Source organism: Lissotriton vulgaris, chromosome 2_1, assembly GCF_964263255.1.
Source record: "Lissotriton vulgaris chromosome 2_1, aLisVul1.2, whole genome shotgun sequence".
Lineage (NCBI taxonomy): Eukaryota > Metazoa > Chordata > Amphibia > Caudata > Salamandridae > Lissotriton > Lissotriton vulgaris.
In genome coordinates, this window is record NC_141687.1 from 1,813,044,403 (window position 1) to 1,813,166,298 (window position 121,896).

The following is a 121,896-nucleotide window of genomic DNA, read 5'->3' on the forward strand; positions in this document are numbered from 1 at the left end:
ACAAAGTGGCTAATCAGGTTAGTTTATTAATTATTTAAGACCCACCCAGCCGATCTGTGCTGTGTGAACCACACATTTGTTTTAAAGAAACTTTATTTTCTTTTTTAATTTAATTGATTTATCCGTATGTCTTCAAAGGCATATCTGTCAAGACAGTTGAATCAACAACAGACAATTAAGTGCGCAATATATACAAGTGTAGAAAATGTTCACAATAGATACTCAAAGTTCAAGACACCAACAAGCAAATAACTACATACAATACAAATTGAAACATAAAGAGCATTTCACAAAAAGAACCAGTCCTTTATATTATATACCACTGGACAGGCGGAAACAGGAATACAATGAAACTGCCTGCCTGTCTCAGAAAACCTGTGATTAGGTATTTTTAGGATTGAACAGCTGGGGCCAAAGACAGTGGTATTAATTATTCCCTGGCTGCACCCTTATACATCGCCTCAGCAACATCGGCATACAAGGAAAAGCCTTGGACTGGATCACCTCATTCCTCGCTGGGAGAACTCAAAGAATCCGACTTCCCCCTTTCAACTCTGAGGCCACCGAAGTCATCTGTGGTGTACCACAAGGATCTTCACTCAGTCCCACCCTCTTCAACGTCTACATGAGTCCACTTGCCTCCATCGCGCGACAACACAACGTTAACATCATCTCCTACGCCGACAACACCCAGTTAATCCTTTCCCTCACCAAAGACCCCAACATCGCCAAAACCAATCTTCACGAGGGTATGAAAGAAGTAGCCGAATGGATGAAACATAGCCGCCTAAAACTCAACTCAGACAAAACGGAGGTGCTCATCCTAGGATCTTCCCCCTCCGCATGGGACGACTCTTGGTGGCCTTCCGCTCTGGGAACAGCACCCACACCCACAGACCACGCACATAACCTTGGCTTCATCCTAGGCTCCTCTCTCTCGATGTCCAGACAAGTCAACGCAGTCTCATCCTCTTGCTTCAACGTACTCCGCACTCTCAAAAAGATCTTCTGTTGGATCCCCCTGGAGACAAGAAAGACTGTCACCCACGCACTGGTCACAAGTCGACTGGATTACGGAAACACCCTATACGCCGGAATCACAGCAAAATTACAGAAAAAACTCCAACGCATCCAAAACGCATCAGGGAATCTCATATTAAACATCCCTCGCCAAGATCACATCTCCGGACACCTAAAAGACCTCCACTGGCTTCCCGTCAACAAAAGAATTACATTCCGCCTTCTCACCCACGCACACAAGGCCCTCTACAATCTAGGACCCGAATGCCTTAACACTCGCCTATCCTTCTATAAACCCACCCGCCAACTAAGATCGTCCAATCAAGCCCTTGCCGCGGTCCCGCGCATCCGAAAATCCACCATGGGTGGCAGATCCTTCTCCTTCCTTGCCGCCAAGACCTGGAACTCACTCCCCACTCACCTCCGCCTTACTCAAAATCACATCGCCTTCAGAAAAGATCTTAAAACTTGGATATTTGACATATAATGAACCCCTTCCCCAAGCGCCTTGAGACCCTCTGGGTGAGCAGTGCGCTATACAAATGCCAGAACTTGAACTTGAACCCTTCTTCCTTGTCACAGGCTGGGGGTCAACGCGTTTCTAACCATGAAATTAAATTAAAAATGAAAATAAAGTTTCTTTAAAACAAATGTGTGGTTCACACAGCACAGATCGGCTGGGTGGGTCTTAAATAATTAATAAACTAACCTGATTAGCCACTTTGTTCTGTTTAGCGATTGTTGGGGTGACAGGCTGTCCCCGGAGCTCCGTTCTTGTTCTAGGTCCAGAGAAGCCTCTTCAGATTGCAGAGTAGCAGCGGTGAGTTGTCCAGTCCTGGGAGCAGTTTCGTTTCGAATTCTGCAGCGGTGCAGCAGTTCCTGGCTTTATTGCTCGGTGAAGAACTGCTTCGAGTGTCCTGTGAAGCTGCTACACCCTTCGAGTTTGTAGAGTAGGTCGTACTCTACAGGTAGGAGGAAAATATAAGTCAATTCAAGATTTCAAGGTCTAATTTCAAGTTGGAGGATATGTCTTTTTCTGATGAGAAAAATATAAAAACGAAAGAAGCATTTTATGTTAGTTTCAAGGTATGTTTAGGTGCATTCAATATTCCTTGTATAATTGCGAATTTAAACAGAACCAGTATTTTATATATTGCTTTTTGTGAAGTGTGTGAAGGAGTTATTTGAAGATAAAAATAAGACACAATTTCCTGTGTGTATTTTTCGTTTTGGTGTTTATTTTGTTAAAATCCTGCTTGAGAAAACTAATTAGCAAGCAAGGAAGTCAAATTGCTAGTTCATGTTTACATATGTAAGAACAGCCTTTTTTCTACTGAAACTGAAGTAGATTCAACCAATAGGCTGACTTGGTCTGTAGAGAGAATAAAAGACCTTTTGATTAATATTATTTTGGTCAAGCAAAGCAATAGAATATTTGCAACAATAACTTTTCCTTTTCAGATCTCCTTCCCAGCTGTTCCCTTCCTAATCCCCTTTCCCCCCCGCTTGATCACTTCAATATTCTGTGTATTTATTACAATCAGAATTGGAGGTATTGAGAGGTGGGCCCTTATAGCATCACATCAGCTCCTGAGGAAGACTTCGCCTGACAGAATAGTGAGCCCACGAATCATTTTCCTACCGGTCTGATTGTGGTGTCATAATGGCCACCATGGATGATTTGATGAAGGTAATTGTTCAGATGCATGCTGATTTAAATGAAACTATGAATGCTACGGCATTACTTTCTGATGCGGTAGTTCATATTCAACGTCTAAATACTCCACTTCCAGAAGATGCGCAAGACACAGGCGCAAGGGCATCTACTAACATTGCAGTTACTATTCCTCCACAAATCCCTTTGGCATCTCCTGAACGTTTTTCTGGAGATCCTTCTAAGGTACAAATTTTTCTAACACAAATTGAGTTGCATTTTTGCCTGTAGACCAGCAGCCTTTCCCACCCCTCAGTCAAAAATAGTGTTTTTAATTTCTTATCTGTCCGGAGATGCTGCAAATTGGGCAGTCCCATTGGTCAGACAAGATAGCACCTTACTGTATAATTGGCGACGCTTTGTAGAGGAATTTGAAAAAGTATTTGATAGACGAACAGTGACTTTATCTGCAGATCGTGAATTGTTGCAGTTACGACAAGGTAATAGGGATCTTATTACTTATCTATCGCATTTCAATAGACTCATTGCTGAAACCTCTTGGCCTGAAGAGAAGAGAGCTGCTTTTTTTTATCAGGGATTGAAAGACGATTTAAAAGATGTCCTGGCTCAAATTGATCCACAACTAACTGCTTGTTCAGAATTAATTAATCTAACTTTATGTTTAGACCACAGACTCTCAGAAAGAAGAACGGATAAGAAAAGAGGTGACAAACCTAATTGGAAAATTGAAAATAGATCTAGAACTCAATTCGTTAATTCTGAATCAACATCCGAACCAATGGAAATCGGGACGCTTAGACAGCCATTGTCTAAAGAAGAAAAAGACAACTGGAGAAAAAATGGTCAATGTCTTTATTGTGGTCGTAAAGGACATTTTGTGAAAGACTGTTTGATGAAACCGAAAGGGAAGTCTTCAAGTACCAGCAAAACAGCAGTTATTGAAAAAACAGATCAAACCTCGGAAAACTAATATGCCCAAGATGTTTAGAGGGAGATCTTTTGGGAACCATCGCCTTCCCTTCAAAAAACTCTTGTGTGTCCAATTATAAAGCTAATTTTCGACTAGCAGTACAAATACAGTTAACTCATGAAATATGTCAAATGGAAATTTTACTTGATTCAGGTGCCACGGGATATTTTGTAGATTTGGAAACTGCACAACGATTATGTATAATCTGTGAAAAGAAAGAAACACCAGAAATAGTACAAGCAGTAGACAGAAAAATATTAGCAGGAGGCCCTGTAACCATGCAAACTTCAAAAGTGATTATGTTTTGTGAAGATTCAAAACAACAACAACACAAGGAGGAAGTTCAGTTTGACGTAATTCAAGCTCCTTAGTATGGTTTTATTCTAGGAATGCCATGGCTTTGCTTGCATAACCCTTCAATTGATGGGCAGAAAAGGGAGCTTGTTTTTCTCTCTAACTTTTGTCATTCATCCTGTTTGAAGTCAGTAAAATCAACAATTAGTCAAATAGCACCGGCTGAGGAAAAAGAAACAGTCCTACCAACATCCTACGAAATGTACAAAGAGGTCTTCTGTGAAGTAAAAGCGGCAGTTCTCCCTCCCCATCGTAGTTATGACTGTCAAATTGACCTCATACCTGGTTCATGCGTACCAAATTGCAGAATATATGTTTTGTCCGAAAAAGAAAATCAACATCTGAGACAATATCTAGATCAGTATTTGGAGAATGGTTTTATCCGCCCTTCTAAGTCGCCAGCCGCCTCCCATTTGTTTTTTATTCCAAAAGCAAATGGGGAATTAAGAACATGTATAGATTATAGGGCGTTGAATAAGATTACAATCAAGAATAAATATCCTTTACCACTGATCCCTGTTCTTTTGGATCAAGTAAAAACAGCAGTAATCTACACAAAACTTGATCTTCGAGGAGCTTATTATTTGGTGCGCATTAGACATGGAGATGAATGGAAAACAGCATTCAAAACCCGATATGGACTATTTGAATATTTAGAAATGCCCTTTGGACTATGTAATGCACCAGCGGCTTTTCAATTTTTTCTAAACAACATTTTGAGAGAATATTTTGATCTTTTTGTTATCGTCTATATAGATGATATTTTGATTTATTCTGATTCAATAGCAAAACATGAGGGTCATGTCAAGCAAGTCTTAAGTACTCTACAACTACATCATTTGTATTGCAAACTATCTAAATGTGACTTTTATGTTTTTGAAGTAGAATTTTTGGGAGTTTTACTCACACCAACTGGCATGAAAATGACTGATAGGAAAATTCAGGCTGTAGCAGAATGGCCAATTCCAAATTCAGTTCGAGATGTGCAATGTTTTTTAGGCTTTGCAAATTTTTATCGTCGCTTTATTGATCATTTCTCTGCAGTTGTAGCTCCAATCACTCATCTGTTAAGGAAAAATGTGAAATTTGAGTGGACTTCAGAAGCCAATGACGCATTTCAGAGTTTGAAGAAAGCTTTTACAGCAGCTCCGATTTTAATGCATCCTGATGTAAATGAACCTTTCATAATAGAAGCTGATGCATCAGACGTAGTTATTGCAACCATCTTATCTCAAAGGAATCACAACACAGGTCAAATGCACCCAGTTGCATATATGTCTTGAAAATTAAATTCGGTGGAACAGAATTACATAATAGCAGAAAAAGAATTGCTTGCAATACTTGAAGCCTTCAAGGAATGGAGACATTATATAATGGGAGCAAAATGTACTGTGACTGTATACACAGACCCTAGGAATTTGCAGTTCATGAGTTCTGCCAGAATGTTAACTCCTCGTCAGTTAAGATGGATGATGTTTTTTGCGGAATATGATTTTGAAGTAACCTATCGTCCAGGGCAAGATAACAAAAAAGCTGATGCACTTTCCAGAAAAGACTCTTCCTTGCACAGGTTTGAAGAGGCTCCACAAGCCATAATCGATCCAGACAAAGTAATATGTTTATTGACTGCTGATCAATTTTTAGATAACATTCATGAGAACTTTCCCCCATCAAAATGGAAACAATGCTGAACAAAGAGGACAATCAATCTATTAAGGAAGGGATACCTTTTCATGGATAACAAGTTTATCTTCATACCAAAAAATTACAAGAAACTGTGTTCAATTGGTTACATTCCCTTCCTATGGCAGGACATCCAGGACCAAAAAAGACTGTAGAAAAAGTACAAAAATTATTTTGGTGGCCAACTTAAAAAAAATATATTTTTGATATGGCTCAAAATTGTGAAACTTGTGCAAGATTTAAAACTGATCATAGTAAACCAAAAGGTTTGTTACAAGTATTACCAACATCAACTAAACCGTGGGAACATATTTCTTGGATTTCATTACAAGTCTACCACAAATCAATCTACATTCAGTCATTTTAGTTGTTGTAGACAGTCTAACAAAGTATGCTCATTTCATCGCATGTAAACGATTGCCAACTGCTGGACAATTAGCACAAATATTTTTGCAAAATATAGTACGTTTACATGGATTACCTTCAGTGCTTCTATCAGATCGTGGTTCTCAATTCTCATCTAAATTTTGGCAACAATGGTGTCGTAGTTTACAAATTTCTTCAAACATGTCTACCAGTTATCATCCACAAACGGATGGTCAAACCGAACGTTTAAACCAGACTTTAAAACAATATTTGAGATGTTATGTTGCAGACTCCAAAAGGTCCTTGTTACATTTGCTTTGGATTGCAGAAATAGCTTATAACACATCGCCTCATTCATCTACAGGATCTTCTCCTTTTGAAGCTCTTTATGGTTACATACCAAATACCATTCCTTTAACTTTGCCCGAAACAGTGAGTGATACTCCTGCTGTGCAAGACACTACACAACTCATGCAAACTGTTCATCAACAGATTCACAAATGTTTATTGCAAAGCAAAGAAAAGTACAAGAAACAATATGATAAACATCATTGATCAGGTCCAATGTATGTTCTTTGAGATAAAGTATGGCTATCTACAAAGAATTTGAGTTTTAAGCACAAAAACATGTTCCATCCCAAATTTATAGGCCCATATCCAGTAATTTGTCAAATCAATCCAGTAACGTTCAAATTACTACTGCCCAAGACTTTGCGAATCCATCCTGTGTTTCATACTTCCTTGTTAAAACCAGCCAGACAAAACATAGCGCCCAAACCGGCACCCATCCTGGTCCATGGCAACTGGGAATACGAAGTACAAAACATATTGGATTCTAAATTTAAAGGCACAAAGTTGTGGTATCTTGTGTCCTGGAAAGATATGGGTCCGAGAACGACTCTTGGGAGCCAGCTGAATATATTCATGCCTCTCGTTTGTAGCGACGCTTCCACCTCCTCCATCCTTCGAAGCAGGGTCCTAGACTGCTCCAGGGAGGGGGGAGTACTGTCAGGACTAGGGCGGTTTGCGGTCTAGGGCCCGCCCCACTTAGCAGAGGTTTCTATCTGCCGTCATGTCTGGTGCCATTATGTGGTAAAATGCACCAGATAACTCTGGGAGGACGTTGGTGGCAGAAATGTTCAAAAGGATTTCATTAGTAAGGATGACCATTGCATTCTGCCCCAGTTTGTGCAAAGCGCCTATTATACATGTATTTTCCGCCGCATGCGTGAGGTTTCACACCCTTGTCGCATGTGTGAGATTTGGCAAGGGCGTTGTCACGTCGATGTACGCGACCGCGCCCAATCTTCCGTGCTCACTATTCTTCGTGCCTTGTTGGGGTGACAATCAACAAAAGAAGGTTTTGGGTCCTATCACTGACCAGCCTGGACCTCAACAATCGCTAAGCAGAACAAAGTGGCTAATCAGGTTAGTTTATTAATTATTTAAGACCCACCCAGCCGATCTGTGCTGTGTGAACCACACATTTGTTTTAAAGAAACTTTATTTTCATTTTTAATTTAATTTCATTGATTTATCCGAATGTCTTCAAAGGCATATCTGTCAAGACAGTTGAATCAACAACAGACAATTATGTGCGCAATATATACAAGTGTAGAAAATGTTCACAATAGATACTCAAAGTTCAAGACACCAACAAGCAAATAACTACATACAATACAAATTGAAACATAAAGAGCATTTCACAAAAAGAACCAGTCCTTTATACTATATACCACTGGACAGGCGGAAACAGGAATACAATGAAACTGCCTGCCTGTCTAAGAAAACCTGTGATTAGGTATTTTTAGGATTGAACAGCTGGGGCCAAAGACAGTGGTATTAATTATTCCCTGGCTGCACCCTTCTTCCTTGTCACAGGCTGGGGGTCAACGCGTTTCTAACCATTGGTGATTACGAGGTTCTCCTCAGGACGTGGACTGGGTGAATCCTTTTCTGTAAGACATGGGGTATGGTGTCAAAATAGTGGTGCGGTAACATAAGTAGCCTCTCTGACTGAGAAAGAAAGGATTTTAAGGTTTACCTGCAGGAAGTGCGCAGGGGCTGCAAGAATAAAGAGTGGCTTCAGGCGGTGTAAAATTTCTGAAAAACAAGGGTCGGTGGCGGTCAGGACTAGTCAGTTCCAAAGTACCCCAAGAATGCAAATACTTAAATGCCAGCGTGGCCGTCCCGTGTCCTACCTGCACTTGGACTTGAAGGCAGGGAGAAGACACGTGGGTCAGGGCGCCTGGGAATTAGTCACGAGAGGAACTGCTCCCCTAAGCTAAAACATGGAGTGTGGCAGTCAGGACGGAGGTCTGCTATACCCCACAAGTACACATAAGTGCCAACAGAGCTGTCTCATGTCCTACCTGCACTTGGAATTGACAGCAGGGAGAAGAAACGTTGATGAAGACGCCCGGGAGTGAGTGCGGAGGTCACAGGGAGTGCTGCTCTCCTTCGCTAGAACGCTAGATAGAAGGCGAAGAATGTAACAAGGCATTCGCGGGCCCCGGCTGGTGTGTACCAAGTTAATAGTTTGTACACTTACTAGAACGGGAACTGCAATCAATCCGTTCCGTTGCTGCCGGCATCTGACGTGTGCCGCCGCGGACCTACTGCGAAGTATTTGGAAAGAGGGAGGGCTGGGTCAACTCAGACCATAGAAAGGAAAAGCGGACTTGTAGATTGTGGTACTTGTAGTTCCACAGCCGTGCAAGTTGGAAAACGGCAACGCTGCCTAAGTCATGTGTACAGTACTTATAGTACACAGCCGTGACAAGGAAGAAGGGCCTCACCTGGACACCTGTGGTGCCCTGCCTGTCGCAACGACGAAAAGATGGCACTGGCTGAGTCAGGTGTATGCATTATAGAAATGGCTACTCTGGGTGCAAGGGTGCCACTGAAAAGTAAAGGGGGATGAGATTGTTTTGGATGACTGACGAGCCCGCCAGACATGCCCTTGTTTGTGAAGGGTACAGTAGTTTAAAAAAAGTTTGTGAAGGGTACAGAAGTTTGAAAAAAGTTTAAGGAAGGGTAAAAAGACAATCAGCAGCACGGCTCAAAGCAGCTCAACGGACACATAAAGTACAGGGAATCAAGAGATGTATTACAAGTTCCCCAGTTCGGACAGTTCATTCAGACCTGAGTTCGCACCGTACCACGTACATCCACTCCAAACCAAAACACATGGGTAAAAGCCATTGTCATTTACTACGCCAATAGCTCGAACTCTCAAAAATGCGAGATCTATTGCATTGCAAATACTTGTTAATAATGGCAGGTGGGACAGCAGCTCTCCCGTGTTGCACCGTGTCCTCCAGATCTCCCATGTTGCCCCAGGGCGCTGCGCATGGGCTCGATACTTGAAAGATGCACAGGGCGCTCCTCAGTGAGAATGTGTGCTCATTAAAGCCTCTCCTCTGACCACATCTGGACAGCAGATGGCAAATGCCTGCCGACGGGACAGAACACAAGTCTGCTTAAAAGATTCTTTTTTTCTCGGGAGCACAAATAAAGGCAGCTTGACAGGTTTATATGACACAGTCACCACAGATCGATTCTTCTACATACCCATGGCCAGTCTAAAGTGCTTATCTTACAGACAAAGGTGTGTATACGGTTACCATGGACCTCGGTATACCAAAGTAACAGTGGCAGCAGACGTGGCATCATGCACCCTTTGACCCCTGTTGGTATGACGTGATTGATTTCATGTTCTATTTGCTCGTGAGGTGAAGGAACGGCAGAAGGACAAGGAATGTAAGCAAAGTACACAGGGGTCTTGGGAAGCTATTTACTGGCTGCTCCTGCTGCTATATTCGTTGTCCCTGCCACGAGAAATGGCATGGGCTTTGCTCGAGAAAACAAGGGGAACGCCAAGGATAGGCGAATTTTCAGTTCAAACCTCTCCCAGTAGAAATTGGAAGAAAAGTCCATATCATTTGAATTTATGAAACATTTTAAAATCCTGTTTTTTCTTGAGTTTTTGTAAATGTTTGCATTGCATCACGTGTAAATGCTGTATTTGAATACATTTTCAAGATAGGCACTACAAGTGGTTGTCATGAGTTAATGGTACAAATGTTTTATATCATGCACGTTTTTTTAGAATACTCCAGTGTACTTGGAATGCAATTTACAATGTACAGATCTTAAAATAAAAACAAATACCCAGTTCTACACGGGTCCCATGTGACACCTTCTGTGGTTTTTGCAGACAATTGTAGAAGCTGACAATAAAAGAGTCTTGGGTTTCCTGCGCTTTTTCAGGTTCTTCAGGGCTATTGAACAATTTATAGTTGACAAATAAGCAATTGGGGCCTAAGTATAAGAAATGCGCAGCTAAAGCACAGGCAATGCGCCACTGACCTTTCACCCCAGACTATGGAAGGATGACAGTGGTAGCAGCATAATCTATTGTAAAGCTTACAGGCCTCTTCATCTGTACTCATTTGGAGAAACGGCCTTCCAACTCTGTTTAAGTATAGTTTGTAAAGTGTTCCATAACTGGTGCCATTTATTGCATCATGTCTAGGATATGCATTAGGAATCCCTGTATGGGTATGCATGTGTGTGTGTGAGTGCGAGTGTGTGTTGATTGACTTCATTTGTGGATCAGGCTGCATGTCTAGGATATCAGCGAGCGCTAGGAATAGGTCACTCCAAGAAGAGACTAGGCCAAGACACTGCCATGACATATGCAGACAGTCTGCATTAGTAAAGCTACATCTACGACTTGCGCTAACGTCGTGTCCAGCAAATTGTGAAATTTTAGCCGCAGTGTAGTAATATTGATGAAGATATTTTAACTTGTTACTTGCGAACAGCAATGTGCCCGTGCTTTACCTGTTCGTGTATAACCAAGAGAGGTTTGCCATTTGTCCTAGCCTCAGGAAGAGCAACTAAAGTGGATTTTAGATAGTGGAGAAATAGATAAGAGATAGAGTGCCCCACATCTGCCTTCTCTATGTAAGTTGTAAGCAACCTGGGGGCATATTATCAAGGGGGGCGATAGAATTTTCGCCGCTTAGGGGCCGAAAACGGCCGCTAAAGCGGCGAAAATTGCCTATCGCCCTATTAGCAAGCTGTCGCTAACAGCAGTTAGCGACAGCTTGTAGGCGATAGCGAGCGGTTTGGGGCTCGCTTTGCATGTCAGCGATATTTATCCCTAATGACATGCAAAGTGGGCATACCCAACCTGTTAGCGACTGAAAGCAGTCGCTAACATCGCTATCGCCTATTAGCAAAGCAGGCGTAGTGATGGAAATATTCGCGCTAAGCGCGAATATCTCCAAATACTAACACCTGCCCAGACCAGTTCTTAGCCATGTTATCCAATGGGAGGGGGATAACATGGCTAAGAGCATTTTGTCGCTAATGCGTGAATATCGCTGTATTCTCAGCGATATTCACGCATTTCGCCGCTATCGCCAGGTATTTTATCACTTTTGAGATAAACGTTACTAATAGCACGTTATCTCAGCGATAAAATCCGGCGATGCTTGGCGATAGAAAAATTGTCGCTTAGCATATTTAGCGATAATTTTCGCTAGTTGTTGGTAATATTCCCCATAGTTTCTAGCGGAGCGAAATGTGGATACTGCTGTTAGAACTGCAGAGTGCATTCGGAACTTTCAGAACAGTGCCAGGGCGGCCGCACAGTGGCGAGAGCAAAAAGTTTGTCGCTAATGCGTGAATATCGCTGTATTCTCAGCGATATTCACGCATTTCGCCGCTATCGCCAGGTATTTTATCACTTTTGAGATAAACGTTACTAATAGCACGTTATCTCAGCGATAAAATCCGGCGATGCTTGGCGATAGAAAAATTGTCGCTTAGCATATTTAGCGATAATTTTCGCTAGTTGTTGGTAATATGCCCCATAGTTTCTAGCGGAGCGAAATGTGGATACTGCTGTTAGAACTGCAGAGTGCATTCGGAACTTTCAGAACAGTGCCAGGGCGGCCGCACAGTGGCGAGAGCAAAAAGTTTGTTGAGAAATAAAAGTGTAATTCTCAAAAATATCTCCCAGTGTGAGTTGGCCCATCCGTCACAAGAGTTCCTTTATGGAACTGTCACCGGTAATGGGTAGCATAGGGTTGTCTGTAAGTGGAAGGAATGTAGAGTAAGGGGGTAACCGATTCAGTCCTTGCGATAGCTCCCACTAAGCTTAGCTGATAGCCAGTACATCACCATTGTGGCTCGCAATTTTGAGTGGTGTGCAGACTTTCCTCAACAACAAATGTGTAAAATCAAGGGCCTGCCCCTCCCTAACATGGGCAGTCATGATTGGTTACGTTTTCCAATAATTTAATTAGCAAGCATGTGCAGCAAAGTAGTAGATGTGGATATCTGGCAGAGCAATGCTGCCAGAGTACAATGGCAGAATTAATATCTACCACATTATCTGAAATTGGCCAACTCTCCAAATTAAGCAAGATAATGTCTGCTTGAACTGATCAAAAAAGTGTAGCAGGAAGTGGACGGTGAGGTTAAAGAGTTTCCGAAATTGAGGAAGTATCACCATCATAATTGAGGATATACTCCAAAATAGGGATGGGGAGGCGGATCCAGGACTCAACCTGGGATTTAACTTTATCCAGAGTTGTACCTAAATTGCTGCAAATCAGATCATCATAGTCATGGGAAATCCAGATCCTGAGGTATCAACCGCCCTCACAGATCTATCTGAGGGGATAATCCAGAGACTAAGCCGGACTATCCTCTGTAAGAGGAAAAGTTTATGATTTCGACCAATTGATGGACAGCCCGGAATATCTCTGGTGTTACAATGGCTCTCGTCCTTCCAACAACACAGATCACAAAGAGTCAAGGCAAACCACTCCCTCTCCCAGCCTTCTCCTGTACTCATGGGGGTCCCCCAAGGGTCCGCCCTATCACCTATCCTCTTCTATCTTTTCCTGAAACCACTAACTAATTCTCTAAGGGGCAGATGTATCAAGATACCGTTTTGCGAATTCTAAATAGCGATTTTTTGCGAATCGCTATTTAGAATTCGCAAAATGGAATGTATGAACAAAATCGCTATTTTTTAGCGATTCCTTAATATTCTTTATTTGCGAATTCTCAAATTGCGAATTTGCAATTTGCTAATCGCAATTTGAGAATTATTTCAAGGGTGCAGGGGTGTCTCAAAGACACCTTGCTGCAACCCTGAAATTTACATGTGTGTGCATGTGGCACACATACATGCCCTATGGGCATGTATGTTTGTCACATGCCACCCTCACAAATGCCAAATATGGCATTTGTAAAAGAAATCGCAAATTACCACCAACTACAAGTTGGTGGTAATTTGCGATTTCTTATCACAAATTCGCAATTTCTAAATGTTACATACAAATCATTTAAGGAATCGCAAAAATTGTGATTCCTTAAATGCTATGGCAAAATAAGGAATGGCAATTTTTTGCGATTCCTTAAATTGCAATTTTTTCATACATACCAATTCATGCTAAAAGGCCGTTTGCGAGTCGCAAAGGCTGAAATTCTGCGAATTTCGGCCTTTGCGAGTCGCAAAAGCCTTGATACATCTGGCCCTAAATTCCTTGAACATTCTCTTCCATATTTATGTGGACGCCACACATCTTTATTTGAACATTTCATCCCCGGAGAACATCATCTCGCTCAACACTACCCTAACGTCTACTCAAAGTTGGTTAACTGAGAACCATCTCCTACTCAACACTTCCAAAACTGAATTTCTTCTTATCTCTCCTCCAAACCACATCCCCAAGCTTGACCTTTGGCTGAATCACCTCACTGCTTTCAACTGCACCCCTCTCTTCATAGACTCAGCCAAATCTCACGATATCACCCTGGACAAGCACTTGAATATGAAAAATCATATCAGCAATGTGTGTACGGGAGCTAATCACTTGATGAGGACACTTAGAAATATCGAACCATTCCTCCCGCAAAAGGATTTTAAGAAGGTGGTACAAGCACTGGTCTTACGGAGACTAGACTACGGAAGCGCTACGCTCTGTGGTCTTCCCAAATACACCCTGGTTCCACTAAGGGCATCACTGAATGCTGCAGCCAGACTGGTCACAGGTACCAAAAGAAATGAGCACATATCCCCATCCTAAAATCTCTCAAATGGTTGCCTTCCCAAGCTCAAATTCAGTTAAAGATTGCTGTTCTGGCACACAAAGCTCTTCATTTCAAAACCTCAGGTACCTAGCTCAAAAGCTTGAATTAACCTGTGGTGGGAGAGCCTCAAGAAGTGCTGACACTTTACTCCTGAAACCACTCATCCTTAGCAAAAAGAGATCTTGTCACCGAGACTTCTCCGGAGCTGCCCCAACAATATGGAACTCTCTTCTACCGGATGTACGCAGAATCTCTTCAACGACTGCTTTCAAATTGGAAGCCAAAACATTCCTAATGAAAAAATTCTTACCTAAAGTTGGCCTAGGTTTCTCCTGCTTGAATTCATTGATCCGTTGATACAACCACTGTACCTCATTTGATGCTGCTCGAATTCATTGATCCATTGATACAACCATTGTACCTCATTAGATGATTCTCTCTTTTACAGCATTGTGTGTCCCCCCTCCTAGACAGCTATAGTCCTGTTTATTGTATTACTCTCCTGATTCGATTGTCTGGGAACTATGTGATTATTCCTATTGTATATTCTTACTGGATGTCGATATTGGGCTTCTGTCCTTCCTTCCATTCTTTGTAAAGGGCTCTGATATCCTTCATTACCTTCAGGCATTGAGAAGTAAAGCAATCTCATTGTTCTAAATTATGTATATACGACATTGGTAGCTCTTCATAGATTCAAGAAAAAAATATTCAAGCTCTTTTTCATATGAGGCACTTCCTACCCAAATTAACTTTAACAAAATACTAATCTTATTGTGAGAAGATTAGCATTCGGAACTAAAGAACTTCTAAAGAATGTGGATACAATCTTCATCACTAGGGTCTAGATTTGCTATTCTTTTAATTGGTAGTAAAATGCTTAGTGGTACTTCAAGATGCAACTGGAATCATCATTCAACTTTCTGATCTGATGCTTAAACTTTTAGTAACAAAAGTTGAAAACACAAAGCACCAACCACCTTTAATGTATGCACAGGGGATATATGCATGGGCAGCAACAGTGCAAACGCCCCTAAGATATATTATAAGAATCCAGCCCTACTAAGGCAGCGTGACATGGCTTTGCATCACATTCTAAAGCCAATGGAAACCAGGCGCAAACAAGGGTCAAGTGGAATATTGTGTGGCAATCCCACACATAATGTATAATTTGCACAAAATTATATGGTATGCTGCTTACCCCTGAGCGGTTGTCATCCAGTTAAAAATTGTTCTGTAGGGTTTACCTTGAGTACAAATGTCAACATTAAATACATATTTCGAGTACAGATCTCACACTAGATATCACTGGCTCTCCCATGCGCTGTGGCACAATGCTTAGCATTGCCCTTAACAGGCTTTTTTGTGGAACTGCGGCTGATAACATCATCAGTTTGCAACTCCTTGTAAATAAGTTGGTCAAATTCTTGAAATGTCTGGAACTGAAACTAAAAAATCTGGCAGAGAGCACCAGACCAGACTAGTTGAAAATTGGCTAAGACATTATACTATGACCACACACCTGCACCAAATTGTTTTTATCAAGTTCTCTTGTTTTAAAAAAATAATATATCTTTCTTACAATCTTTTATCTGAAGGCATGAGCTATCAATGTACTTTTGTAATGGTTTTAATTAACCTAAAAACAATAAAAATACTTACTTACTTCCTAACTCCTTGTAAATCTGGCACTTTGCAGTTTTTTAGGTTTAAAACTGCTCTATTGATATTAGTAAAATCTTCAGTACAACAATCATCCCGCCTAGATCCAAGGGCTGGTGGGGAATAATAAGTAAATCACAATAACTGGGGGATTGACAGATAGGGAGACGGGAGTAAAAAAGAGGGCGGGAGGGGGCAAAGGGAAAAGAAAGGAGGGAGGTAGGGACAGGGGAAAAACTTCCTAGACAGCTCACTATATGTGGAAACGTAGAACAACTAGTACTAAGGACGGGGAAAAGATGGGGAAGGCCATCCCCAACACCTCATTGAGTATCATGGTACAAGCGGGTAAGGCCAAAGACTTGTAGGTAGGCTGGGCAAGTTAGCTCCATAAATTCATCGGACAGGAATCTTACGCAAGGCCCCTAAATTTTATCAAAGCGTGGTAGCATACTGGATACAGCTGCTGTTAATTTCTCCATCCCCAGGAGATATCATAACTTATGTAGCCAACCCAGGCCAGACGGTACAAAAGGGGGTGGTGATGGATGGAGCATCTGAACCAATCAAACACTCACACCCAGTCAACAGACCTGGGGGTTTAATCCATCACCGTTCTTTAGCCCACTCTGCTACCCCAGTTCAGACATGGCCATATGCAAATCAGTCTGACCCTGTGCCTCATGGGAACAGTCCAGCCCGAACTGCCAAGCCATGCCTTCCCTGGACCGGAAACAAACTTCAGAGGACCTGTTTCTGGCATTTCAGCCGTCTTCAGCCCGGCTTGCTTGAATCCAGTGGCAAAGTGAGCAAGGGACTCACGTCTGAGCATACCCTGCCAACTTATGGCGAACAAAGCGGTACAAAAGGGGGTGGTGATGGACGGAGCATCTGAACCAATCAAACACTCACACCCAGTCAACAGATCTGGGTTTAATCCATCACGTTTCTTTAGCCCACTCTGCCACCCCAGTTCAGACATGGCCATATGCAAATCAGTCTGACCCTGTGCCGCATGGGAACAGTCCAGCCCGAACTGCCAAGCCATGCCTTCCCTGGTCCGGAAACAAGCTTCCGAGGACCGGTTTCTGGCATTTCAGCCGTCTTCAGCCCGGCTTGCTTGAATCCAGTGGCAAAGTGAGCAAGGGACTCACGTCTGAGCATATCCTGCCAACTTATGGTGAACAAAGTGGTACAAAAGGGGGTGGTGATGGACGGAGCATCTGAACCAATCAAACACTCACACCCAGTCAACAGATCTGGGTTGAAGAAGCTTGTTTCATTTTTACAACTTGTACATTTGCAATTTTTTCTGTTTGTATCTTTTATGTAACTCATGTAATCCTAAATCCTTATGTTTTGCAACTGGTTCTTTTGTAAAGCGCTCTGACACCTTCGGGTAATGTTCGCGCTATATAACATCGCATTAAATAAAATAAAATAAATACTATCCTCCTAAAAGTGCACTACCTCCGCCCACCTCGCCTTGACTGTGCACCCTCGGAATTACCCTAGTATACAACTGTGCAACATCTCTTCTTTCTGGCAGTGCACCCCCTGCTCCACCTCCTGACAGTGCAGCACTTGATCCAGCTCCTGACTGTGCAGCACCTCCACCGTCTGTGCAATCATTCCACCCAGCTATTTCTCCTAACAGTACTGCATCCCACCAGCTCTCTCTACCTTCTGCAAATCCTCAACTCCTCCTGGACAGAGCCCCTTCTCCACCACTATCTTCTGACTATGTACTTTCTTTTCCTTCCCATCACAGTGCAGTGACTCGTCCCATCTCCTCCTTCTTGTGCTGCACCTGCACCTCCTGAGTGGGAAGCACTTTCCTCCGCCCAACCTTTGACAGAAAAGCCCCTCAGGTGTCCTTCTGACTGCAGACCTCGTCCATATCCTATCTGTGCTGCACCTCAGTCCTCTTCTTCCAGGCTGAGCAGCACTGCACCTCCTCCTGACTTTTCTGCCCCTCCACCGCTCCCTCCTAGCTGTGCGTGCACCTCCGCCCGCGTCTTGCTCACTGGGCAACACCCTCTGCCTCCTCCTGGGACTGTCACAGGCATGCCAGACTCCCGGCGACAGGCACACTCCTTTAACTGACGAGCTACTGCAGTAAGTACGGCTCCGGGGCACCCGTGGCGGGGGAGGGCGCGTGCGGGCGGACTGCAGACAGGGAGGGCGCGAGCATTGAGGAAGTAGAGTGCACGGAATCGGCGCGTGGTCAGATGTACAGATTGCTGCCGGGCAGGATCTGCACAGCACAGCGCGCGGTCATCTAGAAATGCATGGCACACAGAGGCGTGCAGACGCTTGGGTCAGGCAGGACGCATGCACCGTGTGGGAAACGTAGGCTGGAACCGGCAGCCTGGGTGACAGCTGTCCACTGGCTTTGAGACTGCACTTTACTGGTAAGCAGTCGGAGGTCAGACACTACTGGCTAGAGTTATTGCACAACTCGCAAGTCTTCTGTTTGTACCATAGATGTTAGGGACAAACTGAAACTGCATACCTTAAGACTGGCTTCCTGGCAGGATGTGAGTGTGAATTTATAACCGGTGTAATGAATTTGTGGGTCTGGGTCATTGAATAATATGTAAAGTTATCGTTGTTTGTGAAGTAGGGTGGTTGCAGTTTTTGTGTAAGTTGCGAGGTCCGGTCTCTGAGACTGAGGTAGTAAGGTGTGAATTTGCATTTATTTTTGGAGACAGTTATTCTTTCTGCTGTGATGTTTCCAACTAACATGCAGCCCTTGAGGCGGGAGTTATTGTACAGGTTGGTAAGCTGCAGATATGATACTTGCAGTCAGAGAGGCTGGAGTTACTGCACAGTTTCCGACGGGTCAGGATAATGTTTACGCGGTGAGGTGGCATCTATTGTAGATAGGGTAGGAGTTGTATATGCTTTTCATGCTATAAGCATACCTTCTATAGCCAACCGTTTTTCTGTGGCGTGAAATGCTTCGTTAATAGTGTAAGGTATAAGGTTGCTAGTATCATGTCATAAAGGTGTGGCTGCAGTTTAGAAGGTAGGAAAGGGTCTCTGCGGAGACTATGGGGTGGTGCCTAATTTGTTGTAAGATTGCAGTTATGTTAAAGATTGGGAGATTCTATTTTATTGTATGGCTGTAAGGTTGCGTTTTATTGTGTAGATTGTGAGGTTACAGATGTATAGTCTGTGATGCTGAGGTCATTTTATATATGGTACTTTGCAATAATTATAAATGCTGTGAGGTTGCAGACACACTAAAGTAATTGGATTGGTCATTACTATATATATAGGTTGAGAGGTTGATGTTCTTATGAAGGCCTTGAAGTTGCAGTTAATTCATAACTTTTGAGATTGAAGTGTATTTTTTTAGGTTACAATGTTAAAGTTTTTTTTCATAGGTTATGAAGTTTCAGCTATTTAACCACATGTTAAATAGAAGGTTGCAGTTACTGTACATAGTGTGAGTTTACAGCTCTCATATAAAGAGAATGGTTTTAGTTATTGTACAGGCTGTGATACTATAGTTACTGTAGAATGTCTTGTATTATCCGATAGTCAGCGGGGTTGCATTTACTCATTAGGATATGAGGTTGCTGGAATTGTATAAGGCTGAGAGGTTGCACCTACACTACAGCTTCTGAAGTTCCAGTTGACAGTAAGAGCTATGAGGTCTCAGTTCGGTTTGTAGGTTGTGAGTTTGCGGTTATTGTATAGACTTTATAGATAGCTGACTGTGTTCATTATGAGGCTGTTGTTTTTTAATAATTTCGAGTTGTTGTTTCTGTATAGATTGTGAAGTTGTATTGTATACATTTTGCAGTCTCAGTACCATATAAACTGTGTGGGTGGAGTAATGTTGGGTGTGAGGCGCTGTAGTTATCTAGGTTTGAAGATAGGACAAGGGAACTCCCAATATTAATTTTTAGGTCCAGAGGAGGGAGTAAGGTAAGAAAACTTGGTAAGGTAAGGTAAGGAGAACCTCTGTACTGACCTGTCGCTTATTCACAATTATGAGTAAATCTAATACATTTCTCTAGAGATGCAACATGAGTAAAAGTATTCACATAAACCTAGAGTACTTTAGTTTTTTTATTTTTGTCATTTTACACGTAAGACCAGAGAAAACATTTCATCATTTTTTAAATTTTTTATAAATATTTTAGTGCAAGAAACATTTTTAGCAAGTGAAAGAGAATTATTTCGGACCCCACAATGAAAAAATGCTATAAAAAAACCTCATACATTCATCATCATCCATTCCTGGTCTAACACACTCTCTATTGTGACATAATACAAAAAAAGACATACAAAAGACAACAGTACAGCTGAGATCCTTATGGGTTCTTTACATGTTAAGTGTCCAATTTTTCCATCTTTGACAAATTCCAAGTTCATAAATCATTTATTCTTAGGTATCTCTCTCCTTGTGATCTTGTAAAACTTGGGTCTCAGGTGTATATGGCCTACGTACGTTATGGTGAGCTTGGTAATATCACCTTCATCAGGGCCAACATTAAACACAGACTAATACAGACATAATTAAAATCAGGGGGAACTTTATATTTAGCATAAAAGGGAGTCGGGGTGATGAGTCCAAATCGTAGGTATGCGTTATCCAAGGTAGGGATGATATGTTCTGCTACGAGGTAGTCTATTATTAGTTTGTATGGGCTCTCCAGATGTCAGCTTACACACTCATCACTGGGGTGCGGTCGGTACTTGTCATAAGGTATGCTTGTAGATTATAAGGTATCTAAGGATTGCTGCTGTCGCAATTGATTAAAGTTTTTTATTTCTGTTTTCATTTTGTAGTTGCTCACAGATCAAATGCATCTCCAAAATAAAGCCTCTCCACGGGCTAACGAGCCTCGTGTCCGTCCCAGCACTCCCCCATGACGTCGCGGACGTCACGGGGGAGTGCTGGGACGGGGGAGTGATTTTAATTATGTCTGTATTAGTCTGTGTTTAATGTTGGCCCTGATGAAGGTGATATTACCAAGCTCACCATAACGTACGTAGGCCATATACACCTGAGACCCAAGTTTTACAAGATCACAAGGAGAGAGATACCTAAGAATAAATGATTTATGAACTTGGAATTTGTCAAAGATGGAAAAATTGGACACTTAACGTGTAAAGAACCCATAAGGATCTCAGCTGTACTGTTGTCTTTTGTATGTATTTCTTTTGTATTATGTCACATTAGAGAGTGTGTTAGACCAGGAATGAATGATGATGAATGTATGAGTTTTTTGATAGCATTTTTTCATTGTGGGGTCCGAATTAATTCTCTTTCACTTGCTAAAAATGTTTCTTGCACTAAAATATTTATAAAAAATGATGAAATGTTTTCTCTGATCTTACGTGTAAAATGACAATAAATAACAAACTAAAGTACTCTATGTTTATGTGAATACTTTTACTCATGTTGCATCTCTAGAGAAATGTATTAGATTTACTCATAATTGTGAATAAGCGACAGGTCAGTACAGAGGTTCTCCTTACCAAGTTATCTAGGTTTGAGACTGTAGTTTATTATTCATTTGTAAGGTCCTGTATTATTGTGAATAGAATGGAACTAAAAAAATATCAGAAATTAGTGAGATCAGAAAAAGGTATCCATCTCAAGAGTAGAATTGATCTAGCGGACAATCCCACCAGAGAACTCTTTATTATTTATAAAGAGCTTACGGTCCCGTCTAGACTTGAAGCCCAAGACACCTACTCTAGTGGGCTGTGTGACTCTATAGCTGATTTCTTTGTAGGCAAGATCGACAAAATCCACGCCACCTTCACAGATGACGATGATCTCTCGAGTAAACAGGTGGAAGTAAAAGATACCTCTACGGGGAAGTCTTGTCTCACATGTTTCAAGACACCAGAGAGACAGGAATTATTAAGCATCGTCAATAGCATGCAATCTGGCTCGCCTTGCGACGCTTGTCCGCCCACACGCTGTAAAGGAGTCATGGAGAGTATGATGATCGATCAGATCAGTCACATTGTGTCACTGTCTTTCCAAGAATGCCGCGTACTAGACGCGTGGAAAACAGCCCAGGTCATCCCTTTAAAAAAGAAACCCAACATCCACTTTTCCCAATTCCAGAATCTGCGTCCCATCTCCCTTCTTCCCTTTTGTGCGAAAATCGTGGAAAAGGTGGTAAACGGCCAGCTCATGAGATATTTGTAGGAGGAATCCCTCCTCCACCCCACACAATCGTGTTTTAGAGCCGGCTACTCGACTGAGTCAGCCGTCCTCTATTCTACTGAGTGCCTTCGACAAATAGTGGACGAAGGAGAGACAGCAGCGTTGGTTTTATTAGATCTTAGTGCAGCTTTCGACACCGTGCTGCACATAACGCTGCTGTCTCGGCTCTCTGACATGGGAGTGGCGGGACGGGCCATGCTTGGATAAGATCTTTCCTGGCCAATAGGAGCTTCAGATACACTGCCCCCCTTTCAAATCTTCCCTCAGGAAGGTGAGCCATGGGGTTCCCCAGGGCTCGAGTCTGAGCCCCACTTTGTTTAATATCTATATGGAACCCCTGGCTCGCATAGTGGAAGCATTTGGGGTGGGCATTGTTAGCTATGCTGATGACACCCAACTGATGTTCAAGCTTACACCCGACCACAGAGAAGATGCCACAAATTTTTCTAACTGTCTGTCATCAGTGGCAACATGGATGAACAGCAACTGCCTGCATCTTAATGGCAAAAAAACAGAATTACTGGTGGTAGGGAAATCAGTTTCAGCATGGTCACACATGTGGTGGCCTGCGGAATTGGGTAGCCCTCCCCGTCCTGTGGATATGGTACGAAATCTGGGCGTAATGCTTGACTCCGATCTCTCCTATAAATCTCATGTTAGTAAAGTGACAGGTACGTGCTTCAGCACTCTGAAAGTTCTTCGTAAGGTTTTGGATCTCCTCCCTATTGATGCCAGAAAGACCATTGTCCATTCTCTGGTGCCCCCCCATCTTGATTATGGGAATGCTCTACTCTTAGGTTTGAGAAAAAAAGGCCTGCACCAACTTCAGTGCGTTCAGAACGCTGCTGCCCACCTTGTGCTCAAACTTCCTCGCAGAGCATCTGGGAAGACCGCTTTAGCTAAACTCCACTGGCTCCCTGTCAAGGAGCGGATTAAATTTAAAGCCCTTTGTTTCGCGCATCGAATTGCCCAGGGCAAAGGCCCAGATTATCTGAAAAATCTTCTTACCATGCACCGCCCCATCCGGAATTTGAGATCACCCGGTGCGATGCTGTTTAAACCCCCTAGAATCACCAGAGCCAGGATGGGTGGCTTTTCTTTTAGATACCTGGCTTCCAAACACTGGAATGAACTTCCGCTCGATCTCCGTATGGAACCCTCTGAAATTAGGTTCCGTGGAAAGCTTAAAACGCTTCTGTTCCCTCTTGTGTAACCTTCATGCCTTTCTTACCTCTCATGGCTTTTTCTTTTTACATCTGCCTCTTGTGAATTAGCAGTATTCAGCGCGGGGACAAACTGTCTTCTGTGTAGCCAGGCGCTTTAAAAATGGTTTATTATTATTATTATTATCATGATGTTGAGTTACTGTTATTATATTGTTCGCTCGATTAGAGGTATTAAGCAGGTTGTGAGGCTGAAGCTCTAAAAGTCTCATGATTTTGCCGTTTCTTAGGTACTTTGGGAAGCTGCTCTTAAAGTTTGTGTTTTAAGGTTATAGGATAATGTTTTGGTTGTCAGGCTGCAGCTTATTGTATATATTATTTATTTATTAAGTAGTTGTGTTAAGCAGAAAAAGAGGCAAATGGCATTTGAGTGCAGCACAGTACGGTAATCTGTGGAGTGGAAGTACAAAACAGTGAGAAGACTTGACAAGAGCATCTTCAAGTAGATGGAGAGGAAACATTCCAAAGGAGTGCAAGAGTGGAATGTATGACGGAATTCCGCATGCGTTTTTCACGCATGCCTTACGTCATTAGAACAAATACATCTTTAGAACGCATTTGTTCTGCACGCAGGTCATTTTAACGACTTGCCTTGGGGGGCGGTGGATGTTGGAATGCGCAACAGTAAGGAATGTGATGGACTTTAATTCCAACACCACTTCACCATTGCGCCCCCCCAAAGCAAGTTGATGTAACGACGTGTGTGCAGAAGGATTGCGTGCTAAAGACGCATTTGTTCTGTTGCCAGCGATGTGAAGGCACAGTGTGATTTCGGCTTCGTCCTAAAGGACCTTTCCTGCAAAAGTGCATGTAATGGTAATTACTGCCAATGCAGGACTGAACAATGTCTCATAGCTCCTGCTTCACCCACGTAGAAACATGTGAGATGTCGCTGGAAATAGTGTATAGGGAGAAGTAGGGGGTGGAGAACACCGTAGCAAGGAATTGAGGAACCAGACAGATCTATAGTGCACTTCTTTAAGACATTAGGGATGTCTTTATAAGTGCACTGTTTTTTGGGGTGGTGATATCGCGCCCAGTAAATACTGATACTGTTGGCTTTTTAGTATTTAGAGATTAACATCTACCATGAAGAACAAGACCTACTGGATGGGAACATCATACAGGCAGTGACTCTTCTCTGCAGCCAAATATATTTATTTGGGCAACACTGACATTGTCAGTGATGGGGTGTGTAACACCCTCTAACATGGTCAGGCTTGCATGTTTACTGTATTATTTCGCGATTCTACCACCATATATTCCAGCCAAATTCTTTTGCACCTTGCACTCCATGCTAGGGGAACATATTTGGCGCAACACAACACTCCGCGCAAACCCCAGCCAGCAGCTAAAGCCCTGCTGCCACAGCAGGCGACTGCCCGGCTCATGAGGAAGGGCTGAGGGGGGGCGCGCCAGGCTGTTATGGGGCAGAAGGGCACAGCCTCTGAGTAGGGAATCGATCACTAATGTCTCTGACAGATATGTCGTTACACAAGTAGTAACTTGTGCTTTTGAGGCAAGGTTAGACATATTTTGTAGTCCATCAACTTGTTTTATGCTATTATTACACATTAGCGCCAGGTTCAGAGAAATGAAATAGCTGAAGAAAGTGAGCAGAGCTCAGGGAGACGTCATTCACACAATGTGCGATAAAAAATCTGAGAGACTCAGCTTCTGTTGGGAGTGTTCTAGAGGGTGCTGCCGCCTGATTAGTTTTAGTTCATGTTTAGTCCCTTTTTAAAAAAGACATAGGCTATTAAACTGACTTTTTCATTGCCATTATAGGCTATGACAGTGATTCATACTGCTTTAGTGTGGTACTGTCGGACTCCCACTTCGATGACGGGGAATGATTCAAGCATGTGAATCTGTCGTTCGCAAAAATATAGATGTTAAAAATATCGATTTAGTATTAATGTAATTATGTTTGTATTTATTCTGTATGTGTGTGATGCATGTATTTTTGGTGTAAGATTTTTTTTATCATCTGTGTAAAATGTTTGGGTGTTTATTACTTTTTTTTGTTCTAATTTTGCATTTTTGGTTCCAAGCATTTTTGGTTCCATAGTGGGATGTGGGTTTATGTTATGTTATGTTATGTTATGTGGTCTTGTATAGCGCATGGCTACCCCAGCGACGGGCGTCCCAGCGCTTGCAGACATGCCAGATCCAGGTATGGTAAAGGAGGTGCTAGATGGATGCAAACAGCCAGGTTTTTATAAGTTTTCGGAATTGCAGATGATTTAGAGTAGCCCGAGCTTTAGGGGGGATAGAATTCCAGAGCTTAGGGGCCAGATACCTGAAGGAGCGGCCACCGGCTCTGCTCCTCCGAATTCTGACAGTACAAGCAAGTGAGAGGTCCGCTGAGCGGAGTGCGCGCGTGGGAGTATAGAAAGAGCACAGTCCCTGCAAAGTATGGGGGCCAACATTATACAGGATTTTATGGGTAAGGCAGAGGGTTTTAAAGTGAATGCACTGTTGTATAGGAAGCCAGTGTAGTCGACGGAGAAGGGGGGACGTGTGACAGGTTTTAGGTAGAGCAAATAGAACGCGGGCGGCAGCGTTCTGTGCTCTTTGCAACCTATTTATTGCAGTCTTGTTAGATCCTAGCATGAGGGCATTGCAATAGTCCAGGTGAGATAGAACTAAAGCCTGGACTATAATCTGACGAGTGGTAGGCTAAAAAAAACCCAGAATGGGTTTAAGAGAGCGAAGACGCCCAAAGCAGGTACCTGCCACTTTTTGAGCATGAGACTCCAAGTTGAGTGTATTGTCCAATAACACCCCCAGGTTTTTTACTGACTCCTTGGGTATAGGAGCAGGTCCCAGTGCCAGAGGCCACCAGTGCTCTTCCCAAGTCTGCGTGCCATTGCCAATCAGGAGAACCTCTGTTTTGGAGGCATTAAGCTGAAGGCAGTTGTTGGATAGCCACCTTGAGATCGCCAGAATGTCTTCCTGGAATTTAATTTGGTCCTCCACATTGTTGTTGGAAAAGTTGAAAATAAGTTGCGTGTCGTCCGCATATGATGTTAGTAAGATCTTACGTTCCCGGGCCAACAAGGCCAGGGGGCGGACATACACATTAAACAATGTGGGACTGAGCGCAGACCCCTGAGGCACTCCACATTCAAGAGGGAGCTTGCTGGATGAGTACGGCGGGGCGTGCACCTGGAAGGAGCGATCAGATAAAAAAGACGCAAACCAATCCAGGGCCGTTTCCCTGACTCTGATCTCCCATAGTCTCTCAAGTAGTATCTTGTGGGAGACCGTGTCAAAGGCCGCACTCAAGTCCAGCAAAACCAAGATAGAGGTTGCGCCCGTATCCAGGGAGGCCCTTAGATGTTCTGTAACTGTTAACAGGGCAGACTCCGTACTGTGATTAGCACGGAAGCCATGCTGGGACTCATCAAGGATCCCATTAGACTCCAAGTAGGCAGTCAGAATGGAATTGACATGTGCTTCCGCCACTTTCGCAAGATAGGGAAGCAGCGAGATAGGTCGAAAACTGTCTGGCCTTAAGGGATCCAAGGTTGTTTTTTTTAAGAGGGGTAGTACTTTGGCATGTTTCCAGGATTTGGGAACCTCGGCTTGCTGTAAAGATCGATTAATCAGCTCCCGCCCTTCCTGCAGGACAGAGTCATGAAGTGATCTGAACAGATCCGGTTTAATGGGATCATCCGGAGAGCCTGATTTTACTCTTAAGGCTAGGTGTTCCATCCCTGACTGTTCTATAGATGGAAAAATCAGGAGGGAGTAAGGAGGGTCAGAAGTGACTTTGTCAGGATTAGAGGACCCCAGCGGGCTGTCCAGTTGTAGAGAGTCATATATACCTTTAACTTTGTTTATAAAGAAGCCAGAAAGTTCTTCGCACTGTGCGTCTGACACTATCAGATTACCTGTGCCTCCCGGGGCTTTAGTCATGTCTTTTACCAGGGAAAAGATCGTTTTGGAGTGATTTGTACTTGAAATGATTAGGTCAGTATAGTAACTGGCTTTAGTTTTCTTTATAAGCTTATGATAAGCTTTAGTGGCCATTCTAAATTTAGTTTTAGCTAGGGGATCATACGATCGTCTCCAGGTACGTTCTAGGAGCTTACAGTGTTTTTTAGTTTCCGTAAGAGTCTCCGAGTACCAGGGGTGGGTCTGAACTCGCCTAGGTCTGGAGTATTTCATGGGGATAAAATGGTCTAGAGAGTTATTTATCCACTCTCTGTAAGCATAATCTGCTTCATCCATGTTACCTGACCACACAGGACGGGTCTGGTTAAGCCTAGCTTCAAACTGAACTTTATCTAGGTTGTTCCAGGGACGCCTCCGTAAAGAAGGAGGAGGGGTCTACCTACCACTGACTAGGATCCTAACTGAAACGGACACCAAAAAGTGATCAGTCCAGCTAAGAGGGCTGGGGGATTCTGCTGTAACTTCCTCTATATTAGTAAAAACTGGGTCAAGGAGGTGGCCTGCCTGATGAGAGGGTCCCACAATCAGTTGGTGAAGCTGGCATGCTTCTAAGTCGCCAAGAAACTTTGATATATTGGGGGAGTCTTGACGCTCGAGGTGAAGATTGAAATCACCAAAGATACTAAAATTAGCTGATTGAAGCGCTAGTGACGAAATAGTTGCTAATAGCGACTCTTGAAATGCACTTGCCGATCCTGGGGGATGGTATACAAGAAGCCCTGTAAGAGTAAAAGTGTCAGAGACTTTTATCTTAAATAGTGCGCATTCGCTACTGGCTAAGCTAATGGCCTTAAGGGTGCAAGTGTATTTGGACTTGTAAATCACCCCTAGTCCACCACCCCTACCGATAGGTCTGTTTTGAACACATATAAGATAGTCAGGAGGGAGGGCCAGAGCTAGGGTAGCCGTAGAATCCTCGGATAGCCATGTTTCTGTCAAAAGCAGAACATCAGGCCTTTCATCTAGGAGGAGCTCATGGACTTCCTCATGGTGCTTTACCAAAGACCTGCAATTAAGACTTAGTATGTGAAGCTTGGAAGAGCTGGTGGGCGCTAGGGTTGAACAAGATAGTGAAGAGCAAACCCCAGAAGCCTTAAATCCGCAATAAATGCAGTTTATGGTAGAGGACCCAGGGTGGCATGCATGCGCCAGGCACTCAATCTGAGGTCTAAGAGCAAGCAGCTCATCCCTGGCATAGGGCGCCATCAATAGTACGACAATCAGGGATCTGGGCGACAGGCGACGGACCAGCGCGGACGGGTGCAGACGGGCTCGCCTTTAGGGGAATAGGGTGAGAAGTTATTTTATTGCCTTAAATTGTAAAGCGCTCTTATATCCTTCTGGATCAAGTTGGCGCTATATAAAACTTTATAAAAAAATTAATGAAAATAAAATAAATGTGGTATTTGTAAAGCGCGAACTGTCGCTCCCAAAGGAGCCTCCTGGCACTACAAGATAACGAGCTTCAGCAGTGAAGAATTAGGATCTAGATAAGTGCAAAGCAAGATTCATCAGATGTTCCATGAATCCATGTCTTTAGGGCCTTCCTGAACCGCACTTCAGATTTCATTGATCTCAGTTTGCTTGGCATAGAGTTCCAGGCCTTTGCCCCTAACAAAGTAGCCAACATCCCTCCTTTAGTTTTGAGTTTGAAACCTGGTACTTTAAGGAGGTTTGAAGAAGAGGATCTGAGTGTCCTCAACATCGTGTATGGTGGAAACCTTGTGGAGAGGTATACTGGCCACTATCGGCGCGTTGCTCTGAAGGCCATGAGGAGAAGTTTGAATGAGATTCTTTTGTGTAACGGGAGCCAGTGAACAGGTTTCAAAGCTGCTGCAGCTGACGCTCTACGGGAAAACTTTAAGATCAATCCAGCTGCTGCATGTTGCCCCACCTGCAGTTTCTACAGGGTGGATTTATTACCCCCTACCAGGAGGCTATTACAGCAATCTAGGTGTGAAAGTATTAAAGCCACTGCAGCTGTTTTCCTGGCAGCAAGTGGGAGCAGATCAAATAATTTTCTCAGAGTCCTGATTAGGCCAAAACATGCACCCGCTACCTTAAGTGTGTGGGGTTTGAAGGAGAGGCTAGAATCAAACCAAACCCCCAGATTTTTAGCTACTTCCACCGTAGATGGAGGGGCTGCTGCTTCTATCGGCCAGCAATCCTTAGGTTGAAAGAGATTATTTTTCCCTATCAGTAGGATTTCAGTCTTTTCCGTATTACAACGGAGATGGTTGTTTTTCATCCATTTAATGACTGCGGTGAGACAGGTTTAAAAATTTTCCTCCGCCTCCATAGAATTTTTTTCAAGAGACAGGATCAGCTGAGTGTCGTCAGCTTAAGATGTTGTTTCGATCCCGTAAGCCGAGATAAGTGGGGCCATATTGGACTAAGTGATGCACCCTGTGGGACATCCGTATATATGGTACGTGCTGAGGAGAGAAAGGTGCCCAGGGAGACAGCTTGTCTCCGGTTCGATAGGAAGGATGTGATCCACGCCATTACCATATTGGATATGCCGCAGGATTTCAGTCTAGCTAGTAAGATGTTATGAGAGATGGTATCGAACGTGGCCGATAGATTCAAAAGGATCCACACTGCCTTCTTGCTGCTGTCTGAAATGAATTTCAGGGTGTCCAATGTTTCCAGTAGCGCAGATTCAGTAGAATGTTTTGGGCCAAAGCCAGATTGACGAAGATGGAAAATCTGAGCTGCTTCATAAAAGTTGGAAAGTTCATTATCGATCATTCTCCCTGTTCTTTTACTTAAAATCGGTAGAGGGATATAGGCCTATAATTGGAAAGATTAGATGGATCTAAATGTTGTTGTTTTTTTTAATGGCTTTACAATGGCAAATTTCCATTCATCCGGCACTATGCCGGAGGAATTCACAATTTCATTGACCATAGGGTTCACTACGTCAATGATATGATGTAGTATCGTTGGGGGGCAGGCATCGAGTGGCGAGCCTGATTTACATGCCAGGATGGCTTCATGTGTCCGGGTTAGGGTAACAGTCTCCTGCCTATGACCTTGCTCATGTTCAATGGTAGATTCAGGTAAGCTTAGGGTTCCAAAATCCTTTAGTATGTTCTTGATCTTAATCTTGATCTCATGACGAAGAGTGGCATTTCTGAATCTACAGCTTCTGATGGGCGAGGGGGGCCCAGAAGACCGGAACTTCAAGCACTATTACTAACAAAGAAAATGGGGTGTGCCATTGGCTGGTGAACAATCTATTAGCGGACACAGCCACAACAGAACTCCCACAACATACAGAGAAAATCACAAGAAAGTTCAGCCTGCCAATGGGTGTGCCACACCAGTGCTCTGACCTGCTATGTACAGCTCTCCTCTGTCAGCGTAGGTGCTAATGCATAACAGCTAAGATAGTCACATATGTCCTTGCGATCCCACTGCAGAGACTCATTGGGAATACAAGATCGCTGGTAACTATGGACCTACTGCATTGGTATGTGAAGACGTAAACATAATAGGTGACCTATTTCAAAAGGGTCAACTAATACCATTTGAAACTCATATGGAGCAAGCTGGCATATTTGGGGCCAACTCTTAGAATATACTGCCCTCATATATACATTAAGAACCCACTGGCATATAGTCACCCAAGAGTCGCAAGCACATACATTCGTGCAATACATGCACACCATGGACATGGGAGGCAGAGTTATCAGCTGGATAGCTAATGCCTTGGGTGAACACGCATTCATCCAGCTTGACATGCTGCATGATAGTTGGGAGGAGATTGCCAGGGCCCTCCATGACAAGGCATGGAAGAGGATACTAGCCTACTACCACTTAGTAGTGTCCAGGAACTCTAGGTTTAAACTAACACAGTTCAATCTAAATCTAAAGAAATCTTTTCCTTGGTCAACAATTTGGCCACCTCTGACCGTGCTTGCCCTCACTTTACTCCTTCCCAGGCCCTCTGCTCTTCTCTAAACAACTTCTTTATCGAGAAGATTGTTAAAATTAAATCCAACATTTCTGCTACTCCTTTTACTCCACTTCATTCTGTCCCCTCTGTGCCTAAATCTTCCTTTTCCTCTTTCCCGCCCCTCTCCTTGGACTCTTTTTTAGCTTTGCTCACTAAAACCAAGTCTGGCTCCCCCACTGATTGTGCCCCTGCCCGCATCCTTAAAATTCTCTTCTCTTCCTGTCCTACTACCCCTCTTTCCCTCCTCAATGCCTCTCTTTCCACTGGATTGGTCCCTTCTTCATTTAAATCTGCTATTGTTTCCCCCATTCTTAAAAAACCCGGTCTTGACTCTTCTCTCCCTTCTAACTTCAGACCCATCTCTCTTCTTCCCTATCTTGCTAAATTTCTGGAATCCTACGTTACCTCCTGTCTCTCTACTTATGTCGAACAGAACCATCTCCTTGCTTCTCACCAAGCAGGTTTCCGCTCGGGTCACTCGACCGAAACTGTGGTGTTAGCCGTCCTTGACGAGCTCAAAACCAAGGCCGACATAAACTCTCCCCAAGCTTTGATTCTCCTCGACCTGTCCGCTGCGTTTGACACGGTCGACCATAACATTCTTTTGGACCGTGTCAGCGCAGCGGGCATACGAGGCCCCGCCCTCTCTTGGATCACGTCCTTTTTGACAGGACGTTCTCAAGCTGTTCACCTCCCCGGCTTTTCCGGTCTCCCCCTCCCGGTGCCCTGTGGGGTTCCCCAAGGCTCTTCCCTTTCTCCCCTTCTTTTCAATCTTTACATCCATCCACTTATCTCTTCCCTTCTTGAGCTGGGGGTCTCTGTGTATAACTACGCAGATTACCTCCAGCTCGTCTTTGATCTCTCCTCTTCTTCTCACTCCCTATCTTTCTTCCACTCCACCATGGTCTTTATTTCTGGGTGGATGAGCGCCATTCACCTCAAGCTCAATCCAGATAAGACGGAGCTTGTCCTGACTGGCGGCTCATCCAGCCCTTGGTCCCCTGCCTTCTGGCCCCCTATTCTTGGCCCCCCTCCCACCCCGGTTCCCTCCGTCAAAACATTGGGCATCAAGGTCAGTCGGGACCTGTCCATGCATGGCCAGGTCAGTGCCGTGGTGTCCTCTTGTTTCCTCTCCCTCCGGATGATCCGGAAAATCTCCTGCTTCTTTTCTCTTGACTCTCTCAAAATCATTATTTCCGCCCTTATCACTTCCCGCCTTGATTATGGCAATACTGCCATTCCTGCCTACGAAACTCGTCGCCTTCAAGCAATCCAAAATCAGGCTGCCCGTCTCATCTTTCACTTGCCCAAAACCCATCACATCACTCCTGTCCTCAAATCCCTCCACTGGTTACCTATCCTGCAGAGATCTTTATTCAAACTAGGTTGCCTTGTTTATCGGGCCCTTGATCACTCTGCACCGGCTTTCATCAATTCTCTTATTTCCCTTCACACCCCTGCCCGTACTCTCCGTTCATCTTCTTTAGCCCTCCTCACTGTTCCCCGCTTTCACAAAACTCGCACTGGTGGAACTAGATTTTCTGTTCTCGCACCCCGGTTCTGGAACTCCCTTCCTCTCTCCATGCGTTCTATCCCTATTTTTTCACACTTCCGTAAAGCGCTCAAAACTTTTCTGTTTGCCCTGGCCTACCCCCGCTAATCCTCCTGGCCCTGTCTGTTCTGTTCCTTAGAGCTCTCAGCGCCAGGAAGCCGTTTTGGCCATCGTGCGCTCTACAAATAATTTCATTCATTCATTCATTCAATATCTTGCACCACAAAACTGGCTTGGCCCGCATACCATATATCCTGTTTGAAGTACTCCCTTTCTGTTGACTTGTACAGAAAAATAACAACTTAGCACAAAGTTCCTTCAAACTAGACTCACAAATAATGCATACCATCAAAAAGCCTTGCATACCCATCTGCGATGAAATACTATGTATGGCTCTGACCAGCCACGCCTGTTATTTATATCCCCCACAAGTTTTAAATGATCCAAATACAACTGTTTGATTGAAATATGCAGAGAATAGGACAAGTAACTAGGATTACTACACTGAATATGCTAAGAATGTACTCCTCCACATTCTAATGTTGACAGTATTATATGTTCATGTTGTAATAAAAATATTTTGATACTTCTGTGTTCCACTCCTCTCCTCAGCACACAAAAACATATTATACAACTGAGCTGATATGAGCATTAAAGCTCACTTGGGAGGCCCATATTACTCCCAGGTTGAGTCTTTTTTTTTTGTAGTTCTCATTTATGCAATCAGTGAGATATGGTCAGACAAGATCCTCGCCCTCAGGAACGTTTCTGCTCGAGGATTTTTTTCTCAGTTATCCGGGGGAGGGGACTGCCCTCCTTTTCTTAATGAGAGTGTGTCTAAGAACCTCCAAATTCATTGGAATAATCATTCACGGGACCACCATGACAATCAAATCAGAATTTATTTTGTCGCAAAAGGTGTAATAATTGGACATCCCTCCCTATCCTGCCTCTATGCTCTTTTCCCATATTTCCCACAATGTTGTCCTTTTACTTTTTGCTCTAAGATTGTTTAACTTTCTAAATTTTTCCACAGAAGATCGCAATTCAGATATATTAGGGAGAACTGCAGATATCCACGTTTCACATAGCTCACGTCTAGCCAGCAAAATTAACATAAATAATAATTGTTTTTGCTTCTTATTTAAGATAAAAGGCGAACCATTACATTCTAACACACCAGAAATAATAGTAAGAGTGCTTACCTCTATGTTCAGATCAAAAACGTTTTTAATGGTCTTACCCACTTCTTTCCAAAATATACCAAGATGGGGACACTGATGGAACATATGAACATCATTAGCGCTTGGTTCCCCCACTTTGGCTAGTTCTTTACCACCTGCATGTTCATTTTGGTGAACTTTTGTGGCGACCAATATGACCTATGTACAGTAAAAAGATGTTTTTTTCTGAGAGTGCAGAAACAATAATTTGCCATAATAAAGTGCAGGATACTTGCCTTAGATGGTGCAAGTCTTGTGCTGGAAAAAGTTATTTTCCATGCAGCTTCTGGTAGGGCAGATTCTTCCCCTCCCATTTGTATGAAGCGCCAGTACCACTTTGAAACTTCTTTTCTGATGGAATCACGATGTATGTCCTTTTCCAACTCAGCCGAATCTTCTGATACTTTGTCTCGTAACTTAGCCCAGTCTGCCAACTGTTAATATTTAAATCTGGAAAGTTTTCCTTCCGTTATTACAAACAAAGAGTCCCAGCTTAACAAAGTTCCTGCTCGAAACATTTGCCCCCATTTTACGATTCCTGCCTCCTTTATGGGCCAGCTAAAGTGTCTTTTAAACATTCAGGGGCTCCTGGTGACGACCAAATAGGTGCAAGACTCCTATAGTATGGAATTTTCCAGATTCTTCTAATTTCATACCACAGTTTACAAGCTGTGCCCAATACTTTTAATGTTATTTTTTTTTTTTGGACGGCCGAATTTATATAGATAGTACTCCTTTCCTGCAACAGCTTTCCAGTATGTGGTGTAAAAAGAGTATGCTCTGAAAATAATTCTAAAGTAATCAAATTGAAATGCTTTATAATACAAAAGCAGATCCGGACTTGCAATTCCACCTTGAGTCTTCTTCCTGCGTAACTTTCTCCATGCAATCCTTAGACCCTTTGAGACCCATATAAACCCATTAATTTCTCCTTGAATTTTTTTAATCCATTCAGTCTTAAACTCCAGGGGTATCGCATTGAAGATGAAAGAACATTTGGGAAGTATTGACATTTTTATAATGTTAGATCTCCCCAAAAAAGAAAGAGGCAAGCCACTCCAAGATCTTAACAGCTTCCTCGTTTCCTTAACTTTCAATTCAAAGTTTACTCGAACGATCTCATCAAGATTTTCTAAAATCTCTATCCCCAAATATTTAATTCTATTTTTTGTTACCATTGTTGGTGCTTGGCAGTTCCATTGCATTATTTCTGTTTTTAAGTGATTAACTTGATACCAAGAGATTTTTCCAAAGTTGTTCAATAACTTTATAATGATGGGGAGAGATGAGTTTAGGTCGCTTGTAAACACCATAAGGTCGTCGCTGTATAAGGCCACCTTTTCTACCCAACCCTTAAAATTAAAAGGGATGACGCCTTGAGATCTTCTTATAATGTTGGCCTACAGTTCTATGTATAAATTAAATAAATTGGGAGAGAGGACAACCTTGTCTTGTTCCTCTTTTAATTTGAATTTCCTTAGTTAATTTGCCATTTACAAGTATTTTTGCCACGGGGGCAGTGTAAATATTAATCACTGCTCTTAAGTAATTATCACCTAACCCATAGTGAAACTTTATTCCACGCAGAAACACCCAGTTCACTCGCTCAAACGCCTTTGCGGCATCGAAGGTAAGAACTGCGAGTGTAATACTTTCTTGGGTGGCAATATCACTGGCTTCAATTAACTGATGTGTAGGGTCATGCATTTGCCTCCCCTTAATAAAATCTTTTTGATCTTCATGTATTAGTTTATCCATACAACCCCCCAATCTTGTTGCCAGGCCCGGAGTATAGATTTTATAGTCAGAGTTTAAAAGGGATATGGGTCTATATGACTCACAATCAACGTGTGCTTTGGGAAAACATGGCGGCCGGCTGAGACACTCGGCTGCGGGCTCCGATCGAATGAGGCAGTAATTAGGATTAAATGGAGGAAAAGACTCCTGAAGAATCGATAATACAAACGGGTACACAATATAAAACACAATAACGCTTACCAGCAAGTAGAAGGTGACAGGCTTTCAAGTTTCCACGTTTTCACGTTTTTTGGCTCGGGCGTAGTGCTCTCTCTCTGGTTTGGGCGTTCATGCGGGACACGCCGTACTGGATTCCACAGCTCCCAAGTCAACAAGGTCTAACAGTGAGAGTTGGAGTCTGTGAAGAGCCGCACTCTGAGTTGAGGATGCGCAAGTTTGGAGGCGGTGTATGGACGGAGCCTGCAGCGCGCATTCAGTACAGCCGGAAATTTGCAGCCAGAGTCGCGCTTAGAGACCCTTCTGAAAGGGTTTTCTTTAGTAGCATTTTAACAAGTTCAGGTCTGGCAAGAAGCCAGCAACTGTCGGCATGCATGAAACTGGTAAGAGGGATGGGAAAAAGAGGGGTGCTGACACCTATAAACACTCAAGCAGAAAACCCTGAATTAGTAAGTCCTGAACAGCAAGTAGATATTGTAGCAGCTCCTGTGGTTGATCAGGAAAACCCCCCGAAAAGCGATTCTAATACGAGCTCTTGTTATGTTTTAAGGAATAGGCATTTTGCCGCTGAAATAGCTGAAAAAGCAAGTTTAAATTCATCAAAGCGAGTTTAAATTCATCAAGTGAAGATTAAATTCATCAAGTGAAGACCGAGCAGTTATTCCAGTTATTGCAGTAATAAAAAATACTAAGAAGTTGGGGGAAAGAAAGAAGCCTCAGACAAAAGGAGGAAGCGCCGCAGTTATTTCATCCAAAGCTAAGGCGGCCAAAGCGGATCAGACTAGGCAAGGGGTAATAATTAAAGTGACCCCCTCCCTCTGTTCTTTTTTTAGAGTTAAAGAGAAATTGCCACGTAATATTCCAACTTCTGAGGAGGAAAGCAGTTCGAGTGGAACAATAAAAATGCAAAATACTGGAGTATCTACAGTGGGTAACAGGGTAGTGACGCAAAAGCGGTTACATGCATTAACGGCGGACCCTGATGAGGTGGGGAAGATTCTCAAGAAACCCCTCTTGAAAGGTTAGACGTAGAGGGTCGGTTTTGCCAGAATATGCCCCTATGTGAGAAGGGGAAGAACTCAGACAAAGCTTTGCAGGTCGGCTCAGGAAACATGTTGGAGACTTTAATAACTGAGATGAGAACCAACTTTGCAAAATCGGAAAAAATCAGGAAAAAATCCAAGCAACATGTGAGGCGCTCAAATCCAAGGTTAACTCCTTGATGGATCAAGTGTTAGCTATGGAAAATAAGTTGGATCAAACTTGTGAGGAAGTAAAAATATGTCAGGAGGAAATCGGTAAATTAAGAATAAATGAAAAAGAGCTCAAGGAAAAAATTGAAATATTGGAAAATAATTCAAGGCGAATCAATTTGCGAATGTTGAATATCCCGGAAGGCTCGGAAGGACAAAATATAATTTTTTTTTAGTGAAGCTACTGGTTGACTATATCCCCGGTTTAGACGAGAATAGGCTTGAGGAAGACATCCAAAGGGTGCATGGAGATCCTTTCAGGTTAGGTAAAATGAGAAAAAATCCTCGTAAAATATTAATCAATTTTAAATCCTATACCATAAAAGAAAAGATCCTGAATGATGCCTTGAAAGCAGGAAAATTCTCCAAAGTAGATTATAACTTTAAAATCAGGTCGGATCTGTCAAGAGCTAAACAGGACAGACAGTGGGAGCTGGGAAGTTACATGCAAGAACTTAAGGTCACTAGGGGCAACAGTCCAAATGAAGTTCCCAGCAACACTTAGGAGCATGTGGAAAAATCAAACTTATAATTTCAGGGAATCAAAAGATGTTGTTAAATTTATTGAGCAAATAAAGACATAAGAGTCAGGAGTCATTTATGGCGTAAACCAATGCCTCATGACAATGGAGCCCGAAATAAAACAATTAGATTTGTTCAAGGATAGTTGGGAGGGTTCTCCAGGGGAGGGTGAGGGATGTAACTGTATTATTTAAGAGCACAGTTGTTTTTTCTTTGGTGGGGAACATAAGGGGAAAAAAATCCCCAAAACAATGTCCGATATGCAAAATTTAAGGTTGGTCAAAATCCTGTTAATATAAGTAAGATCACAAAGAAGGGGGAGGGAGAGAACGTAGGATTAAATGTCTAATCTATTGGGTAGAGATAAAATAAAGATAATATCGTGGAACGTAAATGTTCTCAGAGTAAGGAGAAGACGCCAAAAAATTCTGGAATATCTAAAAATAGTAAAAAGTGGAGGAGCTACGCTAGCGAACACAATGGCTGCTTAGGTTCCCGGCTCTGCTGATCTCCGTCTCCTGCCAGATGATCCTGTCATTTATCCTGTGTTTACGCCCTGCCTTCGGGTGTATGAATCGGACTACAGCTTGATGGTGCGATCCCAAGATTTCTATCAGTTTGGTAGACGGAGTTACATCGTGTTTCAGTCTGCGGCTTAGCCCAGCTTGGGAGCCGGGGTCCCGAGTACTGGCCCAGTCGAACAACATCGGCCGTGGATGTGTGGCAGGGTCTGGTCTATTGCTGTGGAGGTTTTCTTGCCCGATTTTGATGGCGGTCTGCTGAGTTGGAAACCATTGAAGGAGGGGTGACGGTCCACGACTGAGGCTGTGGGCGGAGGTCCCTGACCCGGTGGCCCGGTTAACCCCCTGCCGGCCTTCACTGGGTTGGGGTCTTTGTATGCGGTGGCGGAGTGCAGATTGATCCGTGGTGAACGTTAAGTCCCCCTCTGCGGTTGTCCGTTCCACTTTCTCCTGTTCCCCCGGGGAGACCGGGCTCTCTGGGGAACGTGAACATACCGAGCGAGCAGCGATGGAGCGGACTGAGAGTGAACCCTCGTTGCGCACTGTACTGGCGGCCATTGGGGCTCTTCATTCTCACGTGGAAGCCCTTGTTCGCAAAATGATAGCGGGTTCGTTTGAGATTGGGCGTATTGGACCGGACCCTGCTCCATTGCAAGAAATGAAGCGGCTCGAGATACCCACGATGGCCATTTCAATGGAGGAAGTGTGCCCCGTGAAACGAGAGGTGTCGGAGCCTCTGGTCAGTGTGATGGCCAATAAGAGCGAGCTCGGTGCCTCAAATGGATTGACAAGCCTACCATAGTTGCTGACTGTGAGAGGTCTCTTATCAGTGCTCCCTTTCCGGAGAGTTTTGATGGGAACTGTTTTAGGCTTGAAACCGCGTCCCTCCCCTCCCCTGCAGTTCCAATACGATGGCGGAGGAAACAACGTTGGGAGTTCATGATGGTGAGGGGAGTCTTTGGAACTGATGGAGTTCTCAGTGACTTAACATCTTTGCTTCGTCTCAGTGTGAACTTTGCTGCACTTTTTTCGTACTTTGACTTTCCTGTAGAGGCAGCAGTTTGTCCGGAAGGGGTTCGCACGTCCGATCGGCAGGGTCAAGGATGAGACTGATTGACTGGGTTTGACATCGTGGTTTTGATGGCTGTGGGATTTGCTACCATGATGCTTACGGGAGGTTTGGAGGTGTTTACAGTTTCCCCTGTTGCGAAATGCATCAGCTTCTTAATAGATTTGTGGATCATTCTGGGGGATTCTTGGTTCTGGCAGGGGGAGGGGGGACCGGGGGCACATACGAAGGTGCCCTCCTCCATTTTCTATTTTTAGTATTTAGTTAGTTGGGGCGACAGGCAAACTGCCAGTTGGGGTTCGGCGAAAGCCATATGCAGGGGTTCAGGGAGGGGGCAAGGGGTTTTTGTTTTGTATGTGTATTTGTTTTTGGACTCCTGATCGAATCCTGATTATTGGGGCCTTGCTGGTGGGCGATCCTGTTCTGTGGGTGGACGGGTCCTGTGGGCGGTATAGCTTGCACAGATCTTCGCTAAGTGTTGCATCTTTTATTGTTCCGTACTGGGTGCGGCCGTTGTCCCGTTCCATTGCTCTGCTGTGCTTCACCTTCCCTGTCGTTTATGGCTGCATTCTTACTGTCAATCCTGTTTTTTGGGAGGTGGGGTTTGTGGTCAGTACTGGTAGGACTGGGGCTTGAATGCCTTTGTAGGTCCAACGGCCGCATGCCTGAGGTAGTTTAGGGATCATTTTTTTCCTTGGTGGGTCTCCGTCTACTCTGCCCTGGATGTGTGTATATTATCCGTTTGTTCCTCAATGTAAGGCTCCTGTGGTTGATTTTCTTGTTCTTCATTAATAAAAAGATAATATAAAAAAAATAGTAAAAAGTGATGTTGTAATATTGCAGGAAACTCATCTTCTAAAATCTGAGTGGTGTGAAGTTATGAAATACCAAAAGTGGGTCGATAGTTATGTCTGAACAAACCAAACTTGTTGTATTAAGGGAGTGGCTATCATTTTTAAAAAGCCATCAAAAATAAAAATTCTATTAAAAGTTCTCCGACCGAGCCTGATCCGGAGGGTTTTCCGACCCAGCCGGACTCCTGCGGTCCGATCGAGCGAGTACGATGCGGCCGCATGCTGCCGGACTTGGTTCGGTCGGACTCCCATAGAAGTCAATAGGAGCCGGTCGTACGACGCGTACATGGGCTTCCATTGACTGAATGTGTACGTCTCGCACGACGGCGCCCCGTACAGTGGGCACGCGGCAGTGCCATCGCACTGTACATGCCTGTGTTGGTGTCCGAGTCATAAGGCTGTGGGTGACAGGGGGTCTGACGCGGACCCCCAAAAGCAACATCCCGGACATTTTGCAAGCCGGAAACTTCGGCTCGCACCGGCTGTCCGACGCGTGCATCGTACTGGCTGGGTCGTAAATCGCATCCATTACAGGGCACGGTTTGCTTACGGATGGGACGTACGGAGCGGTTCGGAGCCAGAAACTATTCGGTCGGTGAATTTCTTATTGCTCGCTACAGCTGTACGAGTAAGGCGGAAAACACGCATACTGCTCGTACTTTTTCCGGCCGCATCGCGTTCGTGCCCTTCCAAGCGAGATCGGAATTGGGCCCTTGGTAGAAAAATCTCTGTCTTTGCGTATTTAGATTTTATTTTATATAGCACAAACGTGGCCCAATGGCACAAGAGTGTTTTACAACAAAGAGGTATTTACTAACAGAAAACAGTTGCCATTAATAAACAGTTAAGCATCAAAACATTTAACTTGAGACAACTGTGGTTAATCCATGTGTATTCAAGATAATGTTATCTTGGGGTTGGACCGATTGCACAACTCGCTTTGGCTGTGTGCGGAAATGAGTTGTTCACAGGATCTGGCCATGCAATGGGATTCTTCTGTTCCACTGGACTACGTGATTTATTGGGGGACCGCAACATGAAGAAAAATGTTGCTCCGCCATTTTAGGACTCAGGGACTGGGTCCCCTTAAAGTGATATAAAAAAGATATAAGTGGCCAAGCTAGGAATACCTTGACACCCCCCCAGCCTTGTGTGGGAGTAGTGGGGGAAGGAGTCCCCAGAGGCACCAAAAAGATTATTTGGTCATGCTCTGTAAGAGTTGTGGGGCGGAGATTGGTCCAAAGGCCGTGCTTGGTGAGGGAGTTCCTGCATCTGTTATTACTTACATTAAAGAAGTCATAGAATTACATTGAAAAAAAAAAGGTTAAAGAAGAATTACGCATGAGGAAGAATTTAACTCAAGTTAAAAAAAACTTCGAAATTCCCAGAAAAAGCACTACTGTTTAAAAAACCCAAAAATGTAAAATTCACCAGTTAAATGTAACTGACATTAGTGTAACTTGCACTGCTGTCATTCTCTTCCTATGACCTCATGTAATACACCACTGATGACACCTGCGATCTATGGCAGTGTACGTTATACAATGTCATTTACATATAATTGATGAATTTCCCTGGTTTTTTAGTTTTTTCTAGTTTTTAAATGGTAGAGCTTTTTCAGTGAATTTATACTGTTTTCTCAACTTTCTTACTACCTTCCGTACAACTTAACTCCACTTTAACCTTTGCTATTTTTGTGTGTGTATATATATATATATATATATATATATATATATAATGAAATGAAATGAAAAATTACACTTGTATAGCGCATAACTACCCGGAGGCCTCGCAGCGCTAGTGACTGATTGCTTATGGCGAGCTCAGGGTAGTTCAGCAGGTTTTTGCAAACAAGTGAGTTTTTAGAGCCTTGTTAAAGGACATACAGTTGTTAATCTCTCGAAGAGGGAGCGGGAGGGAGTTCCAAAGCTTGGCCGCATTATGGGAAAAGGAGCGACCGCCCCAGCGAGCTTTGTTGACTTTGGTGGTAGTTGCTAGCTGTAAGGAACAGGAACGGAGGGATCTGGACGGGACATAAGGCATAACTATAGGGTGTAAAATTGCGGGGCCTGTTCGGTGAAAAGATTTGTGTAAAATACACATGGCCTTGAACTGCACTCTGGCCGCAACTGGGAGCCAGTGAAGTTCCTTTAGAACTTTCTTCGCTGACTGCCAGCGGGGGATGTTGTAGAGTAGACAAGAGCAACAGTTTTGCGTAACTTGGAGCCTATAGGTTACTGATACTGGGGCTCCCATGTAAAGGGCATTACCATAATCCAGGCGGGAGAGTATCAGGGCCTGGACCATGATCCTCCTCGCCTGGGATGGGAGCAAAGGGAGCACTTTGGGCAGCATTTTCATCAGCCCGATACATGTAGAGGCAGTCTTGGTGGCTTGGCCCGAAAAGTCAAGTGATCTGTCGAGCCAAATCCCAAGGCTCTTTATCTGAGGTTTGGGAATGGGAGGCGAGCCAAGAAATGGTGGCCAGATGGATGCAAGGGCAGACGGGGGGGGTTGCCCAACAAGATGATGTCTGTCTTCTCCCCGTTAAGTTTCAGACAGGAAGATTGCATCCACCTGGCAACAGCCTCTAGACAGGGACCTAGGGTAGTAGACGATCCCTCAGAGTGGTCCAAAGAAACCACCAGTTGGGTATCGTCTGCGTAGGTGACAATACGCACACTAAAGGGATGGACTATCCTGTCTAGGGGTTCCATGTAGGCATTAAAAAGGGTAGGGCTCAGGGAAGAGCCCTGGGGGACCCCGCACATGAGTTATATATATATATATTGTACGAGCAAATGTCCCAAGACGAGAGGAGCTGCTGAACAGCTGGTGCTGGCGGTGAGGTTCGGGACCCCCTCGCAGTTAATGTCTTTAGCAAAAAACCTTCTGTCACAAAGACGCCGCACACCACTTCGAAAGTTTATCTTTGTTCTTTTATTTCCTGTATTATTTCCTTTGTTCTTTTTATTTAAAGATGGATGCCAGCAGGTCTGAATCAGTAATACATAATTTTCCGGGTGGACACTATGATAGGTGTCACTGGATGTAATAAGTTAAGTTGCAGAGCGCGGTGCGGTGGAGCCATCCAGCACCCGGTTCCGACCGTTATGCACATTAGAGGAAGATTCATCAGAAAGAAAATTTTTGCGCCAGCACCGTGTTCATGTTCAATGTATGCTGGCATCCATCTTTAAATAAAAAGCGTGTGGATCTCTTCTCTTTTAGACAGCGTTAACTCGACATCCGAAAACCAGGCTCGCCCTCCGCGTGATATCACACTGAAGTCCAGTTGACATTTAAAATACTATCTTGCCCTGAGGAAGCCCTATTTGGGCGAAACGCGTTGGCTGTCATCTCTGTCAAGATTGTGTTTGAAGACTGCAATAAATAAATTCTTTGAAGAATAATCTGAAGGACCGCTACTCTTTTTTATGAACATATATGAATACCCTTTGAAAACCGCTTGGTTTATGTACTGTACTGTATATTGTTGCCTCACAGTTCTCTATTTTGTCTGTTTAATTAAGGTTCTATAGCAGTGGACCTAAGAGGTGGGCAACTTTGGCAAATAAGGTTTTGCTTTGACTGTTGTGTATATATCAGGGTAGTGAAACCGTTGATTCCTACTGCTATTTGTTGCTTTTTTGAACTACATTCAAGTTTTACATAACCTGGCAATGAAAAACTGTCAAAATCGTTTTTCATTATTGCAAGGCCTACCTCTTCCATAATAATCCTTAATAAGTGATAACTTTTGCTTGGGAGTAGGTGGAAATGTCATGTTTAGTGTCTGAAGTTTTGTAATTTAAAAACATCTTTAATGGTAAAAAGTCAGATTTTAAGTCACAATTCTGAAAATGCCACATTTATAAAGTTATATATATAGAAAATGGAAACTTAATGTACCCTTTTGAGCTTGGGTAGATAGGTGTCAGGTAATAATGCCAACAAGTGATATATTTGAAAAATATATTTAAATAGAATTAACAATTACCTCATAGACGTCCATCAATAACATCAACAATTAATGAAAAACAAATTACTGTATATATATTTAAGGAAAGGAAAGAAACCATACAAGCAGTATATTTCTTAGTTTATTACATTGTATTAAAAGAAATAAAATAGCATTTTTGGGTTCAAAAATAGGAAGGTACTCCATGGAGCACTGATAACAGATCACAGCAAATCTTTACACTTAGATTTCACTAGTCATCAATCCACATAAACCCATTACCAAACGTAAGCAGAGTGGAGTCTATCCTAAGCTTAGGATTGAATTCTCCCAAGTCGATTCTTACCAGTACTAAAAGAAAAATGGGTTAGGGTGTGAACGTTTCGGCCATATCTGAAATGAATCTATGAGACCACCATCAGGACAAAATGTTTGAACTGAAAATCGAAGGCCCCCTTGCAGATACATGGAATGCATACAAGGACTGCCGAGTCGGATTACGGTAATTTCTCTTTCTAAAAATAAATTAATCTATATGGATTTTGAATGCACCAATAACAGATAAAATGCAGTTCTGGAACTGCTGTCCTCACAACATTATTTGTCCAAATTAAACGGCCTAATCCATTTTACTTTTAGTATTGTTAAGAATCGACTTGGGAGAATTTCATCCTCCACTCAGCTTACACTCAGATAACCCCTGCTCACTCCCTTGGTAGCTTGGCATAGCAGTCAGGCTTATCCCAGAGGCAATGAGTAAAGCGTTTACGCAACACACTCACACAGCAGTGACACACTAGGCACACCACTAAAGAAACTCCACACAAGGTTATATAAAAAATATCCTTTACATTATCCATAAAAACACATTAGAACACAATCACATATATATCACTGTGCCACCAGGCACATGTCATGACATCACAGGGATTACATAAATCACCAGGCCAATCTGGCCACTGTCATAGACCATCACTGTTGTCCCCACCCAGTAACTATTGGTAGGAACTTGTCAAGAGTACCTTAATCTGATTCCACAGGAGCCAAAGATTGTCCCATCTGCTTCTTGCCTTTAGTCAAGCCTTTCCTGAAGCACGAAGGCAATGACGTAGGCTCTGTTTAACTTTTAGTGTCACAGTAGATGGTCATGGTGAAAGACTTTGAAGTGGAGGGCAGGCAGTAATCAGAGTAAGTGACTCTCCTATTTGGCTTTTGTACATTTTAAGTGGAGAGAGTGGGCCCCAGTGGCAGGGTATGCTCAGAGTCCCTTGCTCACTTTGCCACTGGATTCAAGCAAGCCGGGCTGAAGACGGCTGGAATGCCAGAAACTGGTCCTCGGAAGCTTGTTTCCGGTCCAGGGAAGGCATGCCTTGGCAGTTCGGGCTGGACTGTTCCCATGAGGCACAGGGACAGACTGATTTGCATATAGGCATGTCTGAACTGGGGTGGCAGAGTGGGCTAAAGAACGGTGATGGATTAAACCCAGATCTTTTGACTGGGTGTGAGTATTTGATTGGTTCAGATGCTCCGTCCATTACCACCCCTTTTTGTACCGCTTTTGGCCACCGTAAGTGTGGCAGGGTATGCTCAGACGTGAGTCCCTTGCTCACTTTGCCACTGGATTCAAGCAAGCCGGGCTGAAGACGGCTGGAATGCCAGAAACCGGTCCTCGGAAGCTTGTTTCCGGTCCAGGGAAGGCATGGCTTGGCAGTTCGGGCTGGACTGTTCACATGAGGCACAGGGTCAGACTGATTTGCATATAGGCATGTCTGAAATGGGGTGGCAGAGTGGGCTAAAGAACGTTGATTGATTAAACCCAGATCTTTTGACTGGGTGTGAGTGTTTGATTGGTTCAGATGCTCCGTCCATTACAACCCCCTTTTGTACCACATGTCACGGTAAGCAACATGATTAATGAAGCGGAAGGGAAAGTTGACTCACCCCTCTGATTCAGATATAAATACTTGACAAACACCAGGTCTGGCTGAAGGGTTGTTGCTTAACATTTTGGATGAAGTTTCTTTAAACATAGTTCCTTTATAAAATGTCTTGCACTGCTGTATGTATTGGGTATTAACGGTGCATTGGTAAAAAGTTTGCAGAGAAAAATGAGAAAAAATGAAAGAAAATGAATTGCCAGGATGTTGAACATTAATGCAATTGTACTGTTAGCATTTTGAAAAATTAAATTCTTTTTGTATTTTAGATGCCCCTGACGAAGGGACTATGATCCCGAAATGCATTGGGTTATCTTTTAATAAATTGTGACATTTGGAATTTCACGGAGCTCCTGCGTTTGTGTGAACATCATCGTAACAAATCCGAAATGAGTAGAATGGATTGAAAAAATTGGAACTAAAAAAGGATTACATGCAAGTGAACATTTGGATAAAAATAGGAGTAAAAGAGATGAATTTAATTCATTTGATTCATTGAAGCATATGGCGTTGCATTTTGGTGGAATCTTAATAGGTTCCCATTCGTGTTTTGTTTCTATTGCTGCGGATTGGGGCGGAGTGCGGACAAGCTTGCACGCTTATTAAATTGTGAATCTGTTTAAATATGGAAGAACCGGATTAAGCGGGTGTGCGTCCCACCACCACTTTTTACGAACACTGCTTCTCTGCCACGGTGCGACTGCGCCTGCCTCAATCCAGGTTGGAGCCCACTTCTTGGACTCAGAAGACAAATGGAGAAGCACCCACCACACACTTCTGGTGTGTGGGCTCCACACTTCAGGGGCACAGGGAAGCAAAAATGAAGGGCTCCACATTGTTTTTTCCCTGCCGCAGGAGAGAGGGACTGCGCTCACAAGTGCTCCAGCTACCCCACAGAAAGCGCTTCAGCTGCACTATGCCTCCTCCAGGCAAGGAATACACCAGCAAGGTGCTGGCTAGTAGGCCAGCACTTGGGTTACTCAGTGCACGGCTGCAGTCCTCCGTCGAGCCCAATAGGCAGCAAGCAGCAGCCCACAGGAGCAAAGTCCCAAGGCGGGTCCTCCAGGGTCACAGCAGCCTGCCGGTCACTAGTCCCATGCAGCGTCTTCTGTTCCAGATCAGTTTAAGCAGTTCAACAACATGGGTTCACCACCCCAGTATTTATAGTGACAATGTCGTAGTTCTCCCGAGGCACAGAGCTCTGAACCCAGTCCAAACCAGTTCTGGGGGCACTTTACAATTACATTCGCAAGTGCACAACAACCTCCATTGTTAGTGTACGCCTTGGCCCCAGACATTCCACAGGGGGGCGGAGCCATCATTATGGAAGACAGGCACATCCCTATTCAGGTGCAGGTGCTCCCACCACGCCAAATGCAGACCAGGCCTATTCAGGTGCCTGGGGAAACTCCTCCTGCGACTCCAAATTGCACCTCCCCTCTCTCCTATCAGTCAGAACCAGACCGTCAATACACATCAGGCAGGCACAAAGACACATAGCACTCAGAAATGGCCACTTCTAAAAGTGGCATTTCTAAAATAGTAATAATAAATCTGCGTTCACCAATAAGCAGGGTTTATCACTACTATTCCAAACATAACAACGTGATCACGCTCTCCCTCTCATGTCAGGTATTACCACTGAAGCACATATCAGGGCGTCCCCAATGCATCCCTATGAGAGGGCAGCCTCACAGCAGTGAGAAACCAAATAGGCTGTTTGTCACTACCAGGACATGCCACACAGTTAAGGCACATGTCCTACCTTTTACATACACTGCACCCTGCCCATAGGGCTATCTAGGGCTGTTTGTCACTACCAGGACATGCCACACAGTTAAGGCACATGTCCTACCTTTTACATACACTGCACCCTGCCCATAGGGCTATCTAGGGCCTACCTTAGGAGGTGACTGATATGTAGTAAAAGGGGAGTCACAAACGTGGCAACCACTTTATGTGCCACATCACAGAGGCAGTAAACTGCCAGCGCAGGCCATGCAGTGGCAGAGGCCTGAGACAAGTTTGAAAGGCTACTTTGGTGGGTGGCGCATGTAGCGCTGCAAGCCCAACAGTAGCATTTAATTTACTGGCCCTGGGCATATGGGATATCACTAAACAAGGGACTGATCGGTAAATGAAATATGCCAAATAGGTGTAGACCAATCTTACCAAGTTTACAATAGAGAGCGCATGCACTTTAGAACTGATCAGCAGTGATAAAGTGCCCAGAGTCATAAAACCACCAACAACAGGTCAGAAAAAATACAGGAGAAAGGCAATAAGTTCTGGGAAGACCCTGGAAAAAGGGCCAAGTCCAACAAATATATATACAGTAATTTGTTTTTCATTAATGGTTGATGTTATTGATGGACATCTATGAAACAATTGTTAATTTTTTTAAAATATATTTTTCAAATATATCCCTGTTGGCACTATTATCTGACACTTTTAGAAAGTTGGCTTTTTCTTGTCCTAACTATTTGGTGCCTGCAGCCTGTTTCTGGGGTCACATAACTAAATGTAGTTGGTACTTGGCCTTTGTGTAATCCTCCCAGACATCCACACAATAGAGAGGTTGGATGGTGGAAGGATGGCCTACCCTCAGTTGATAAGAGGGGTGGAGCTATCACATGTCACACTAACACTTCATAGACACTGCCTCAGCTCAAACATAAAGTACTTCACGCTAGCCGATTGGACCTGCAGACAGACTGGAGCCAGGCAGGGAGGCAAGAAATTCCATACACTTTTGTGGAAGACTCTAGAAGTTTCTTCCACTTCAAAGTGGGCACCAGGTATCAAAAGGGACCCTAAGATCTACTCTTGAGTACACTCCTGGACCTATGGATACTACAGAAGAACTGCCCTACTGCTGGAGGCCTGGCCTGCTGTCTGAGAAAGAAGATAGGATTTGCCTCCTTCATCCTCGGCTGAATTGACTCCAAGGATCGGCTGATGGGCCTCGTGTTGCGAGCTACAGGGAAACAACAAGCTACAGAGACCTCTCTGCAACTGCCCAAGCTGACCCGTTGGTCTGGACCTGTCTGGATCTGTAACTGGACCTGCTTGATCCCTGCCCCTGCTGACCTCTGCTGGAGTGAGTTCTTGATCTCCAAGAGGTGCCCCTCAGGTCTTGGACCCTTGGTGTAGCATCAGTGGACTTCCTCCTGGAAGAAAAAGAGAAATTCTGAAGTTTTTGACTCTTCTCAACCGCCCTATTCTCCAAGATCTTGCCACCCACGGCGACTGCCAATGCAAACCTCCGATGAACCAGACTCTTCGTGCTACAGCGACCAGCAGCAATGACTGGCAATGCAAGACCAGCACTTCATGCTACAGCATCGTCAGCCTGCGGTGACCACCAACGCAAAACTCCATCAACGATCATTAGTGACACTAGACAGGATCTTCGTGCTACAGCGACGACTGTCCGTGATGCGCTGCCTGCTCTTCACGGCCTCCTTCAGTACAAATTGACCTCTTCGTGTTAGACTTTAGTAAGAAACTTTTTCAGTGGGACTAATCTAATCCCTGCATCCGGTACGCGCTCTATCACAGTCGGCATGAATTTACATTTCACCCGTCTTGCACGACCAGATAACTGCGAGTGGCACTTTGTGCTTTTAGCTGCTATACTTACCTCAAATCTTTGAAATTGCATCTCCCAGGTTCTAATGTTTAGATTTTTGTCCTTTTTTAGTGTCAATTAATTTATTACATTTTACTCTATTTTTCAAAATTGGTGTGGGGCTGTTCTTGTGTTGTGTCTTCTCTTTATTACTATTTGTGGGCTGCATAAATACTCTGCACATAAGCCTGACTACTTTTGTGCCAAACTACCAGAGGTTACGCACCGGTTAATTTAGTGACTGTTGTGGCTCACCCAGACAAGAGTTGCCATGAAATCTAAAGCTCATATGTGTCTGAGGCCTACAGTCCTTAACATGCATTGCTGTAGGTTATCTGGTATCAAATTTTTAAGTGCCTGAAAATGTTCAGAAATTCTTTCTCGTAGGGGTCTAATCGTACTTCCTACGTATATTTCCTCACATTTACATATGATTACATAGACTACAAAGCGGGTGCTACAATCAATGTGTGTACGGATATTGTAAAAGTGCATTCTTTTCTACTACTTTATTGCCTAATACTTTCAGGAGCACTATTTATGAGTGTTGGAAGCATTGCTTCCTTGCATTGGAGTGTGGTGGCCATTTCATTTCCTTGGAGCATCTGACATTAGAATTTTTGACTTTTGAATTAAGGAACACAAACTTTTGCACAAACATATGGCCTAGCCACCGTTGTTTATTAGTCTGCTACACATTTCACCCATATAAATATGATGAAAACTATTATCAAGTTGGGTACTTGTTGAAACCTATTTTCAGCACCTGGAGACTGGACAAATGTGTAGCAGTTATTATTAATAACTTAGCCAACAAGAGTACTGTGGGGCGAATTTGAAGCACTTTTTCCAGTCTTTCTAGCTGAAAAATTGGGTATATCTGATTTTTCCATACTATTTTTAACCTTTACCTTACAGATACACTGCCAATATTGGTAAAACACAGCCTCGGTGCCTACCGTGGCTCCTTGTGCCGAGGGGGCAGCACTCTGAATTGAATAAAGAGCTCATCATCTCTTGGTTCTGCTGTGTCAGTTCCCAAGAGTGCGTCATCCTTGGCTAACTATGCACAACGTGCTTTCAGAGAGGCCTGACTTGTGCTCTCTATCTAGAGCGCCACGGGTCCAAAGCAGTCATGTTCAACTCTGTGAAGGGTAATGTACCACGAAGGGTTTTTAAACAATGAACGCACACAATTTAAGGCGGAACAAACTGGACCAATGACGGCAGTGTATATATTAAATTACTCAGAGGCAGATATTGAAATTAGGTGAAAAGAGGAGGACATCAAAATGAAATATAAAAAATAATGAAATCTCACCTTGAATAGAACGTTCTTTAGTTCAGGATTGCCTTACTGTTTTTAGTACAGGGTCCTTCTCCTGTCGCCCACAAGAATACCCCAAACAATAAAGTAAATATTCTTTTTGATTCCATTGATTTACTGCTTATAAACAATTTAACCTAAGAGTGCATAGTTTGTTGTTTGTAATACAACGTTCTAAATTGTCCAAACCTGCGAGAATGATATCAAATTTCTGATTTTTTTTATATTTGTGTCCCATTTGGAAAAACGTATTACAGATTTCTGCACTGTATTTTCACTGAGGGTGAGCAAAAGCCTGCAATGTTTTTAGGAACGAGGAAGGAATGACTTGAGCCAATGAAGCTTATGGCAGTTGTAATTATAAACTAGCAACATCGCTAGGACTGATTGAGGGATACATCTATTTTAATGGCAGCTCAGGTGGGCAGAAGCTGGGCTTTGCAGTGGGCCCCTGCATAGTGACTCTCTTCAGGGAAGCTTCCGCAGTCACATACACTGTGTCTGAATGTGTACAGTATGTGTGCATTTAGGGACACGCAAAGCCCAGAGCTGGGATGATAACGGAGTAACTTCACACGAGGGATTATATAGAACTCCTCCTATGGGGTTATAAACAGCTAACCCCACAGGAAGGTTTACAATGGATTAACACTAGTTTAGTTATAAGAGGCCAAGGTACCAAAATCTAGAGGTGCAATACAGTTTCTACCAGTTGATGCCAACATTAATGAAGGGTGACATTTAAGTTTTGATTTGAAAAATATTGCTAATACTAATAGAATAGGGGGACCCGGAACAAGCAGTGATAAAATACATGACACATTTTGTTTATGCAAATGAGAGCTTAAACTCCACGTGCGAGTATACATGGCCCATAATTCTGCTTTTTTTCAGTGTAATGCTTCATTTAGGCTACAATGGCAAACACTTTTGTCCAATGGCAAAGCCTGGTACAATTCCCCCATCCTGGTTCTTCGTGCAATAACCACACTCCACGTTATTGTATTGGCGTAAAAGGCCATATATTAGGACACGCTTACTAACATACTATTGAAGTTTATTAACAGTAACAATTTTTAAAACTTCTGAATCTGATCATAAAACCTGACAGTTCCATTCTTCCCGACCATTCACCAATTATTGGCTTTGAATTCCAAGTAAGTCCATATCCTTTGCTCCATTCCTCCCCCTTTCATTCACTGACCTCGTACCATATACCCAGTCACTTGCCCTACAAATCCCCTCCATTCAAGATCATGCACTTGCTTGTCGCATCCTGCGCACCGCCTTCAGTCACCTGTGCTCCCTCCACCCCCCCCGAGGGGTGGATTGCCCGCATGTGACTAACAACCCTCCAAAATACCGGCAACAAGGAAACCCTCATAAGGCGGTTTTCCTGCCCCACCCTCGAAAAAACATGTGCACCTTTCACCTTTCAGCAATAAGACCTTCTGCACCAAATCGACTCACTCCATGAAGTGCTCCCCACATCCCGCAACTCCATCATGTAATAATCATTCCCCAGGTGCGAAAGCTGCACCCATCATTCCTGAAAAGACCTGGATCTTCTTCCTTACGACCCCCCATGTACAATCACCTTGATGTCATTTGCTATGCAGAAAACCTTCATTGCCTTGTTCAGTTTCCTCCAGGTCTTATCAATTGCAGCCTGTTTCACAGTGCTCCTAAAAACCCTAAGCAGCACAAACTCAGTCCAGACTAAACAGGTTCCTGAAAAATTCCTCTTCATCACCTCCAAGTCCCTCTGCATATGTTGGAGCAAAGTTAGTCCTGACAAACGAACCAAGGCATTTCCCCCCAGATGAATCAGGAGCTAATCCGGGGAACCTCTCTGCTGAACCAATTTTGTCAGCCATAGTAACAGAGCACCTCAAAGCATTCCCCTTTTACTCATCCATACACTTGTTGATCCGCATACTTTGCTGCCCAGTACACAAAGGAATGTCCAACAATCCAGGTCACCGTCTTAGTCCCTGGACCGCTCATGCACCCTGCAGTAGAATAAATTCAATTAACTCAGACATCTTATCCCCACCCCCTTTCTCTCCAGGGACCCACCCCCCCAGTACGTCTGCACATAGAGCTTGCAGCACCTCCACCTCCACCTGCCAATCTGATTAATCCATCCCGAGACTACCCCAAATGTGCTGCATTCGTCGCCACCGCGATTCGGAAGGAATGAGCACCAAATCAGGTTGGATCCCTACCAAGTCTGCCTAATGCCATGTGTAACACCGCCAACAACTGAAAGGCAGTGACCATATTGCCATCTGCGTGACAAAAAACCCATGATAATACATGGTCAGGCAAAAACTGGAAACTGAGCCATTCCCTCAATGGGAAGACCTCATTGCTACTGCCCTCACACAGCCACAGAGGTGTGGTGCAGCGGCCAGGGTGCCTGACTCCGGACCACGGGGTTCACGGTTCGATTCCCGGCGCCGGCGGCCGGATAGCCCAGCACTATGTGACTCTGGGCAATAGCTTGCTTAATCCTCCCAACAGCCCCCAGCGCCGGGACACCTCTCCAGAAGTAGCTGTGCGCTTTACAAATGCTGGTATTTCATTTCATACCCATTTACCCCTGCCTATCTTATCTGTCTTAGACTGATGCAGCCGGATATCCATCCCCCCCTGCTCCATACGCACTTCTTCAAACAACACCCCCCATTGTTGAGCGGTACCTAAAAGCTCCAATACCCAGAATGCCCCCCAAAAAAATCCAGATCATACATGGTCTAACAACGGCAACATCAAACTGATTGTAACAACAAAGAGGCAAAACAGCCAACAAAACCTGTAACAGCTCAAATGTAATAGCTTCCCACACTCCACCCTCCCTGCACCCCTGTACCTGCCCCATCCTTTCAAAACCCTGCCCAGAATCTCATCCTTGGCAAGCTCGAAACCCCAATACAGCTTGCTTATAAAGAGATCCCTGCCAATTTGCCTGTAATTGTCATGGATGACAAACCTTTGTCAATACAGTATAAGACAAAATGCAACACTCCCTGCTCAGTTTTGTGTTGCTCCAGCCGTATAATTCCCAAAGAATGGCTTATAAAATCCCATAATTCACTACAAGCAAGTCAGTAACTTCTCCTGGTGGACTCCACCAGTGACCTTTCGACCAGTCCCACAACTTCACTCCCCCAAGGCCCAGATGTCGGCAGGCAACTGTGTTGTGAACTCTTCTGCTCCTGGCACCAGCCGGCAAAAAAAAACGCTGCCACTGCTAATGAGACAACGAATCAGCTATATCATTGCTGGCACCCTGCACATGTTTAGCCTTGAATACCACATTGAGTCGCAAGCACACCAGCATGAATCCCCTCAACAGCCTTAACACCCACAGTTGTGTTGTCCACATGGAACAGTACCGTCTTTTGCATCGGCTCCCTGGCCCAGACTGCCAATGCCACCAAAAGTGGGAAAAACACTAAGAAAGCAATTCTCCTACCCTGACTCAACAAGTGCACTGGCCACAACTCTGTACACCACCTCTCGTCCCAGAAAAGACCAAAACCCAAGGCCCCAGCCGCATCTGAGAATATCTGGACCTGCCACACCCTGTTCTCTTCCAAAAAACCCAAGGACACACTATTGAAATCATCCAAGAATGTCTGCCAAACACAAAGGTCAGTCCCAACTGCCAATGAAATCCCCACTCTGTGGTGTGGTAGCACTACATCAGACATTGCCATGTTGAGACACCTGCAAAAGGTCCTACCCACTCTCCACCACCCGGCACGCAAAACTCAGGAACCCCTAGCAGCTTCTGCACTGCCCTCAGCTCAATTTTCCTCTCTCCAATCACATGTGCCAGGAAACCCTGTTTCTCCACAACTTTCTCCCTAGGCAACCGAGCCACCCAATGCACCGGGTCCAGCTCAGTACCCAAGAAAGTCAAAACAACGCTAAGACCTCCATCTTCTCCGGAGCCAAAGGTACGCCAAACTCCTGAGCTACGGACTCAAAATGTTGCAGCACCTTGTGACCGTTCCCTGAGGCCCGTGCACCCAAAAATAAACAAGCATTTACAATGCAACGGTTTCGCCTTTGCAAAAGTTAGAGCTATTGGCATTTTAAATGACAACATTTTTATTTATGTGTTGGTTTTGAAAACAGATAAATAAATGGCATTGTCATTTACAATGCCAATGGCTTAATCTCACGCAAATGCCACACCCACAAAGAGCCCCCCACACACACACAGAGCCCCCCCCACACACACCCACAAAGCCCCCCCAAACACCCACACAGAGCCCCCTCACACACAGCCCCCCCACACACCCACACAGAGCCCCCCACACACTGCAAGCCCTCCCCCACACAGAGCCCCCCCAACATTGGGTGCTCACCAGCATACATGTGTAGTAGAATGCGAATATTTAGATGAGGGTGCAGTCTCGAGGCAGAAATCAGCGTTTGAAGTGCTCGGCGGTGACCCGCAGTGCCCGGTAATGTAACAGACGTCACCGTGAATCACCGGGGGGTAGACAGGTGCAGTCTGCGGGCGCGGGTGGGGGAGGGTCAGCCTTCAGAGTACGCGTGGGCTCTCCTTCAGTGACACGGGGAGTGTGCCTGTGGTTTTGGGGTGTGTGTGTGTGGGGGTGGGCATTGCCTCATTCTCACCAGTGCACCAGTGGGGGGAGGAGGGAGTCTAGACAGCACCATGGTGGGGAGGGGGCACTCGCTCTTAATAACCTGGAAAGGTGGGCTTCGCCTCCAAGCCCCAAGAGAGGGAGGGAATCAGAGACTACAGTCCCAGCGGGGGTGCTTTTTTACTTGCCTGGGGGGGAAGGGGCCGCACAGCAAGTCTGTACATATCATTGGGAGGGCGCATTAGCAGATGGAGGGTCAGGAAGGTATCTTTACACCCCACAGGAGGTGGGGGGAGGGGGGCGTATGCTGAACAGCCCACTTGACTCTGGGGTACAGGGCACTCAGTCTGCACACTGCATGGGGGCCATGTGTGTGTGTGTGGGTGAGTGCACAAACTATTGCGGATGGATGCTCTCAGTTTGTGTGGCCCTGGGAAGACTGGGGTCTGGCAGAAACCAAGCAGTCTGGCTAAGACCCGTAGCCCTCGTTTAAACCCCCTGGGGTCTTCCAAGTCCTGCACGAGAAAACATCCTCGGCTTGCCAAAGTCTGCCACCCGCCATATATTCGACTTTTTCTGTACCCCATACATCTTTATGCCCCCACACACTCTGCTCTTCCTTACCTCCCCTTGACTTACTGCGTACTATTTCAAACATCTCTGCTCACCTGCCCTCCACCTCATCTTTCCAGCCCCCTCCCGACCAGGTGCCCCAACCCCGGACAACGGGAGGGAGGGTGGGGGATAAACAAATGGATCGCTGACGGCAGGATTGGCGAGTTCTTCATAACTCCTAAATCTCAAACACTCTGACACTTTAGTCAACTGGAATCCCAGAACGAAAAAAGTCGCCCAGATTTCAAAAGAGCAACAGGTAGTTAAGTACTGTACAAATAACACAACCGAATGCACAGACGATGGTGATAGTCAACACATTTACTTAGGGTGAACACAGTCTTCACTGTGCACCGTCAAGGTGGTAAAATTCTGCACCGTGTGCAAGCATGGTGATGGCAATAAGTACCTAGTTCTGTCAGGTGAGTGACAGCTTACAGAGATTGCTGTCTGGGTAGGGTTAATCAGTGCTCACTCACATCATGATAGTCTGAACTAAGAGATGTCAGTCTGGTGATAACTAAGTCACGCCACGGAGATAATAAAAAGAACGCAATCTGTGGTGACAGCATGGGGACCAACTGCTCGGAGTGATATTAGTATGATCAGAATACTGTCATCAGAGCACGAGCTTTCGTTTAGTGATGTCAGTATGCTGAATGACTGTACTGTGAGATGCCAGGTTGGATACAGTCTGTACGAAGTACTGAATGTCCAGTGACAGTCTGCACAGAAAGCTGTCACAACATTAGCAGTTTACAACTGGTCCTCTTAAGGTGGTTGCACTCGGCAGTCACTACTAGCAGGATGATAGAGTATATAATGGGGTATTGCTATTTTTATAACAGTCCCCACTCAAAGCTGTCATGGTTATACCTCAGTCTCCAGCAAGTCTTCTTAGGGAGAAACCATATGTCCGAAGTGTTTTCAGAGTGCTCTCGCTACACAGTAAATACTTATGGGGTGGTGGAAGTCTACCCCAGACAGTTACAATTATGTCGATCTGTGCCGTCTCTCTGCTGGATGACAACGGTCTGCAGTGAGTGTTTCTCAAGTGTGATAGCGTTCTGCAGTTCATACAGTCAAGAGTATGTGACTTATATAGGATGTACACTGCGAGTACTGATTTCTAGAAGAATGAAACCAGTGTTCAATGAATGATACGAGGGTGGCGCCATTATGGAGCGAGTGTTGGCAGTGCACTGCGTGCCCTCGTGAATTTGACCGGTATTTGCAAAAACAACAGGTGATGGACCGAATGTGGATCAATGTCACACATTCAACCCAGTCAAAAGATCTGGGTCATAATCCATCGTTTTTTTGCACTCCACACCACCCCGGGTTAGACAATGGCGATATGCAAATCAGCTCTGACCCTGTGCCCCATGGGAACAGTCCAGTCCGAACTACAAAAGCCATGCCCTTCCCAGAACGGAATCAAGCATCCGAGGACCGGACCGGTTTCGAGGTAACACCTCTCATCAGCCCGGCTAGCTTGACTCCAGTGGTGTGGAGTGCCTGGGACCCACGTCTGGGCATCCCCAGTACACTTAGAGCGGTATTTGCAAAAACAACAGGTGATGGACCGAATGTGGATCAATGTCACACATTCAACCCAGTCAAAAGATCTGGGTCATAATCCATCGTTTTTTTGCACTCCACACCACCCCGGGTTAGACAATGGCGATATGCAAATCAGCTCTGACCCTGTGCCCCATGGGAACAGTCCAGTCCGAACTACAAAAGCCATGTCCTTCCCAGAACGGAATCAAGCATCCGAGGACCGGACCGGTTTCGAGGTAACACCTCTCATCAGCCCGGCTAGCTTGACTCCAGTGGTGTGGAGTGCCTGGGACCCACGTCTGGGCATCCCCAGTACACTTAGAGCGGTATTTGCAAAAACAACAGGTGATGGACCGAATGTGGATCAATGTCACACATTCAACCCAGTCAAAAGATCTGGGTCATAATCCATCATTTTTTTGCACTCCACACCACCCCGGGTTAGACAATGGCGATATGCAAATCAGCTCTGACCCTGTGCCCCATGGGAACAGTCCAGTCCGAACTACAAAAGCCATGTCCTTCCCAGAACGGAATCAAGCATCCGAGGACCGGACCGGTTTCGAGGTAACACCTCTCATCAGCCCGGCTAGCTTGACTCCAGTGGTGTGGAGTGCCTGGGACCCACGTCTGGGCATCCCCAGTACACTTAGAGCGGTATTTGCAAAAACAACAGGTGATGGACCGAATGTGGATCAATGTCACACATTCAACCCAGTCAAAAGATCTGGGTCATAATCCATCGTTTTTTTGCACTCCACACCACCCCGGGTTAGACAATGGCGATATGCAAATCAGCTCTGACCCAGTGCCCCATGGGAACAGTCCAGTCCGAACTACAAAAGCCATGTCCTTCCCAGAACGGAATCAAGCATCCGAGGACCGGACCGGTTTCGAGGTAACACCTCTCATCAGCCCGGCTAGCTTGACTCCAGTGGTGTGGAGTGCCTGGGACCCACGTCTGGGCATCCCCAGTACACTTAGAGCGGTATTTGCAAAAACAACAGGTGATGGAACGAATGTGGATCAATGTCACACATTCAACCCAGTCAAAAGATCTGGGTCATAATCCATCATTTTTTTGCACTCCACACCACCCCGGGTTAGACAATGGCGATATGCAAATCAGCTCTGACCCTGTGCCCCATGGGAACAGTCCAGTCCGAACTACAAAAGCCATGTCCTTCCCAGAACGGAATCAAGCATCCGAGGACCGGACCGGTTTCGAGGTAACACCTCTCATCAGCCCGGCTAGCTTGACTCCAGTGGTGTGGAGTGCCTGGGACCCACGTCTGGGCATCCCCAGTACACTTAGAGCGGTATTTGCAAAAACAACAGGTGATGGACCGAATGTGGATCAATGTCACACATTCAACCCAGTCAAAAGATCTGGGTCATAATCCATCGTTTTTTTGCACTCCACACCACCCCGGGTTAGACAATGGCGATATGCAAATCAGCTCTGACCCTGTGCCCCATGGGAACAGTCCAGTCCGAACTACAAAAGCCATGTCCTTCCCAGAACGGAATCAAGCATCCGAGGACCGGACCGGTTTCGAGGTAACACCTCTCATCAGCCCGGCTAGCTTGACTCCAGTGGTGTGGAGTGCCTGGGACCCACAGCCTGCACAAATCGTGGCAATGTGGGGGCAAGAGCTGTCAGTGCACTTCATGCCTTAAGGATGGTGACATCTGCAGTTTACTGCTGTCGGGATGCAGTCTGCAGCTTGTCTTTTAGGGATGGTAGCAGTCAGTACTATCCTGGGGGGCAATCTAAGAAGAGGCATAACCTGACTGCTGAGCAGGGTCCCCGCCAGGCCTGCACTGCCTCATTCCAAAACCCGTCCAAGCTGAATTGGAAAGAGACACACATCCCCCGCCGGGTTGCGCCCCCATTACCTGCCGTAGATTCCCTCCGTGATTCGGCTTCGTTTCAAAGGCCTCCGGAGTTTGCTGCAGTCCGCGTTCCACCGCTTCATCCTCCCGCCCAGGGCTGCCCTCGCGCGCTGCCTGCACCGGGCGCGAGTCACATGGACCGAAAAGGAGATTTTATTTACTGTTTGAAACAAAGAAATAAATATATAGGACCCTCCCTCATCCTCTAGTGCAGCCTCTACATGCTACGTGTAAACCCCAGCCAACATTATGATTGATCGCCGTGCTGACCAATCAGCAGCCGCGGAGGAAGGGGGCACAACAAATGACAGCGTGGCTATCCAACTGGTGTAGAAGCCTAGCTGCCAATCATCTCTGCAAGGGGAATGAGAAGTGAAACATAGAAGTAGAAGAAGGACCAGATCTGCAGTTCCTTCAGAAGCCTCCGATTCATAGACATAGAAAAATGACATAGAGTGGAAGCCCGGTAGCCAAAGCTGCAAGTATAAAAGAGAGACTAGTTGACGTCTCACTTGAACAATGACAGACGGGCGTCTGCGCCTATCACAATCTTAAATAGCGGTAGATTTAATAGCAAAATATTTCTTCCAAGTACTTTTCAATTAGCCTAAACAAATAAATCGTACTCTTGTAACATTCCTCATCGAATAATATATACTTTGGCAGGCTGCTATTTACTATAGACATATTTTTCTTTTAATACATGAAATTGTTATTGTCGGGAAATATATATAATAAAGTTAATCTAAACTATTCCCATCCACTGAATCCCTGCCTTTTTTATTTACGCAACGTATTTGAATAAAACGAAAAGCTAAAAACTTTTCAAGATGGCTGCTACTATCATCCTTCCCTTTCCGTGAAAGTTGGGGCGGACATTCGAATAAGTGATATGACAATTGACTGGTAGCGTTTAAGCCAATTGTACTCCTCCTTGTTGAGATTCAGGGTGGGCCTGGATATTTGCTTTACTGGTAGGTCGTGTTCTTCCGTAGTTCATGGGGACGGTGTGCTCGAGTAGTTGGGCGGGTCTTCTGCCATCAGAGACAGCACAAATTGATATCAGAGCTGGAGACTAAAAAAACAAGTCAGGTCCCGGGCCGGCCAGCCAATCACAGTGCGGCCCAGGAAATGACGTCACGGGAGTGTCCCGGGCCGGCAGCCAATCACAGCGCGGCCCGGGACAAAGGGGCGGGACTTAAAAAAAGCCCGAGAAACGCCCCCGAATCGCGTTTTCGCAAGAAAGCGTGATTGACAGCCTCTGTCTCCCAATGGCTAGTCTCCATTTATGGAGCTAGCCAATTGGAAACAGAGGCGGTCCAAACATCCCTACTGAAGACAAAAGTTTTCGATCTGGGAGGGGCACTGCGTGCCCCTCGCCAGGTCGAAACCTAAAAATCCTCTAGATAGCGTGATACTTTACGGTGGCCATTCCTCCTGGTAAAAACCCACAACACAAAAGGTGCAGAACAGTTCAAATAAAGAGCAGGATATGTCACACCCGATATGCAGCACCTTGTCCACATAGAAAGAACCCCCAAATTGCATGCCAAGCAAAGCAAAATCAGTTGGGTGCATAAACAGCAAATGAAAGGCAGACTTGATATCGCATTTCACCATTTAAGGTCCCCGCCCACATTCCCTCACCAGGCGGATAGCATCAAACGGAGGCATATAGCACCCTGGTATCACCCTCTGCAACAAAGTCAATGATCGACCTGCCCTCCGACCAAGATAAATGGTGAATCATCCTGAACCCCTTAGCTCCTTTTTTGGGCACCATCCCCACTGTTGAAATTATCAGATCCTACAGGGCCAATCTAGAAATGGTCCTGCCCCCCTACCCTCAGCTACCTCCTTTTACTGTTTTGCTGCTACCTCCTGAGGGAGTTCCCTAGTTGATCTCAAATTTCCGCCCAGCTAGGATCCTGGTATCCCACCCGAAACCCCTCAGTGAATCCCCATTAAAATCATAGAGCCACCTCCCTGTCCGGGTACTAAGAAAGCCAAGGTATCAAGGCCTCCAGCCTAATTGGGGTAGGGACCCTTGGGTCCAGACTGCCCCCGGCCTCTAGAGGCCAGCCACTGCTGTGCGGGCTGATTAGTGTAAAACACTGCATAAGGGACATTTGTGCCTAAACTTACAGGGGTGCAGTGAACATAACCCCTTATTCCCCACTTGTTCCAACACACCCAAGTGCTGTGTCCTGCTGTCTTCTGTGCATAACCTTCTCCCAGTGGAGCGGGGTAGGGTTGAAAGCACTGATAAGTCACAGGCATGTCGCTCGCTGTATGAGATGTGGCCGTAGATTGAGTGGACGACATCTACTGCATCCATAGTTCCAAATCCACTTACCCCATGGCTTATCTGTTTTAAGGTTGACCCAAGCCCTAAATTTCTCTTTGTAGCTCAGCCAGGCATAACCCCCGAAATGGATCTGCGCCTTGCGAATAATGTCCATGTACTTAAGCAGCGCAATCACTCTATCCAAGTGGCGCTCATAGTAGATGCTAGCATCAATCAAAAATGCCGACATCCAATTCTCTATATTTATGGGACCCCTTGGCCTCCTGTTCAATTCCTTTTCTTTAGACCCTTACTTTACCAGAATTTCCTTATGTATGAGTTTGAAGACAACGCATTTGTGCTTCCAAATTCTATAAGTTTTCTCCGACAGATGGGATCCTAAAGGCATCGCTAACCCCATGTAAAGTAGTCTCTTTTTATGCTTATCATCCTCTGTCTCATCTATCACTTCTGCTTTGATGAGCCCCACCGTACTTTCCGTCACTACCCTCTTGCTGACTGCTAACTATTCTGGGGCGCCTGCAGCCAATGCAGCGCCCAGCTCCGCTACCAGGGACTCATTCACAACCCCATCCCCAGCCCCACCAAACTGCAAGGCTTAAACCCAACTCAAGAGTCCTTAATATCCCACGCTGCCCACTAGTCACCTTTACCAGACAACACAGCTTCACCCACCATCTTATCCATGAGGTATCTGCCCCTGCTTCTGGCCCCTTTGTTCGTGGTACTTCCCTTGTCTGCACTTGACATCTGTAAAACACCAACTTCGCTGATTGTCTTCTCCTTCCTCCCAGGCCTCCCCGCAGGCACATCCTCGTCATCAAGCAACTCTCCCTCCTCCCATTCATCACTCTCATCATCATAGTCCAGCATCAGTTCATCATCACCTAATGCACCCACACACTCAAATCCTACACCACTCCTTTTCGCAACAGCACTGGCACATCACGCCGAGACAAACGAGGTTCCTTTTGTACACCATGATCGCAAGCTCTCATCGAAGGGCAGGCCGCCGCGGACATCTTAAAAGTGTAACTTCCAACTGGGAAGAGATAGTGAGTTGGAGTTTGGGGCCCCTGAACTCACAATTTAAAATTACATCTTTTAGTGAAGTTAAACTGCATGTTTGAAAATGCCACTTTTAGAAAGTGGTACAAAAGGGGGTGGTGATGGACGGAGCATCTGAATCAATCAAACACTCACACCCAGTCAAAGATCTGGGTTTAATCCATCACCGTTTTTTAGCCCACTCTGTCACCCCAGTTCAGACATGGCTATATCCAAATCAGTCTGACCCTGTGCCTCATGGGAACTATTGTCCTAGTTCCCTTCTTCTGACATCATTCTCAGACTGGAGTCAAGCTTTGGTATTGCCTTTGTTGAAAAAACTGGAGTGGATCTGGCAAATGTGGCTAACTATCGTCCTAGTTCCCTCTTCCCTATCCTGCTAGGATTCTAAAAAAAATAATTACCACGCAGCTTACAAAATATCTAGAGCATAACAATTTCCTAGGTTTCTCCCAAACTAGATTTAGAGCAAACAGCACTGTTGGCAGTGATGGACTAAATCAGGCTCCTGGTGGATGACGGCAATCTGTCTCCCTCATCCACCTGGGCCTTTCTGCCGCTTTTGAGACAGTCTCCACTACTCACTGCTGCAAGTTTACATGAGATTGGGCTGAACTCAGCTACACTTAAGTGGTTCTGTTCTTTTTCTAGCAACCGGTCCCAATTTTTCCATCTGCCTCCCTTCAGGTGTAAGCCTGTGATGGTCAACTGCTGTGTCCCTCGGGGATCGTCGTCAAGTCCTATGCTCTTTAATGTATATATATCTCCTCTGACTAGTACTGTTAGAGCTTGGGGGTTCGATATTACATCTTATGCAGATGACACCCAGTTAATTGTCTCTATTGGTGTAAACTGAATCAACAAGATGGAATCGTGTGGGTTGTCTCACAGCAGTTGCTGACTGAGCTTTCAGGTAGATGATTCCCTTTCTATGAAATACCAAGCTTGTGCTGTTTGTGGGAGCTGCTTTGGCATCAAGCAGCTTTCTCAGAATTTTCAATTTAATTCTGATCCACTGGCATAAAACAATAATGCAGGCACGTATTATTGGTCGGCTTGATTATGGTAATGCTTTATATGTAGGAATGGCCTACTATCTTTTTACACGCTTGCAAAGCATCCAAAACATGGTTGCGATTCTGATCTGCAACCTCAAGCCTCCTGTAATTCTAGGTAAATCACTTACAGCCCGATTCATGAAGGTAAATTGCGCTCGTAAAGGGCCAGATTCTGAGAATCTGGCCCTTTGCGAGTGCGATTTTTGCATTTGGGATTCATCATCCCAAATGCAAAAATCGCTATTAGCGAAATCGCTTATTTGCGAGGAATTGGATTTAAGGAATCTCAATTAGAGATTCCTTAAATGCAATTCATGAACCAATTCTAAATAGCGAATTCGCAATATTTGGTCGCTATTTACCACGAAGTCTGACTTCGTGGTAAATAGCGAAAAAATAGTAAAAAGCACTTTAGTGCATTATTTACTGTTGCATGTTACACACACACATGTCCTTTGGACATGTGTGTGCGCAACACCTGTTTAAATTTGCATTTCAGGGGTGCTACAGGGTGTCCTTTGGACACCCCTGGCACCCTTGAAATCGCTATCTTATTTGCGATTAGCTAATTGCTAATCGCAAATAAGGAATACTCCCCATTCATTCCTATGGGCCTTTAGGCACATAGGAATGAATGGGGAGTTATTCCTTATTTGCGATTAGCAATTTGCTAATCGCAAATAAGGAATGTGTAGGAATCGCATTTTATTTTGCGATTCCTACATGAATCCCGTTTTGCGAGTCTGTAATAGCGATTCCTTATGAATCGCTATTTTAATCTCCCATGTACCTAAAATGAATGTGTCCATCTGTAATGCAACTGGTGCTCAGGTAAAGCGCTGACCTTCGGGTCGAGTTCGCGCTGTATAAAACTACAAAAAAAACTTCTCAGTTTCGTGCATTGGGCAGTTCATCTAACTGGTCCTCTGGCTCTTAGGATATAGAATTCATTTTAACAAGCCCTCAAGAGCACTTAGATCAGCCAATCAGGCTATCATCTTCTGGAGATGCATTTCCAGAGCTTGTAGGGGAAGGTGCTCTTTTACTTATCTGGCGGCCAACCACTGGAAAGCACTCCCTCTTAAAGTGCTATCAAATTCTGATTTAACTACATTTCGGAAATTACTAATTACCTGGTTGTTTCCTACGCCCTCTCTTGGCTTGTTGTCTTCATTCCCGACTATGGCCTTTTCTTTACATAGTCATACCATTGTTCAGCACTGGGATATCCCTTTGAAGATGAGTGTGCGATTTGTAAATATTATATTCTCACATAAATTATGATACACCATGTAAGCATCCTGAATGTTCTGCTGCTGTCACTCAGAAACCTAGTTTGTGTTGATTCTTTGGTTTTCCACAAATTGGGAAGCAGTCGGTACTTCGTAGGTAATTGTTACCTGAAGCAGCCCTGCTACAGATCACGTACCTATGACCCAGACAGACACGCAGGTGCAACTTTTTCAAAAAGGTTTTGAATGTGTGCACACCATGCGACGAGGGCCGGAACTGCATGGCGGTATCCCTTGGATCCCACAAGAGCTGTACAACTTATAACTGAGCAGCAACGTAACCGTGCTCCTTGACTGCAGGGGAGCTCGCCATGACAGATTTAAATGAGCGTCACTTTTATGCGGACATGCTGTGATTATTGTCTGAGGGGACCACCGCCCAGTAGATCTCCAGTGATAAGGAAAGAAGGACACGCACAATCTTTATTTTGAGTCCCAAAGGAGGGTACTGCTTGCGCACAGTCTTTCTGGCCGTGTGGCGACCCGTAGATACAGGATCCGCACTGGCAGCCTGCTGCTCTTCATTATTCATGTGGAAGACGCTCGTCGCAGCAGGGATTCATTAGCGTCACTGCAGGGAGACGAGATAGTGGAGATGTAAACAGATTATGTGCCTTATTAACCTTTCCGTGTATATCACCCTATCCCGGAGGCGGCGCCGTTCCTGTTCCACGTGCAAGCTGTACCTAAAGCGTATCAAGTAGAGAGGTTCTACCCTGACCTTCGGCGTGGAGAAAAAGATTTCCACGACGGGCACTTACCTCCAATAAGTCATGGTTAGGACGGTGCCGGTGATATATCAGGCGTTCCTGACGACTCACACTCCTCCCCAGGTTTGCAGCCGCCTTTCTGCACTTGTGGGCCTCTCTGACGTTTTGCCGGCACGTGACTGACCTACTGGTCTTTAAGTCGCCAACTTGTTGAGGAAATATTCTGCTATTCCCAACTGAGCAGAAACAATTTAGTAAGCAAACACAGATGGAGTCTAACGGAATTCGGAGTATAACGGAATTCAGAGTCATGGTGGCAGGCCCTGGAGAGCTTTGGCACGGTACCACGGAAAGGCCCCCTCCTTGTTGAGCAGTATCGAGTGCTCATTGCAATGACGTTGCAAAACTTGCTGGGGCGGGAGGGGGGCTCAGTCAGGAGCTATCAGCCGTTGCCTATGCACAGTGCCGGAAGCTCCCCCTCACCGCGGGGGCTTTTATTACGCCTCTGGCTTATTGAGGACAAAGAGGCATTGAGAAACCTCACTGGACCGCAGAAATAACGCTATCTTTAATTGATGCGCCACAGACATTAATCATTAGTACATCTGAAAAGTGTGCTGCGTTAGGCAAAATTGGAGCATTATGAAAATTGCAGAGTGAGTTAATAGGGACATCGCACTTATAATTATGCTCAGAGATGTAGAAATGTACCCTTATGTTTATGCAAAATGACTATTGGGGACTAACCTAACCAATCTGCTGTAAATCTGCCTTTAAGTTCTAATAATTTTCCAACTTAAAGTATTACCCAAAGATGCAAAAAGTGCACCACATGCCCTACATTTCCTAAAGGATTGATTGGGAGTGAATCCCCAACTCTGCCCGAACAGTTATTCGAATGCGTTCTCAGTTATGGCCAAGGTTAACAATGTCCTAATGTGCTTAAAACGACACCATTTGCTACTACATTTTTAAATTGATTCGTGAAGATGAATCTTTAGCCTTGCTCTAAAGCAGTCTTCCAGTTTAAGTATGTCTGCAGCATTGCCTCTAATCCAAGATGGAAATTTTTCTGTAAAATTCCCCAAATATCTTGCAGAAGAACCTCTATACCCCTTTGAAAAGAGGGGTGTAAATCAAATAATGACTCATTCAGTGTTTTATCAAATTAGATAGTGGGTGACGGTAGGAAGCTGGTTCTGTATATACTATACAAAAATGAGGTATAGTGTGCACAGATTCCAGTGGAACCCCAAAGGTAGGCAGAGGTAAAAGTAGATAGCACCCTACTTTATTTGTGGTAGGGTTGGCAAGCAGTAAGGCTTTATCAGAGGGTAGTTTTAAATCAGACGTGGATTGGAAAGGAGTAGTTTCTTTTCTGTAACTCCAGTTCTGTAGTAGGGGTATCTCTGTTATAGTCATAATCTAGAGAATAGTCCCGCCCATGTGCGTGGACCCCGGAGCAATCAAAAATAATCTCTAAAGTGTCGAAAAAATGCAGGACTGCACAGACACTTAAGAGAGAATTTAAAGACATATAATGCAGCCTATAAAAGGCTACACTGTCCAGTACTTCAGCTAGAAATTCCACCAAAAATCCACAAAAACAGCAAAGCCTGTCCAGATTTCCTTTGTCTTCAGTACAAACCCCTCTGGAAGATAGAGAGGAAGGCATGGACAGACAAGCCCCATAGGCTGCCATTATGTGGCTCAGAATAGGATACTGTGCCTTTAAGAGAACTTTCCAGAACTTCACAGTATCCCAGAATGCCTTGCAGGTCTCTCTTACTTTCAGTTCTTTTTGAAGGCGTAACACGCCCGACCTGTAGCATTCTTTACCTGAACATCTCTCCACCGGGGAGGAGGGCGGGCGCTTATGACTATAACAGAGATACCCCTACTACAGAACTGGAGTTGCACTGCCTTATTTTAAAGATTCTGATTTTAAAATTTGCGTGTGTATAACTGTTGCTGTGTTTTAAAGATTGACTGAAAATTGCACTTTAAAGCCAAAGCACCCCCCTCACCTTACCTGCTTAGAACTCCCCGCGCTGCCGATTTCAGGGCTGCGGCGGGTCAGAGTTCTTGGCGCCAGAATCGGAGCGAGCACAAGCCACGCCCACTGACACTGGCCACGCCCCCTTGCAAATACCTTAAGAGCGAGCGAAATACAAGCCGCTAATCAGAGGTAAACTCTACTCCTGAGGCGAGATAGCCGGGAGCGCTTTTCTAAATTGTTGCACTGCCTTATTTTAAAGATTCTGATTTTAAAATTTGCGTGTGTATAACTGTTGCTGTGTTTTAAAGATTGACTGAAAATTGCACTTTAAAGCCAAAGCACCCCCCTCACCTTACCTGCTTAGAACTCCCCGCGCTGCCGATTTCAGGGCTGCGGCGGGTCAGAGTTCTTGGCGCCAGAATCGGAGCGAGCACAAGCCACGCCCACTGACGCTGGCCACGCCCCCTTGCAAATACCTTAAGAGCGAGCGAAATACAAGCCGCTAATCAGAGGTAAACTCTACTCCTGAGGCGAGATAGCCGGGAGCGCTTTTCTAAATTGTTGCACTGCCTTATTTTAAAGATTCTGATTTTAAAATTTGCGTGTGTATAACTGTTGCTGTGTTTTAAAGATTGACTGAAAATTGCACTTTAAAGCCAAAGCACCCCCCTCACCTTACCTGCTTAGAACTCCCCGCGCTGCCGATTTCAGGGCTGCGGCGGGTCAGAGTTCTTGGCGCCAGAATCGGAGCGAGCACAAGCCACGCCCACTGACGCTGGCCACGCCCCCTTGCAAATACCTTAAGAGCGAGCGAAATACAAGCCGCTAATCAGAGGTAAACTCTACACCTGAGGCGAGATAGCCGGGAGCGCTTTTCTAAATTGTTGCACTGCCTTATTTTAAAGATTCTGATTTTAAAATTTGCGTGTGTATAACTGTTGCTGTGTTTTAAAGATTGACTGAAAATTGCACTTTAAAGCCAAAGCACCCCCCTCACCTTACCTGCTTAGAACTCCCCGCGCTGCCGATTTCAGGGCTGCGGCGGCTCAGAGTTCTTGGCGCCAGAATCGGAGCGAGCACAAGCCACGCCCACTGACGCTGGCCACACCCCCCTCCACATCACTATAAAATGTGTCCCCCACAAACGCGCAGCGGACGCGCGCAGCGGGCGCGCCGCCTGCGCGCCGAAGGCGCGCCTAAGGCAAGCCCGTCTGCGCCCGTCCGCGCCAAGACCGGGCCCAGGGCCATACCCCCTGTACAAAACAACACAGGAAAAAGAATACAGCAATACTCCAGTCAAGACCTTCAAAGACTGAAACCACGAGCATCATGTGCCCAGATAGATCCAAACAGAGAAGATAAAAAATGTCCTACATGTTCACAAACCTTCCACTTCTCCCCCATTAAAAACCTGACCAATTCGACAATACCAAAACACCGAAAGCACCATCTGAAAATTGCGTTGCTCAATGTAAGATCTTTAGTCAAACACAATATACAAACAGCGGAACTAATAGATAATCATAATATTGATATACTATTTGTCACCGAAACTTGGGCAGATGAAGCATCAGACGCCGATTTGACCCTAGCTATTCCAGAGGGTTACTCCTTCTCCAGAGCGGATAGAAAAATAAAACGTGGAGGAGGATTAGCAATTATAGCAAAGAACGACTACAAAATTAAAACATCAGATAAAGGAAGTACCCCAGACTGTGAAACTCTAACTTTTCAAATAAAAGTCACGAACAATTATTCCTTCAATGGACTACTTATATACAGACCACCTAATGCAAAAACGGCGCTGATCGAACTGTTAAGCCCGTTTCTCGAATCTAGTGTGACTAGTCCGGACTACACAGTTTTAGGAGATTTTAATCTACATTTAGAAAAAACCTCAGACCCGAAGATAGCCTCATTCATTGATACAATGTTAAACTTTGACCTAAAACAAAAGGTACATGTGGATACCCATGAAGCAGGCCATACACTGGATGGTATTTTCACCTCCTGTATAAATCTAATAAAAACAGATACCATTCCTATCCCGTGGACAGACCACAAACTCATCAGTTCCACATTAGAAATTAATGAGGACACAGGAAGACCTATGGAGAATATTAAACAAACGACATATCTAGAATGGTCTAAATTAGATCACCAGACATTCATTGATATACTGCAATCATCGTACCCTGCACTTCAAGAAAACTGTAACACAGCCTGCAAACAATTTAATGAATGGCTAGAGAATGCAGTAGAGCAAACTGTCCCACGAAAAAAAGCCACACTAAAGAGAAAAACCCCCTCACAGCCATGGTTCTCGGAAGCACTAAGAACCCAGAAACAGACATGTAGAAGAGCGGAAAAAAAATGGAGAACTAACTATGACTCCGATCTCAAACAAGAATACAAAGCTACCTTAGCATGTTATAAAAAACTAATTATAACGGAAAAAAGTAAATACTTTATCCATAAAATCAATGAGTCAAAAAACTCAAGCAAAACCCTATTCGACACTGTCAAAAAACTATCAAAATTCGAGAACAACAACTCTGAAACGTTAACTTCAGACTTCTGCAACGTGCTGGGAGAATTCTTTGTCAGCAAAGTATCCCTAGTATATGACTCCTTTAAAAACCATAACACAGAAATACCCATAAAGGATAACTCATCAACAACAATCCCAGTGAGTAGGGACTCAGATCCCACCACATTCTTCCAATTCACCCCCCCTACAGTGGAACAGATTCAAAAAGAAATCCATACCATCAATTCAGGCAGCCCAATGGACCCATGTCCATCCAAAATAATGCATGTCTGCTCCGAACAACTGAGCATAGTATTAGAGAAATTATTATCTCAAATCATTAAAACCAACATCTTTCCCGATGTCTGGAAAATGATATCGATCAGGCCACTTTTAAAAAAACCCAACCTGGACTGCGAAAACCCGAATAACTATAGGCCAATAGCTAGGATCCCATTCACCGCCAAAATCCTAGAGAAACTCTTAAATAAACAATTATCCCGGTACCTACTGGACGGCAACTGGCTGGACCATTCGCAGTTCGGTTTCCGCGAAGGACATGGAACCGAAACCGCCCTTATTACAGCGGTGGAGGAACTTAGACAAGTACTGGACAACGGATCGAAGGCCGCCTTGATATTACTAGATCTATCGGCGGCCTTCGATACGATTAGCCATGAGACCCTCATAACACGTCTGAAAACAGCACAATTGCATGAATCAGCATGTGCACTCATCACCTCATATCTAGAGAACAGAACGTTCTCTATAGAATCAGGAGAAGCAAAATCTAATCAATTCAACCTACCATGTGGAGTCCCACAGGGTTCATCGATTAGCCCCACTCTTTTTAACTTATACGTCACCCCCCTCGCACAACTAATAAGGGACTGCGGATTCACCCCTATATCCTACGCCGACGACACCCAAATTGTGGTGTCAATAAGTGAAGACGTAGAGAACACAGCAGAAAAATTTCAAATCTGCATGCAAAAAATAAGCCAATGGATGAGAACAAATTGTCTAAAATTGAATGGAGACAAAAGTGAGGTCATGATCCTAGGAGGGGACAAAAAAATCTGGTCCCATTCATGGTGGCCAAAAGAACTAGGAGGATGTCCTGAACCAACGGAGAAGGTAAAAAACCTAGGAATTACTCTAGACACTAATCTCTCCTTTGACGCCCAAGCGAATAAACTGGCATCATCCCTGTGGTACATTTTAAAAATGATTAAAAAAATACTACCCTACATACCACTTGACTCACGAAAGACAGTGGTGACAGCATTGGCCATGTCCAGATTGGACTACGGGAACGGCCTGTACGCTGGAGCCAGAAAAAAAATTCTAACCAAACTCCAACGTTTGCAGAATGCAGCAGCCAGGCTGATATTAGGTACACCTAAATTTGAAAGAATCAGCCACAAACTTAGAGACCTACACTGGCTGCCAATCGAAAAACGAATACAATTCAAAATACTGTGCCTAGCATATAAAGCTACCAATGGTACCGGATCCCAATTTTTAAAAACTCATCTAAAAATATATGAGCCAAATAGAACCCTCAGATCTGGCCAAAAGAAAATAATTGCGGTACCAAGATTCAAGAGAGCAAACTGGGGAGGAAGAAGCTTCCTGGTACATACAGCGAGAATCTGGAACAAACTACCGCTAGATATAAAAACTAGTCCATCACTGATATCTTTCAGAAAGCAAGTAAAAACGTGGCTGTTCTCGGCATATCCCTAAACTAAACACCTCAAGAGTCAGAGTCAAATCACAGCGCCAAGACGCCTATGGGCAATCGCGCGCTTTACAAATGCACAAATCAAATCAATCAAATCAAATCAAATCGAAAAGAAACTACTCCTTCTGTAGTAGGGGATCTCTGTGTATAGTCATAATCTAGTGAATAGAATGGCAAGCCCATCCCCACACCAAGCGGAAGTGGAGAAAAGAAACCAACACCACTATTGTGCGAACAAATTCCGCAGCGAAGCCTGTCCAACCTGAGCATCTGCTCTGGCATCAGCGTCCAGACAGTAATGCTTAGCAAAGGTATGAACTGACTTCCAAGTGGCGGCCTTGCAGATTTCTGCAATAGGCACATTACGGAGCAAGGCTGTCGTGGCAGCTTTGCCCCTGGTGGAATGAGCCTTAGGCTTACCCCCTAAGGTCTTATTAGCTTTCTGGTGACAAAGTTGTATGCAGGACACAATCCACATAGAAATGGACTGCTTAGAGGTCGCAAGACCCGTCCTGACTGATCCGTAATTGATAAACAATTGGTCTGACCTACGAATATCTTTAGTCTTATCCAGATAAAATTTCAACACCCTCCGAACATCCAGGGAATGTAAGGACCTTTCCGCTTGAGATGAAGGATTCTGAAAGAACGTAGGCAAAGTTATAGTTTGGTTGACATGAAAGTCAGAAATAACCTTGGGAAGAAATTTAGGGTGAGTACGCATAACAACCTTATCAGCATGAAATACAGTATAAGGTTCATTACAACACAACGCCTGAATTTCACTCACCCTGCGGGCCGATGTAATGGCCACGAGGAACGCCGCCTTCCAGGACAGGTGCTGCAATGAAGCCTTATGAATAGGTTCAAAAGGCTCCTTCGTCAAACTGGACAGCAGCACATTGAATTCCCATGAAGGCGAAGGAAGCCTGACACGAGGGAACACCTTCCTCAAGCCTTCCAAGAAGTCTTTGATCACAGGGATCTGAAAGAAGGAAGTCTGTGAAGGGCTTTTCCTGTAGGCAGTCAATGCAGCAAGATGAACCCTAATAGAGTGAACATTAAGGCCAGATCGCGCCAAATGTAGAAGGTAGGGAAGGATGACATCTTCCTTGCACGTCGTAGGATCACAGTTCCTCGACACACACCAGATACAAAACCTCTTCCACTTGTAAGTGTAGGATGTCCGAGTGGAAGGTCTCTTAGACTCCTTCAGTATGTCCATGCAATCATTTGGTAGATTCAAATGGCCATATTGTACTACCTCAGGAGCCATGCCGCCAAACTCAAGGACGAGAGGTTGGGGTGTACCATCTGCCCCCCGAACTTCGTGAGAAGGTCCGGCCTGCACGGCAACCGAATGTGTGGAAGGAGGGACCGGTGTAGGAGATCCATGAACCACCATTGTCTGGGCCATTCCGGGGCAATCAAGATCATTCGTGCCCTGGATCTGGCCAGCTTGATGAGCACCGCCGGAATCAGAGGGATGGGCGGAAAAGCGTAAACAAAGCTGTTCGACCAGTTGATCCAGAGTGCATTCCCCAGCGTCCCTTGCTGGTAGTACCTGGAGGCGAAGTCTCGGCATTTGCTGTTTTCGGCGGTGGCGAACAGATCTACGTCTGGAGTCCCCCACCTTGCGAAGACTTCTCCTAGTACGTCGTCGTTTATGACCCACTCGTGATTTTCCTGAATCAGTCTGCTCAGTGCGTCCGCCTGAACATTCTGTACACCTGGCAGGTGGGTAGCCGCTATCGTCAATCCTCTTGCCAGAAGCCAGTGCCAGATCGTCTGCGCTACCCGAGACAGGGTGCGCGATCTCGACCCCCCCTGCTTGTTGAGATAATACATTGTGGTCGTATTGTCCGTCTGTACAAGCAGAGAGGCGGTCTGGAAGGACGGATGAAAGGCCTTCAGCGCCAAGTGAACAGCTCTGAGTTCCAGGAAATTGATGTGATACGTGGACTCCGTCGGAGACCACGTGCCTTGGATCTGTAAGCCTCCCGAATGTGCACCCCAGCCCTGGAGAGAAGCATCCGTCACGATCGTCTGAGTAGGAATGTCCTTGTGGAAGGGAATCCCTCTGAGGAGATTTTCCGCTGACCACCACCACTTCAGAGACTGAAGAGCATGCAGAGACAGCCGTATCTTGTCGTCCCAGGATCCTTTCCTCTGGTCCCATTGATCCTCCAGGCACTCCTGCAGAGGTCTCATGTGTAGTCGTGCATGAGGAGTGAGGAAGATACAAGAGGCCATCGACCCCAGTAGAGAAGACACCGTCCTCACTGTTGTAGATGGAGCGGTCATAAGAGCCTGAGCCTTCCGAAGGATCGATCTCCGTCGCTCCTCCGAAGGAGACACGCTTGCTGACAGCGTATTGATGGTGGCTCCCAAGTATTGAATACATTGGACCGGGATCGGGACAGACTTGGACATGTTGATGTGCAACCCCAGCTTGTTCAAGAGAACGCACGTCTTTCGGAAGTCTGCTTGAGCTTCTGAGAAGGATGAGGCCTTGATCAACCAATCGTCCAGGTACGGGTAGACAAACACCTTGCCTTTCCTCAGGTGTGCCGCTACCACTGCCATGCACTTCGAGAATGTCCTGGGTGCAGATTTCAGTCCGAAAGGTAGCACCGTGTATTGGTAGTGATTGGCGCCGACTTGAAATCGCAGAAACTTCCTGTGCTTGTGCGCTATGGGCACGTGGAAGTACGCATCTTGTAGGTCTATGGCACAAAGCCAGTCCCCCTGTTGCAGCTGAGGATAAATCTGATGCAACGACAGCATGCGAAACTTTTCACTGCGAATCCACTTGTTTGCCTGCCGCAAGTCCAGAATGGGCCTGAACTCGTTCTTGTCCTTCTTGCGAACCAGAAAGAACCGGGAGTACAGACCTCTTCCTCTTTGAGACAGAGGTACGTCTTCTATCGCCCTTTTCCTTAACAGAATATCGGCCTCCGCCTGGAACTCGCGTAGTTGATACTGCGAGCTGACCGGAGGGATTGCCGGAGGAGGGATGATGAACCGAAGACTGTATCCATTGCAAACAATATTCAGCACCCACTTGTCCTGAGTAATTTTTCTACACTCTGCCAGAAAAAATTGAACGCTTCCCCCCACCGGAGCGGGTAACGGATGACGGGGAAGTAACCGCTCAGGGTCGAGACCCGGCCGGGCCCTTGGTCGCGGTAGAGGGCTGTTGTCCACCTCTACCCCTCTGACGTTTTTGGAAAGGCCTTTGGAACTGCTGCTGTTGTTGCTGCTGCTGTTGTCCCGAAGACTGTCCTCTTCCTTTCCCTTGCGAGCCGAACCGCCGCTGGAACTGGCGGTAGGGTTTCTTGTCCTTGGGCTTCTCCAAGCCCACCGCCGTCAGGGTTTCTGCCTCGGCCTTCATCCGGGCCATCTCGTCATCCGCGTGTTTACCGAAGAGCGTGTCCCCGGAAAACGGCAGGTTGGCCACTCGATGTTGAGCCTCAGGCTTAAGGGACGTAAGCCTGAGCCATGCATGACGGCGCTGGTTGATGCCGTGGCAGTAGCCATGTGCAGCTAGCAAGGCGATATCCGCCGCGGCACTGATGGCCTGGTTCGAGACCAGCATCCCCTCCTTGACAATCTCCATGAAGTCCTCCCTTCTGTCCCGCGGCACGAGGTCCGCGAACTGCTCCATGGAATCCCAAAGCGCACGGTCATATCGTCCCAGCAATGCCGAGTCGCTGGAGGCCTTCAACGTGGTGGAAGACGTCCCGCACGCCTTCCTGCCCGCCGAATCAATCCAGCGGCTCTCCTTGTCTGGAGGCACGGTGGAGGACGGGGAGGTAGCATGCTGTTTTCTGGCCGCCGTAACTATCACTAAGTCGGGGACTGGGTCCATCCTCAGGAAGGCCGGGTCCGAGTCCGGCGCCCTGTACTTTTTCAAAAGTCTAGACGGGGCGGCCTTCACCACCGCAGGTGTAAGGAAAAGTTCTTGTGCCGGTTCAACTAGTCCTGGAACCAAGGGCAACAGGGGGCGAGACAGGTGCTTCTTGTGCAAAGTCTCGAATATCATGGACGTCGTAGGTGTAGGAGCCGTCACCGTGATACCCAACTTCGCGGCCCCCTTCAGGAGAACCTCCTGGAATGTACCGATGTCATCGATAGGAGACACCCTAGTCTCCGGGGAATCGGACAAAGTAGAGGAATAGGAGCGGGTCCTAGAAGACGTATCGGTCCTGGACCTATGTCTCCTACGGTGCCTTCTGGAACGTGTGGAGGACCTGTGCCTACTCCCTGATCGTTCCCTCCGTCTGGAGCGATATTTCAATCGTCTGGGCCTCGGCCGGTCCACCGGCTTCTCCGGCGTGGCCGACTTGGGCTTACGTGGTTCCTTAGCCTTAGGAGTCTTCTTAGGAGGGGTCGGGAGATCTGGCAATGAGACCGACCTCGGCGGAACCGGTGGAGGCTTTTCGGGCAGAGGAGGCAAAGGAGGAGGGGTAGGTGTCCTCGGACGCGGGCCTCTAGGTAGAGGAGGAGGAGGAGGAGGAGGAGGCGGAATAGACTTCTTTGGGGTATACACCTCCGAGTACACCGATCCCGGTGACCCACCAGCCATTCCGGGCTGAGGGGAGCCCCCCTCAGCCCTAGGCCGCGTAGCACGATCCTTCGACACCACCTCCCGGTGTACAGGAGTCGACCGTCGGCCCCTCGACGTCGAGCGACCCCTCGGCGTCGACCTTCTCCTTCTCTTCGGCGTCGAACGGCTGCCGTGCCTCGACGTCGACCCGGACCATCTTGACGACGACCTTCTGCGTCTTGACGGCGATCTCTTGCGCCTCGACGGCGACCGCCTCGACGTCGCCCTGGATCGTCTCGACGTCGACCTCGACCTCCTACGCCTCGACGGCGAACGCCTCCGCCTCGCCGGCGAGTGCTTCTGCGTCGACGGCGGGCTCGACGACGAGGATCCCCTCGACGACGATGAAGCCTTGTGTCTTGACGGCGATCGGCGGTATCGCCTCGGCGGCGAGCGCTGACGCCGATCGTGTCGACGCCGAGAGCTCGACGTCGACGTCGAAGACAGCGATGACGACAAAGTCTCTGTGTTCGATGGCGGCCTATGCAGGTCCCTCGACGTCGACGGGCGACGTTTTCTCGACCCAGAGCCCTGGGGAGATGGGGAGCCGGCCTTGGACTTCCCCCTCGACGTCTTGGTGGGTGCCACTGACCCAGACGGAGAATGGGGACGTGTGCTGGGCTTCCTGCCCCCGGGGAGCCCCCCAGGGGCCTCAGCATGGGCAGATGAAGCCCCTCCAGACCCACCTTGTGTCTTCTGTCTTCTTTCTTCTAGTCCCTGAAGCCTGATCTTCAGTCTGTCCTTCAGGGTCCTGCCAGAGAAACCTTGGCAGATCTCACACTCCTCAGGGATGTGGGAAGAGGGAAGGCAGAGGATACAGACCTCATGGGGGTCTGTCTTGGCCTTCTTCCTGGAGCACTCCGGGCATTTGTCAAATAATGCAGGCATTATGGACAACAAAAGGGTGCAAAAAACCAAGAAGAAAGTCACCAAAGTACTTTAAAAGTACACAAAATCGAATTAGTGGAAAAACACCAACAAAACCCTTGAAAAGGGAGAGCTCAATGCTCCAGGGTCCTGCTTGCAGGAGCCGGAAAAAAGAACTGAAAGTAAGAGAGACCTGCAAGGCATTCTGGGATACTGTGAAGTTCTGGAAAGTTCTCTTAAAGGCACAGTATCCTATTCTGAGCCACATAATGGCAGCCTATGGGGCTTGTCTGTCCATGCCTTCCTCTCTATCTTCCAGAGGGGTTTGTACTGAAGACAAAGGAAATCTGGACAGGCGTTTGCTGTTTTTGTGGATTTTTGGTGGAATTTCTAGCTGAAGTACTGGACAGTGTTGCCTTTCATAGGCTGCATTATATGTCTTTAAATTCTCTCTTAAGTGTCTGTGCAGTTCTGCATTTTTTCGACACTTTAGAGATTATTTTTGATTGCTCCGGGGTCCACGCACATGGGCGGGACTATTCTCTAGATTATGACTATACACAGAGATCCCCTACTACAGAACTCACGGATTTAGAGAATCGCGCGTGACGCAACAACCTGCGTGTTCTAGGAATAGCTGAGGCAAAAGAAGGTGCTGATCCACGGAAATTTATCATTCAGCTCTTTAAGGAAGCCTTCCCTGAACTTAATGCTTGGAACTGGGAAACGGAAGTGATTAGGGCACATAGGTTTCCATTCGTGGCGCGGCAGCGTGGAAAATATCAGAACTCATACCCCAGGGCAATCCTAATCTGCCTTAATAACTATCTGCTACGAGAGGCGCTATATGATCTGGCGCGCCCCGAGAAAAGACGGAGTGGTATGGAGTGTGAGTTTTTTGTGCACCCGGATTTCTGCCCTGCAACGGTGCACGAACGCTGGCAACTTCGGAAATTGATTGCACCTTTTCAAGCAAAAGGGGCCCAGGTTTTTCTGCTCAATCCATCTAAATTAAAGATCATTTTCAGAGGCCAAACTAGATACTTCACATCCGGGACGGTCGCACAGGATTATTTGAAGGAAATGGACAAGAGTCTGAAAAGTCAGAGTCCAAAAAGTTAAAGGGACATGTTGTTAAACAAATGAGCATGTACCGGTAGTTGTATGTATATTGGGTCTAGCACAGGGTGGGAAGTGCAATTTTCTTTGTTTTTTCTAGGCTACAGGGGTCATCTCTCTCTCACAGTTTCTTCTCCTTCTTCTATTGATTTTTGTTTGTTTTTGCTGTATTCCTCAAAACTCAGGTGAATCTCTGTATGTTTTCTAAGAAACATTGAACATTTTGCAATTTAGATCACCGAGTGATGGGGATATATGGGAAGTTATGCCTAGTGAAGTCTATGTTTTGTTTTGAAGTGATATGAAGGGAGGGGAGCGGAATTTGTCTTTTTTTTCATGGCCTGGTGCCAGGCTGTTAAGCGGATCGAGGAGAGAGAGAGAGACAGAGGGTGGGGGTATGGGAGTCAAACAGGGGGGCACTGGAGGAAGCACTTCTACATCCCTGAGGACATGGTCCTTAAGCCTCATTATGGGTGGTGTGGGTTTGGGGGGGAGGTGAAGGGTGGCATTGACGGGGGTGTTTGTCGGGGGGTCAGGGGAGGGGAGAGGGAGGGGGGGGAAAGAAAATAATACATGAGTACCGGACGGAAATGAGTTTATTCTGGGCAGTCAGTGTTGTTTTATCAGGTAGTCTGTGGACGAGTGGAAGGAATCCAGATATAGCTAAATGGCGGGTAGGGGTATCAGGGTAGGTACGTTGAATGTGAGGGGGTTGAACTCAGTAGATAAAAGACGGCGGGTGGCACAGGAGTTACGAGCTCTCTACTGCGATATAATTTGTCTCCAGGAGACCCATATAGTATGGTCAAAGTGGCAATTGCTTGAAGAGCTGGGATTTAATCTAATAGCCTGTACTAAATATTCTGGTACGGCTAGAGGAGTGGCAATTCTGGGCAAAAAACACATAGGCAACACAGGTAGAATTCTAACTGATGGATTAGGCAGGTGGGCAATTGCAGAATGTGTTGTAGGCCCTACAATATTTACGATTTGTGCAGTTTATGGGGCAAATTTAGATGAGGCAACCACTTTTGAGTTCTTAAATGTTGAGTTGGCGACGTGGCCCACACCACTGATCCTGTGCGGGGATTTCAATATAAATTTAGCACCTAACATCCTATGCAATGAACAGTTGAGATATAGTGGTAGGAAACCGCGAGTCTTCAAAGCGTTGCAGGCACTAATGATGGCACATGGGTTGGTAGATGTTTGGGCTTTTTTAAGGGGGGTGGCTCCGGAATACACTTTTTTTTCTTTTCCCCATCGGAAGCTAGTGAGGTTGGATTATTTTTTCACTCCTCAATTGCTGTTAAATCAGGCTGTGATTCAGGTATACCCGAGAATTACATCTGATCATGGGCCGGTAGTTCTTTCTATAACAGGCATAGTAGCAGTTACAAGGCCAAGGGGATTTTCTTTTGACCGTAAACTATTATTAGAGCAGCAATTCATTGAGCATATTTAACAATGGATTATTTCTTTCTTCAATATTAATCGTGGGAGCAGTAGTGTCTGGGATAGCTTCAAGGCCACTTTTCGAGGGGAAGCTTTGAGTTTTGGTTTGTATAATCAAAAAAACAGGCAGCTAAATTTCAAAAGCTAAACCAGGAGTTGAAAAAGGCTGAGGAAGCACTTATACAGGGTATTCAGCCCGGCATAGATATAACTGATTTGATTACGGTGGTGGCACGGCTCAAAGCAAGGATAAATCTTAATTGGTCCCAGGAAACTGCAAAACATTTTTTTATTAAACAGCAAATCCATTATGAGTATGGCGAGGCAAGTGGCAGATGCCTCGCCCAAAAATTAAGACTGAGGGAGGCAGCCCAACGGATAGACAATATTCTAGATTCGAATGGGGATTCTGTTGAAAATGAAAGTGGTATTCTGGAGGTGTTTAGACAATTTTATGAGGTATTATATCGAAGAGATGAGTACGATGAGGTCGGTGCGGCTACCCTCATCAGCCAATATTGCATGCCAGAGCTCCCTGCAGCAGAGATAGAAGGGTTGGAAGCTTCCAATTTGTTAGAGGAATTGGAATTAGCAGTAAATGGGTTGGCAAGGGGTAAGGCAGGGCGAGACAAGCTACCTTTGGAAATCTATAAAACTTTCTTCTATGTTTTAAAGGTAGATCTCCTGGCAACAATGCGAATGGCCCAGAAAGGTGCTTCCCCATAAACCTGGAACGAAGCATGCATAGTTGTGTTCCAGAAAAAAGATAAACCGGCGAATCTGCCTGGCTCTTATCGTCCCATCTCGCTTTTAAATGCGGATGGGAAGATCTACTCGAAGATCCTGGCCAATAGGCTGTCCTCTGTTATTTCTGTATTAGTTTCCACTATACAACACAGGTTTATTCCACAGCGAGGAATGGCAAACCATGTCAAGCGTGTGATAACTTTTTTTGATTATGTTAATGTAACCCGGTAACCACGTTGTTTAATTTTATTAGATGCTGAGAAGGCTTTCGACCGGGTTTCATGGTGCTTTTATGGGATGTTATGAGGCGTCGGGGCTTCGGGCCAGAGTTTATTAAATCATTGCAGACATTGTATTGTCAACCTGTAGCCCGCATTAGCACCATGGGACTCGAGTCGGAGGCGTGCAAATACAGAGGGGCACCAGGCAAGGTTGCCCCTGTTCTCCTTCTTTAATTGTCATTATATATTGAACCGTTTTTAAGAATGCTGGAATCTAGCACTAGGATCCAACCAGTGTTCATACAAACTTAACAGTTTAAGGTTCTTGCCTATGCAGACGATGTTGCTGTCATTACGCCGAATCCAACTACAGCGATGCAGGCGATTGAACACCTAGCTACAGAGTTTGGCGCGGCTTCCGGTTATAAGCTGAATTCGGCCAAAACTCAGTTGCTCAGTTGCTATGCGCCAACATGCCCAAGTATGCTGACCCAAGGGTATGTCAAGAGGTCACATACTTGGGGGTTAAGCTTAGGGCTTCTACAACTGCCCTGGTCAAATCAAATTGGGAGGCTCTCCTGTTGGGAGTAAAGAAACAGCTAGACCGGGCAGAACGTTTACACCTCTCCCTAGTGGGGCGATGCAGTTTATTAAAAATGATGATACTCCCGAAAATAATGTACTTTTTCAGATGTATCCCCTTAAAAATCCCCAAGGCGAGCTTGGCACAGCTCCAAGCAATTTGTATGCGCTTTATATGGTCTGGGTGCAAGGCTCGCCGTGCTGGACGATATATGACATTGCCAAGAAATCTAGGCGGTTGGTCTGTACCAGATTTCATGTTATATTACTATGCTTGTATGATTCAAGGTATGAATATTCTACTAACAGGGGCAGGCCCGATGGATATTGCAGAATGTCCATCTATATATCAGATGTTATTGGGGGTAAAAGCCAAAAACTGTCTGTTCCTGTATCTAGAGGGGAGCTATTACAAGCGCACGCGGTTTAAGATCCTGGAAGCTGCGTATAAGGTTTGGAGAATATTAAGGGGTATGTTTGGCTTCGAGAAAATTTCATGGTATACACTACTGGTATCTTCAATATTCCTGCCAGTAGATCTGTGAGATTGGGTGGTGCATAATTGGAGGCTGAATGGAATAAGGGTGGTGGGAAACCTCTATTCTGAATGTTGTCTTAAATCTTTTGAACAATTGCGGGAACAGTACCAGCTTCCTAGGGAGAATTTTGCTAAGTATTTACAGATTAGGAATTACTTGGTGAACAGTGGAGTCATTTTTCAAGCAAATCTCTTGATTGAAGATAATATGAAAGGTGCAAGGATAGGCACGTTATATGGTCATATGTTAAGCACTAAGACCAATGATTAGGAACAACAAAATGCTAAATGGGGGATTAAATTGCGTAGGCAGGATATACAAATAGAAATCTCTTTGGGAATGGCTAAAAATGTATTCCTCTCTGCAGAGCTATCTGCGCAGCACTTTAAATCACTCTTTAATTTATATTATACACCAGATAAGGTCTCAAAATGGCCGGGGGATTTAATTGGGAAATGCTTCCGCGGTGGTTATTCATCTGCAGATGATGTTCATATTTTTTTTGGGTGTCCATCTTTAACAGGTTTATTGATACAGATAGATAAATGTGTATCAGAGATTATCGGTAATCCAATTCAGCTATCCACCACACAGATGCTTCTAGGTGAAGAAATGGGATTGGCGGAGACAGGAATATCAACGCAACATGCTAACTTAATATTCTTAGTTACAGTGGTATATAGACTTTGTATAGCCTCTTTTTGGTTGCAACAGGAGCTGCCTTCTTTTGAAGTATGGAGGGCACGGTTCTTCGCAGTATATAACATGGAGTATAGTTTGTATGCTCTCAAAGGCCCTTGTAAAAAGAAGCTTGGTGAGCAAATATGGAGTACAGTTTCGCATTACCTTGAGTCTGAAATGTGAACCTCTGCCCCGCCTGGGCTATCTGATGTTTATAACTCAAGTGCTTTATTTTCACCGTTCCACAATCTAATCTTGAATTTATGACTGCTCATACTGTTTTCTTTTTTTTCCAGTTCTTTTTCTGGTATTATGCATGGCTTAGTGCTATCAATCGTGTTTTGATTTTATCGTTTGAATGCTAGTAATCATAGATTTTATGTACTAGAGTGACTCATCCCTACTAACTCTTGTATTTTGTAAAAATAAATACATTAAAAAAAAAAGTCACTGGTGTCTTTGTTAGTTTTCACTGTTTCAATGTTGGGATCTCTAGGAATCAATTGCGGCTGATATCTAAAAATCTCAATCTGGGTGAAGTGGAGTTTTACAAACTGGAGTTACCCTTCTGTTCTTGAGAGTTACAGGAGGAGGGTGGCTGGATCAGATACGAGGGCGTCTGGTCGCTCAACCACGATGCTCCTCTCGTTTTAAGTCAGATGGGGCAGACAAGTGCCACTGGACACTCTAGCAATCACAAGGGGTGTTACAGGTTCCTAGATAGAAGTTTAGCTCTGTACACTAGGAGGGCACATGGTGAGTATGACCACCACGCATGCTTACTATACAGTTCTGCTCACCTGCAGTTTTCATTGCCATGATGGTCTCTATGTCCACTTAAAGGCCTATGACTTTCATCCAGATAAACAGTCTCTAGTAGGGCACGGAAGAAGGCCTTCACCTGGGATGTTGTCTATCTCTGGCAAAATGATGCTTATTATATATAGGCAATAGCTTTCAGACAGTCTGTGGGGCAGAACTTCATTCCAGCTGTAGGGGAACAGGCAGCCTACTGCTCTAACAGCCAGGAGGCATTCCTAAGGCTCACGTAGGTCTTTGTGGAGCAGCTTTCGAGAGGACTAGCTGTGTACTCTCAAGGCTTATTAATGCAGGAGAGGTGGTCCAGGCTGCAGCCCCAAACACCAAAAACCTTAATTTAAAATTACAGGAAGCCCCAAATCCGGATTCTAGATAATACATTAATATATGTTTACACAAGCAGTGTGACATGCTGGTGGAGTCTCCTGGGGGGGCCGGGGGGGGGGGGTATTCTCCAAAGGCTGGCCCTCTTGTGAAGAGTCAAATATTGTACAAACCTCTTGAATAGGCATGCCATTCAAACTTTATCCTTATATTACTAAATGCTTCAGGTTTTGAGCGTACGTGTTATGAGGAAATTGCATCTAGGGGACATAAGTAGACATAAGGTCCAGGCTGCAGTAAAAGGGGGTTTCTCCAACTAGGATTGTCTGGTACCGAACAAGCAGCCACTCCACAAGAGGGCAAGGAAGTTTACGCCTTTAAAATTAAATGAGAGGTACCGGTTATTCCCTGGCTACTCAGAGACTAGAGTTTGATTGGCAAGCATGTAAACCTAATAACTTGAATGTCTTCTGCCTTTCTCCCTATAGCGAAATATTTGACAAGCAGACCCTTTTCATGTTCCATCCTGAATAAGACATGTTTTACCCTATTAGAAGATGTATTCCCTGGATCAAAAGTAGGCAATTCTGTACTGTACATTAAAAGTTTCCTCACCTTTACCTAGTCCACACTTGAAAGGTTATGAGGTTTGTATGGTCTGTTTAATCAGCAAGCATCCTGTAATTGATCTAGGTGAAGTTCTACATGCAGACAGGATTTCCATGGCAGTTTCTTTCCAATGTAAATCATTTATTTGAGCCAAGTATTTGTTCTGAAATCTTCTACTAGCCCCCTGGCCGGGGGATTGTATAACTCTGTTTTATGTTTTTTGATTGAGCAGTGTTTTAAAATATCTTCTGATTGAACTGAGCCAAATTGTACACCACTGTCAGAATTATTTATATTTGAAATATCTCCATGTATAAGTCAATCCAGTGCAAGGCTGACCCAACAGTCATGCTTAATTTGTCTGCAAATGTAATTTCAGCCCATTGGTAACATACTATAACAGTTCTAAGATCAGTACAACATTTGGAATGGCCCACTGATATCTGTAGGAACCTTTTCCCATGGGTGCCACCGGAAAAGCCGCTGCAGACCTCTGGGGAACTCACTGCAGATCCTTCAGTGGATAGAGTACTAAATCAATCGACCCCTCCTTGGGTTCCAACTCTAGAATACTGGTAATTCTTTTTTTTTTTTGGAAAACCTTTATTTGTAATTCAAAGTACACCGCTATTCAGCCGTACATCCCGGAGGCTAGGCAGCATTATCAAAGCAACATAGAAGTGTGCACAAAACAGTAAAAGGAGCAGTCAGGTTTAATTTTATATATTATAGAGTGAACTTAAGGAACAAGGTGAAAACCAAAAAGGGACAAGAGTAAAGAAGGGAAGGGGGGAGGGAGGAGGGAGAAAGATGGCAAGGCAGAGGAGCATAGAAGAGCGGTAAGGCATATATCCAGGGGGAGAGGCGGGGACTTCCGCATCATGGAATAGTCATATCAAAAAAGCACACATGTGTGGGGGGAGCAAGAAACAGGATTATATCACGTGAAAACTTGGGTGGAGCGAGTAGCTACGGTGAGAGACGAATCTCCGGTCGGACTACCTCCGGGGGCACACAAATGTCACCTCTATACGCATTCCAGGCCCCCCAAACCAGCCCCCACATCTTGGGCTTACCCCGGGCTAAGTAGACAGTTTTCTCCCGGAGCATGCACCAATCCATGTTGGTTTTCCAAAGACTCACAGTGGGGGGGGGTCGGAGCACCCCATCTCTGGGCAATGTCCCTCTTGGCCACCATATTCCCCAGTGTGACCCAGCGGGTTTGAGAGTTATTGTAATCAGTCGGACCCCACACATTCAGCAAGCAGCGTCTAGCTTCCGCGGGCAAATCCACACCAGTCACAACACGCATAACCGCATGCACTCGTTCCCAATAAGAGGCTATGACATGGCACTCCCAAATGGTATGCATAAAAGTGGCCAGCGCACCACATCCCCTCCTACAAAGGCCGTCCTGGGAAAGCCCCATACGAATCAACCTGGGGCCAGTGACATACACCCTGTGAAGTACTTTCAGCTGAACCAAGCGCAGTCTGGCCGAAATTGCTACTTCCTTAGGGGAGGATACCGCAGACTGCCAGTCCTCATCATCCATCTCAATCCCATCATTCATCCAGTGGTCTCGTACTTTCACCAGCAGGTCCGTCCGAACATTGATAAGTTTTTTGTAAGTCAGGGAGATAGCGCTGTCCGGCATATGGCCGTCCAGCACCCTGTCTTCCAGTGGGGATGACTCGGGAACTTTTTCACCTACAGGCAGGGTGGACGTAAGGGCATGCCTCAACTGCGCATATCTAAAGTATTCCGTGGCCCCCAGTTGAAATTCAGCCTGTAGAGCGGCAAACGATTTAATTTCCCCTCTGGCCATCACATCCGCCACTTTGGAAATACCGATGAGATCCCACCGATCAAACCCTTTTGAGTGCCACAATCTCCTCAGCAAGTCAGAGTCGTAAAGGGGAGTAGCCATGGTAAGCCTACCCTTCCACCCCAGTGCCTTCATAACAGCCCTCCATAAATGCACCGCGGTCCTGGTGGGACCAGTCAATTTCCGGTCCAGAGATCTAGAATACAGCGCTCTGTAGTACATCCCGTCGTTCATGAGCCAGCGATCCATGGCATACCCTGGATTAACCGCCGGTCCGTAGAAGCCATGATTGATAGCCGCCAATTGAGAAGCCCAGTAGTACCGGCGTACATCGGGCAGGGCAATACCGCCGTCGTACCACGGAATGGTCAGCTTGACCACGGCACTGCGCGGCCTTCCTTCCCACAAAAGGGTACGCTGCAAACCTTCAATCTCCCTGAAGTATTTGGAAGGGACTGGGTCCTGCGTGTTTTGAAGCGCATACAAACATCTCGGCAGGGACATCATTTTGAACAACGCCGCTCGGCCCAACAAGGACAGCGGTAATCTTTTCCACCCCTCCACATCACGCCGAAGGCGCGCTAGAGGAGGGAGCAAGTTGTTGGCGTAACGTGCCCTGGCAACCGTTGAAATATAGATGCCCAGGTACTTGAAGCCCTGCTGCGAGACCTGTATTGCACAGCCCCTAGGGAGACGGGGAGTGTCTCCGCGGAGCACATAGAGGTAGGACTTGGACCAGTTGATAACCAGGCCCGAGTATCCACCGAAGGTACCCAGTACATCAATCACCACAATCAAAGACCGACAGGGGGAGGTAAGGTAAAGCAGAATGTCGTCCGCGTATAGCGAAACGCGATCTTCGAATCCCGGTGACCACTTGATCCCACTAATGTCAGGGTGAGTGCGGATCCAAGCAGCAAGCGGCTCCAGCGCAAGGGCAAAAAGGAGCGGTGATAACGGGCAGCCCTGTCTGGTACCCCTGCGCAAGGCAAAGGAAGCTGACATGCGGCCATTGACCGTTATGTTGGCCAACGGGGAGGAATAGAGGAGCCGGACACAACTAATGAAGTCAGGGCCGAACCCAAACTTAGACAGCACCGCCCAGAGGTAGTTCCATTCAAGAGAATCAAACGCCATCGTCGCGTCCAGCGAAGCCAGGACAGTTGGCTCGCAGAGCATGTGTGCCCGCGCCATGACAGCGTGAAGTCTTCGAAGATTAAGGGCAGTGTTACGGTGAGGTATGAAACCGGACTGGTCTGGATGGACCAAGTCCACGATCACACCCACGAGCCAATTGGCCAGCAACTTAGCCAGGATTTTGGGCTCGGCATTCAGCAATGAAATAGGGCGATACCACCTACAAAGGTCTCTAGGCTTCCCCTCCTTATGGATGACCACAATGGTGGCCAGGCGTTGATCCAGTGGAAGTTCACCAGCCTCTCGGGCTTCCAAGAACATACTCCTCAGGGGCACCGCGATAGTGTCTGCTTTGATTTTATACAGCTCCACGGGAGACCATTGGGACCTGGAGCTTTCCCGGAGCGCAAGGACCGTATTGCTAACGCCACCTCATCCGCCGTAATGCCCCGGTCCATGTCATCACGCTCGGTATCAGATAGGCAAGAGAGCTCAACCCCCTCCAAAAAGGAAGCCGAGTCCGATTCAGTCAGGGCGGAGACTGATGTATAAACCGTCTCGAAATAGTCGGCAAAAGCCGAGGCGATAGCGTTGGGGTCAGTAACAACCAGACCTTCATCGCCCAAAATCTCAGGTACCACACGAGAAGCCAACTCTTTCTTGTCTAGCCAGGCAAGGAGCTTGCCCGCCTTGTCTCCGGCATCATAAATCCTCCCTTGCTGTTCCCTGCCCATCGCCTTGGCAGCGTCAGTGGCAGTGGCTCTATATTCCGACTGCTTCAGGGAGAGAGCATGTAACAGTTCGGGTGTCGGTCCCAGCGCCAACTGGGAGTTCAGTCCTGCAATATCCGACTCCAACCGTACCATGTCTTCATCCCTTCGTCTGCGCACCTCGGCTATCAAGGAGAAAGCCTCTCCTCTAAGGACAGTCTTAAAGGCCTCCCAGAGGGAAAGGGCCGACGTTACCGTACCTGTGTTCTCAGTGAAGTACAGATCGATAGCTTTAGCAAGGAGGTCTCGAGTCTTGGGGTTGCGGAAATACCAGGGATTGACCGGCGCCACCCTGGTTGCCGCCGCGATGCCAAAGTCAAAGGATACCCAAACTGGAGAGTGATCCGATATACCCCTGGCCATAAGGAGAGCCCCAGAGACGGTCTGTGCCTGAAACGCAGGTGTCAAAATGTAGTCAATTCTAGAAAGACTGCCGTGAGCCCCCGAATGGAAAGTGTACTGTCGTTGAGCGGGATGTAAAAGTCGCCAACAATCGATAAGGCCCTTTGTGCTCATGAACTCCGGGAGCCATGCTTGTGCGCTGCGCAGATCTCTGGACGGAAAACGATCTAGGGTGCCCAAAACCACAGAGTTAAAGTCCCCGCCCAGTATTAACAACCCCTCCGGGAGGCCCAAAATGGCGCCTCCGAGGTCTTGAAAGGTAGCCATTTGCAAACCCGGGGGGACATAAACAGAAACCAAAACCAGGGTACGTCCCTCGCATCTGCTCACCACAGCGACATAGCGGCCCCTATCATCAACAACTGTGGACTCCACCTCCAGGGGAAGAGACATGTGCACCATTATCCCCACCCCCCGGGAACCCGAGGAGAACCTGGAATGGGCCACCATTTTGAACCCCTTTCTGTTCAGAGCCCTACAAGTATTGCCAACGAGATGAGTTTCTTGCAGGAGGATAACATCGGAAACACAACGATTAAACATTTGTAATACAACACCACGTTTAATACGATCCCCCAACCCATTCACGTTCCAACTAAGCACATTCAAAGGCTTACCCCCCATCATTGAAGATGCCCCGTCCCAGCCATCCCCCCCAGAAAGCAGCCACCGCGACGATGTATTCAAGACAGTAATAGCCTCGCCATGAGAAAAGTAAGAGAGAAAAAGCAGAAGAAGAACACACAAACCAACCACCCCCCACCCTGCACCCCTGCATTAGACTAAGAGCCCCCCCAACTAGCAGTGTGCCTGTCGCCCCGTATAAACTAATCTACAAAAAGCCCCCAGGGGAGAAAGGAGACTTCCTATCACCCCCCGTTACCCTCCAGAGTTGAGAAAACAGGAGAAATAAAAAAGAAACAAAAGTCAGTGAACGATGGCATCCGCAGAGCCCTTTGCAGAAAGAAGACCAACATGGTAAAGTTTAGTCCTGGGAACCTGGACCGCCCGACGCCTCTTCCGACAGATCCTCAGGATTAGTCCGACGCTGAGGCAAAGTGTCCAGCCAGTCCCCAGCAGCATCTGGCAAATCAAAGAACAGCGTCCGAGCACCATGTTCTATTCGAAGTTTCGCTGGATAGAGCATGGAGTACCTCAACCCCATCTCCCTCAATCTCCGTTTAACTCCCATGAAACTTTGCCGGCGTTTCTGTACAGCCTGAGTGAAGTCGGGGAAGAAATTCACGTCAGCATTCTGAAATCTCAGCGGACCGCCACTTCTCGACGCTTGTAGGATTGCATCTCGGTCTCTGTAATTAAACAGTCTGGCGATGATGGGGCGCGGGGACGCACCCGACTTCGGTTGGCCACCAGGCAGTCTATGAACTTACTCAGGCCTCCGGGCGTCAAGTGCTTAACAACCAGTTCCTCCACAAACAAATCGGCAGCGTCCTCCTCCGCACCCTCCGGCACACCAGTAATGCGGACGTTCTGGCGCCGTGCCCGTCCCTCAAAATCATCAAGCCGGCGAGCAAGCATCCAATTAGCGGCCTTCAAGTCCCGAACCTCGGTCTGCACGTCAGACATATCAGTAGTCAGACTCGACGTCTTGATGTCGAGTGACTTGACCCTGTCATTCGTCTTCCCGAGGTCGGCCCTGATGAGGTTGAGCTCGATCGTGAGGGTGTCAACCTTGTTGGACAGCACTTCATGCTGTTTGTGCATTTCGGCCTTCACGCCAGCAATGGCTCCCATCACATCCCGGAGGGTGGGTTCAGTATCTTCCAGGGACACGTCCCGCTGCGGGTCTTTGGTATGGCCCGATGCACCTGGCGAACCTTTAGAGAGAGAAAATTGTTCAGGGATGGTGGGCTGCGATTGGGAGGGTTTCCTGCTGACCCTCGGAGGCTTCCCTTTGTCTGGGTCTCCTCTGCCCGCCATGTTGGGCGACGGGGATCGTACGATCCGAGAGGGGGTCAAGCCAATAACACCACCCCCATTCGATCGAAGTCAACAAGCACCTCCACCGTCCCCAGGGAACATCAAGCCTCCAGTAAGAGCAGCATGGTCGCCGGGCCTTGCAAATCAGTTAGTCCCCACTCGATGTGCCACCACACAGGAGCTCCGTCGCCGCCCCAACAATGCCAGGCAGCTATGGCGTCGTCGGCACCAGGCTTCCCGACGGTGTAACTCGGTACAGGAAGCTCGGATCTTCAATCTGAAAACGGGCGCCGCATCAGCATCAGCACCGCAACTGATTCCCACTGCCGTGGGACCGGATAGTTGACAGGATCAATACGGAGGATCGGAGGGTCTTCGGAGCTCCGAGCTTACGCGGCCATCTTGGTTGCCCGCGAAGCTCCTCCCCTTACTGGAAATTCTTAAAAACACATGCCAATCCACAGAGGAGAATTCAGTTCTTAATGACAGGACCCAGAAGGAAGCATGGTCCTTTTTTTCGTTCAGCCTTTTGTTGTGAGCTGGGCAGAAGGGATGTTGAACCATCTCTACCCTTCAGACTGACTCACATTTGAGTCCGAAGGCTGTAGCTTGCCACTGTGACATGAGTCTACCTTGTGAACATAGAAGAAACTATTGGGAACTTTCAACTCTGGGTTATTTGTTCCTGGTTCAGACCACGAAATCCTGATCACTTCAAGAGACTGTTGGCCTCTGAATCCATCAGGGATTCCAAGGTCTCTCCAGTGATGTAGAACAGCCGAAGCACTGGGAAAGAGCCTCTACGTCCTTGGGTATGTCACCGTTTGGCTCAGTCACTCGCTTACTAGATATTTTTGTATTCTTGCCTCCGTATCACTCAGTTATTTACCTCAGTTTCAGGCCACTTGGGCATTTTAAGGCCTTCATCAAGAGATCATCACAATAAGGTCCGGACCCTGATTTCCCAATCAGAGCAAGTACGTCCTGTGCATTGCATTTTGTGCCACTAAAGTCTAGGGTTCCTGCTTCAAATAGCTTGGCCACACAAAGTAATATAAAGCGTTCAGTGTGCTTTTTAAACTCTTAAGCGTATTGAATCCCTCCACAGGATCACATTGTTCACCCCCTCGGCTGGGGGGTTACCCTAGCAAAGAGAAGAAGGTACATGACCATATTCAAGTTTTCCACTCCATGGTGGACGGACACACATGAGACTAAGCTTGAATGAAACCGAGAACACCCCCCCCCCCACACACACCTGTAGAAAAGAGTGCATAAGAAGAGGTTCTTGGCGAGACTGGATGTACTGGTTTGGATCCACCTAGTCTTGTGGTGTATTATATTAAGCATTGGGAAAGAATCTGCTCCCCTTGCAGGCTGCGCATAATGACTCTGTTAATGTGGAACTGTATCAGAAGGTAAGTCCAAGATCTTTCACACAAGCCTTCTCTCATGATCTAGAGATCACCCCTCCATGGACACACCTTGAATGCACCAGTCTAGGAAACGCACAAGGCATAGACATGGCATACACATCACCGCGAGACACCGCTCTCCAGCAAGCTGGTCATGTATTCCATGCTAAGTATTTGCAAATCGACTCACAAATACAGGGATCAACTCTTATTTACACACAGACGCACCTATAGGACACAATCAGGAATTTAAGATACACATCGATATATCGGCCAAAAAGGGTTTCAAAAGGTATACTAGTGGTAGAGCACTAGTTTAACAAAGGGACACCCAAAACCTTTGAAACACTAAAGGAGAGGTTCATGTTAGGCAGTTTGTGCAGATGACAATACTGTCAACGTATACACTTCATATGGAGATGCCTCTGCATGTTCTCAGCACACGCAACATTGCCAGTTTCCCTAGTCTGAATAAACATCATGACATGGGGTACCCATATATCGGGTAATCTTTGACATTTACGGTGCCTTAGTGAAAACCGTATACTCAAGCACAACTCACAGAAAGTGATATAGTACAGGCAAATAGCACTGAAGTGGGAATGAGCTGCTGTGAGCTAGTTTCCCTCCTAGAATTACACCAGAAACACCTCAACTGGTATTGCCTCTCCTCCCCCCCAAAGTTTTAAACGGATTATAAACTTCCCCAGTCTAGCTATTGGAGATGCTCGCAAGAGCGATGTGATTTAATGCATGTCCTAAGTCACTGTGCTACACTGAGCCACTCCTGGACGGACATTTGGAACGTGATAATATCCACTGGCTAGATTCCTATACCTCGCTTATCATGCTCAGGAGTTTTCCAAGACAGTTCTGATCTTCTTGGACACAAACAATCAAGTGGATTTATATAATGCGGCTAATCACCCTAGAGAATATCAAGGCACTTCACAGCCATGATGGTTTAGGTGACTCTGTTGAGCAGCTAGTTCCTGGGTGCTCTCTGGAATTCCAGTAGAAAGGTGGAGGACCATAGCTGCAGAGGAAAGTCGTTCCAGGTTTTTGCCACCTGTTAGGAGAAGGAGCATCATCCGCTGTTGCCTCAGTGAATGCAGGGGTGTGGCGAGTGAGAGTGAAGTGGAGTGTAGTTGTCTGATTGGGTGGTAGAAATGTAGGCGATGGTTGATGCAGGCTAGCCTTTGGTTGTGCAGGGGTTTGTAAACTTGGATCATCAGCTTGAATTGGCATCTCCTGTATGGCGAGCCAGTGGAGTTTTCAGAGTTGGGGGGTGATGCAGGTCCATCTGGGGATGTCGAGGATAAATAAATAAATACTGAGATTTATATAGCACGACTAATCTCCCGTGAGGGCATCCAGGTGCTACCCATAAGCATAGGGAGATTTGAGTGATTTGCCCAGAATCCCAGGTTGTTGAGCCGACACAGACTTGAACCTGGATCCCCAGCTCACAAGCTGGCAGTCCTGGCTGTTACGCCACATCCTGTCCCTGAGGATGAGTCTGGCTGTGGAGTTCTGTATGGTCTGGAGTGTCTGCAGAAGGTGTATGGTGATCACAGCGTAGAGTGCGTTGCCATTGTCTAATCGGCTGGTGATTAGGGCCTGAGTGATGTTACGCCTGGTGTTCAGGGGAAGCCATTTGAAGACTTTACTTCACTTGCGAAGTGTGCGAAAGCAAGCAGAGGTAACTGTGTTGATGTGGGACTTCATGGCCAGTTTGCTGTCTATGATTATGCAGAGGTTTCTGGTGTGGTTGGTTGGTTTGGGTGATGGTCCTAGTTCTGAGGTCCACCAGGAGTTGTTCTAAGGCGTGGTGTTGTTGCTGAAGATCAGCCCTTCCGTTCAGTCCATGTTGAGCTTCATGCAATTGTCCTTCATCCAGTTGGCGACGCTCGTCATGCACTTATGGAAGTTGGTTCTTGTTTTGGCTGAATCTGAGAGTGAGAGGATCAGCTGTGTGTCCTCTATGTAGGCTATGATGTCCATGGGATCGGATAATGTTGGCCAAAAGGTTCATGTAGGTGTTGAAGAATGTGGGGCTGAAGGAGGATCCCTGAGGGACACTGCAACTGATGTCCTTGAGCACGGAGATGGACGTAGGTAGGCGTTCTTTTAGTGAGAAGGGAGGCAATCCAGAGGGCATTTCCTTGTATGCCGTTGTGTTGAAGTCTTCTGATCAGGGTATGATGAGATACAGTGAAAAAAGGCTGCTGAAAAGATGAGGAGGATCAGAGCCGTCCTTTCTTCCTGGTTGAGCAGTGCTTTAATGTCATTGGTGGCTGCGATCAAGGCAGTCTTTGTGTGGTGGTTGGTGCGGAATCCAGATTGGGTTTTGCTTCAGATATTTAGTGAGTTGTCAGTTGAAGGCTTTTTACAGTACTTTGGCAGGGAAAGGGAGTAGGGACATGGGCCAGTAGTTTTTAAGTTTGCTCGGGTCAGTAGATGGTTTCTTGAGGAGTGGTTTGATTTTGCACGTTTCCAGTCTTCGAGAAAAGTGGCTGTGGCAAGTGAGAAGTTGAAGAGGGTGGTGAGCTCGCTGCTGATCCTGCGGCTTCCAAGGTTGAAAATGTGGTGTGGGCAGGTGTCCCTGGGGGCTCCTGAGGGAACAGAGTTCATGATGGTGTCCTAGGGGGTGAGCTGGTCCCATTAGGTAAGTTAGTTGTCTGTGTATGAAGGTGAAGGAAATTTCAGGGCTTGGGCTGGGGTTTGAAGTTCTTATAGAAGGTGGTGAGCTTGTAGTGGAAAAAAGTTGGCCAGTCTGTTACTTGAGTCTTGGGAGGGGGTGAAAATGTTTTCTGTGGCTGCTGGGTTGGCAAACTCTCACATGATGGTGAAGATTGAAGAGCTCTTTGCTGTGGTTGGAACTGGACAAAATGTGACTGGCCAGGTCTTTCCTCTTTGTCTCTCTCAGTAGCTGGTGGTAGAGATTGAAGGCGGTCTTAAAGGTGGTCAGTGAGGCTTGCTTATGCACATCTTCTTTCCAGTTGCTTGCAGTGGCGTTTTGATGCTTTCAGTTCCTTGGTGTACCATTTTGCCTGCTTGGTTGATCTCCTAGGTCTGCTGGTCTTGATGTTAGCACAGTTGGGGAGTCCAAGAGTTGAAATGTTTGACAGCTTGATCCAGGTTAGATGCAATGTTAGGGTATGATGTATTTAGGGTGTTGGTCCATTGGCTGTCTGATACTTTGCTTCAACTGTGGTGGGGGGCGCTGGGTGGCTTGGAGGTGGAGGTGCGGGGGCTGGAAATGTTGAAGTGTACGATGTCCTGGCCAGTCCATGTGAGTTTGGAGACGTGGCTGTACTTGGACCTGATGCTAGACGTGAAGACAGGGTCCAGTGTGTGTCCTGTGTTGTGGGTGGTTCGGTGATGAGTTGGGTGAGTCAGACATTATTGATACTCTTTTGTAGGCTGGTGGTGTTGGTGTTGCAGAGGTCGTTGAGGTGGAAATTCACATCTCAGAGGAAGATATAGTCTCTCGAGTCGATGGCGAGAGGGGCGATGAAGTTGGGGGATGACAATGCAGAAGCTGGGGCGTGGTCCAGAAGGTCTGTAGGTGAGGGTGTCTCTGATGGTGTGATGGTGTTTTTTTATCTGTTTGGAGTTTGAAGTTGAGGTGTTCGTAGGTGCATAGTGCTGGTTGGTTCATGTGGTGGTGGATGGCGTGTTGGCAGGCAATCTGATGATACAGGAGAAAGAGCAGTGTGTGCAGGAGAAAGGTACGACAGTAGATTGTGGGGAGGCGCAGCAGTAGCAGGTGTCTATGGTCCATGGCTCGGCGGCGGCGGTGTAGCTGTAGGGTTTGGGAGAACCAGGGTTCCTGGTGCTGGGTGCGGTCCAGGCACAAACAGGCGCAGATGGGCTTGCCTTTGGCGCCTCCATTAAGTAGGTCCTGGGAAGAGGAAGGGGTGGTGGGTGGCAGTGGCGGTAGAACAATTCGAAGCAAAATGAGGGAACAAAACAAGAAGGAGGAAAAAAACAAGGCCAAGGAAGGCACAAAAGGGAAAGGCACAAAGGGAAAGGCGCCAAAGGCAAAGACCAGAAGGACAGCCACACACACACCGATGGATTGGTTGGTCACTACCCACGGTCAAACTCTGCATTCTCTACTACTGGTGGCAGCACACTATCCTTACATCGGACAAATGACTCACCACCAGTGGCGCCCTGCAAGCAAGTGACATACAAAATCAATGATCAGGTAAGAGCATTTGATCAGATCTGGAATACCTTTTTGAAAATTCTGACCCAAATGCCTGCCCGTAATCACACGAAGGCTGAAAAGATATAATCCACCACACTATTACGACATGCATCTCCGGATACCTGCAGAATTATTGATCAGTTACTACAGGGTATATAAAATACTATGATGATTCTGGTGGGATGAATCCAAGATGCTGCAAATGCTGACACATGCAAGAGACATATCCTCCCACAGTCTCTCAGTTCAGTAGAGAAAATGTAATGAAAGGTAGATTTGTAAACCTCTGCTTGTCACCTGTGAGGGTATCCAAACACTGCGTCCCTACATTTTCCCCTTCATTTATATGTATTGTATTGTAATTGCATTTATATAGCGCATCCTACCCCTGATGAGTAGCACGCTACTCCAGAACCCATAAAGGATTAGTGGTAAATTAGTATAGTGAAATATGAAAGCAAATTGAGTGGTGGACATGTTAGTTAGTTATTTGGATTGAGAAGGATAGTGGAGGGATAGAAGAGAGAAAAAGGTTTGCATTTATATGTGAATAGAGCAGCTTACACAATGATTACCATTACCACTATCTGGCACCACATAATTACAAACATCCGCGTCACAGTACTAAGAGCCTCCTCCTTGAAGCCTACCACTCCACAGCCCCTCCTGGACAACTGATTGATTTACAAAGGGGTCTGCCTTGAGTAATGTTAAAACTGTTGATTCTTGAACTGTACACACTGTAAGAGTTATGAAAAACAAACTCTTTACACTCCCAGAAACCTTGTTAGTAAGAGGACTGAGGATGGGGCTCTTCCTCTCGGAAATGTTAGCATCACCTTCACATAGAATATTTTGTTTTATAGAGGTTGGAGCTGTGCGGCCTTGGGCAGTTCTTTCACACAACCTGCACCACTGTTCCTGTGCGGGCAACAGTCCATAAAAAGGTTACTTTTAGGTCTGATGTTTGCCAAGGGTTCTTTACCAAAACTATATGTACAGTACAGTATACTTACCAATAGAGGTTTTCAACCAGAGCTCTTCATTCATTGGACTATTATCGTGCAATTCATATGTTTCTTCTGCCAACTACAGCAAGGGGCAATAGGTCAGCCCAGGAACTTTACTAGAAGTAACAACATTCTATAATTCAAGAGAAGCACAGCTAAATGCCAGTGACTTCTATGACATTGTATGATTTTTTTGGACTCTGAATATTTTGATGTTAGCCAATAACATTTTGCAAAAAACCTTAACAAAACAAAAAAACGACCAGACCTATTCGTTTTGCCTATTATATTATATTTATATTTATATTCTTGTATAGCGCAGGACTCGACCCCCGAATGGGTATCTCTGCGCTTACGCTTTTTCAAGGAAACCTTGACGAGGTCATGAACTGTGAGGGAGTCAGTGAGGAGGTATCTTAACAGGCCGGGAATAGATACGTTTTTAGGGTCTTCCTGAAGGGTAGAAATTTGGTGATTTGTTTCAAGGTAGGGGGTAGTGAGTTCCATAGAATGGGGCCTTTGTTGGAGAATGCTCAGCCTCCCTGTCGAGCTTTTTTAATATTTGGAACCTGGAGCAGTTGCTGACTACTAGAGCGCAGGGTGCGACTGGGATTGTAGGGGACAAACTTTTCTTTCAGGTATTTTGGTCCATTGCCATACAGACATTTATGTATTGTACAGCAGAGTTTGAATTTTATACGTTGCCTAACCGACAACCAATGGAGTTTGTCCAAGAGGGGACGTGTAGCAGTCCTTGGCTGAGCATTGAGAACAAGTCTTGCTGCGGTATCCTGGACCACTTGTAGTCTCTGTAGTTGTTCCTCATTGGCTGAGATGAGCAAGCCATTACAGTAGTCCAGTCTACTGATTACCAATGCCTGGACAAGTGTTTTCCTATAGGTGTCGGATAGAAAAGGAAAGACACGTCGTAGCAGTCCAATGATCCGAAAACAGGATCCTGCTACTTGATTTGTATGTTCTTTAAGCAAGAGTGCCTTGTCTAGCCGCACACCGAGATTTTTACGGTCTGTTTGGGACTAGGTGTTGGTCCCAAATCTGGGGGTCACCAGTCTGGTGACCACAGGAGGGTGGCCTCCCCAAACAGCATGACCGCTGTCTTGCCTATATTGCACTGGAGGCAATTTAAAGCCATCCAGTCCGATATTGCCCTAATTCCGTCCGCAAAAGATTTTTGTATTTCGGGCGTCAGAGTTTGAAAGGGGAACAAAAGCTGAGTGTCGTCAGCATACGACACAGGGGTGAATCCATGTGCTCTTACTATGTCTGCCAAGGGGGCCACATACACATTAAAAAGTGTGGGGCTTAGGCATGAGCCCTGTGGCACTCCCTTGGTGAGCTCCCTTAAAATGGAACGATGGGAGTCCAATCTAACACCTTGTAAGCGGCCCGAAAGAATGCTCTCCAACCAGGATAGCGCCACGCCTACTATGCCCATCTCTCTCAGACGACCGAGAAGTATCTCATGTGACACCGTGTCGAAGGCTGCGGATAAATCTAACAGCACCAGATTAATGGAGCACCCTCCATCCAGTGACATCCTGATGTTATCGGTCACTGAGAGGAGGGCAGATTCCGTGCTTGATTGGGTCTAAACCCAGATTGAGAATAGTCTAGACCTTCCGCTGCCTCGATGTACTTAGACAAATGGGTGTTCACATGTCTCTCGTCATTTTGCTAAGATATGGCAAGAGGGAGATGCTTGTTTTTGTAGATTTTTTTGGCACTTAAGCCAATTTTGTATGTGAGAGTAGATATAGATGTGTTTGTTAATCCAAGATATGGTACTATCAGAATACAGTATGATCTGAGCAGTCTCTTTCCATAGGACACGATAGATGACTAAAATAAACCGCGGGAATGAGGTATTTTCCAAAACACATGGCATCAAACCTAATAATCGGCAGTTTATAACATCTCATGAAAATAAACTGTGTTGTGCCCAACATATGTAAGTAACAATACATCTGATGTCCCAACTTTCTTCGTTGCACTGTACTACTCTGGCTTGCGCTAGTAATGGTCAAGCTTGGCCAACGAGAACTTTACAAAGGCAGCAGTTATCTTTAACTGTCTCAGAGTCCAGCAATTCACACTTCCCTGATGCGCTAGGTTCACCTGAGAGGAGGCAAACCGAGCACTGGCATTGCAGGAGTGGCAGGCTGACTGCTGGTCAGGTCACCTGGGGAAGGGAAGTCTACCTGAGATGAGATGTAATCAGAGCCTGCTGGGCACACGGCCTTTCTCACTTTTCAGGTGAATTGTATTCTGGGAGACATTTGAGACATTTGAGACAGTGCGTCATGCCTCAGGGTGCCAACAGTTTCAGAGCAGACCTACTCGTCGTGTCAGTGGAAATGACAGTGCAGTTTGTTACCGGCTTTGATGCAGCTACCAGGTGTGATGGCAGAAACCAGAGCCAGCACTCTCTCATGGGCAGAGCTTTATATGTGAGCTAAGTGTGTAGTTACATGTGTACAACAACGTTGTCCACATTAAATTTTAATCAATAATACAATGGAGAAGTAAAGCCGTTCAGCTGGAGGCATAATGCTGTGCAGGTTGATTTGAAATACAGTGCAAAATGAGCTGTAATGCAGTACAGGTGGGGATGCACAGTGTTATAAATAGACTACCAGTACTGTGCAAGCGTGGCAGTAATATAGTGCAGCTGCAACAGCAATGAACTAGAGAAAGACACGTAACGCACCGAACATACAGCCTGATTCATCATTCATATTTGCGCTCGCAAAGGGCCAGATTCTGAGAATCCGGCCCTTTGAGAGTGCAATTTTTGCATTTGGGATTCATCATCCCAAATGCATAATTCGCTATTTAGAAACTCGCAAATTTGCGAGGAATAGCATTTAAGGAATCTCTATTAGAGATTCCTTAAATGCTATTCTTGAAACAATTTAAAATTGCGAATTCGCAAATTTCGGCCGCTATTTACCGCGAGGTCAAATCTCGTGGTAAATAGCGAAAACTTAGAAAAATGCTTTTAAAAGCATTTTTCTAAGTTGCATGCTACACACACACATGTCCTTTGGAAATGTGTGTACGCAACACCTGTTGAAATGTGCATTTAAGGGGTGCTACAGGGTGTCCTTTGGTCACCCCTGGCACCCTTCAAATCGCTATCTTATTTGCGATTAGCAAATTGCTAATCGCAAATAAGGAATACTCCCCATTCATTCCTATGGGCCTTTTGGCCCATAGGAATGAATGGGGAGTTATTCCTCATTTGCGATTAGCAATTTGCTAATCGCAAATAAGGAATCTGTAGGAATCGCATTTAATTTTGCGATTCCTACATGAATCCCGTTTTGCGAGTCTGTAATAGCGATTCCTTATGAATCGCTATTTCAGCCTCGCAAAACGGGTCTTTCATGAATCTGGCCATTAGAGAATTGCAGTTGTGAGAAGCTTCCATCTACGTTTGCGTCGCAGGTCTTTTGTATTCAATTTACTGAAGGTTTGGCGCTGCTTTCGTTTTTTTTTTTTTACTGCTGGAGTAAACCCAGGGTGTATACATTAGCTACACTTCACTAGTGACCCATATTCTCACTCTGTTATGTACACATAAATGAAGTTAAGATGATAGCCCACTACAAGTAATAATGCCACTATTTTGATTAGGTCCAGTAAAGATTCTAGTAATTTAAACCTGAGAAGACAGGCTTAATTTAGGAAAATGTGCAAAGCATTTAGAAATACCATAACAGGTACAAAGTTGAAAACAAAATAGTATAAAAACCATACTTCATTTTATAAAAAATATGGAATATTTTAATAAACAAAAAAGGCACCAACATGAGAAAAATCAAATAAGAGATATGAATTTTCACAGTTTTGAATAAAAACAGTGCTAAAAAGCACAACGCGCAACCGCTGGCAACTGGTCTTGCAAGTCTGGGACAAGGGTAAAGTTTGAAGCTGACTGCAATGGAGCATGGGTCTAATATATGGCATGGTTGGTCCTGGTCAAAGAGTTATCTTCAGACTTGAAAACTTTTATGGAGAAAAGGTCCTCATTGACGAGTCATTGAAGGGGCAATCTGCAAACTGGATCAGAATCGGGTTTCGACAACAGCAGTTTGCTGAAGCATGGGGACCGGGTGCAGTCATCAATGAAGTCAAGAAATCTCAGAGCGGGCAAAATACGAAGTTTAGTCCTAGAAAGGCATCAAGGTCGACCAGATACTCCTCGAAGTCCGTCACGGCAAAGTCCTCTACGTTTGGACTTAAAAATGTACATGGAAGTTGGATTTCCCACCGCAGGGCAAAATGTGAGATTGTGGTCAACCAACGCTTTGATAGCTTCAGTCTGTTCTCCATGCAGAAAGTTTGCTAAAAGTTTCTAAGTCCCAGGCTTTGCCATTTGGCCTGTAGGAGTACACTCTGACGTCAGTCAAGGATTCCAGGACCTGAAGAACAGCACTTTGAGGTCAGTACTCATGCCAGCAGAAGTTACCAGCAGGGTTCATGGCAGGTCCAGTGAAAAAAGCTTTTAGGGCCTTGCCTCTATAAGAACATGTTTAACAATAAATATTTACAGGTCCTTCTTTTAAATGTCATGCATCCTTCCTTAAGGGTATGTAAGGCCTACTTAGAGGTGACTTTATTTAAAAGGAGGGTTTAGACTTGTCAAAAGGTTTTTTTTCAGTCCAATTTGCAGTTTAAAACCTGAACAGCCAAGTTACTGGTTGCAGGCCTGCAGTCATGTTTTGCATAGTCACTTTAGGCACTGAAGTACACTAATAACTTGTAACTTACCAGTAGCGGCTCCTCCACTAAGGCGGAAGAGCATCGACCCACTGATCAAAAGGAAAAATAAAATGATAATAACGTACTGTTATTATCATCTTATTTTCCCTATTGAAGTCAGTGGCTCTTGGGGCGGGGCTGGCCAGTGCAGGGAGAGCAATGGTTTGCACTCCTTAAGTGCGCATGGCTGCCCGGACGGCTCTCGGGCCAGCCAAACAGTCCTGTGCACTTTGCCTCTTCCCCACCAGGCTTGCTTTACACAGCCTAGTGAGGAACATGCAAAGCCTTCCAATCCCCTTCTGCGAGCCATGGTTCGGCGCTCAGACCAATGACAATGTTGTGATTGGCTATAGAGAGCCCACGTGCTTCTTACTGCCAGCAGAGACAGGAAGAAGACGACGGAGGAGAGGTGGCAGCTGGCCGGCCCAGGTAAGTGTTTTTTTGTCTCCTCATTTTGTTTCCGCAAACAGTAGAGCAGCCCAAATTTATTCGAGAAGCTGTGACAAATTATCAATCCTACAAGCCTGGAAAGTTAAGGTAGCAAAAATTGCCAACAGTTCTCAATTGACAGCACTGACTCATGACTTCCATATTGTGGAAAACAAATTCCACAGCTATGTGGAGGGTGGAGCACCATGCGAAGCATCCAATCCCATTGGAGAGCTGGGAGGCATCTCAATGAGTGGAAAAATGTGCCTTGAAACCAAAAAACCAGACCAGGTAAAAAGTGTGAGAATCCTAACTCAGTAGCAGCCATTATAGGTTCAGAAAAAAGTTATCATTTTATAAATGAAACTCCAATTTGATGCAACTTATGGGGTTTCAGACAAATTTTCACAAAACTTTTAAAAAATAAATAATAATCACCTCAAGTTGGTCCTGGAATAAAGGGGTGGTTGCAAAACGTGTTTTCCCCATTAATTTTTCAATAACAAATTTAGACACAACTACAGACCAAACAGCTGAACGGATTTACACAAAATTTGGCAGAAAGTTAATTCTTGGTCCAGAAAAAGAGCTTTTTAAGATATTGGTGCAATCCGTTCTGTAGTTTTTGAGCAATTGATGCTCAAAAACTTTGTATATATATATATATATATTGCCACAGCTTCTTCTTTCCACATTGAGTAGATCAAAGGACACGGCACAGCAACAGATGGTTTTAGCGTTCTTTTATTTACACACCTGTGCAAAAAGTAACGTGCATCAAAAAGGACGGTGGGATATATATATATCCCACCGCAGAGATTCAGAGGATCCGACAGATATCTTGGAGAGATCTGATTGGCTACCACCACAACAACAACAGTGTGGTGGCAGCCAACTTAGGACTCCGGACTTAGTCCAGTCCTAAATTAAAACATGCAAAAAAGACATAAGGGTGCAGTGTAGGGATACCCTGACCCCCTAGGGCTGGTGGTGGGGTTACAGAGGGACCCCGCTAGGGGCCAAAAACATTTTTTTTTACATTTTGCTATGAATTTGCAGAGGATTTGGGAATCTGCTGTAAAATTAGGAAAAAAAACGCATGCTCCCGCCCGATTAAAAAAGATAAGCCCTGGGTGGGAAAGGGCGGCGCATATATCATTTAGGGAGAGGGGGCACATGCCCCCCTCCCCAAGCCTCTTAGAGGACCCGGAGACTCCTTCCTCTGGGCTCAATATTTTAATGAAGGAGAAGGGTGCCATGTGGCCCCCCCCTCCCTGAGCCTATTAAGACACTGGGGGCTCCATCCCCTGGGGCTGACTCACAGACTGTGTCCTGAGGAGCCCATCTCTGTGACACAGTAGTTTCTCTGCCTGCATCAGTGCGGGAAGTTAAACATATGTTTGCTCCTGCGGGGCGGAAGCATTCTGAAATTTCCTGCCAGGTGGAAGTAAACATACCTTCACTGCGCAGTGCCAGGAGCTGGCTGGGGCAGCGAGTTCCCAGGTGTTTCCTCATTGGCCCCCACTTGCTGCTTGGTGGGTGTCCCAGGTGGGCACAAGGTCACACACCTATAATTGGAACACGCCTGGGGGAATGGGGTCTCCAGGGCCACAATAGACTTGCTCCCCTTTATTATGCCAATGGGCCCTGGGGCCTTTCAAGGCTCAGGGAGGGGGGACGGGCGGCCACCTAGCCTCCACCTGTTTATTATGTTATTCGGCCCCAGGGGATGGGGTGGCAGGGGCCTATTAAGGCTAGGGGAGTAGAGCCACATGCCTCCCTCCCCAATATTTAGTTAATGGCCCCAGGGGATGGGGCCTCTGGGCAACTATTGCTCAGGGCAGAACACCATGCGCCCCCTCCCTTTAAAGAAGTAGCTATTGCTTACATTTTAAAACAGTGGGGCGAAATATTTTACCCACTTAGAGGCACTGTAAGAAATCAGCACAGCTCTCAATTGCAGTCCGTTATAAACAGTATTTATAGTGGGCCACGATTGAGAGCTCTGGAGACTGAACCAAGGCACTGAGAGTTTCTCACACTGCCTGCAAATGGGTGTGAAAGCAATTTTATTAAAAAAAAGAAAATAATGACTTACCCACTACCTTGTCCACGTGTTCCTCTTTGGTTCTGCTGCAGTCTGAGGCTCAAAGGCAGAAAGAAGTCTCTGAGCCACTCCCCCAACTATCAGCAGCTTGACAACAGCATCAGGATTACCGTTAGGCAGCATGACAGCAGCACCAGGATTGGCTGGAGCGGGCTGTCTCAACGCTTCTGCAGGTTAGGCTGTGGGGGCCTGTACCTGCTCTCCACCTAGCTAAGACAGCTGAGTGGAGAGGGTTAAAATGCAGCAACACTGCTCTCTGCTGCCAATCAGAAGCCATAGCCCCACCCAGCGCTGCTACTCGGCTAACGATAACTGAAAAATAAAATGGCCATAATATCTCTTCATTACCATCCTATTTTTCATGCTTGCTACACTGGGAGTTCGAGGCCTGGCGGTGGGGGGGTGTAGGAGCAAACCTCTTCTGCTCCAATTGAGGAACTGCCGCTGCCTTAAAGGCCCCAAGGGTTGTGATCCACGGGCCCTTTTGCAGCTCCGCGAGGCACGCACTGTGGCACCCACGTTTAATTAGGACGGGCCCTGCAGCACAGAGTCGCAGAGGCCATAATACGTTTGGAGAGAGGGGCTGCGTTGTCCCCTCTCCTTTATTATGGCAATGGGCTCCAAGGGATTGGGTCCCTCGGGCCCATTAAGGCTCAGGGAGTTCGATTGTGCACCCCCTCCTCTTAAAGTCCCGAGGACTGGAGTATTCAGGCCATTTTTGTGGCACGGGGAGTGGAGGCAAATGCCCCCCCCCCCCCCCTCCCCTTTACTAATATGTTTTGTGCCCGGGATGCAGATATTCGGACCCTTACCTTAAAAGAATTTTTTTAAAGGTCTGAAAGGATTGGGTCACCAGGGCCTGAGATGGCTTGGGAAGGGGGCTGTGCTAATGGGTTGGATGCAGGGTCTAGCCTGTGGCCAGGCCATGCGGCCACCCCCACAGCGTGGGATTGGCTGCAGGGTCTAGGGTAAACACATGTCTGAAGGATGGACGCGACTCGGATTGGCTGCCTGCCCATGGGGGTTGGGAGGGGGGGGGGTTACATATTGAAACAAAATATAACTTTCCGTTTAAAAAAACAAACTAATATAATTATATTTCATTGAGAATTTCAGTGACAATGTTATGTTTGAATGTACAAAACCACTGACATTCACCAGTTATAGTTATCTCTGGTAACTATATCTCGTGCCCTAAGGTTACAAGGACTAGTGTTCTCACCATGCACTGCTAATTAACCCACATATTACATCGCTCATTACATCTTCTATGGAATCATTGAGATCATCACTGCAACATTTACAATTAAATTAATGATAAGTAAACTGTGCATGATGAAGGTAGGTTAGGGATTGCTACAAGAATGGTCATACCAACCTTCTTTGTGGTAACTTTGGTTTCAGTGTGTTATCCATACTTCTGGACAGGACTTAGATTATATTGCCTTATGTGATCCTTCAAGATCTGTTGGGGAAGGGTCATGTTTTATTTGCCTTCTTGAATTCCATGTAGTCTTGTACGTTGTCTTTGTCGGCATAGAACGCCATAATTTCACTACCTGGCTGAAGGTGAAGGTCTACTGATACATGGCTCATATGGAGAATAACAGTTAGTCAAGGTTCTTTATCAGTGTGGGAGAGTTCAGGTCTGTGATTATCTTTACAGGTTTTCTTGGATGAAGGTTGGTCCTTAACCTTAGATGCCCCTGTGAGCTGCCTTGATGGCAGAGCATCTGTACATCGGTAGCTGGTGAAGCACTTGGGCAACTGCTGTAATGTGGTCAATTAGTCAAAGGCATAGGAATTGTCTTTCTGCTCCATTTTGAATCCTTGCTGTCTTTGAATTAGCAATAGCTGGGCCTGTACGTAGGTTTGTGTGTATAGTGTACACAAAACTAGGCAGTGTGATAGATAGTCACTTGAGTCTTGTGGCTTCTGTGGGTAATCTAGGTGAGGAAAAATGTGGCAATGTTTTCATGCTTTGGAGAACTCCCTGTCACTTGGCTCACCCCCCCCCCCCCCCAATGCCCCCCGCCCCCCAATGCTCTTCGCCTTGCAGTGCAGCAGAAGGCTGAGATAAAAGGCGTCATGGCATTAAGGCAGCTGCACAGCCACATTATTCAACATTAACTTTGCAGCATTGACTGCTCTACTGGGACAGTAATGACAACAAACAACGTTTAACTCAGCCCCTGCAGTACTAGAACTATTACAGCCCACACCTCTGCCTTATGCAGAACATCTCGGTTGGATACAAAATACGGTAAGATTTGGATGTTTTCCTGTCACCCTGACGTCTGATGCATTACTGCAAGCAAGGTAACATGGAGAGTGGAGCCAGGGGGGAGCAAATGATCAGGGAGAGGAAAAGCATAAATGAGTGGGAGGGAGGTTATTGATAAAATGAGGGGGAAGAAGGAACACTGGTCTAGAACACTAGTCTCGATGCCATGGGTAGTAGTATCTGGAAAGGACCACACAAACATTGAAAGCATTGAGGGCGAACACTTGTGTTTTCATCACAAAAATGCTATGCACTCAAGCATCTTAGTTCCAAATGGCCCTCTCCATTTCCTCTATCTATAGTGAATGCAGTGAATATAAATTAAAAAAGCTTCTGATGTTACTACACCACGTTCCCTGGCCGCTTCTTTCATTGGGCAAAGGCCTGCCACCATTTCTTGTCCAAAAATAGAGGTCAAGAATCAAAGGTAGATTTATCCAGGTCAGAGCCCACAACTTCGCTATTACTAAGCCATCACCTATCAGTGGCTTTGTCCCTAAGCAACCAGGGTTTCAGAGACACTGCTCCGCTGGGACATGGCCAGGTCTCAAGAGGTGTCATACTTCTAGTTTTCAAAATACAATGAGTTTAAAAATGTTTTATATTTTAAAGATTCACCTGCATAATTTCTCTAAGTCGAGATCGGGTTTGGAGCGGTGCAACCTTGATAAACCTTCTGCTCTTTCTGGCTTTCAAACCTGCCTCCAGGACTCAGCGGCTCTCTCTAATTTTTGTTTTACAAAATCATTTGACACTCCAAGCCCCTCTCCCACAGCACGTGCCACGCTCGGAATGTCACAAAGGTACTGATGGGCAGCAGAACATACACATGCAAATGTTCCTTCCTGACTACTGTAGAGATAAGCAAATAAATAGCTACAGTGTAACCAACACACAACTTCTTGATTTACTATTTAAATGATAGAAATGCAGAAAACAACCACTGCATTGACATCTTTATATATACGACTAATGCTTTCTTCAGGTTTAACATGCGCACACTGAAGTGAGTTTTCCCACTTCATGTAGCAACTGTACACACAGAGATTTTATATTTTTCATTTTTAGGTCTTGTCAGGCTATTTTATTTTTAAGTCATACAGAATGTAAATATTAAAATGAGCTTGTGGTCAGTGGGCTCTGCTAAAATGTCATTTAAATTTTTGCTTCCGCCCACCACAGCATGTGGCACTGGGTCAGCTCACTTTTCTCATTGGCTCACTTCCCTTTCAATGACTGCACAAAGCCTGTGTACGTAGATAACATCCACCTAAAAGTACTTCCTTTCTGTACAGTGACAAAGGTGGTAAATGTTTTATTTGATTTTTTATTAACTTTAAAAAACAGCTCTATATTTTGCCTGCAATTCAAGTGCCCAAATAGAAGGCAATATATTTTCTGTCTCTTTTTTAATGTGTTGTTATAAAGTCTTTAAATTTAATTAACAAATAAAAATATCATTAATAATATGCATGGCTGTACTGAACGGTTTGCTATTTAAAAAGATACAGTAACAAAACAGCTGCAAAAATGATTTTGTGTTGTAATTTTTTTTCAAGCATACGGCAAGAGATAGCCTGTTTTTGGTTTTCTTTTTGTGGAACATCTGTGCCATGAAAATTAAAAATAACTATTGCACCAGCCTGTGAAGTACAGACATATTGGCTTTGCCAGTGCTTGTTTATACCTATTCAACTGAACATATATTTGAGGACGCATGTTTTTTTAATATACGTATAACAGATCCAGCGACAATGACTACGTAGCTAATGACATTTGGATTTGGTTAAAATATTCAGTGGACAAAACACTGACATTTGGAAGTTCGGGATAACCATGGCTCCCCATCAATCTCCTGCTCATTAACACACACTTATGTATCAGAGGACATCACAAACAATATTACGGATTTCACTGTTTACCTGCATATAACCCTATACTGACATCAAAGATTTCACTATGGATGAGACAGATAGTATAGCAAAAGAAAACTTTGGTACAAAACATATCACTATGGGCGAGGATTCAAAATTCACCAGGTTTACTGTCAAACTAACAGTTATGAAACCATAAATCATCACTGCTGTATCAAATTTGCCTTTTATCCTATTGCCTTACTAGAGGGGAATGTGCTAAAGATGCAAGAGCCTACTTTGGTCAGTGGGAGTGGATCATGTGCTCACATGGGTGGTGGGTGCACTAAATCGATGGTGCACTTGACCAAGAGCTGGTCACAGCGTGTCTGTACTGACCAGGCCCCTCTCCACAACACCCCACTCTGCAAGTCAACAGCCAGACCCTGCAGTGGGTTATGTATTGTTTTAAGAGGGCCCAGCAAAAGGCTTGAACCTCGACGAGTGCTGTGGTCAATCACCGATGGACACTGCCAACCTTGTGTGAAGTGGGTTAAGTTCATGTTGGATGGTGGCCCAATAATCAGCTGAAGATAAGGTGATACTTCTTAACAATAAATAGTAGTAAACAACAACACAACTCCAAACAAACGTTAGCACATATTGTCAGTCATTGATGAGGTGCTATGCAATGACATCAAATTGGAGACATCTGCAGCATTCTACGAGAAGCCATGAACAGTGCATTCGGGGCAAGATTTGGTTAACCATAACTGGACAATTTATTTGGGTCACCCCACTCCCCCCACAGTAAATCAAAACCATGCTATAACTTTGGCAGTGGGTTTTCGGGGTGCGTACATGTAGGTGTAGAAGAACTATATTTATAATACATTAAGCCTGAGGTCTGATGCTTAGATTATTCTAAATTGCCTTTGTAGATTAGACAGCGAGGAAATGGGTAGCTACATCTGTTTGTCAGTTTTACAGGGACACCAGGACTTAAGTTGTTCTTACCAATGGGGAAGAGAGGCCCATTTACAGGTTTTACAGGAGTCAGCATCATATCGCCACACATTAATCCTGTTCAACCCCGACCATGAAAAGTAGTTGAGAAGAAGTGGTCATTGTCCTAAACATGCACTATCAGGTACTGGATACAGGGGGCAAGAAAGGGTTAAATCACTCCAAACTGATTAGTTTTTAACAGGAAATGTGACAGTATATATTAAGAAACCCTGATCCCCAACATGTGACCCCAATCCTTAATATGAACTTCGAGACCTCATTGCATGCTCAAAGCCATGATCCGGTATCCTTGGGCTTTCGCCATATAATTCCAATACTTCTCCAGTTACTTCAAAGTCCCATTAAATCACTGTAATCTCTATAACGATAGCTAGAGTACTCATCAATTGACTGCAGTCCAGAGAACCCCAAACATCATCAACTGATGCTACCAATTTAAGGAACCCTGTAAGGTGAATTCACCATCTGTGGCCCATAAAAACAGCCAATGGGCAACAAGCACTTAGAGGTATGCAGGTTTTTTTAATTGTAGTTGAAGTTATTACAACTGGCCGGATGAAGATTACATAGAATTCCTCTCTCACACCATAGCTTTGTGAGTTCATATTCTTCTGCATTGCCTCCTCTTCCAGTTTCAAATTCTATTGGATGTGCAAACCATCTCTCCTTCCTTTGACCATTTTCTATTTCTCCATTCCTTCCTGCCATCATTCCTCTCTTTCGCTTCCCAACTTCTCTCTCCTCCTTTCCCTCATTGGAATGTAGAATCATGTCGCTAACACTTTGTCCTGTTGTCATCTAACAGGAGGAGGATGATGATGATGAGAACAGTGCAAACACGAGCTGGAGCCAAGAGACGCGTGCCATGGAAGAGCCAACCCCAGAGTCTGACTTCATTGATGTGGACAAGGGAATCACTCTGGCCTGCTTCGTCTTCCTCTGCCTTTTTCTGGTGATGATGATTATTCGCTGTGCTAAGGTGATTATGGATCCTTACAGCGCTATCCCCACCTCGACCTGGGAGGAGCAGCATTTGGATGAATAATGTTGTCTCCAAGGGCTGCGTCCAGTTCGAACCATTTAGCGCAATTAATGTATCGACAAGAGGAGTCACAGATCTGTCCACCCTGGTGCAGACACGAGCAAGCCAGGTCACATTCAACTGGGAACTCCTTCCTGTTCCACTTCTCGATCCAGAGAACCTTGACCGTTGACCGGTTATGAATATGAATCAGGCGGATGCCCAATTGAGCATCACAGAAAAGAAGGGATAGCGTAATGCCACAGGCAGCACTGTCACATCTCTTCCATTTTATTTGCATCAACTACAGTAGTCAGTGAGATCATTGTGTCATAAAAGCTAGTGTGGTCCTTTCACTTCCACTTCAGGAGGGCTTCATTTCCTGCTGCAGGGGCTCTCGGTGGCTTGCAATGTTCCAGCCTGTGTCCAGTACTCACCACATGGTCGATTATACAATCTGGGCTTTCTTCCATGTCAGTTATTGATGAGTCAGCAATTCCCGAGGCCTGTTGTATACCATCTAGTTCAAAGGTCACCAGAGTGGCATCACAGCCGACAGAACAGGTTGTGTGCATGCCTCGGCTTTATAACAGAAGATATACGGGCAGGCAAGGGGGGCAGGAAGAGCCATGGAACCAGCCTGGATGTCATTTTCTGGGGACGCCTCACTGTCAGCTCTATATTCTGCGAATGGCATATTTGAGAACGTACACACGCTCATCCTGTCGCCTTGAACTCTTCTACAGGCACAAAAGAACGAAAAAACGGAGAGAGAGAAGGCATTTCATGGTGTCCCCTCCCCACACACAAAGTTGCATTACTCGAAACCATATAGAAATTTGCAACTCTTCCGCACACAGCTACATAGCCAATGTATCAGCAGTAAAAATAGACACATAGGAGTCTTGCTACCTCTAGTGAAAAGCACCTTAACATCTCCTGAGCGGCACTTACACACTTTTGTACATGATGCGGACTGTGAGCAGCAATAAAGATGAGAATCTGCCTCGATATCTCCGTTCTCTTCCTGGAACTGCATGAGCTAGCAGTGACGTCAGAACGGGAGCATGTGGGGGATGCTTAAAGGCCGTGAGTGTTGGCGATAGCAGGTGTATAGGACAAGGGCTTGTGTGTGATGCTATTGACGTAAGATAATGAACATACCTGGTAGTACGTGTGTGTGTGTGATGTCATTTGGTGTGCAAAGGTCATAACATAACCATGAATAAATTATATGATGTATGGATGTCTGACCAGGCGTTTGGTATTTGCGAGGACGGTCCCGGTTTTTCACCAGCTGTCCCGGCAGATTTCAGGCAATTTCGCTCATGTCCGGTTTTTAGAGAGAGTCGACTGCAAACGGCAGGAGGTGCTTATTTTATGTTTCACAAAGCAGGGATAGATAGCAGTTGTTTTATGAAAGCAGTTTAAATAACAGAAAAGCTACTGGGTTTAAAAGTTGCATTTTATGTATGTTCTAACTGCCTGTTCTGTAAATCTGCCGAGCAGCACTGTCATTATGTGCGCTCTTTTGAAGTTTAATTGTAGTCCTTCTTCTATTTTAATGAAGTGTTCTGGTTTTAGGTCTCGCTGAGCCAGCGTATGCGCTGAACTGCGAGACATTTAGTGGGGGCTTTAAAAAGTGCTATGCTACCACAAGCTTTGGCTGGCCTAGCGCTTGCGTTCAGTGCTTGATCAGGCGCCATCTGAATTGCTTTCTCAACGCTCCTCCGCCGCGTCTCTCGTTAATTGCTAACATATGTGCAAACGCGCTGCTTTTACATTTGCTCGTGCGCGCATCACTTTTGGGTCCGCTTCATTGGATCAATCTTTGGACAGTGTGTACTAACTACATCTTTTTTCTCTGCCGTTTTTCCATCTTAGGAAAGGAGCTATACTACTCTGCCCCTCTATATTAGGACATTTGTCCTTCTCATTATGAAATTTGTTTAACTCAGCCTTTTTTCGTACATATGTATGAGTTGGAAACAGTACGTCATGTTCGTCACTTTGCTCATTCACATTGGGGTCTCTGGTGAAACAATAAAGTAATGTTGAGGAATGTAGGTGATTGGATATCTTACCCCAAGTGACACTTTAGCAATAGGTCAAAACCACGTTAGCAGCCTATGCCAGGTTTAATTCCGGGTGGATACATGCCATCAAAGAACCCCATATCCGAAGGCTCTGAATCGAGAAAGAAGTACTCGTTATTCGCTGTCCTTAGTTTTTAGTTATGCCTCTTTTGTTGCAGTTATTAGCATTAATTGGTCTGCGCAGTTTCTAGTTAAACACATATGGCTTATTTGCAATAATCATGTTATCCAGATTCGGCCGAGAGCTCTTTCAGTAGACAATAAAAGACACACGTTTAATATAATTGACCACCTTGTCTGTTTCTGGAGAGAGGCCTGTCAGCGCTGCACAAACACACTGCCATATGTGGATACCCGTCCACCTCTCGAAATGTCACCTCTGATTCACACGTTCTGACATTCTCTCTAATCCAGAATGTGCGTGTTACTTCCGGTGCCTGCCCCAGCACACCTCTCTGCCATTGACTCATTGTCTCCTCTCCTTATTTCACTCGCTCCCACCCCGCCACCCTCATTCCAACTCCCTTTTACCACATTCTCTCACCCGTTCCTCCTCCCCTCGTTCTATCATAATTCAATCATTTTTTCATGAGCTCGACATCTTCTCATCTCCCTTGCTTCTCTTTTTGTGGCCCCCGTTGTCTACTCATTAAGCCTCCATTCTCCTGCACCTTGCTTTCCTCATGCAGTATCTAACTTGCCTCCTTTCGCAGCTTTCTATCGACATGTTCACATTCTGACTCAACGCCCCAGTGCTCTTAGCTTCTCTCTTCTTATTTCAGTCCTCCTACCCACTTTCTCCCGATTTTTTTTGTCCTTTTCCTTCCTGCCTCCTGCAGTTTCTTTGTCCTGTCCTGTGGTCTTCTTTCAGCCTTGTAAGTAAATTTTCCTTCCACTTCACGCATAACTAACAGTCGGCCTCTCGCATCTCCCTTTAGGTCCCTCTCCCTCTGCTCTTTCCTAGACTAATATTCAGTTTCTTATTCCAGCAGCTCCTCACTACATATTCCTGAATTCCCTTCAGTTCTTTTGAGTTCAGCTTCATATTCTTTGTCTTTTTATTTTCCCTCAGTTTCCCTTCACGTTCATTCTGTTTCTTGCTCTCTTTCATATTTTCTCTCTAGCCACCATCTCTTCCTTTTCTCTGTTTTCTGTCTATCTCTCCGCTTTTCTCTGATCCTTTCTCCCCACTTCTACAGGGGTCCTTCAACATGTTGTGTCTCTCTCTTTCCTGGCCTCTCTTCCATTGTTTCGTGAATATTATTCTCTTTGCTGGGCCAGGGCTCTCGTTTTCTATATCTGCTTAACACTTATTCTTTTGTCCTTCTTGCTTCCTTCTTTCTCTACTGTCTCTTTCATCCCCAAGCCTAATTTTTTAAGTTCTTACCACTTACTTTTTCATCTCTTTCTCTCAGAGTCCCTGTACTTTCATTAGCTCAAACTGTCCGCCTCTCTGCCAGCAAATTCAAATAATTCTTATTGACATTACCAGTTATACCAATGTTGCCAAACTCAACACGATGCGTTTAAACTGACTTCACAGCGATATTGATACACAGTTTTGGTTTTGAGAGAAAAGTATACACATTAGAGTACCTATAAACGAGAAGCCATGCTTGATATTTCATGTCACATTTAGCATCACGGTAACAATATGGCAAATATTTTTGTTGACTCCACCATGCTCCTCAGGGACGGTGAATAGCTTCCCTCTTTAATTATTTTTTTAGGATATCTTATCCTAGGAGATAGGATGTGTTTATTATCACAGTGTTAAATGGACAGTGTAAGACTCAACGTCACTCAGGTTCTACTTTTCCATCTGCGTGGATATGGTTCTTCATGGTCATCCTCGTGCAGAACCTGGCTCCTCTTGGTTTCCACTTCTGTTTTTCTTGACGTTTCGATCTCCAGTTTGCGGCTGTTAAGTCTGTGCCTGGTGACTAACTGTCTTTGTTCGCTCAATTTCCTTTGAAGCTGTTGTTTGCCTGGCCATAGCCTATGTTAAGGGATGGCCAAAAAATATAGCTTGGTGTTCATCTCAGAAATGGGGCGGCACTCTTTTGGGGGGCAGCGGATGTAAGCAAGTCGTGTTTGTCAACTAATGCCACCACCCCACCCCTGTGAACAAGTCATCAGTTGGCTGCCACCCCTCCCGCACCCCGAGAACAAGCTGTCTGTCGCCCGCTCTTACCTGCGCCTAAACTTAGAGGCTGCCCTGGGTGGCAGTAGGTCTAGCTACCCCACTGGCTATATTTAGTGTGTACATCAAGACCACTGAGCTTACCATGGCTCTCATACCATTTCACTTCTCTTCAGAGAGCACACATGATATTAAAACTTGAAAATATACCAAAATATGCTGTAAATCAGGGCTGGCGTTACGCACGGAGCCATGCTTGACGACAATTCTGTCCTGACTCTATGCCTCCAGATATTGTGTCCATGATAAATTCAACATGAATTATTTTTGTAGCTAGGTGAAATTTCATCCCTAATCACGGACCAGATATGGCCCAAACTCAGCTCTCAGTAATCCCATTTTCCAAATACAGATCAACCAAATGTTCTGAAATTTCTAAGGAGTGGCAAGCCTTAGAGCTGGCATTTAAATAAATCTAAATCAGGGCGGGTGCACTCTACCAAACATCTTGAATCTCTCCGTATGAACCCAGTCAGGAGATGCACTGAATGCTCTCATCACTTTTTAGAGCTTCCTGCACTGTGGACAGCAAAGAAGGAGCAGGAACCTTGAATTGCACAACAATGTAGATGGACAATGGTCAGCGGTGGTTGAAGAATACATTTCCAACTCGTATAATTTACAAGTAAACCATTGAGACGGTAAGTTAAATCTCACCAAAAAGCACAGTCATAGTTCTGGCAAGGCTAGCCAAAGGAAACCTGCGCTCTCTGCGGACAGACAGGCGCAAATGGGCTTGCTGCAAGTGCATCTTCATCCCTCTAGAATGGGGGGTCTTTAAACTGGGGGGGACGGGTCCCCCTAGTGGGGCCTCAAGTGATTCCAGGCGGGGATCAGGATTGGTCCAAAAGAAGCATTATGCTATTAACAGTGCTTCGTTATCAGCAGGGAAAAAATGAGTGGTAGTAAGCAACTCTGTAATGGGCCATCACTAACATCTTTATTCATTTATATACTGGCTGGGAGAAGGTGTCAAAAGGGAAGGGACTCCAAATATTTTTCAAACCCTCTGCCACCATTTTTAATAATCACACTGTGGATACTTTTAAATGTTAGTAAGGCCTGCCTGACCAGAATAGTATGTTTGGCCATCATGTATTTGATTGCATTTTTAAAATGTTAACAGAACTTAGCTGCAACGTGTAAATAAGTCTAGACATATTTTAACATTGCCAATTTAATAAAAATAAATCAGAAAATATTCGGGGGAGGGCATTGAAGATTTTCTTTTTCACGGGGAGGGGGGTGTCATTAAAATGTTTGAAGACCACTGCTCCAGAAGGACTTCCATTGCCGGGCAGGCACACACTCATATGAAATGGCCACCAGAGTAGAGTAATACAGAAACCGCAAACGGGAAACAGCATCAATATCCAAAGGGACATAAAACATCACCCGGTAATAAGACTTAGATACTTGCCACCTCAGACTGGTCCAAACCAGCTGATACCGCCCTAATGTGCAGTGGGGGGTAAATAGGAAGTGAATCTCACTGTACTCAACCCTGACAAGAAGGACTCACCTATGCCTTGAATCCACTGACTATTTTTGGAGATACAATGCGCAGCTGCACTTTAAATGCTACTTGTATACTACCCAGCCTCCGTACTACCCAGCCTCCTCGGAGGTGGCTGGAAAGCTATCAGAGAAATCCTGGTTACACAGGATTGGCACTGTATTTTATGACTGTACTCACAACGATTTATCATCCTATGCGTCGGTAGGTTTAACAGCCACTAATTGAGAACCATAATGCAGAAAACAGGACTTTAGAAAGCAATCTCTATAGGGTGACCAGGCGACCCGCTTTTCATCAGCTGTCCTGGCAAATTTCGACATATATGGCTCGTCCCCCGGTTGTTAGAGAGGGCCAAGGGAAAACAGTGAGATGCACTTTTTGGGTGTTAAAAAGCAGGGCTGATTAGCTGCTGTTATAAGTAAGCCTTTTTATTTAACAGGTATGATGCTGCTTTTAAAAATAAAATTTTATTTATTTGCTTAGTGCCCCTTCTGCGTTTCTATGTTGATGAGGGGGTGTTATTTTTTGCCACTTCGTTGATGTAAGACACATTGCAAATAGGTCTCGCCTTTGGGACCTTATAAGTGTTTAGCCGTGCAACACTTGATGTTGTTGCACCTAGGATAATGTGCTGGATAACTAAACACTTATTGGGTCCAAAAATGAGACCTATTGGCTATGCCAATGCTTGTTGACTTTAAAAGTCTGGTCACTGTATGTCTGACACCATTGTCCATGAAAAGAGACCTTAAGCACTCATCCCTCCCACCTACCCCCCAACTCCTGCTGCACCCGGTGTCCAAGAACATTTGTAGACAAGGGCGTTGCTCAAGTCTAGCCAGCAACTTAGCTTAGCAAGTTGAGTGCTTGTCGTTGAGATCCCCAGCAAGATCGATTTAGTAATTCAAACTTCCGATGGGAGTAAACTTAGTACCAATTTTGATTGGAATAATAACTGCATATAAAATGTTGAATGAAAGTGCTATATAAATGACTGATTCTTACATTTAAGAGTAGCAGGTTTGCCATGGCTAACCCCTTCTGAGAGCTGCCAAGAGAAAAAAGACACTAGGCTAAACCAAGATAGAAAAGTAACAACATGCAGTTATTTAATGTATTAATAGTTTTTTGGGGGTAGATGTTAAAATAGAAGTGGGATGGGGAATGTATGTGGGAGATTAAAGGTCTGAAACCAGACTTAAATATAGGAGGTAAATTATGCCATAGTTTGAGAGACACTAAAATTAAGGGATCATCTTTTATTGTCCTGGAGCTTGTAGTTTTTGTGGTGAGATCTATGATGGGAGCAAATGAAAAGGGCGAGCTGTCCAGTATTTTACCTGCATAACTTTGTAGATTGTAGTGATTTGTATTTAATGTGTGCCAAGAGTGGGAGTTGGAGCAAGTGGATGTTGTAATTGCAGATGATGTTGTCTGGCTGGGTCCCAACTGAGGTGGCATGGTGTGCAAAATAACGATGGACTAATGTAGTAACTACCAGTGGGTGAGATTCATTCAAGCATTCCACCCATCACTTTTTGTATACTTCTGCAGGTGATGTTGTGGTACTGGCATGGAGTGTTGATAAGGTAGGTGAATGTGTGGATAGGTTGTCAGGGTAAGAACGGATGACCTAGGAAGGCCACTGGGGCGATCACTCCTCTGAATTTTGGTATAACGTGAAGACAATGAGGCCGGAAAGAAAAAACTTACTCTGGGTGTCAGAAGGGTCAGGGAAGAAAAACCTCAGTATCCAGAATGGGGCAATAATACCAGGTAGATAATACGGAATATGAATCTGGGAGTCTAAACAGCACACCAAATGTTGAATCTCAAAGATGCGCTAAGAGCAGCAAAACAATGATAATCCAGAGGTAAATTTAAAAAGAACCTCAGAGGTGAGTCTAGCAGTAGATAGAAAACTCTTTAGGTACCCTCACGCAATGGGCTTTCTGGGGGCTGTAGTTTACTTGGGATGACATGCAAGATTTACACCGACAACTTGTCAGCGAGTGTTCTGAATATCCAAACCAGAATAATCGAGCACAAAATATTGAATCTGAACTATTGACAGGTAAGTATGGCGTCTATACCCAACTCAACATATATGTACCTTAGAACTATATATCGTCTAGGTATATAGATATGGAATTAGGAATAGTACATTTATACTTCCCTACAAACATTTACCTAAAGATATTTTGTCTCTCAATATTCTTGTACTGTGATATACTGGCAGTCGATATCCAGTAGTACAATTGACAGTGACTGCTTAGTCAGGGAGAAATTAATCCAAGGAGATCTAGGGCCATATGTATCAACACCCTCATTTGCGATTCTCAAATAGCGATTTTGTCGAAATCACTATTTGATAATTGCAAAAAGGGACTTATGTAATAAAAAGTAATAAAAAAATGTTTAAAAAACGCAATTCTTTTTGCAATTTCTTAATATTCCTTAAGTGCGATTAGCAAATTGCGAATTTGCAATTAAGGAATACTTTCCCATTCATTTCTATGGGCAAGGAGGAATGAATGTGCTAGAGATGAAAATTTAGGTGCATGGGCCGAGCTGTGGAGGACCTTTGGTCCTCAGTCACAGAAGGTATGAGGCACTGAAGTTCGATACTGAGGTGCCTTGACTGAGTCCCAGTGGTGGACCTTTATGATGTAATGCAAATCTGATCTGAGCTGCATTGGCAGAACTTCCTATGCAGCTTAGTACTGTACTGGAATCATAGGAAGTGTGGAAGATCAAGACAGAGGTGTATTGGAAGAGGTATATTAGGCAGTCTTTACACTTCCATTGATTAACATCAGGAGAACTGCCTCTAAGTGGAACTAAATATGCTTTGAAGAGCCGCAGGTGAAGATCGTCATAAGAAAAGTACGGCGTGGGCCAAAATCGGGGTGCACTGTAAGCGCTGTGTGGGTGGCTGCAGCACTGATATAGAAGCAGTGCTGATGAGAGCACTGACATTCACTAGCAAGGTTATGTATAGCTGTCCGGTAGCGAAGAGCATAGGCTTGCGTACCTCAAGATTTTTCTGGAAGTCTTGTGGATTTTGAGCCCTCCTGCAGATCTCCAGGAGAATACATTATTTTTCTTTTAATTGCATATAAAGAAAGGCCAAAATTTCTTCCCCACACTTCAAACACTACAGTTTTACGGTTCACAGAGTGGCTATGAGATGGAAGAAGATACCAAAGAATTCTTCTTTCACAAGCTCTCCAAAAAGGAAACATTTTTCGATAGAAAAAGGAGGACAAAGATCTCTCCAAAGGAAAAAGCGCAGAAGATAGCTGAAAGAAAGGATTCATTTGTGATTTCAGTAAGGCAAACAAAAGAACATGAATATTCCATTCACATTATTGGGAATGAGTATTTGGCACAGAACACAAAATCAATTTTGCCTTGACACTCAATAATAGATCGTGATTACTACCAAACTTAGGATAATCATTTTATCAACCTCCGAAGACTACACAGTTGTTTTAGCGTGCAGTATGTTCTGCAGGATACAAGCTGGCCATTGCAGCAAGCGCGCAATGCCTGAGTTATCTGAGAAGGATTCAGCCATGTGACCTGCAGGCTGAACATCGCTCAGCAGTTAGCACTTGGTCTTTGAATTACCAGAGTTACTTTAAAAAAAAGTCGTGAAAAAAACCCATTAGAATATAAAACTTAAAGACTCAAAGGTTGTGGAGACAAAATTGTTACACACTGCAAATTTAAAACAAGCATTTTCAGTGCAATAGGTCTCGATTTTTGCGAACATTTAAGCGAATGGTATTGTACATGACAATGCCTTTTATTTATGTGTTTTAAACCAAACACATACATAAAAGGCATTGTTATTTTTAATGCCAATAGCTCAAACTCTCGCAAATGCGAGAGCACTGTAATGTTGGCCACGCCCATTTATTTAGACACTGCTCACATTATTCAGGTTACAGTGAGCAGCGTCTAAACAAAGGGGCATGGACAATGTTAAAGTGAAAGTGTATATGGTGCGCTTTCAAACAAAGTAAAAATGAATTAAGAAACACTGCATGCGGCCGCTGTAGTGAAAGTGGCCTGCGCTATTAATTAATATAAATAAGCGAGGCCGCTAATATGAAAGCGGACACCTGTAAAATATTTAATTAAATAAGCGCCCGCGCTAACCTGACAAAGCAGACCACGCCGTAAATTAAATAAGTGAATAATTGTGGCCGCAATAGTTAAAGCGAACAGAGTAGTAATTTAAATAAACACAGTAGTATTCATGCTGCTATGTAGTGTGTGGAATAGGGGAAGAGCATTAAGGAAAATAGTGCTCTCCAACTTATAAAGCAGAGCATGTAACAAAACCAGTAAAAGGTCCAGTCCTTATGAGAGGTAACTAAAGGAGACAAGGCGGTACCAAGGAGGGATTAACAAGCCTCATAATGAATAGGATATTTTTTTAAATTTGTATTGTATTGCATCTTGTCCTTTTATGATTTTAACAAAAATCGAATAAAGTGTATTTTGACTGACTGACTGAATAGGAAGCCAGCGTTCACGAAGGACAATGGCACAAGCTAATTAAAAATATGGGCGGAAAGTGGGTGGGGCTTCTAGTGCGTACCCTAATACAGCCTGTCTCACAGAGCGAGCAGCGCATGCACACTGCCGTTAGGCTCGACCTAAAAAGGTGTGGCTTTCTAATAATATGTTATTGAAAATCAAAGAAAGAAAGATACTAATATATTATTACCACACTACGCATCAGCACGCCATACCTGGAAAGCAAGGCAAAAACAGCATAGGAGGGGTAGAAACAACAAGCAGAGCAAAAGAAGAGGTTGAGATACAGATTT

General features: G+C 45.2%; 1 protein-coding gene across 3 annotated transcripts; it reads left to right on the top strand.

The window, feature by feature from the left end:
- Positions 1–17,829: 17,829 nt before the first annotated feature.
- CTXND1 (cortexin domain containing 1) lies at positions 17,830–112,483 on the top strand. Of its 3 annotated transcripts, none has more exons than XM_086958953.1 (2): positions 17,830–17,966; positions 111,019–112,483. In XM_086958953.1, exon 2 carries the CDS (start codon positions 111,079–111,081, stop codon positions 111,256–111,258), a length of 180 nt encoding a protein of 59 aa, XP_086815079.1. In that variant the 5' UTR covers positions 17,830–17,966; positions 111,019–111,078; the 3' UTR covers positions 111,259–112,483. The 3 variants fall into 3 exon arrangements, with proteins under 3 accessions (XP_086815079.1, XP_086815078.1, XP_086815080.1); XM_086958952.1 differs by lacking the exon at positions 17,830–17,966 and adding an exon at positions 18,154–18,262; XM_086958954.1 differs by lacking the exon at positions 17,830–17,966 and adding an exon at positions 18,154–18,262 and having other exon boundaries at positions 111,022–112,483.
- Positions 112,484–121,896: the final 9,413 nt, after the last annotated feature.

What these genes read in the sequence shown, in the direction of transcription:
- CTXND1 (XM_086958953.1), top strand. Translation starts at nt 111,079, where the DNA reads ATGGAAGAGCCAACCCCAGAGTCTGACTTCATTGATGTGGACAAGGGA.